We start from the raw sequence: 115,685 nt of genomic DNA, 5'->3' as shown, positions 1-115,685 counted from the left end.
CTTCTCCTTCCCTTTTCCTTTCTCTTCTGGAACAATCTAGCCTTAAACCATTAGAAGAGGCAGAGCAGGGCAAAGAAGGCATCCAGGCCTGGGGTCCGGGGAGCTATGGGGGTTCCCAGTAGGGGTCAGAGCCAAGCAAGGTGAGAAGGGCAGGTGGGAGGGCTTCCATCTAGAAGGTTGGCCTGGCAGGGATTCAGAGTCCATGTGGGGTGGGGAGGGCGACCCTCTGACCAGTGGCCAGTGAGAAGTGAGGTCTCAGTAGGGGTGGGGGCGCATCTGGGCAGGAGTGGTGGCCTGATTCCTGGTGTCAGAGCCCCAGAGAGAGACAGCAATGCTAAGTGTCAGCAGCAGGAGGGGCAGGTACGTGCAATGGGAAAGGGGTGAGAGGAAACATGGGGGACTGGTCAAATAAGCTGGTTGTTGTTTGTTGCCACAGAGGTAGCTCCGACTCATGGCGACCTTATGTACAACAGAGAGAAACGTTGCCCAGTCCTGAGCCACCTTCATGATTACTGGTATGTTTGAGTCTTTTGTCACAGCAATTGCGTCAATCCATCTTGCTGAGGGCCTCTGTCATCTTCAGTGAAACCCTCCTTTACCAACCACGATGTCCTTTTCTAGCCATTGGTCTTTCCTGATAACGTGCCCAAAGAAGCAAGTTGAAGTCTCAACATCCTCACTTCTAAGGAGCATTCTGGTTGTATTTATTCTAAAACTAATTTGTTCATTCTTCTAGCAGCCCCCAGTATATTCAATATTCTTCGCCAATGCCGCAGTTCCAATGCATCAACTTTCTTTCAGTCTTCCTTTTTCGTTGTCTAGCTTTCACATGCATATGAGGCAATTAAAAACACAATAGCTTAGGTCTGGCAGATATAGAAATTAATACAGATGTGTATGAGTATACCCACACACACAGTTCCTAGCTCTGCCCACAAAGGGCTGGGAACAGCTACACATCTGGTATTTACATTTCCATTCTCTGTGAAAGGAGGGACCAGGGCTCCTTGGAGAAAGAATTGATTCCAGGGCTGGAACAACTTGTTGTGCTAGGAGGAGGCCAGGAAGTGCTCAAAGAATGATGGGCACATGTAGAAAGGACAAAGGACTCTCCAAAGATACATACAAGGCCAACAAGCACATGAAAAGATGCTCAACATCACTGGTCATGACCAAAGGAGGAAATTACCAGATACCAGGAGCAGGAGAGGAAGATGCCTGCACAGGGGAGAGGTGAGAGGGACGAAGGGGGGTTGGTCAGATAAACTGCTGTTGAGTTGAGTCCAACTCATCGTAACCTTATGTACAACAGAACAAAATGTTGCCCGCTCCTGTGACATCTTCACAATCATTCATATGTTTGAGTCTATTACCAAATCCCATTGCTGTCCAGTTGATTTTGACTCCTGGTGACCCCATGTGTTACAGAGTAGAACTGCTCTATAGGGTGAGCCCTGGAGGCTCAGTGGTTAAGAGTTTGGCTGCTAACAAAAGGGTCGATGGTTCAAATCCACCAGGCACTCCTTGGAAACACTATGGGGCAGTTCTACCCTGTCCTATAGTGTCACTAGGAGTAGGAATCGAATTGATGGCAACGGGTTTTTGGAATCTTTATGGATGGAGACCTGGTGGCATAGCAGTTAAGTGTTTGGCTGCTAACCAAAAGATCAAACCTACCCAGTGGCTCCAAGGGAGAAAAGACTCGGCGATCTGTTCCTGTGAAGATTAAAACACTCTAGGAAACCCTATGAGGCAGTTCTACTCTGTCCTACAGAATCACTATGAATCAAAATCAACTCTATGACAACAGGTAATCTTTATGGAAACAGATGGCCAGGACTTTCTTCCACAGTGCCACCAGGTGGGTTCGAACCACCAGCCTTTAGATTCATATTCAAGCACTTAAGCCTTGCCCACCCAGGGACCTCACTGGTCCTCAGGGAAATGCAAATCAAAACCACAATGACATACCACTTCTCATCCATGAGGACGGCTATCATAAAAAATAAAAAAAAGGAAAATAACAAGTGCTGGTGAGGGTATGGAGAAATTGGAACCTTCATCCATTGCTGGTAGGAATGTAAAATGGTTCTGCTTTGGAAAAACTCGCTGTTCCTCAAAAAGATAAAAATAAAATTACCACAGGACCCAGCAATTCCACTGCTAGGGGTAGTATCTACCCAAAAGAACTGAAAACAGGTGTTCAAACAAATACATACACACGCATGTTCACAGCAGTGTTATTCACAATAGCCAAAAGGTGGAAACAGCTCAAATGTCCTCAGCGGATGAATGGATGAACAAACTGTGGTAGGTACAAACAAAGGGATAGTATTTAGCCCGAAAAAGGAATGACCTTCTGAGGCATGGTCCAGTGTGCATACACTTCAAAAATATTATGCTAAGTGAAAGAAGCCAGACACAAAAGCTCACGTACAGTATTGTATGATTCCATTGATATGACATAATAGGTAAATCTTACAGACAGACAGCAGATAAGTGGTTGCCAGGGCTGCAGGGATAGGGAAATGGAGCATAGCTGCTTAATGGGTTGGGTTTCCTTTTGGGATGAAGAAAATGTGTTGGAACTAGATAGAGAGGTGGCGGTTACACAAAAATGTGCATGTCCTAAATGCCACTGAGTTATTTACTTTAAAATAGTTAACTCTGTTATGTGAATTTCACTTCAATTTTTTAGAAAAAAGGATACAGGAGCTAGATTAAAGGAATAAACAAAGTGTGGTACATCAGTGAAATACTACTTAGAAATACAAGGAACACCGTGGATGAATCTTGCCACGATGATACTGAGTGAAAGAAGCCAGGCCAAAAAGGGTACATCACACACACATTGCAAAAAAACCAAACCAATCCCATTGCTGTCCAGTCGATTCCGACTCACAGCGACCCTATAAGACAGAGTAGAACTGCCCTGTAGGGTTTCCAAGGCTGTGATCTTTATGAAAGCAGATCACCAGGTCTTTTCTCCCATGGAGTGGCTTGGTGGGTTCGCACCACCGACCTCTCGGTTAGCAGCCGTGCAGTTAATCCCTGCGCCACCAGGGCTCCTTCGTATGAGTTCATGGATGTAAAATTCTAGAAAAAGCAAACTGATCTGTAGTGACAGAAAACGGATCGCCCATTATCTACGGACTGGGGGGGGTGGGAAGAGAGGGGTGGGTTACAGAGACACACAGGAAAATTTTAGCGGAGAGGGGTATGTTCTTTATCTTAATTGTGCTGATGGCTTCATAGGTGTGTCTATGTGTCTATGTCAAAAGTCATCAAATAGCACCCTTTAAATATGCGCAGTTTACTGTATGTCAATTATATCTCAATAAGGCTAGCAATTATATCGTTTCTATCTCCATTATAACTCAATAAGGAGCTCTGGTGGCGCAACAGTTAAGCGCTCAGCTGCTAACCAAAAGGTCAGTGATTCGAACTCATCAGCGTCCCCACAGAAGAAAGACTTAGTGATCCGCTACCACAAAGATTACAGCCTCCGACACCCTATGGGATAGTTTTACTTTGTCACAAGGTGACACTGTTAGTTGGAATCGACTCAACGGCACCCAACAACAAGGCTATAAAAAAAACAAGAATAGTGGGAATACATCAGGAAGACACAGGAACCATCTAGAAGGGGCTCCCAGAGGCCAAATCTGAGATAATTTTAGCATAAAAAATTAATGGATTATCATCCATTGACTAAAACAGGTAAATATGATCTGGACAGATATAAATATATGAATAAATTGGAAGTTTGAAAAGGAATGTGGTATTTATAGTGTCAATGTACCATCCTCCAAAATACTTATTATATATTAAGACTTATTAAATACAGTAATATTTATTATATGTATTATATATAAGAGAAAGTGAAAAAACCTGGTAGACACTCCTTTAATCCAATGATGGGAGTGAACACCATCAGAAATGGGATAAATTGGTCACGTGCTACCTGGAGTATCATCGCTGTGATACTCCTGCCAAAGAGGCAAACCTGAATTAAATCATGAAAAAGAAAAAACGTCAGACAAATCCAAACCCAAACTGGAGAATATTCTACTCCTGGCCTGTAAACCGGTCTGTAATCTTCAAAGGAGTCAAGGTCATGAAAGTCAAACCCAGGAAGTGTTCCAGACGATGGAGGGGGACTAAAGAGCAGGACAGCTAAACACAGCATGGTTCCGGGCTGGAGCCTTTGCTAGAACGGACATGGCTGGGACACTGGGGAAACCTGAATGGGGTCTGAGGATTAGATGGGAATAATGTATCTGTGTTAATTCCCTGGTTTTAATGGTTGTATGTGGTTATTTAAGGAGCCCTGGTGGCACAGTGGGTGGTGGGTGGTGGCACAGGGAGGAGGTCTCACAACAGAGTGGTTGAGCTCTCAGCTGCTAACCGGAAAGATTGGCAGTTCAAACCCACGAGCGGCTCCACAGGAGAAAGGCATGGCAGTCTGCTCCTGCAAAGATTTACAGCCTTGGAAGTCCTATAGGGAAGTTCTACTCTGTCCTATAAGGGTCGCTATGAGCCGGAATCGACTTGACAGCAACAGGTTTGGTGGCACAAATGGTTAAATGCTCGGCTGCTAACCGAAAGATTGATGCTTCTAACTCATCCAACAGCTACTAGGGAGAAAAACCTGACCATCTGGTCCCATAAAGATTTTAGCCTAGGAAGCCCTATAGGGTAGTTCTACTCTGTCATATGGGGTCTCTGTGAGTGGGAAAGGACTCAACAGCACCCAGCAACAACAATGTGGTTATTTATATAGGATTATGTCCTGGGACCTCCACGTGTCTGTCAGTTTGTCGTACTGTAGGGGCTTGTGTGTTGCTGTGATGCTGGAAGCTATGCCACCGGTATTCAGATACCAGCAGGGTCACCCATGGAGGACAGGTTTCAGCTGAGCTTCCAGGCTAAGACAGACTAGGAAGAAGGACCCGACAGTCTACTTCTGAAAAGCATTAGCCAGTGAAAACCTTATGAATAGCAGCGGAACATTGTCTGATATAGTGCTGTAAGATGAGCCCCCCAGGTTGGAAGGCACTCAAAAGATGACTGGGGAAGAGCTGCCTCCTCAAAGTAGAAAAAAATGACGTGGATGGAGTAAAGCTTTCGGGACCTTCATTCGCTGATGTGGCACGACTCAAAATGAGAAGAAACAGCTACAAACATCCATTAATAATCGGAACCTGGAATGTACGAAGTATGAATCTAGGAAAATTGGAAATGGTCAAAAATGAAATGGAACGCATAAACATCGATATCCTAGGCATTAGTGAGCTGAAATGGACTGGTATTGGCCATTTTGAATTGGACAATCATATAGTCTACTATGCTGGGAATGATGACTCGAAGAGGAATGGTATTACACTCACCGTCAAAAAGAATGTTTCAAGATCTATCCTGAAGTACAACACTGTCAGTGATAGGATAATATCCATATTCCTACAAGGAAGACCAGTTAATACAACTATTATTCAAATTTACACACCAACCACTAGGGCCAAAGATGAAGAAATAGAAGATTTTTATCAGCTGCTGCAGTCTGAAATTGATCGAACATGCAATCAAGATGCATTGATAATTACTGGCGATTGGAATGCGAAAGTTGGAAACAAAGAAGGATCAGTAGTTGGAAAATATGGCCTTGGTGATAGAAAGAACTCCAGAGATCGAATGACAGAATTTTGCAAGACCAACGACTTCTTCATTGCAAATACCTTCTTTCACCAACATAAACAGCGACTATACACATGGACCTCGCCAGATGGAACACACAGAAATCAAACTGACTACATCTGTGGAAAGAGATGATGGAAAAGCTCGTTATCATCAGTCAGAACAACGCCAGGGGCCGACTGTGGAACAGACCATCAATTGCTCATGTGCAAGTTCAAGCTGAAACTGAAGAAAATCAGAGCAAGTCCATGAGAGCCAAAATATGACCTTGAATATATCCCACCTGAATTTAGAGACCATCTCAAGAATATATTTGACACATTGAACACTAGTGGCCAAAGACCAGACGAGTTGTGGAATGACATCAAGGACATCATCCATGAAGAAAGCAAGAGGTCACTGAAAAAACAAGAAAGAAAGAAAAGACCAAGATGGATGTCAGAGGAGACTCTGAAACTTGCTCTTTAGCATCGAGCAGCTAAAGCAAAAGGAAGAATTCATGAAGCAAAAGAACTGAACGGAAGATTTCAAAGGGCCTCTCGAGAAGACAAAATAAAGTATTATAATGACATGTGCAAAGAGCTGGAGATGGAAAGCCAAAAGGGAAGAACACGCTCGGCGTTTCTCAAGCTGAAAGAACTGAAGAAAAAATTCAAGCCTCGAGTTGCAATAGTGAAGGATTCCAAGGGGAAAATATTAAATGATGCAGGAAGCATCAAAAGAAGATGGAAGGAATACACAGAGTCATTATACCAAAAAGAATTAGTTGATACTCAACCATTTCAAGAGGTGGCATATGATCAGGAACCGATGGTACTGAAGGAAGAAGTCCAAGCTGCTCTGAAGGCATTGGCGAAAAACAAGGCCCCAGGAATTGATGGAATACCAATTGAGATGTTTCAACAAACAGATGCAGCGCTGGAGGTGCTCACTCGCCTATGCCAAGAAATATGGAAGACAGCTTCCTGGCCAACTGCTTGGAAGAGATCCATATTTATGCCTATTCCCAAGAAAGTTGATCCAACCAAATGTGGAAATTATAGAACAATATCGTTAATATCACACACAAGCAAAATTCTGCTGAGGATCATTCAAAAACGGCTGCAGCAGTATATCGACAGGGAACTGCCCGAAATTCAGGCTGGTTTCAGAAGAGGACGTGGAACCAGGGATATCATTGCTGATGTCAGATGGATCCTGGCTGAAACCAGAGAATACCAGAAGGATGTTCACCTGTGTTTTATTGATTATGCAAAGGCATTTGACTGTGTGGATCATAACAAACTATGGATAACACTGCGAAGAATGGGAATTCCAGAACACTTAATTGTGCTCATGAAGAACCTTTATATAGATCAAGAGGCAGTTGTTCAGACAGAACAAGTGGATATTGATTGGTTTAAAGTCAGGAAAGGTGTGCGGCACGGTTGTATTCTTTCACCATACCTATTTAATCTGTATACTGAACAAATAATACGAAAAGCTGGACTATATGAAGAAGAATGGGGCATCAGGATTGGAGGAAGACTCATTAACAACCTGCATTATGCAGATGACACAACCTTACTTGCTCAAAGTGAAAAGGATTTGAAGTACTTACTAATGAAGATCAAAGACCACAGCCTTCAGTATGGATTACATCTCCACATAAAGAAAACAAAAATCTTCACAACTGGACCAATGAGCAACATCATGATAAATGGAGAAAAGATTGAAGTTGTCAAGGATTTCATTTTACTTGGATCCACAATCAACACCCATGGTAGCAGCAGTCAAGAAATCAAAAGACGCGTTGCATTGGGCAAATCTGCTGCAAAGGACCTCTTCAAAGTGTCGAAGAGCGAAGATGCCACCCTGAAGACTAAGGTGCGCCTGACCCAAGCCATGGTATTTTCAATCACATCGTATGCATGTGAAAGCTGGACAATGAATAAGGAAGACCGAAGAAGAGTTGACGCCTTTGAATTGTGGTGTTGGTGAAGAATATTGAATGATACCATGGACTGCCAAAAGAACGAACAAATCTCTCTTGGAAGAAGTACAACCAGAATGCTCCTTAGAAGCAAGGATGGCAAGACTGTGTCTTACATACTTTGGACATGTTGTCAGGAGGGATCAGTCCCTGGAGAAGGACATCATGCTTGGCAGAGTACAGGGTCAGCGGAAAAGAGGAAGACCCTCAATGAGGTGGATTGATGCAGTGGCTACAACAATGAGCTGAAGCATAACAATGATTGTAAGGATGGGGCAGGACCAGGCAGTGTTTTGTTCTGTTGTGCACAGGGTCGCTATGAGTCGGAACCGACTCGATGGCACCTAACAACAACAACAACATGTCCTGGGTAGTACAATGGCTAAGCACTCAGCTGCTAACCAAAATGTCAGTGGTTAGAACCCACCAGCAGGTCCGAGGGAGAAGACCTGGCCATCTGCTCCCATGAAGATTACAGCCTAAGAAGCCCTGTGGGGCAGTTCTACTCTTGTCATACAGGGTCACTGTGAGTCAGAATCATCTCAATGGCCCCTAACAACAATATGTCCCTGTTGGAAGGAAGTTTAAGGGGTGATGGGGCATTAGGCTGGCAACATGCTCTCAAATTCTTTTAAGAAAAAAATTATTTGGTACTGTACTTTGTAACTTTAAGTGTGTGATTGCTTTAAAATTTAACAGTAAAATTTTAAAAAGAAGAAATTGAAAGGACATGTCAGGTCGCAGAGACTCTTTGGGAAACAGCTGAGGTGATGGGGACCCACACAGGGGCTAGCGAGGTAGGATTGTGGTCCAGGTACACTGTAGAAAGGATGCTGGATCTGGCCATAGGACGTTGAGCGTGAACCCAGGCACTTACCATGGAGGTGGCAGGAGGGTTTGGATTCCTGGGATGTTCAGGGAAGAGGATGGACAGACCCCAGGGACCAGCAAGGGAAGTGGAGGTAGCAGAAGTCTGTTTCTAAGGCTGCTGACCAGTGGAGGGGGGGCAGTCAGAGGGGCAGCCCTGGTCCCTCAAGACACATGTGAAAGACTGACTCCCAGGGACAGCCACCTGCACCACCAGTGAATCACATGTGGTCCCAGCTGGTTGGAAAACCCAGGAGTCCTAGTCAGGATCCCCACCCCTGCCTATCTGCTCCAGGCTTTCAGAAGCACTTTCCACTCTGACAGTTTGGGGTGCTTCTGGGAATTTGGGGGCCCTCACACCTGTCCACACCCCATCCTGGTCTTTGCGGGGTCTGGAGTTCTCTGTCCCTTGTCCTCCCCCCACACACGCTGCCCGCCTACCATTCTCTGCCTTGTAAGTCTCAACTGTTACCCCCACTCCCAGCCTGCTTGAGCCGCCTCGACACCCACCCTTGCAGAGTTGGCCCTGCCCTGCTCCCAGGCCCACAGACTCCACCAGCCCTGAGAAACCCCCATTCTTGGTACCCGAAGGGCTGTGTGTCGAGCTCCTACTGCAATCTTCATAGCTGTTATCATCCCATTTTACAGATAAACCAAGAGACCAAACCCACCTAATCAATTCTGACTCATAGCGCAGAACTGCCCATAGGGTTATCAGGGCTGTAAATCTTTACAGAAGCAGACCGCGACATCTTTTGATTCTGACTCATAGCACCTAGAACTGCCCTCTACGGTTATCCAGGCTGTAAATCTTTACAAAAGCAGACTGCGACATCTTTCTCCCTTGGAGGGCTGGTGGGTTCAACAGCTTATCTTTCAGTTAGCAGCCAAGGGCTTTAAAGCCTGCGCCACCAGGACTCCTATTTTACAGATATGAAAGGTAAAGATCAGGGAGGCAAAACTTGCCTTCATGGTTGAGGTGGTGACAAAGACAGTCTTTGCTCTCCACACACCACTGCTAACTTTTCTTACTTAAATCTTCCACCCACAGCCTGCGGGCTTGGTGCCTGCCTGGAGACTCCTCCAGAGGTTAGCTGATGAGTCTGAGTCTGTGTCTGGAGGGAGCTGCGAGTTTCGCCCCTTCCCCCTTGTAATTGTTTCTCTGCTGCAGCCACGTGGATTGACGCAGTGGCTGCAACGATGGACTCAAACAGCAAGGATGGTGAGGATGGCGCAGGACCGGGCAGTGTTTCCTCCTGTTGTACACAGGGTCACCAAGAGTCGGAACTGACTAGACCGCACCTAACAACAGCCTCTGACTGCTGTGTGCCTGGGGCAGTTTACTTACCCTCTCTGAGTCACAGCTTTCTTATCTATAACAGCTTCCCAATCAAATGAATCATCATCAAAGGAGCCCCGACCCCAAGCACTAATGGTGATGGGGGTGGGGGGGAGCATAGGAACGTGATAGGCGCCTGGGGAGCAGGTTCGGTCCCCGGGGAAATTGTGCCCAGAGTGACTGTTATAACCCCCACGTCGCGGGGCTGCGACTTCGCCAGAGCCTCCGCGAGTCTGGACCGGGCCCCTGGTCCGGGTGGGATGCGGAGTTCACAGGCTGGGGACCCCGCCCCAATCTCTCCGAGGTCTGGAGCGCGGGGTGAGCATGGGCTCGAAGACCAGTCTCTTTGTGCTGAGGAGGGGCGCGGCCCCTCAGAGATGGGCCAATCGGGGACGGGGGGGGCACGGGGCGGGGTCTGTAGGGGAGTGCGGGGTCCTGGTTCCCAGCCTGCAGCCTTGGCTGGGGGTCCCTGGAGCTGTGGGACACGGAGATGGGTGCCTAGGGGCGAGGGACTGGAGTCCAGCCATGGACATCAGGCTGGGCCTGGACCCTGTCCGCGATGGGGGAGGCCCAACTGTGGGCGCGGCTGAAAGGGGCGCCTTTGGCACGCCCTGCGCGCGCCCCCGGTTCCCTCTCCCTGGGTAAGCTCTAACGGCGGTGGCTTCCCTCCTCTGCAGGCAGGGTCCCCTCCCCCGGTTTCCTGCGCGCCGAGGAGGCGGGGAGCGCAGCAGCAGGTTTCGGGAGATGGAGGCGCCTGGCCGGGACCCTGACGGCTTCCTGCGGGGTGTGGTTTCAGAAATCCCCTCCCCTTCTCGGTCTCCCCCGCTTGAAAAGCAGTGCTAGAGGCCCACTTTCCCAAAGCCCCCCTGCCACACCTACACCCAGTGGCTTTCAACCCCCTCGTCTCCCCACTTGCATTCCCCCTCAGGCCAACTGACTCCTCCAAAGCCACTGACCGCTTAAGGGGTTTTCTTGTCACTCAGTCCCCTCCCGTCCACCGGAGACACCAGGGGGCTAATATCCAATATCCATCCCCTCCCCCCTTTTTAACCACGGCCCAGGTCGTCATTCGGCCTCCTCCACTCTTCATTCATCTCCTGTGCCTGGGGAGCAGCCCTATCCCTCCACCCCCAGCTCCAAGGCCCTGAGAGCCTTAAGCCAATCAGCACACTCCACTCTCAGATCACAGACACCGGTCAGGGGTGAACACGTGACCGCAATGGTCCAATCAGGAGTAATCTAAGGGCTGTTGCTCAGAATGCTGGGAGAGAAACTGCCCCCCCCGAATCAAGGCAATGTGGCTTTCTTAGGTGCCAGCAGGCACTGCAGCAGTCATTTGGCCACCGTATAGACAAAGCTGACCCACGGAGAAAGACAGTACTAAGAGAGTCAGAGAAATGGAGCTGGGGCCCTGATCACACGACACCTGAAGTCCTCTTAGCCAGGATAAAAAAAAAAAAAGATGGTATTTTCTGTTTCTTATAAAGATCCTAATTGATAATATGTTCATTCCATCCTCACATCACCCCAGGGAAGATATTGGGCCTAATTTTACAGCTAAGGAAGCTAAGGACCAGAGGAGCCAGTTTTCTCAGAATCTGGCAAAATGAAACCAGAACCTGGGCTTTCTTGACTTTCTATTGGGTGCTGTATTTAGTAGACCATGGCGAGCAAGTGCACAATATGTGTCCTAGTCTCATTTTTGCACCCATGGCAGACATTACCAATCAATTGCCAAACTATCTCCTGCTGAATCCAGAAAAGGTCCTTCATGACCCCTCTATTAGGAGACTAGACTATGTTTTCAGGCTCCTGGCCAGTGAGATCTTATCGTCTCTCTCCTCCCCAAAGGTTCAATCCTTTTGAATTTAATGGAATCCAACCAAATTACAAGAAAAGAGGTTTCCCAAATTCTCAAATCTGGGGGTCAGTGCCGCCTCCACCTGCCCCCTGCCCCACTGAAGACATGCAAACCCCTATGGAGCCTTGATTACACCATACCTGAAACCCCCTTAGCCAGCATAAGTTGATATTTTCTATGTCTTGCAATGTGAAGATCCTAACCGATAATATGCTGATTCCATTTTAACATCACCTCTGGGAAGATATTACGTGGAGAGAGGAACTAAGCTTTCCTAGAATCACACAGCATCTGGGGCAGAGCCGGGGAGTGCCGCTGCCCCAGTGAAGTCCCTCTGAACCCAGCTGTCACTACTTTCCAGGGAGATCTAAGGCAGATGGAACAGAGTGGGGTCACAGTAGAGGTGTGGGTGGAATGAAGGCTTTGGTATATATTTGGAGCTAAATCTACCTTGGGGGTGAAGGGGAGTGTCAGAGCTGGAAGGACCCTCAGGGAAGATCTGGACCAAGGCCTTTGGCTAAGGCAGATGCATCAGTACCGGGGTTCTGCCAAGCACCCACATCACCCATGTTAAGGGAAATTATTTGAAACCTAAAAATGAAGCCAAGAGAAAGATTGCATTGTATAACAAGGCCACCTAAGGGCTATTGAATTGCCTAGGAAATGTGCCATTGATTTTGTTATTTACTATTAATTAAGAGCTCAAATTCATTGATGTTACAGGTTAACACGTGAATTTGTATCTGCCACAAAAGGTAACACCCAAGGTTACTCTTTATTGCCCAGTAGGAAATTTTCATTTTTATTAAATTTAGGAATCTTATTCTACAATTCTTCTTTTTTTTTTTTTTAGGCCTATGTAATCCCTGGAGCCCTGGTAGTACAGTGGTTAGGAGCTCAGCTGCTAACCAAAAAGTTAGCAGTTCAGTTTGGAAGGCCAGCGTAGCAGGGGTGGAGGCCTAGGAACCATGGTTTCAGGGGACATCTAGGTCAATTGGCATAATAAAATCTATTAAGAAAACATTTTGCACCCCACTTTAGTGAGTGGTATCTGGGGTCTTAAATGCTAGCAAGTGGCCAGCTAAGATGCATCAATTGGTCTCAACCCACCTGGAGCAAAGGAGAATGAAGAACACCAAAGACACAAGGTAATTATAAGCCCAAGAGACAGAAAGGGCCACATAAATCAGAGACTAAATCGACCTGAGACCAGAAGAATTAGATGGTGCCCAGCTACAACTGATGATCTCCCTGACAGGGAACACAACAGAGAGCTCCTGAGGGAGCAGGAGAGCAGTGGTATGCAGATCTCAAATTCTCGTAAAAAGACCAGACTTAATGGTCTGAGACTAGAAGGATCCCAGAGATCATGGTCCCCAGACCTTCCGTTAGCCCAAGACAGGAACCATCCCCAAAGCCAACTCTTCAGACAAGGATTGGACTGAACTATAAGATAGAAAATGATACTGGTGAGGAGTGAGCTTCTTGGCTCAAGTAGACACATGAGACTATGTGGGCAGCTCCTGTCTAAAGGGGAGCTGAGAAGACAGAGGGGCACAGAGCTGGCTGAATGGACACAGGGAATACAGGGTGGAGAGAAGGAGTGTGCTGTCTTATTAGGGCAAGAGCAACTAGGAGTACACAGCAAAAAAAAAAAAATTTTTTTTTTGTATGAAAGACTGACTTGATTTGTAAACTTTCACTTAAAGCACAATTGGAAAAAAAAAAACCCACAAAATGTTGACAGTTCGAATTTACCAGTCACTCCCTGGAAACCCAATGGGGCAGTTCTGCTCTGTCCTATAGGATCTCTGTGAGTCAGAATCGACTCCACAGCAATGGTTTCTTGGATTTTTTTTTTATATGGGAGAACCAAAGATGAAGAAACTGAAGACTATTACCAACTTCTGCAGTCTGAAATTGATGAAACATGCAATCAGGATGCATAATTACTGGTGATTGGAATGTGAAAGTTGGGAACAAAAAGGGATCAGTAGTTGGAAAATATGGCCTTGGTTATAGAAACAATGCCAGAGATCACATTACAGAATTTTGTAAGACCAATGACTTAGTCATTGCAAATACCTTTCTTCAACAACATGAACGGCAACTATACACGTAGACCTCACCAGACGCAATACACGGGCATCAAATCAACAACATCTGTGGAAAAAGACAATGGAGAAGCTCAATATCATCAGTCAGAACAAGGCCAGGCCGACTTCAATGGCTCATATGTAAGTTCAAGTTGAAACTGAAGAAAATTAGAGCAAGTCCACGAGAGCCAAAATATGACCTTGAATATATCCCACCTGAATTTAGAGACAATTTCAAGAATAGATTTGACACATTGAACACTGATGACTGAAGACCAGACGAGTTGTTGGATGACATGAAGAATGGGAATTCCAGAACGCTTAATTGTGCTCATGAGGAACCTGTAAATAGACAAACAGAACAAGGGGATACTTTGTGGTTTAAAATCAGGAAATATGTATGTCAGGGCTGTATCCTTTTAACACACTTATGCAATCTAGATGCTGAGCAAATAATCCTGAAAGCTTTTTTTTTTTATTGTGCTTTAAGCGAAAGTTTACAATTCAAGTCAGTTTCTCATATAAAAACTTGTACACGCGTTATGTGACCCTAGTTGTTCTCCCTACAATGTGACAGCACGCTCCTTCTCTCCACCCTGTATTCCATATGTCCATTCAACCAACTTCTGTCTCCCTCTGCCTTCTCATCTCGCCTCCAGACAGGAGCTGCCCACATAGTCTCCTGTGTCTACTTGAGCTAAGAAGCACACTCTTCACCAGTATCATTTTATGTCTTATAGTCCAGTCTAATCTTTGAAGAGTTGGCTTCGGGAATGGTTTTAAATTTGGGCTAACAGAGAGTCCAGGAGCCATGGCCTCTGGGGTCCTTCCAGTCTCATTCAGACAATTAAGTCTGGTCTTTCTACTAGAATTTGAAGTCTGCATCCCACTTTTCTCCTGCTTTATGGAAGACTCTTTAACAACCTGCCATATGCAGACAGGAGCCCTGATGGCATGTAGTTAAGCATTTGGCTGCTAACCAAAAAGTTGGTAGTTCGAATCTACCAGCCACTCCGTGGAAACACTATGTAGCAGTTCTACTCTCTCCTATAGGGCTGCTATATGTGTCAGAATCTACTCAAGGGCAATGGGCTTGGTTTTCTGGTTACATGCAGGTAACATAACCTTGCTTGCTGAAATCAAAGAGGACTTGAAGCACTTACTGACGAAGATCAAAGACTATAGCCATCAGTATGGATTACACCTCAACATAAAGAAAGCAAAAATCCTCACAACTGGACCAATAAGTAACATCATGATAAACGGAGAAAAGATTGAAGTTGTCAAGGATTTCGTTTTACTCGGATCCACAATCAATGCCCATGGAAGCAGTAGTCAGTCAAGGAATCAAACGAACCCTTCAGCAAAAGATTAGACAGGTCTATAAAACAAACAATAACACACGTGAGGGACATGCTTCTTAGTTCAATCATGTATAGAAGATGACATGGACAACACCTGCCCAAAAGCAAAGACAAGAAGGCACTGAACCCACTAAACCAAACCCACTGTCGTCGAGTCGATTCCGACTCCTAGCAACCCTACAAAGGGACAGGAAAATGGGATGAATGGAAACGGAGAACCTAGGGTGGAGAAGGGGAGAGTGTTGACACACCGTAGGGATTGCTACCAATGTCACGAAACAGTTTGTGTGCACATTATTGACTGAGAAAGTAATTCGCTCTGTAAACTTTCACCTAAAGCACAATGAAAAAAAGAAAGAAAGAAAGAAATCAAACGATGTATCGCATTGGGTGAATCTGCTGCAAAACCCTCTTTAAAGTGTTAAAAAGCAAAAATGTCACTTTGAGGACTAAAGTACGCCTGACCCAAGTCGTGGTAACTTCAATCACCTCATATGCATGTGAAAGTTGGATAACGAATAAAGAAGAATTGATGCCTTTGAATTATGGTGTTGGCAAAGAATACGGACTGACAAAAAAATGAACAGATCTGTCTTGGAAGAAGTACAGCCAGAATGGTCCTTAGCAGCAAGGATGGAGAGATTTTGTCTCACATTCTTTGGACATGTTATCAGGAAGGACCAGTCCCTGCAGAAGGACGTCATACTTGGTAAAGCAGAGGGTCAGCAAAAAACAGGAAAACCCTCAATGAGATGGATTGACACAGTGGCTACAACGATGGGCTCAAACTCAATAATTGTGAGGATGGAACAGGACTGGGCAGTATCTTGTTCTGTTTTACACAGAGTCACTGTGAGTCAGAAAAAACTCTGTGAACCCCTGAGGGAGCAGGAGAGCAGTGGGATGCAGACCCCAAATTCTCATAAGATCAAACTTAATGGTCTAACTGAGACTAGAAGGACCCCGGTGGTCATGGCCTCCAGACCTTCTGTTGGCCCGGGACAGGAACCATTCCCGAAGCCAACTCTTCAGACATGGATTGGACTGGACAATGGGCTGGTGAGGAGTGAGCTTCTTGGATCAGGGGGACACTTGAGACTATGTTGGCATCTCCTGCCTGGAGGGGAGATGAGAGGGTGGAAGGGGTTAGAAGCTGGCAAGATGGACATGAAAAGAGAGAGCGGAGGGAGAGAGCGGGCTGTCTTATTAGGGGGAGAGTAATTGGGAGTGTGTAGCAAGGTGTATATGGGTTTCTGTGTGAGAGACTGACTTGTTTTGTAAACTTTCACTTAAAGCACATAAAAATTATTTAAAAAAAGAAAGAAAGAAAAAACTCTGTGACACCTAACAACAACATGGGAGAAGTAGGTTCCATTCCTGGCCAATCCACCTCGTATGTACCCACCACCCGTCTGTCAATGGAGGCCTGTGTGTTGCTGTTACGCTGAACAGATTTCAGCGGAGCTTCCAGACTAAGACAGACTAGGAAGAAAGGCCTGGCTTTCTATTCCCAAAAATCAGCCAATGAAAACCCTCTGGACTCTAATGGTCAGATCCACAACCAATCATACAGGTAGCGCAGGACCAAGCACCATTTTGTTCTGTTGTGCATGGGGTACCCATGAGTTGGGGGGATGCCACAGCAGCTAACCGCAACATACAAACCCAGGTTCTCAAATGTTCTTTGTGCCTCCTTTACCAGCTTACTGTTCCCTCATTAATTAATGAGTTGAATTAAATCTTCAGCAAATGTTCATCTTCTAATTGGATAAGTCGCGTTTTAGCGTTCTGAAATTTATACTTTGCTCTGCCTCCCAGAACACTGTCCTTCCACCCCTAGCTCAAGCCTGGGACAGGAGGGGAGATGAGGCCTGAATCTCCCACACTGCCCCCTCCCTGCTCCCAGGGTGGAGCCACTGCCCAGCTGACTCCAGCATCTGGGTGGAGACCTCCTGTCATGGATTGAATTATGTCCCCCCAAAAATGTATCAACTTGGTTAGGCTATGACTCCCAGTATTCTGTGGTTGTCCTCCATTTCGTGATTGTAATTTTATATTAAAAAGGATTAGGGTGGGATGGTAACACCACCCTTACCCAGGTCACCTCCCTGATCCAAGGTAAAGGGAGTTTCCTTGGGGTGTGGCCTGCACCACCTTTTCTGTCTCAAGAGAAAAAAGGGAAGGGAAGCAAGCAGAGGGCTGTGGAACTCAAACTGCCAAGAAAGCAGCACCAGGAGCAGAACGTGTACTTTGGACCCGGGCTCCCAGTGCCTGAGAAGTTCCTTGACCATGGGAAGATTGAGGACAAGGACCTTCCTCCAGGGCCAAAAGAGAGAGAAACCCTTTCCCTGGAGCTGACTCCTTGAATTTGGACTTTTAGCCTACTTTACCGTGAGGAAATAAATTTCTCTTTATTAAAGCCATCCACTTGTGGTATTTCTGTTATGGCGGCACTAGATGACTAAGACGCCTCCTTACCCCTGCCTTGTTGATCCAAGGAGCGTGGAGGTCACCTGTGGCCCAGCTTCCCACAGGCCCTGTTTTCTGACCTCGGTCTGGTGAGCGCCATGTGATTCTCAGCTGAGCCTGTCATTGGCACTGAGGTTCAGGCTGAGGGCTGGGATTTGGACTCAAGGGCCTTGGGGAGCTATGGAAGATTTTAGGTTGGGAAAAGCCAGGCAGGCCTGCAGTATCTCCAGAGCCAGGCTCATTACACAAGGGGCCTTCAGTAAGTGCTGGTCACTGCTGGGGTGAGATGCCAGTGGGCTAAGACTTTTGTGGATGCTAGATGGGGCGAATGCATTTTGCATGTGGGAAAGAAGTTGGGGTGGGGGGCAGAGGGCAGATTTGTGGACCAAACTGTGTCCCCAAAAAAGATAAGTTGAAGTCCCAACCCCTGGTATCTGTGAATATGACCTTGACTGGAGATAGGGTCTTGGAATATGTTATCAGTTAACATGGTATCATACAGGAGTAAAACTAAAACCAGTTGCCATTGAGTCCAGTCCCACTCATGTGGTTGGATACTACAGAAGAAAGCCTTGGCAATCTACTTCTGAAAGATCACAGCCACTCAAAACCCTATGGAGCACAGTTCTACTCTGCCTGAAACACATGGGGTCTCCATGAGTTGGGAGTCAACTCGAAGGCAGCTGGTCTGGTTTTGTTTTTATAAGTCACCCAATTTTTAGGAAACTAAAACAGATTGTGGGAGGCAGGACACCATGGTGAGGTTCAAACTCACTCAGAAGTACCTTGGCAGAATGGCCTGGTGATCTGCTTCTGAAAGCCCACAGTCATGAAAACCCTACAGAGCCCCCCCACCGAAAGTCCGGCCCTGAGATAACCTTTTTTCAAACCACAATCACAAAAGGACAAATATTGTATGACCTCACTTAAATAAAAAGAAAAGAAAAGGCAAATGTATAGAGGACAAAATTTATTAGTGGCTACCAGGGGCGGGAGGGGGTGGGTATTGCTTATGGAGTACTGAGTTTGGGTTTACGGTGATGGAAAAATCACATTAATTAAGAGTATGGTTGCTGTCATGGATTCAATTATGTCCCCCCCCCAAAAAAATGTATGTATCAATTTGGCTGGCCCATGATTACCAGTATTGTGTGATTTTCCTTTATGTTGTAAATCCTGCCTCTGTGATGTTAATGAGGGGGGATGGGCAGCGGTTGTGTTAGTGAGGCAGGACTCAATCTACAAGATTGGATTGTGTTTTGAGGCAATCTCTTTTGAAATATAAAAGAGAGAAAAAGACAGGGGGGCTTCATACCACCAAGAAAACAGTGCCAGGAGCAGAGCACATCTTTTGGATCCGGGGTCCCTGCTCAGAGAAGCTCCTAGTCTGGGGGAAGGTTGATGAAAAAAGGCTGACAGAGAGAGAAAGTCTTCCCCTGGAGCTGACAACTTGAAATTGGACTTTCAGCCTACTTTACTGTGAGGAAATAAACTTCTCTTTATTAAAGCCATCCACTTGTGGTATTTCTGTTACGGCAGCACTAGATGACTAAGACAGTTTCACAGCTGATCATTGTAAGAGCTGTCAGTAAGTTGTACACTTGTAAAAAGTTGAATTGGCAAAAGTTATTTGATAGACATATCTATAACAACAAAAAGCTGAGGCTGCTTATGTACAGCCAAACACCTCATGAGATTTGGTTCCTCACTTTGGAGGTTTAGGGTTATGGTGTCATGGGACATCCAGTTAAACATTCTAATAAAATGTTTGGAAACCCTGGTGGCATAGTGGTTAAATGCTACAGCTGCTAACCGAAGGGTCAGCAGTTCGAATCCGCCAGGCGCTCCTTGGAAACTATATGGGGCAGTTCTACCCTGTCCTATAGGGTCGCTGTGAGTCGGAATCGACTCGACAGCACTGGGTTTGGTTTGGTTTGGAATAACATGTTTAGCACTTCTAGTCTACCTCCTAGTTCATTACGTAGTGTCTGGGGTCTTAAAAGCTTGCAAGCAGCCATAGCAATTGGTCTCTATTTGCCTGGAGCAATAGAGGAAGAAGGAAAGTCAGAAATAGGAGGAGTGGCTAATTGCCTCCATGAACAGCTGCCTCCTTTGCCATAAGACCAGAAGAACTGGATGGTGCCTGGCTACCATTACTGAATGTTTTGATTAAAGATTGTATAAAAGAACCCTGATCAAAAAGGGGACAATGCAGAAAAGAATTTCAAATTCGTATGGAATCGAGCCTTTCTGGAACCGTGGAGGTTGGATGAACCCCTGAAACTATTGTCCTGAGGTCATCTTTAAACCTTAAACCAAAAATATCCCCTAAAGCCTTCTTAAAACCAAAGAATACTTTAGCTTAGCTAGTAAAGAATGTCTGCCTTGAGCATTACGCTCTTTTAAGAACTATATGAGATCAAATTGACATGAGTAACAGGAAAGACAAAATAGGAATCTCAGGGGCCAGTGAGTTTATGTAAATGGGGAAGGAACAACACAGAAAAGGAAGGGAGAAGCGTTGCCCAACTTGAACACAATCATGTCACTGAATTGGACATGTTGAAGCCGTTGAATTGGTGTATGTTTTACTGTGTATAGTCTCAACAGCAACGACAATAACAAAAATATAAAAAATAAAATTACATTCTTCTGGCTTCAGAAAACAAAAACCCTATGGAACACAATTCTTGGTACACACGGAGTCGCCATGAGTAAAAACTACTACGGAAGTAAGGCGGGTCCTCATCCAATGAGAGGTGTCCTTATAAAAGAGGAGAAGAGACATGGAGGTAGGGAACAAAAGCCATACGATGACGGAGCAGATGCAGCTGCAAACCATGGAATGCCAAGGATGGCAGGGAGCCACCAGAAGCTGGCAGAAAGACATAGAACAGATTCTCCCTCAGAGCCTCCAGAAGGAACCAGCTCTACTGACACCTTCATTTTGGCCTTCTAGCCTCCAGAACTGTGAGACGATACACTTCTGTTCTTAAGGAGTTCTGGGTGGTGCAAATGGCTAAGGGCACGGCCTCTGAGAGGCTGGTGGTTCGAATCCACTCAGACATGGCTCAGAAGAAAGGCCTGGCAATCGACTTCTGAGAGATCAGAGCCATTCAAAACCCTGTGGAGCACAGTTCTACGCTGAAACACATGGGGTTGCCGTGAGTTCAGGAGTCAACTGGATGGCAACTGGTTTGGTTTTATTTTTATAAGTCACCCAGTTGGTGGTATTTTGTTAAGACAGCCCTTGGAAACTAAAGCAGATTGTGGGAGCCAGGACGCCACAGCTAGGAGAGAGTAGACAGGCCCTGGCTCAGGACTGTGTATGGCGAGTGTAAAGTCCCCCAGGTGATTGCTACTGGAGAAGCTGTAGCCAGCCCCAAGCTAGGCAGTGCGAGGGACATCGCACCCACCCCCATCCCCACCTGCTTCTCTTGCCAAATTCTACCCTCCAACCAAACAGGATGAATTCCTGGCTCTGTCCTTGTTCCCACCAGTCCCACCTCCTAACTTTTGTCCCTCTCTCACTCTGGAATTTTCTCTCCCCTCAGGTTAAGAGCTAGGTGAGTTGGGCTGCTAACTAAAAGGTCGGCAGTTTCAATCCACCAGGTGCTCCTTGGGAACACTATGGGGGAGTTCTACTCTGTCCTATAGGGTCGCTAAGAGTCGAAACCGACTCGACGGCAGTGGGTTTTTTCTTCCCCTGCAAAGTCTACCAACCTTTCAAGCCCCAGCTTAAACCTCCCTCCTCAGAGACGCTCCCCTCCCCCAGCTCTCCTTCCTCTAACTCTGCCAGAACAGGACTCTCAGGACTATGCTCTGGACCCCAACTCAGTGGGGTGCAAGCGCCCCCCAAAAAACTCTGCCTGGGAATTTTTTTTTGGCGGGGGGAGAGACACAAAGAGTTGTAGTTTGACCATCTCAGTACATAATGACCGTTGGTCATCAGATTAAACTTGTATTGACTCTTATTTTGCATTTTTACAGCCAATATTAATATTTTTCTTTTTCGATCCAAAGGGTTACTAATGGGTCTGGGAAGGGTCCCCAAGTGTGGCCCCTTCAACAGATCCGGTGGACCCCGCCCAACCTGGCGCAGCGGGCGCGTCTCCATCGCCACCTGGCGGCGGCCAGGAGCCTCACAGCCCAGGGCAGCGGGAGACCATGCCGTGTCCCCAGAGCCGCGCAGTCCTGGGTGGGCCCTCTCCTCTCCTGCCTCTTGGAGTGTCTTCTCTCTCGGCTGCCGTAAACGGCTTCCCCCAAGAGGGCCGTTGGAGATGAGCCCTCAGGGACGCGCGTTAATGTGCCTTCTCAGCCCGGCTACCCCAGGGTGTAGGGCCTGAGTGATTTCTTGCTCAGAACTAGGCCGACAGCATGTGCTCCAACAAGCCTCAGTCGTGGCGTGGGATCGTTATACCCATTTTATGCATGAGAAAAATGAGACAGAAGGCTCGCTTAGGAATTGCTTGTTGAATGATTACCTTTATTCGCAAAGGAAGGAGGGGAGCACGGGAATTACTCCGTGGACAGGACCAATCCTCCTCCCCCAGCCCCCTGCGAAAAGCCTGGATGCCCCGGAGGCCAGGCTCTGAGGTGGTGGCTGAGATTCCCCCCGACCCCGAAAGACCTGGCTCCCAGCTCCCTCCCTCCCTCAAGCGTTCGGCAGCGCCCCACCCACTCTCTTCCTAGGCAGCTGGTCCCCAGCAGAACCCTGGGAGGAAAGGAGAACACGAGGCTGAGCGTGCCCAGCGGTCAGCAGGAGCTCGGGGTGGGGCCTTCGCCGGGACCAGCCGCTCCCCATCCAGCCGGAGCTTTCCTCTTCCCATCAGCTCTCAGGAATTCTGCTGAGTCACTTCCTAGCCCGCAGCTGCGAGCTCGGTGAGAACAATAAATGTCATTCTAGTCACCAGGCAGCCGCCCAAGCTCTGGTCCAAACGCCTCTTGTGGCCCGCGAGTCCAGCCCCCCCCCCATCCCCTAATGGCCGAGCAGGCGCCCGCCCCAGGGCCCTTGCACCGCTGTGCTGTCTGCTTGCGCACGCTTCCCCCGGGACGTAGCCTGGGACCCCCACTGTGACTACCGAGGTCTCGGCTAAGACATCCAAGTGCACAATGCAGCGGCCCTAGGTGCCCTTGGGGGCGGGAGCGCCCACGGTACTAAGTGGACAAGTGTGTGTGTGCATGGACCCTGGTGTGTGTGACTGTGTGCGCGGCTATCCCTGGGCAGTGCGAGGACAGGCGCGCCACACGCGCATCTAGCTAATTCCCCAGCCACCCGTATTCAGATCACTGAGCTATTGTCTCCCAGCTCCGAGCCCACCCTTACCAGCTCAGCTCCGCGAGGCTCCGGCCTGGGAGCTGCAAACTACATTTCCCAGAACCCCTTGCCGCCAGCTTCCTGCCGAACTCCGCCAATAGGAACTCCAGGGCTCTTAACCCTTCGGGTGCCTTGGACCCCTGTGGACCCGTTAGCATCTGGTGATGCTTAGGACCCCTTCTCAGAATCATGCTTTTAAAAGTATAAAGTAAAATGCACAGAATTACAAAGGAAACTATATGCAGTTGACAGCATGTTGCAAGAATAAACGCGATACAGTAATCAATATATGTGTTTATTAATGCGTTAAGTAACAAGGACTGACGACTAACCGGTCTCTTAACTGCTATTATTGTGAGTTAGTTATGCCCCTAGCTACTGTAACGTGATAATTAAAACATCTGAGGTTTCTATTGATAAAATTCACAGGCCGGCTGCCGTTTCTGTGGTTTGTTGCCACGTTCGAAATGGAACGGAATGCTACATTTCAGAAGAAAGTTAGTGAAAATAAATCATGGCATTGTTCGCCCATCAAGTTAATGGGCCACCCTGGATTCTAGAGCCAAGAGCGGAAGGCGGGAGATTTTACCTTATTCGTATATGCCCTATATCGTTGTTAGTTGCCATTCAGTCCATTCCAACTCAGGGGGACCCCATGTGTTACAGAGTAGAACTGATTCACAGGGTTTTCTTGGCTATAATCTTAACGGAAGCAGATCGATCTCCAGGCCTATGGAAGCGGCCAGTGCAAACCATTTGCACCACCTAGGGATCTTGCATGCATATTATGCTATACTTATTTCATTTTGCACAGAACAGGAATTCCAGAACACTTAATTTGCTCATGAGGAACCTGTACATAGATCAAGAGACAGTTGTTGAAACAGAACAAGGGGATACTGTGTGGTTTAAAGTCAGGAAAGGTGTGTGTCAGTATTGTACCCTTTCATCATACTCATTCGATATGTAAACTGAGCAAATAATCTGAGAAGCTGGACTATGTGAAGAAGAACGTGGCATCAGGATTGGAGGAAGGCTTATTAACAACCTGTGATATGCAAATAACATAACCTTGCTTGCTGAAAGTGAAGAGGACTTGAAGCACTTACTGATGAAGATCACAGACCACAGCCCTTAGTATGGATTACACCTCAACATAAAGAAAACAAAAATCCTCACAGCTGGACCAATAAGTAACAACATGATAAACGGAGAAAAGATTGAAGTTGTCAAGGATTTCATTTTACTTGTATTCACAATCAACACACATGGAAGCAGCAGTCAAGAAATCAAAAGACCCACTGGATTGGGCAAATCTGCTACAAAAGACCTCTTTAAAGTGTTAAAAAGCAAAAATGTCACATTGAAGACTAAGGTGCCCCTGACCCAAGCCATGGTGTTTTCAGTCGCTTCATACACATGTGAAAGCTGGATGATGAATAAGACCAAAGAAGAACTGAGCCATTGAATTGTGATCTTGGGGAAGAATATTGAATATACCATGGACTGCCAGAAGAACAAACAAATCTGTCTTGGAAGAAGTACAGCCAGAATGCTCCTTAGAAGCAAGGATGACAAGGTTACCTCTCACATACTTTGGACATATTATCAGGAGGAACCAGTTCCTGGAGAAGGACATCATACTTGGCAAAGTAGAGGGTCAGCGAAAAAGAGGAAGACCCTCAATGAGATGGATTGACACAGTGGCTACAACAATGGGCTCGAGCATAACAATGATTGTGAGGATGGCGCAGAACCAGGCAGTGTTTTGTTCTGTTGTACATAGGGTCAGTATGAGTCAGAACCAGAACCGACTGGAGGGCACCTAAGAACAACAATATTCCCTTTTGCTTTGTTTCTTCAGATTCCTTTGGCTGGAGAACAACACCCCTTTCTTTTTTTCTTTTGGTGAGGCTCATCTCAGTGTGGTGGGAGTGGCGGGGAGATCTATCTATCTGCAAACTCCGTATTTTGGTGGCACATCTTGGGGGCTTGGTTTATTTGCATGAGTAAAATGACCAGAAACTCCACTTAATCCCTCAGATTAAGATATTGTTGTTGATGGTTGCCATTGAGTTGGCTCCAACTCACAGCTGTCCCATGTACAACAGAACTAAATGTTGCCTGGTGCTACACTATCTTCACAATGCTTGGTATATGCTCCAGTCCATTGTTGTGACCACTGTGTATTTTTTTTTTTTTTTTTTTTGCTTTTTAAAATTTCATTTATTCTTGTTTGTTCCTTCTTCTAGGAATCCATTTCCCACTGGTTGAAGAATTGCCTTTTTCTTTCAGCATGGATCTACTAGTGACATAGTGTCTTGGTTTTTGTTTGTCTAGAAGTGCTTTTTATTTTTAAAATAATTTTTATTGTCCTTTAAGTGAATGTTTACAAATCAAGTCAGTCTGTCACATATAAGCTTATATACACCTTACTCCATACTCCCACTTACTCTCCCCCTAATGAGTCAGCCCGCTCCCTCCAACCAGTCTCTCCTTTCGTGACGATTTTGCCAGTTTCTAACCCTCTCTACCCTCCTATCTCCCCTCCAGACAGGAGATGCCAACACAGTCTCAAGTGTCCACCTGATGCAAGTAGCCCACTCTCCACTGTGTATTTTGGGTGCCTTCCAACCTAGGGGGCTCATCTTCCAGCACTATCTTGGAGAATATTCTGTTGTGATCCATAAGAGTTTCGTTGACTAATTTTCAGAAGCAGATTGCCAGGCCTTTCTTCCTAGTCTTAGTCTAGAAGCTTTGCTGAAAGCAATCCATCATGAGTATTTGAAATACCGGTGGCATAGCTTCCAGTATCGCAGCAACACACAAGCCACCACAGTATGACAGACAGACTGGGGGATGGTGGCTAGTCAGCATAGTCTTGGCATTTTTAAGCATGTACAGCATAAATTGAGCACTCTCTTTGAGCCCCAAGTCTATGTCTACCCCCTAGGCACATCTGGATGGCTTTCTGGTAGGGTAGATTTTCAATATACTTATCCTCCATGGTGTGGGCACTTTCATGAATGCCGTAGAAGTAAACACAGTCTTAACCTCTTGAATTGCATAACTGAAGATTGACTGTACACCCAATATGGTGGCATTTGGTGCCCTTCCTCATGGAGACCCAGTGTAAAAATGGCACGGGGGTCGTATGTGACTTCCTTTCACTTTACAAGGGGGAAGGGGAGTCAAGATCAACTGCCCAAGGCTGATTCCTATGAGGCAGAAGTCAGATATGCCTCCTCTCTCTGCCAACTTTACCAGTTCTGACACCAACCATCCCTCCCATGCCACTCTCTACTTCTGATGGGTTCGATAATTCATTGCAATGACTACAAAGAACCCACAGACAATACTCGCAATTATGGGATTTATTAGGGAAGTCACAGTTACAATTCAGGCTCAGGAACACTCAGGACACAGTTCTTCCATCAGGACAGCCTCCTCCCGGCAGTTCTTGCAGGCACACCTCTCGCTGGCCCTCAGCCTCTGCCCACGGGTACTCTACTTTCTCACTCCGTGGGCTGGGAAGCCAACCACACCGTCTCCTGCTTTGCAGTCTCTACTGTAGCTTCTTGCTGCCTTTCGTGTTACAGCTCTCTCTCTCTGTCTCCCAGTTCTAGGAGCTTCTCAGTGCAGGGATCCAGGGTCCAAAGGACAGCTGGCTTCCGGCTGTTCTTCCCTGTGATTTAGGAAATAATATTGGAGTCACTGATCCCTCTCCTTGAGCATAAAGAATGTGACCCAGCTAGAGCTGGCCTCACAAGGGCTCACAAGGACTCACAAGGACTCACAAGGACACATCAACTGGGCCCTGAGGTCTAAAGACAATAGCTAAGATAATCTTGGAAAATATCTTTTAGGGAACCTTTCAGGTAAGCCAGAACACAAAAGACTTTCCACTCTTATCTCTTTCTATTAGCATTTAGTGAATAGAACATTAGTTGGACCAAAGAAGACCTTCCTGACTGCGCCAGTGATCACTAAGAAAGACAATTCAAAATGTAGGATCACAGTTTCTAGCCAATCTGTGAAAAGGTGACGATTTCAATGGTTTTGCCCGTTTTGTAATGTTAATATATACTAATGACTGTAACTTCCTTTGGACTCTGGGGAGACAGGTCTGTGGCAGCACGTTTGTCCGTTTCCCCATTCTTGCTTATTTTGTAATATTTCCTCGGACTCAGACGGACATTAATTCTGCCACCATGCTTGTCCACTTCCCACGTTGCCTCTTTGAATATATGCTGGATAAAACTTTCTTTTTACTTTACTAAACTTTGTGATGTCTTTTCCCCTACAGCACTTGGTGGTGGTGGTAGCTTCTCTTTCCCGCCTTTGCGGTGCATCATTTCAAGCCCAGCAGAATGGCAAAACTGACCAGTCCCTTTAAAAAAAAAAAAAATTTAGTGGGCCACAATTACCCTATCACACAGTCCTGCCCAATCACTTGGGTGGGAGCTACAACACCATGGCGAGAAAGGCCACACAAAAGCAATCTAGAAACTTGGTGAGAGGCACAGTCTCTATTCTGTGGTGACTCCAGGCAAGTTGCTGCCCACCAAGACCAATAGTTTGTACTATTATATATTTTTTTTAAAAAGTTGCCGTCAAGTCAATTCAACTCACGGCGACCCTCTGTGTGTCAGAGTAGAACTGTGCTCCATAGGGTTTTCAGTAGCTGGTTTTTTGGAAGTAGATTGCCAGACTTTTCTTCCAAGGCACCTCTGGTTGGATTTGAACCACCAATGTTTTGGTTACCAGCATCAATCGTTTGGACCACCCAGGGACTCCTTTCCCATTAAATAGCTCAAGTAACACTTTAGTATGTGGCCCATCTACCTCATTCTTAAGAACACTATGATCAGTGAGTCTCCTCTACCAGATATCCCTGCAGGCCAGAACATTCTGGAAACAACTCCATCTCTGTGCCGGGAACAGTAATTTACCCCCTTTGTCTTTAACAGTTAAGGGTTGCTGCTCAGGCTCTGCCATTCAAGGTGCCACCAACACTTGGGCTCTGAGATCAGGGAGGCCACCTGAGTGGAGTATGGCCCCCCCACCCCAGACTGTAGGATCTTCAGAGATGAAGGTTCTGCCCTTACTGACAAATTTCTTGAAGGGTTAGTGAAAGGAGAGGGCCCTGTCCACTGGGGTGATGTTGGTCAAGGGAGCAAGTGTGCAGGTCATGCATGATAAATCACTCCCTTTGTATTCTTCCTTGGAATTCTGTCAGAAACATTCTGGAATCTCTGCATCCCTGAATGGATACCATGAATGGCTTGAAATTTTAGCCAATCAACCAAGCAAACTGTGGGAGCCACTTTCAACTGCACCAGCTAACACATTAAATGCTGAATCTGGGACGTGTGCCCATAGCCATCAATCTGGCCCAATCCAGTGGGGTATTCCGCTCTCCTCGGGCTAACACCCCTGGAATCCATTCCCACACATAGTCTCAGTTTGCTAGGGATGCAGATTAGCAACATCTAGCCATTCTTCTAATGTTTAAACTATTTCCTCTCAGGCCAAATGTGACATGTGTATCCCCGGGGCATGCCGAAATCTGACCCCAGTTAGGCAACTGGAGGCCAGCAGTGGGGGGGGGGCTGCAAGTTGAGGCTTCCCCCCGGTGAGGGTTCACAGGGCCTTCCAGCAAGGGAAGGCCGATTCCCCAGACAGGGAAGGAGGGGCAGCTTCTGCCAACCTGGGAGACTCGGAAGCCCAAGGAGTTCTGGAGAGTCTCAGCTCAATCCACCTCCACCCAGGTACACCATGGAAAGACTCTGGGGACCCAGTTCCACATGAGCTGAGCATGCAGGTGTGCATTCGTGTACACGCGTGAAGTGTGAACCTCATACTGCATCCATGATTCGGCTCCCTGAGCTGCTTGGGTTGGCACAAAGTGCTGGGCCAAGAATCCCGCAAAAGTGGCCCCAGCTCCACCCTTTGTCGGTGGCAACACTAGGCAAATGCCCTCAGCTGTCTAGACCTCAGTTTCTTCATCTGTAAGAGGGAAGAGCAATGCTCCATACACAGGGTCACTGAGGTGGGGGTTCGGGAGGGCACGAAAGGGGTGCTCATGGGTGAGGGTGCTCATGGAGGATGGGCCACACAGGCAGAACCCAGCTGGGTTTCTAGTGCACTGAGTGCCGACATCAGAGGTCCGCCTTGCCAGGGACTTCAAGGCTCAAGGGGAGCTGAGCTGCACCAGGGCTGGAACCAAGGGCTGCTACCCACCCCCCCCAAGTCCCTGCCCCCAAGTCTGTGCCCCTGGGACAAGTAGAGTAGCTCATCGGCCGCCTCCTCACCCCAGTCTGGCCAGTGTGGCAAGCGTCGGGGGTAGGATGGGGGGGGAGGTGCAGAAAATCCTCCACTAGAGGGCGCCCAAGAGCAGCCCATTCCAGCCTGGCTTGCGCTCATTCCATCCGCTGCACCCCAGCCTTGGTTCTCTGTCCCTCCCCTCTGGGCCCCGTCCCTCCTCCATTCCTCCCTCGGCCTCCCCTTCAGACCCCCTACCAGGGGCTCTGTACTCCCTCCAGCCTCGGCCATCCTTTTGGAAATGTCTTTCCCTCTCTCTTGTTCACACTTCCTCCTAACTCTGCCCTGCTCAGCTGAGTGACCTTGGCCCAGCCGCTTAGCCTTGCTGTATTTGGGGTCTTAACTCCCCCTGTTACGATCGTAGGAGGTTTACCCCCCCCCCCCGCCCCGCCAGAGCCTGGGTGCAGTGCCCAACAAACCGGGTGCTCAAAAGTAACGGAGAAAAAGCAGTCTGCTGCCCTTTCGCTTTCTTTTTCCTCTAACGGGCCTCTCTTCTGGCTGTCCCTCAGTAACCCCAGCCCTCCTCCCTGCCTGGCTCTAGCCACCCACACCCCTCTGGGGCTCTCTCAGTAGTGCTCCCCCATCAGTGCTCCTGGGGCAGGCTGCAGGCCTGACCCCGGCTGGCACCTACCACCCCAACTTGTCCTCACTGCCCAGATGGGCTGCCTGGGGATCCGGCCACCTGGCCACCTGGAATCCGAGGTGAGGTGACCTGCTCCCCTGCATTCTACTGGGTACTCACCTGGAGTGACCCTGGCCTGGGGACAGGACAGAACAGGGCAGGACAGACAGGGCACAGGATTGACTGGCCCCATTTGTCAGAAACACGAACCTTCACAGCCAAGGCAGGCCAGGCCAAGAGCCTCTGCAGAGAGCTGTGGGCCCACCTGGTCCCCCACCTCAACAAGTCCTCCCTTCTGGAGGGGGGCCCACACCAGACCTCTTTGTTGAGTATCTACTGTGTGCCTGGGGCACATGCTAGGCACTTTGCATGCACTGTCTCCTACAATTCTCATAATAAACTTGCCTCAAAGAGTTTATTGCTCCATGGTACAGAAGAAGAAACTGAGGGTCAGAGGGTTGACCACTTTGTCCAACTCCCAGGCCCTTGTGCTTTCTTTTTTCTCCTTTTTGAAAAGCGTGAAATATTTCAAATATACAGAAAAGTACAGGGATGGAGCAAATATTGTTTGGCCATATTTTCTTCAGCTCTATTTTCTCAAAGAAATACAGGACATCAGAATCAACACACACCCTCCTTCTCCCTTCCCTTCATTCTGGCCCCTTGACCCAGAAGCTGGGGTGGCCCCATTCCATCTGAGTCTCTGTTACCTTTGTACCTATATGGATGTCCCTAAGCAGTATAAGGGAGTGCCCCAGAGGGTTGTTGTTTTTTACTGTTCTGTATTGAGGTATAACTTCGGTACAGGGAGGTCACCCGTCTTGAGTGACTTTTCATATAAGCATACAGCCATGTGGCCACCACCTCGATTAGCATACAGAACATTTCCAGCGCCCAGAAGGCTCCCCGTGCCCCCTTCCATCAATATCTGCTCCCTCCTCTGGAGGGAACCAATAACCTAAGTGTTATCACCACATATTCGTTTTGCTTTTCTTGAACTTGGTATAAATGGAACCACATCCTCTGAACTCTTGTCAGTCTGGCTTCTTTGCAGTTTGTGATCAGCTGTAACCTAAAGGTTGGTGGTTCAAACCCACCCAGCAGCTCAGCGGAAGAAAGGCCTGGCAATCTGCTTTCGTAAAAATTGCAGCCAAAAAAACTTTATGGAGCAGTTCTACTCTGTAGCACATGGGGTCGCCATGAGTTGGGATGGATTCCACCGTAATGGGGTTTTGTGGCGTTCTTTGGCTCACATAGGGTCTGTGACAGTCATGCCATTGGTGCTGTGGCAGTTGTCCTTCCTTTGGGTGGCTGGGGGGTATTCCACTGCATATCGCCTTTACTTATTCATTTTCCTGGGATGGACAGGTTTGTTCGATTCTGTGTGGTTTTAAATTTCATAGGATGTCTCGAGGTGGCCCTACTCCTGCATCGCTGCGATTTTCTCCCAAGGATACCTCGCGGAGATTTAACGAGGCAGATATCGCCCTCCTGGGTCCGGGTCCGAGCTCAGCCCCTTCCTTCCCCACCCTCCACGCTGTCGCCCGACTGCCCGGCAGCTCAGGGGTTAAGGAACTTCAGGCTCATTCCTGAGGGCGGGGCGGGGAGGGGGCGTCGCGGCAGATCCCCAAACCGGGGTCGCTCTCCCCTGGGTCTCCTTCTCCGAGGGCGCCCCCCACCCCGGTCCAGCCGCCCCCTAGGAGGAGCCGCGGGGCCTTTCGAAAGCCCGGCCCCACTCGGACCCCCCTCCCCGGGCCTCCCTTGAAAACGGGAAGTTCGGGAGGAAATTGCCGCCGAGCGGCGGCAGGCGGCCCGCGGGCCGGATGACTAAGTTTGGCTGCGCGACCCGCCGCCGTTTGCCTTTTATGGCGGCCTGTGGGCAGTGGACGTGGCCGGAGGAGGCCCAGCCCGCCTCAGGCTGCAGGAACTTAGGGCCGGGGACCGAAGGCTGCCCGGCCTGGGCCCAGCCTCCCTTCCCACCTGGCTCCTCCCCACCCCTAGCCGATCAGGCCAGGCTTGACTTCCACAGAGAGGGAAACTGAGTCCCAGAGCCAGGCGGATTCCTGCCAAGGTCACATAGCAAGGCGGGGTGGAGCCAGGTGACACCCAAAGACCCTGCTTCCAGCCCTGGGCCAGGACCCAGATGACTCACGCTCCCACGGGGAGGGGAGGGAAGGACTGGGCTACATTTATTTAGCGCCCAGTGTTTGCCTCTTGGCAACCATAATTCTCTTCCTCACGAGTCCTACAGGGAGGGAGGGGCAGGGACCATCCGACCCACCTAACTCCAGTCGCAGGCACTCCTTGAGGGACTTGGTGGGGGGCAGACAGGAATGGAACCCCGCTCGCTCCCCTCTCCCTTCCTCCCCTTAACCATGCCCCAGGCCCTCAGCAGAGCAGTAAAGTTACATTTGCACAAACCAGAATTATAATCATCTCCCCTTTTCACAAATTGGGAAACTGAGGCTGTGAGCCAAAGTAACTGCTCAAGGGCACAGGCAGGTAAGTGACAACGCTAGGGGCCTAACCCAAGTAGTCCGGGAGGGGACGTCTCTCACCCCTGGAGGTATTAAAATGCACGCACACCGCCCATGGAATACATTTTTATACATTTATTGCAAGAACTGCCCTGCCATGGGACACGCATGGCCAGTTTGCAGTTTCCTGCTCGGGTTTGGGAGCCCAGGCCGGGTTTCTCAGCCCCTGAGATGTCACAGGCCGGCCGCGCCGCCGCCCTGGAGTGGGCCTCAGTATCCTCAAAAGCAAAATGGGGCCAGGCAGTGTCGCCGGCGGGGACCCCCGGGGCCGGGGCGTGGGGCTGCGGGGTCGGCCGCGGAGCGGGGGGAGTAGGTCAGAGTCTTCGCCTAGGGACGGGAGGACCGGCTAGGCGGGGGTTTGGAACCCCAGACGCTGGGCGACGCCCCTCCCCCTCCCCAATGCCCCCCTCCCGGGCGCTCCCAAACCTCACCTTTTATGGAGAGGAAGCTGGGCCAAGTGGGCCGGGCCGCAGAGGGGCGGGGTGGGGGCCGGGCCGGGGACCGGCCCGATGGCCGAGGCCGGGTAGTTTATCTCCGGCCGCGCCGGGGACCTGGCCGCGGGAGGCGCGGAGCCCGCGCCCTGGAAACCGGCCGGCCTGGGAGCGCCGATGAGAGCCCGGCCCCCCGCTCCGATCCGGGCTGAGCCCGAGCCTGGCGTGGCCCTGGGCTCGAACCCCGGCTGAACCCAGACATGGGTGAGCCTGGACCCAGCTGACCCCGGCACTGCCCAGGCGGTGGTCCCCCACCCCCGCTAGAAGCCCTGGCCTGGCAAGTGGGTCTGGCCGCGCTCACCTGTAGATGGAGAGGGCTCTCTGATAACCGCCAGGGGCTCAGAGCAAGACCCTCTCTGACACCTGGGAGAGCTAGGGCCTCAGTCTTCTAGTCCAGTGACCCAAGAGGCCTGGTGTCTGGACCCAGCAGGGACAGCCTGGCCCACAGGGCAGAAGGAGGTCAGAGAAAGGCCTAGGGCTCTGAGAACCCACCACTTTACGTCCCCCAGGGTTGTCCAGTGCCCACCTTCAGCCCCTGGAGGCCATTTGTTGCCATCCGATCCCATTACCCAGATGGGCATACTGAAGCTCAGAGACAGCAGGTGGTACAAACAGGCCACTCTTCTGCTGTAGGGCCATGTGGACCTGGACTAGAGGGTTCCGGACACCCACAAGGCTCTCTTAGGCAGTCCCAAGGGGGATTCCCCCAGCCCCCCAGAAATTCCCAGATCTTGAGGCCTAAAGAGCTGAGCTCTGAGGGAGGGGCGGGGCCTGTGGGGCTCTGAGCATGGCCCTGGGACCTCCCCATACCCTACAGTCACCTTCCTTCTTGGCCCCTTCCTGAGTGTGCATGTGAGTGGCCCAGCCCCCGCAGGACTGGGGTTCCGGTTCAGTACAGTGGGGGCTGGGGGAATGCCTGCAGAGTGCTGGGCTCCAAGGCTGGCACCACACCCAGGACAAAGTGGCCCCAGGATGACAGGGAGAGGCCTGACTCCAGCCTCACACTTTGCCCTTTGACCTGGGCTCAGGCAGCCCCTGGGAGTGGGCTGGGGCATGGCCCGGAAACTCAGCTCCTCAGCTTGATTCGTGAACACCCTCCTCTTTCTCTTCTTCCCTGTCCACATCCCTGTTGCCACCCCAGCCCATCAAGGGCCCCAGCACTTTTCTGGGAACCAGAGCAGTCCTGAGCACACAATACACATCCTCCTTTCGTCCTCAGGACAGCCCCACAAATCTGGTTTGCACTCCTATTTCACAGATGAGAAAACCGAGGACCTTCCAGTAAAGTGACTTGCCCAGGGCCACACAGATGTCAGACATGTCCCAGCTTCACCTCCTTCCTAGCCATGTGTGAACTTGCACAGGTCCCTCACCTGACCTAGCCTTACCTGTGGTATGAGAAGCATCTGCCTCATGGGGCGATTGAGGGGAATCAAGCAGGACAGGACCTGGCTGCGGGGGATGGAGGCACACTGGGTCCCAGACAGGGCCCACCACCTTACCTCATCCAGGAGGGACCTGGTGGGCGGCAAATGCAGCAGGAAAGGCCCTGCTCGAAGGTGGGGAAGTAAGTGACACCCCCCAGGCATGTCTTCGACCTCCACTGCTGGCCTCCATGTCCACAACTATAAAATGGGGTGATGAGAGCTGCTCTGCCTCCCTCTTGGGGTTGCTATGGGGCCAAAATCAAATTAGAGAGCATCAGAAAAGCGAAAGAGCATCACAGACACACAGGTTATTATTCTCATTAGTATTATTATAATTATTATTATAGGTCTCGTACTTCTAATACAGACTTCTACTTGGCCAGAGGCAGAGGGAAGTCTGGAAGCAAGACTACAGAGTTTGTTTCAGAGCCCTCTTGGGCCTTTTTTTTTAATGTACAGCCATCTCCTGTAACATTAGACTTGGTCGTGCCCCTCTCCTGCTCATATACCTTCTATGGCTCCCACCACCCCTTGCAGAACAAAGTCCCAGCTCCTGAACCTGTGCCCAGCCCTGCTGAGTCCTCTGAGAACACCACTGCCCCAGGCATTCCAGGTGCCAGCTAATCTCCACTCCTGAAGCACTTTCCCACCTCCTGGCTGAGGTCTAATGCCACGTTCTTGCTGGGTGATCCAGGCAGCTTAGCTTTCCTTCTCCGGACAGTTAATCATCTTTGGGGGAAAGAAGCACAGTGGTCCCACAGCTGTCAACCAGGAGGCCTGGTTCTGAGTTCTAGTTTCCAGTTTCTGCCTAGCTCTTTGGCAGACCTCATGGTACCCACAGCTCTTGGCCCCAGAAGCTGTCCATGGGGTTCCCAACACCCAGAGGGACCTGTCCCTTGCTCTTATGGGCTCCAGTACCCAATCCTGGCCCAGCTACGTAAGCCTAGGCTCTGTTGTCCACCTTGGTCTCCCCATCTGTACAATGGGACCTGAACTAATAAAGGCCCAGTATATTACTTCCCTTCAAGGAGTAAGGGCCCTCAGCCCCCTCTGACCTCCTTTCCCAAAATTGTGTCCTGGGAGAGAGCAGGGCAGAGAGAGGGGGCCAGGCGGTGCTAAGAGGGTTCACCAGCCCCTATGGCCACCCTAAACCCCCTCACCCAATTGGCCTCTCTCTCAATTGAGGCCTCCATGTAAAATGATAGGACTTTACTGGGTGTCGGCCAGATAGAAATAGTATTGAGTCCTTATCTCCCCACCAAGATCTCACCTGACTCAATTTCCAAAGCGACCCAGCCGTGTCAGATGTTTGTGGTTCCCCCAACCCCTCCTCCTGTCAAGCCCTCCCTAAACTGCCTCCTTGGTAAACTCCTATTCAAACTTCGAGGCCCAGAGAAAAAGACAGCTCTTCTGGGAAGGCTTGCCAGACCCTAGTCTGGGTTGGCCTCCTCTACATCAACCCCTCATACATTCAGGATATCAGTCATTGTTTTCCCTGGGGGCATTGGGAGTACCCGGCTGGAGCCTGACCTGTGACTATTATCAGAGACTGAGTCAGCTGCAGCCTGAGACCTGAGGACTTCCGGTGATACTGGCCCTCCTCCTCCCCACCCGCCAACACCCGATGGGAGGTGTGAGCCCTGTGCCTGTGCCAGCCCAGCCCCTTTCTCCGTAGTCCCGTTCCTCCCTGCCAAGACTGTGCGCACACCCTCCTGGGGCAGGATGATCACTCCCTTGAGAGACAGCACATCCATGCTTGTCACCTCTGGACCTTCTGATACAGACCTGACTCTGTTCTTCCTTCCTTCCTCCCTCCCCCTCTGACCTCCTTCCTCTCTCTCTCCCTTCTTTCCTCCTCCCTTCCTCCCTCCCTCTTTCTCGCTCCTCTCTCCTTCATTCTCTCCCTCTCTCTCACTCCTTCCTTTCTTCTTTCTTTCCTTCCCCCGCTCCTTCTTTCCTTCTCTCCTTCCCTCTCTCTCCTTTCTCCCTTCCTTCTTTCAGCAGATAGGAGCTGAGTTTATTAAATACCAACTACATGCTTTGAGCTGGGGCAGCCACAGTGAGCAAAGCAGATGTGGCCCCTGCCTGTGGACTTTGGAGCCCTGAGGGACAGAGTAAACCTGTAATCACACAGATATATCTAATTATCAGCTGTGATGAGGTTAGGGAGGTACCAGAGCCTTGACCAGGTCTAAGAAAACCCAGTGCCGTCAAGTCTAGTGATCAGGAATGGCTCCCCGGAGATGGTGAAGTTGGCACTGAGCCCTGAAAGATGAGCAGGACTTAAAGAACCCAAAAAGGTGTATGTGTGTGTGTGGTGGGTGGAAACCATTATAGGCAGTAAGAAGGGCAACACCAAGGCCCTGAGGGAGGCAGGAGTTTGGCTCTGTAAAGAGCAGGGAAGGCCAGTGTGTCCGGGATGTGAGGTGAGGCTGCCGGAGGTGCGCCACACTCTCCCAACCAGACCACCACCACCAGTGTGCCACTAGATCGAGAATCAAAGCAGCTACCTTGACTTCTACCAGCATAGACTAGTTTCTTCTTTATTTTTTAAGAAAACAACTTTATTGCGATATAATTCAGGTACCATACTATTCACCCATTAACATGTACAATTCAGTTAGTTTTTACTAGATTCCCACATACATGCAATCATCACCACAGCCAATTGTAGGACATTTTCATCACCCCGAAAGAAACCCTGTACCTTTTAGCTATTACCTCTCTACCCCTCTACCCTTCCCCACTCCAAGCAACCGGTAATAATCTACTTTCTCTCTGTATAGATTTCTCTGTTCTAGACATTTCATATGAGTGGAACGATATAATATGTGGTCTTCCGTGACTGGCTCTTTCACTCAGCATAATGTCTTCAAGGTTCACCCATGTCGTAGCAGGTATCATGCCTTTTTTTTGGCTGAATAATATTCCATTGTATGAATATACCACATTTTATTTCTCTACTCATCTGTTGATGGATGCTTGGTTTGTCTCCACCTTTCGGATATTGTAAACAATGCTGCAATGAACATTGGTATACCAGGCTTTGTAGGGATATGACTTCATTTCTTTTGGGTATCTACCTAGGAGGAGAATTGCTAGGTCATATTTTTTTTTTTTTTATGGTAACATAGGAAATCCTGGTGGCTTAGTGGTTAAGTGCTACAGCTGCTAACCAAGAGGTCGGCAGTTCAAATCCGCCAGGTGCTCCTTGGAAACTCTGTGGTGCAGTTCTACTCTGTCTTATAGGGTCGCTATAGGTCGGAATCAACTAGACGGCAGTGGGGTGGGGATGGTAACATACTATCAGTTTGTCACACTGTGGTGGCTTGCATGTTGCTATGATGCTGGAAGCTATGCCATCAGTATTTCAAATATCACCAAGGTCACCCAGGATGGAGAGGCTTCAGTGGAGCTTCCAGACTACGACAGACTAGGAAGAAAGGCCTGGTGATCTACTTCCAAAAATTAGCCAGTGAAAACCCTATGGATCACAAGAGAATATTGTTCAACATAGTCCTGGAAGACGACTCACCCAGGTTGGAAGGCACTACAGTAGCCGCAATAAGGGACTCAAACATACCAACAATTGTGAAGATGATACATGCTGTTACACGTAAGGTCAGAGCCAACTCCAGGATAACTAACAAGGATAACACGGTAACTACACAGTTTACCATTTGAGCAACAGCCAGCCTGTTTCCCACAGCAGCTGCGTCATTTCGCATTGGCACCAGCAGAGTGGGAGGGCGCCAATTTCTCCACAGCATTGCCAACACTTGTTATTATCTGACTTTCTGATTTTAGCCATCCTAGTGGGTGTGTGAAGTGATATCTCCTTATGGTTTTGATTTGCATTTACCTGATGACTAATGACGATGACACTCCTTTTACGTTTATTGGCAATTCGGATATCCTGTCCTATAAAATGTTATTCAAGCCTTTTGCTCATTTCCCCCTTTTTTCCTCTTTTCTTTCTTGCTCAAATACTGTGCCAACATTCTCTTGTTGAAAAGCAATCCAGAAAGACATAAAGGAAAGGGTGGCAGTCCCCCTGCACCCCCTCCCGCATGCCTCCCCCACCGCTCCCCCACCACATGTCCCCTCTCCTTCTCTCCCCCTCCCTCCCCTCCTGAGTAGGAGCCCTTCCTCCCAGACTCTGCACATTCTGTGCATCACAGGCATGTGCACCCATGAGGAGGGAACCGATTTGTCTTGTGGGGTCACACAGCACAGTGTCACAGGGTGAGCACCCGAAAAGCTAACTCTGAGGGGGAGTCTGATGAGCCATTTACCTGGGGGTCCCTGGGACCAACAGAGGTTGAGGGGCGGGCGTGCAGTGGCAGCCTGGGCCGACCTATGGGGACCTCCGGAACAAGAGCGGCCCTTCCAAGCTGCCCCATGTTTGCCAAGATGGCTGGGCTCTGCAAAGCCCTTCATCGACCGGATTTCTTAGTGTCCACGGGCTACCGTCACAAAATACCACAGGGTGGGTGGCTTAAAAAAACAGAAATGTATTTCGTCATGGTTCTGGAGGCTGGGAGTCTGAGATCATGGTGTCAGCCAAGTTGACTCCTTCTGAGACTCTGAGGGAGAATGTGTTCCACCCCTTTCTCCTGGCTTCTGGCTGCTGCTGGTGATCCTTGGTGTCCCTTTGCTATTTAGAGACGCATCTGCACGCGGTATCTTCCCTGTGTGTGACCCTATTTCGTGCTCTTTCCTTTTATAAGTCACCACTCAGAAGGGATTAGGACCCACCCTACTCTGTATGACCTCATTAACTGATAATAAAAGAAAAATCCTATTTCCAAACAGGGTCACATTCACAGGTACAGGGGTTAGGACTTCAACATACCTTTTGTGGGGACATAATTCAATCTATGGAACCCTGGTGGCACAGCGGTTAAGAGCTGAGCTGCTAACCGAGAGGTTCGAAGTCACCAGCTGCTCCTTGGAAACTATGGGGCAGTTCTACTCTGTCCTGTGGGGTTGCTATGAGTCGGAATGAACTCGACAGCAATGGGTGTGGTTAATTCCGTTTATAGCACTGGACATTGCGTGGGACATCACAGCTTCTACTGCACACCCTAGAAGCTGTGCCGAATGGGCTAACCCCCCAACCACAAAATCCCCCTTGTGATGCTTCGTACCCTAGGGTGCTCCCGTAGGGTTTGCATAGACTGAGTTCCTTCCAGGGGACATTCAGGAGGTTTCCTTTTCCTCTGAAGTGATGGCCAGCTCCAGCTGTAGCTTTCATCTGGGGGCCTCCCACCTCTGAGGTTGGGTGCCCTGACAGATGCAGTTGGCAGAATTCCAGGTGGCCGATCTAGCCCTGGCACATGTTCCTGCTACATGGGGAGCAGGCGGGGCGTGTCCTCCCCCCACCTCCAGCTCCCCAGCAACCCCAGAGGTAGTGCCTGGGCCCCTGCACGGCCTCTCCTCTGCTCTGTTGGGAGGCCCTCACCACACCCCTTCCCCTCCTCCAGCCCCCCAGCAGCTCTGGGACAGAGAAGAGGCAGCGTCACCATCACATCGCAGAGACCTATGTGACTTTCCAGTGTGTGGCCCCCACATACCTGCTCTGGACAGCCCCAGCCCAGAGTCTCTGTACACCCACTCTTGTCCCCTGTCTACAGCTCTGTGAGGTTGAGGCAGGGGTCAGCCACATGACTGCTGCCACCAACACATCACTGTGTCCTCAGCAGGGAGATGACAAAGCTGCACGTTTGTAACTTTCTACCTGCTTCTACCGTCCCAGCTGCCTCCTGTGCACTGGGAGCCTGATGAGCCAGCTTTCTGGGTCCCTGGGTGATGCAATAGGTTAAGGGCTTGACTAGTGTCTGAAAGATTGGTAGTTCTAATCTACCCAGAGGTGCCTCGGGAGAAAAGCCTGGTAATTTACTTCCAAATGGTCACAGCCTTGAAAACCCTATGGAACACACATGGGGTTGCTGTGAGTTGGAATCAACTGGTTTGGTTTGTTCTTTTTTTGGGGGGAGGGTAGCCCCTGGGAGCCCTGTTCTGCAGGAATGGAGCAGAGGCCACAAGAAGGGTGCAGTGCAATGAGGCCCCCAGCCTTTGGAAGGCCCACAAGAAAGGAACTGGGTGGGACAGGCTCCCTGCTGAGTCTCTGAGCGAGCCCAGCACAAGGCCCATCACTCAGGAGGGGGCAGGAATTCTTGCTGGTTTTAACCTGGAGGCTCTATAGAGGACATGATGCTGGAGTCTCGCTTCCAAGATAACCCAGAAGGGTGTTGTAGGTAGTGGGGACAGCAGCTACAAGTTGGCATTGGCACGACGGAGCCCAGTCCTGCGTGGGACCTGCATATCCATCTGACTCAGGAAAGGGAGAGTGGTAGGGGTGGCAGGGCTGCAAGGACAGGGCAAGGAGGGCAGCTTCTATCCTGGAGACCAGGTAGTGCAGAGCCAGGGCCTGCAGGGTGGGACCTGCCCAGGTCAAGAACTGTTCCCTTTTGACCTAGGGAAGTGGGGACCTGGACACCCTGGCTCTCTTGGCAGAAGACAAAGCATTGTCTGTACCATCCAGGTGGCACACAAAATGCAAAGCCCCCAGTACTGAGGCTCTGGCTTTCCCTGAGTGCTGTGGTGTGATTCTGGGTAAGCCTCTGCCTATCTCTGGGCCTCAGCTTCCCCTTTGTAAATAGGCAGGGGGTGTGTGCTTCCAAGGTGCCTGTGACAAGCCCAGCCCAGACTGTGTCACCACCACCTGGTCTCACTGACCCTGCAGGCTCAGAGTCCTGGGGTCACCTCCCAGGAATGTCTGGCAGGTGGGTAGCAGAGCTGGATCCCTTCAACACAGAGCTGAACGTAGTTCCAAGAGGGGAAGGCTGGGCCCCAAGAGAGGGCCTCTGGGGTGGGACGATGCTACCTCATTCCCAGGTACCCAACTGGGCTCTATCACTCTGGCTGGGCTGAGCGAAGAAGTCCCAGTGTCCAGCCCCCTGCTCCTGTGCTCAGTTGGCTTATTGCCAAGTCCTACCTGGGCCTGAACAACTCCCCTGCACATAGGCCCTCAGGAACATCCCTGGTCCCCCTTAAACACTCCCAATGCTACAGGCTCCCTAGAGCAGGTCTAAGCAGCTAAGGAGCCCACCAGCCAAAGTATGGTGTCCCGGGATTGAGCCCTGCTCACCTCTGGCCTTGGTGGCCCCTGGCTAGCAGACAGCCCAGCTGACTTAATTAGGTAGCTAAAATTACTCCCTAGAGGCCTGGGAGATTCAGTTCACGGGGCCTCCATTAATTACTTCTGGGAAGCCCTGGCTGCTGCCCTCCCCTGACCTCGCCTGTCATATCCCAGGCTCGTAACACCTTTGGGCCTCCTCCCTAGCCTTCACTGGGTTGGGGTCTTCTCTGGCCACTGGGGAACCAATCCCATGGGGTCATGACTGTGTTGGTGTCCCCCGCAGTGGACCATGTGGGCTGGGCCCCTCACGTCCCTGGCAGCTAGCAAGAGGCTGGGTTTGGGGGTGACATCAGGAAACCCAGGCAGCTGCCTGAGGTTCCTGGTCAGGCCAGCCCAGCCGGCAGCAGAGATTTCTGGCGGAGCAAGGTCTGGTTACGTGGCTATGTGTCCGTGCCCTATTGAATTCCCACTTGGACAGGCCCCAGGCCCGTGGCCGAGGAGTCAGTGCCAGCTGAGGAGGGCCCCATGTGGAGCCCAGTGTGCTCCCTACCGTCAGCCCAGGGGACCTGGCTCTGCTACCACCTGGCTGATTTATCTGTTGTTCTGAGCCTCAGTTTGCCCATCTGGGACATGAAGCTGTGAACAGTGACCACATAAAAGCATAAGGACTCAGGGAGCCCCCTCAAGGCTCTCCACGGTCCTAAGCCCTGAGTGAGGCTCTAGAGTCCTAGGTTCTGGTAATAGCCAGACTGTGCTATTAACTGCAGGGGAAAATCTCTCACCCTCATTGGCCTTGGTTTGCCCGTCTGAGCAATGGGGAGATTCTGGCCAGAGCATGTGGTGATCCAGGCAGAGCTCCGGATGCATGCCCAACGCACAGTAGGCTCTCAGGACTTCTGCCTTCCCTTTTCCTCTCTTGGACATGGGGGGGTGGGGGGGAGGCCAGGAAGGGTAGGCTGAGCCCAAGATGGTGAGTCAGCTGTGCCCCGCCCACCTTCACTTTCCCAACACCTCCCTTCCCCCTTCCCCTTTCACTTCCTCAGGCCCCTCCAGGGGGGTGCCCCCCATACCTCCACTACCCCACTCCTATGGGCACTTCAAGCACCCATTTCTGAGTCCCAGGGCCAGGCAGGAAATCAACAGGGATAAGGCCACCCGGTAGGAAGGGAGTGAGACACCAACACTGGCCATGTCCCTGGAAGCCCAAGCTCACACTGACTGTTCTCCCCGCCACTCTCTGTGAGCTGGGGGCCACCCTGCCCGGTTTCCCAGCTGCTTGTTCTGGCAACCCTGCGCTGGGTGCGTGGGCCAACACCCCAAACATCAATACCCAGAGCCCCTAGAATCCCACTTGACTGAACTTGAAGTTGCTGCCGCCCCACCCCCTACCCTTGGCCTGAACTGCTGCCAACATCTCAAGCAGAGGGGCCCAGGGGTCCCAAGGGCTGCCAGAGCCTCCAGCTGGCCACCCACTCCAGGCAAGCTGTGGGGAGCCAAGGGAGGGGCTGGAAGAAGCGCCTGTAATAACCACAACCTTACGAGAGGGCCTGGGAAGCCAGGACCCCTGGCCGCCCCCTACCCCAGGCTGCCTGGGAGGCTCCCTCTCAGCTCTTTGGGTCTATCTGGATTGGCTCAGTTTCTCATCTGGAGAACAGGGACAATTGGCCCTATGGCCGACGTATTCAGTGACAAGAAGAAAGGAACCAGCTGATGTGTGTGTATGTGTGTACATGAGTACAGAGTACATGTGCATGTATATATATGTGTGTATGCATATGCGTATATGTATCTGTGTGTGTCTAGAAGGGAAAGTACAGGGAGACTTTTTTTCTTTGTCTGAATAATTGAATCAAATGAGCAAGGCTGGGAACTCCCCGGGAGGGCAAGGCAGGTTTCTCTGGGTGCCCTGGGGACTGCAAGAGAGAGGGTAGTTTTTAAGGATTTTTTCGAACTCTCCCAAGAAGCGTCAGCAGTTCCCAGTTTCTCTAGGGCAATGTCCCCCCTTGCCAGATGAGTGGCGGGGAGCAGGGAAGGCCCCGACTGTCCGGCACAAGGAAAGGCAATGTCTGGAGGCTTGGCCTAGGTGGAGTCCGTGACCCTGGCCATGGCCCAGCCCAGCCCTCCTGCCTCTGAAACCCTCCCTTTCTCTTCACCACCTCCTTCAGCTGCCTGTCACCTCCCCAGAGAGGCCCACCCTGACTGTCCTTTGGCACAGTGATTAAGAGCTCAGCTGCTAACCAAAAGGTCAACTGCCCCCAAACCCTACGGGGCAGTTCTACCCTGTCCTATAAAGTCCCTATGAGTCAGAACCTACTTGATGGCAGTGGATTTGGTCTCAGGTTCTCCTTCTTAAGGAAACCTGTGCTTGCCCTGAGAGAGGCATTAGACTTGTTTTTCTTTGCTCTTTTGTTCGAGGTCTGTCTCAAGGATTACACTCATGATCCTTGCTCAGAACAGTGCCTAATGAACTCTGGAAGCCTGTCTGGCTGATCGGTGCGTGGGAAGCAGGATCAGTGTGATCTAGGAGGTGCTCCAGAGGAAAGGCCTTTCAGATTCAGCTCCTGGCTGTGCCCTTGCTGTGTGATCTTGGCTGGACTTCTTTGCCTTTCTGAGCAGGAAAGCTACTGCTATTCTGGCAGAGGAGGGAGGAAGTCATGGTAGGCTTCCTGGAGGAGGCAGCCCAAGAGGGGACACTGAAGGCTGAGGAGATCTTGGGCAGGAGGCAGAGGGACCCCCAGCACATGCTCTCCAGATTCCTGAGGTCCAATTGCTCAAAGGGGTCTGGGTTGTGCCTTGAGAACATTCTAGAAACAGGGGAGATGGGGGCAAGAAGTGGCAGGAGAGAGCAGGTATGGGGCCTCAGGATGGATTGTTGTGTGACCAAGAGCTGGTGCTGTCCTCTCTGGTCCTCAGGAGGCAAGTGCTGAGGAGGGAAGAGTCCAGGAATTCAGCCTTTTGAAGAATCTTTGATCCAGGTCCCTGGGGACATTCCAGGGGACACTTTAGCCAGGGAGCAGCAATGTCAGAAGGAAGGTGAGGCTGCCACCTCTGGGTGCCTGGAGTTTGGATCCTTCACACAGGGGTGCCAGCCCTACGTGCTTTACCAGTCCTGCCTCAGTTTCCTCATCTGTAAAAACGAGATGTTTCAGCTCCTCCTTCACTCCAGCACTCAGTCACCCCTCACTGAGCACCTACTGTATGTGGGGTCTCTGCCCTACTGGAGCCAAAAGTCTAGAAAGGGAGTTCTCCTGCCCTGCTCAGCCTCCCTTCTCAAAAAAATGGAGCGTGGGACCCCCGCCTGGCAGTGGGGCTTCAAGGGAGTGGCCCCTCCATAGGCACTGTAAATGCTACAAGACACCGTGTTAGAGATGTCCCCTTGTCTGGGGGCCTTGCAGGGTGGGGGAATCCCTAGAGCAAAGGCATGGAGGTGGGACCAAGGCGCTGAAAGAAAAAGTACCAGGGGAGCAGGTGGAGTCTGCAGCGGCTGGGCCCCAGCTGAGGTCTTGCTGTGGCTCTGCCGAGACCTGAAGTCCCAGCTGTGAAACTCCCTGCAAGAGCGAATTTCCCAAGCTAAGAAGAACCTGTTCACTTCCTCTCTCCTGCCCTCTCCACCCCCTCCCTCCAGCTCTCCACTTCCTCTTTTCCTCTTCCTCTGCTTGCTTTCTCTCTCTGGCCTGTTTACTGGCCAACTGAGCGCCTCCCCCACCTAGGCTGGCTGCCCTAGCCCCCTCCTGCACCCCATCTCCACAGGGTCCTCTCTGAAGGCTGAGGACACCCAGTCAGATGCCACTCAGTTGCCGTGGAGTCCATTCCAACTCATGGCAATGCCATGTGTGTCAGAGAACTGTGCTCCATAGGGTTTTCAAAGACTGGTTTTTCAAAAATAGATTGCCAGGCCTTTTTTCCAAAGTGTCTCTGGGTATACTAGAAGCCCCAGCTTTTCAGTTACAGCTTTTCAGTTAACCTTCTGCACCTCCCAGGGATTGAGGACAGACAGGTGGTCAATTTTTCATTTAGCAGAGTAGGCCCCTGGGGTGCATGTGGTGGGAAGTAGGGAGGCCAAGACCCTCCAAAGGTTCAGTTATAAATGTGGGCCCAGCACAGTGATCTTGTGTGAGAAGGAGGGTGTATGTGGACCATGCTAATGGGCTCCCCAGGGAGGGGTGTTCTTGGATGGGCCTTGCAGGATGCATAGGAGAGCAAAAGGAAGTGGCGGTTGCAGGCAGAGGGAGCCAGAAGGCCAGGAATGTTACAGCCTGAGGCGAGGTGAGCTGGAGTGCCTGTCACTTGACAGGCCCCTGGCTGGGTGCCTGGGCAGAGGCCTCTGAGAAGAGGCCAGGTAGAGCTCAGGACCCTTGCCCTATAGCTCTGGCCCGCCCCGCTTGCTCAGCACCCATTAGGCTCTGTGCACACAACGGGAGCACAGCCTCATCAACAGTGAGTGGAAAAGGTTGCCCCCCAGCCTGCTGAATCACAGGGTTGGCAGATTCTGAGGCGGCTGGCAAGACTCCTGCCACTGAGAGACACAAGGCCAGGGACAGGGCAGTCCAGCCCCCAGGGAGGGGAGGCAGGGAGTGGACAGGTTGAGAAAGTGCTCCCAGGCCTGGGCGGTAACAGTGGAGCAGTGGCAAGTCACCTGGCAGGCCTCTGGGAATGTGTGCATGGGGCTCGGAGCTTATGACCTCCTCTGTAAGCCGGGTGGTGGTCACTCTGTCCATCTTCAAAGTGCTCTGCCACCTCTTTCCTGGCCACAGGTACCACACCCCTATGAGGGCTAATGGAGCCTTCATTTCCACACACATTCCCCAAGCACGTGCTATGTGCTGCAAAGCCCTGGGCAGACAGGGTGTCCAGCATGGACCAGTGGTGGCAACTAGTGTGTGCCCCTAGCTGGACCACCTTCCTGTTTTCTTCATATGCAAGTCCAGCTTCTTGTCACCAGCTCCAGAAGGCCTGCATGCCTCCCTAGCCAGAGCCACATGCTACTCTGGGATCCCATGGCCCTGGGCTTCTGTCCGGACACACTGACCAAGATGTGGCTACCCAAATCAGGCTAGTAGCTCCCGGAACAGGGAAGTGGGCCACTCACTGCTGACCACCTGGAACACTCCTGGGCATAGATAGAGGTCCTGCCCAGTGTTTGGTGAACAGACCCAGGGCAAGAAAGAGTGACCAGAGGCTCTTGAAGGACAGCTCCCACCACCACTGTCCCCCAGCTCCTCTCTGGCACAGGCAGTGTCCCTCCCCAGTGTTCTTTGCAGACTCCAGATGGTCCAGGCAGGCAGCTCAGCTGTAGCCACACATGACAATGGATGGTGACCCAGGCCTCAGGGCTGTACTGAGCCCAGCAGGGCCTAGCAGCTGCTCGGCCACCGGCTAACGGCCCTGGTCTGGCCTGGGTGTGCCCAGGCAGCCCTCAGAGGCAGCCTGGCACCATGGGAACAGTTTCCTTGCTCCATGGAGCCCAAAGCCTGTGGCTGGGGTGGCTGGGAGACTTCCGCACAGTGAAACCTTGAGGTCCTGGGGCCTGGGCCCTGAGGTCCTTCTAAGTGGCCACAAGCCCCCTGACTCCCCCAACCCCTACCCTCAGCCCCAGACCTCTGAGTAGGGCCCCCCTGCTCCGTAGCAAGCTGACCATTCCAGCCAGAAACCCCCAGCCCGTCCAGGCAGTTTCGCTAATGTTGGCAACGGGCAGTGACCCCTGACTGCCCCCACCTCACTTCCCCTCTCCCGCTGCTCCTCAAGCAGGTGCCCACAGCAACCAGGCCTCTGGCAGTACCCAAGCTGACCCGTGCCAATCGGGCGTGCACTGCTCATGTGACATCCACACCCCGAGGGTCCCGGATAGGGGGTGCGGAGAGCGGGGCAGGCGGTGGCCCAGGGCGCGCACCCTGGCCCACGAACCCAGCACCCAAGGGCGGCCAAAGCCAAAACTCTCCCTCCTCCTCCCTCCCTTCCTCAATCTCGCTCTCGCTCTCTCTTTTTTTTTTTTTTGCAAAAGGAGGGGAGAGGGGGTAAAAAAATGCTGCCCTGTGCGGCGAGGCCGGTGAGTGAGCGGCGGGCGGCCAATGAGCGGCCGCCGTTCCGAAAGTTGCCTTTTATGGCTCGAGCTGCCGCAGCGGCGCCCTATAAAACCCGGCGGCGCGTCGCGCAGCCACTGCCGAGACCGCGTCCGCCCCGCGAGCACAGGCCTTTCGCCACCGCACCGCTACCGCCGCCGATTCACACCCGCCACCCCCAAGGTAAGCCCCTGGCCGGGACCCCGCGCACAGTGCCCCCGCTGATGGCGGCCCCGTGCACAGTCCCCCCGCTGATGGCGGCCCCGTGCAGTCCCCGCGCTAATGGCGGGGCCCCGCGCACAGTCCCCTCGCTGATGGCGGCCCCGTGCACAGTCCCCCCGCAGATGGCGGCCCCGTGCACAGTCCCCCCGCTGATGGCGGCCCCGTGCACAGTCCCCGCGCTAATGGCGGGACCCCGCACTCAGTCCCCCCGCTGATGGCGGCCCCGTGCACAGTCCCCGCGCTAATGGCGGGGCCAGCGCACAGTCCCCCCGCTGATGGCGGGACCCCGCGCACAGTCCCCCCGCTGATGGCGGGACCCCGCGCACAGTCCCTGCGCTAATGGCGGGACCCCGCGCACAGTCCCCGTGCCCTCTTTCTGGACAGGCAGCACCCCTTGGCCGAGTTGCCTTGGTGTCTGCCCACAAACCGCGGCCCCGCGACAAGTGAAGACCCGGGAACAAGGGCTTGGGAAGCATGGCCCTGAGGGGTTCAGTGGTCGGGGTCGGGGAGACCCAGCCTTTGTCTGAGCGGGCAGGCTGCTTGCTGCCAGCCGCCTGGCTAAGTGGGTGGGAGCGCGCGGCGGGCCCAAGCCGGGGCCGTGTGGGGGCTGGGGCGCTACTGCGCGTGCGTCCGGCAGCCGCGAACGCGGACAGCGCGGGCCGGGCCTGTAGGGTGAGGGCGGGGCGGCCGTCCCGGAAGGGGTGGGGTCGCAGCAGCCGTGAAGGCGGCTGCGCGCACTTAACTCCCTCCGCCCGCCGAGGGTGTGGCCGCGCGCCCAGCCGGGTTTGAACGGGGCTTGGGCGGGGCCGGCGTTCGGGGGGCGGGGCCTGGCCTGCGGCCGTTGCCGAACAACCTTTGCCTTTTATGGTAATAACGTGGCCGGCCCGGCTTCCTTTGTCCCGAGGCCGCGCGCCGGCGCCCCCTGGCGGCCCGAGGCTGCCGCGCGCCGGAAGCGGGGAGGGGCGCAGCGGGCGGGGCGGGGGCGTCCTGCTCATAGACTGCTCCCCGCAGTTCGCCATGGACGATGACATCGCTGCTCTCGTGGTCGACAACGGCTCCGGCATGTGCAAGGCCGGCTTCGCGGGCGACGACGCCCCCCGGGCCGTCTTCCCTTCCATCGTGGGGCGCCCCCGGCACCAGGTAAGGCGACAGTCTATTTGAAGTGGGTGGGTGAGTGGGTGGGGCTCTCTCTTGGGCGCGGCCCCTGGGACCTTGGGAAGGCCATATGGGCGGGGGTCAATGCTGACTGCCTCCTGCCCTTCTTCCGCAGGGTGTGATGGTGGGCATGGGCCAGAAGGATTCCTATGTGGGCGACGAGGCCCAGAGCAAGAGAGGCATCCTGACCCTCAAGTACCCCATTGAGCATGGTATTGTCACCAACTGGGATGACATGGAGAAGATTTGGCACCACACCTTCTACAACGAGCTGCGTGTGGCCCCCGAAGAGCACCCTGTGTTGCTGACTGAGGCCCCCCTGAACCCTAAGGCCAATCGCGAGAAGATGACCCAGGTCAGTGGCCAGATGGGGTCCTGTTGGGTGGCATCCGCCACCCTTTTTTAACTTTCTCCACCACGCTCTTTCTCACTTGTCCTTCTTTCTGCCGTTCTCCTAGGAGTCTCTTCTCTGATCTCAGTCTCCTGTGGAACTGTACAGGTTCTGTTTGCCTTTCCCCAGACGCAGTCTCTCTCTGGTGTTTGTCTCAGTGACTAGGTGTTTTAAGCCTTTAGTGCTGTGGGTGTAGGTACTAACACTGGTTCTATGGCATAACCAAGAGGCTGGTGTAAGATGGCCTCAGAGTGTGTATTCAGTAGGTGCACAGTAGGTCTGAACTGAATCCTCATCCCCACCCCCAGCACTCTTAGCTGTGTTCCTTGCACTTTCTGCATGTCGCTGGTCTGGTCTGGCTGTTCCCTCCCCTCTTGGGTGGGCAGGGCCAGCTTCCTGTGCCTGACAAGGCCTCATGTCTTCCCCACAGATCATGTTCGAGACCTTCAACACCCCCGCCATGTACGTGGCCATCCAGGCCGTGCTGTCCCTGTATGCCTCTGGCCGTACCACCGGCATTGTGATGGATTCCGGCGATGGGGTCACCCACACTGTGCCCATCTATGAGGGCTATGCTCTCCCCCACGCCATCCTGCGTCTGGACCTGGCTGGCCGGGACCTGACGGACTACCTCATGAAGATCCTCACGGAGCGAGGCTACAGTTTCACCACCACGGCTGAGCGGGAAATTGTGCGTGACATCAAGGAGAAGCTCTGCTACGTTGCCCTGGACTTCGAGCAGGAGATGGCCACGGCGGCCTCCAGCTCCTCCCTGGAGAAGAGCTATGAGCTGCCTGATGGGCAGGTCATCACCATTGGCAACGAGCGGTTCCGCTGCCCCGAGGCCCTCTTCCAACCTTCCTTCCTGGGTGAGTAAGCTGGGCTCCTGGCCCCTGCCCTGCACAAGGGCCAGGTGTCCCTGCAGCAAAACTAAATCTAGTCTGCCTTCCATTTTCTTCCAGGAATGGAATCCTGTGGGATCCACGAAACTACCTTTAACTCCATCATGAAGTGCGACGTTGACATCCGCAAGGACCTCTACGCCAACACAGTGCTGTCCGGCGGTACCACCATGTACCCGGGTATTGCTGACAGGATGCAGAAGGAGATCACAGCGCTGGCACCTAGCACAATGAAGATCAAGGTGAGTGTGTCCAGTCACATGAGTTGGGAGACGTCCACCAGTTTGTTGGCCATTGTGTGGGATGGTCCCAGTGGTTGTCCAGGCGGTCGTCAGCCATCTTGGCGTGTGGTTCCCTAGGATGTTCAGGAGGCTTTTCTGTCACCATGTGCCAGTCCCACAGGGCCTCCACATCCCAGTTCTCACACAGATTGTCTGCTTCTCTCCCCAGATCATTGCTCCTCCTGAGCGCAAGTACTCAGTGTGGATCGGCGGTTCCATCCTGGCCTCGCTGTCCACCTTCCAGCAAATGTGGATTAGCAAGCAAGAGTACGATGAGTCCGGCCCCTCCATCGTCCACCGCAAATGCTTCTAGGCGGACTGTCTTTAGTTGCGTTACACCTTTTCTTGACAAAAACCTAACTTGCGCAGAAAAAAAAAAAAGAGATGAGATTGGCATGGCTTTATTTGTTTTTTTTTTTTTTTTTGGTTTATGTTTTTGTTTTTTTTTTTTGGCGCTTGACTCAGGATTTAAAAACTGGAACGGTGAGGGTGACAGCAGTTGGTTGGAGTGAGCATCCCCAAAGTTCTACAATGTGGCCGAGGACTTTGATTGTACATTGTTCTTTTTTTAATAGTCATTCCAAATATTGTGCGATGCGATGTGACAGGAAGTTCCTGCCTTCCCAAAAGCTGCCCCACTTCCCCCTAAGGAGAAGGGCCTGGTCCCCGCCCCAGGTCCACACAGGGGCAGGGGACAGGTAGGATTGCTTTTGTGTAAATTATGTAATCCAAATTTTTTTAAAAAAAAAAAAAACTTCCGCCTTAATACTTTTTATTTTGTTTTATTTTGAATGGTCAGCCCCCCTTTTTTTATTCCCTGAACTTTAGAAGTGTGAGGGCTTTTGGTCTCCCTGGGTTGGTTGAGAAGTGGAGGCAGCCAGGGCTTACCTGTACACTGACTTAAGACCAGTTCAATAAAGTGCACACCATAAAGAAGCAAGGAATGGCTCTGTGGTGATGTCAGGTGTCCCTGCAGCAGAGGTTGCAGCTGGAAGAAGGGTAGGGCAGTTGGGGGGGGGTTACACCATGCCAACCTCAAACTGGGAGGATTGGGGTATCTCAAGTAAGTCTGGAGATGGAGCCTCCTAAATCTAATAGAAAACATACTGGCCTGACCCATGGGACTCTCCCATCTGCTTTCCTAGGTAGCCTTAATACTGAGGTCCTGGAGTCAATGCTGGCCTCAAGAGGTTAAGGAGGGTTCAGGTCTGCAGCTCCCCCAGAATACATAACGGGAGTTTGTCAGGCTAGGTGGCCTGTGGCAGGGTTCTGGGGTTTGGTGCGCACCTTCATACCTGCTGCTGAGGGAGGCTCCCTTGGAGAGCAGGGCTCTTGGAAGAGTTCTCTTGGAATGGGGCAGGGAAAACGGGCCTTCTAGGCGCACATTACTGCCCTCCTCGCTTCATGACTCTTGCTGTCCTTTTGCCCCAATGAGAGTCACAAAGCAGCTGAGGGAGAGGCCGTAGCTCCTTGCCAGGGCACACAGACCCTAAACTGCAGCTGGTTACCCTGCCCGCCCTCACATGGATGATTCCTGGGAACCTAGAGGAGTCCAAGGCCCAACTTGAGAGGAAACCCTGTTGGCAGAGATGGCTCAGAGGGGGTGCTTGGACAAGGTTTGGATTCTGCCTTGGGGCCAAGGGTGGGAAGCCAACCTGTCCAGTCAGTCTGCCCGATTCCTCTGTGCTCCACAGGGTGGGAAGCAGCCAGGCTCCTGGGGAGTGGGCTCTGCTCTAGGGCTGCTACCCTGACTCCATTCTGCAGGGGTCTACTTGTCACTTCTCCCAGAGGAAACAAGGTTAGTTACCTTCCCTCCATCTTCTGCTGGCAGACCCTGGCAGAATGGGAGGGAGGGGACATGTGTAGTTGCCATTTTTTGACCCTTATCTGCAAAGGAAGTGGGAGGTGCAGAAATCAAGCCCCAGGACAATGGTGATTCTGGGGGATGCCCCTCTCCATGTTCTAAGGAAAGTCACTGCCCAGGGCCCCGCTGAACCCCGGAGGCGGCCATTGGCCCTGGCCAGTTCAGTAGTCCCTCTGCTCTGTGCCCCTCAGAAGGAACATGCTTTGCCCAGAATCCCAGAGTTGAGTGGCTACTTCGGGGTTAGAGGAACATGGAGAAGTTTTTTATTAGTCAAAGCTGATCATCTGCTTGCAGTAAAGGAGACAGTCCTGAGACCTGAAGGGCTTCCAAAATCAGATAGGAGAGTGCAGGCCTCTGAGCTTACCGGTGGCTGATTTTCCCAGGTAGTACATAAAACAGCCGAGCTTCAGGGCACCTTCTGCAAATGGCCCTGTGTCCATGGGATACTGGAGTTGCCTTTTAGCTGTTGGCTAAGAAACCATTTGCCATCAAGTCAACTCCCTACTTACTCCTGGCAACCCCTTGTGTGTTAGAGTAGAACTATGCTCTGTAGAGTTTTCAATGACTGATTTTTTGGAAGTAGATCACCAGGCCTTCTTCAGAAGCGCAGCTGAACGTGTTGACTTTTTGCACTACCCAAAGATGCAGAGATAAAGGACAAAGCCAGAGCCCTGTGGAAAATTCTGTGGCCCCAACCTCCTCTGTGATTGTGTTAGAGATCCCAGGAAGAAGAGTCTGTCCTAGGAAGTCCCTTGGGCCAGTTTTGTCTCTTTTGGTCCAATTTGGGAGTGTTGAGGCAGAGGCTCTGGAAGCTGCCAGTAAGTTTCCACCTCGGGTCTCTTACTCATTCAACAGATGTTTATTAAGTGCCTACTGTATGCTGGGCCTGAGGCTACTGAAATGAACTGGACACAGCCCCTGCTCTGGGCGAGCTCTCAGTCTGCAAACAAGGACCCCATTCATTCATTCTTCATTCAGCCCTTATTTGTTGGTTAACATTGTGCCAGGTGCTGGAGTACAGTGGAGAACAAACCATATGTGGTTCCTGTCCTCACGAGGCACCCAGTTTAATGGGGGAAGAGATAAATACATAGGCAAAGGAATGAATATATAATCACAAGGTTTATAAAGAAAGAAGAAAAAGAGCAGAGGCTATAAGCGAGAAAATAGGACCCAGAGAGCTAACAGACACACAAGGAAGTGCTTGTGATTATTAGCCATTAGGTGCAAATCAAAACTACAATGAGATACCATCTCACCCTGACAACACTGGCACTAAACAACAGAAAATAAGAAATGTCGGATAGGTTGTGGGAGACTGGAACTCTTAGGCACTGCTGATGGGAAAGTAAAATGGTACAACCACTTGGAAATTCATGATATGGCACTTACTTAAAAAGCTGGAAATACCATATGATCCAGCTATGCCACTCCTAGAAATAATGAGCTAGAGAAATAAAAGCCGTCACACGAATAGACATGCACACCCGTGTTCCTTGCAGCATTATTCACAATAGCAAAAAGATGGAAACAACCTAAATGCCCCATTGACAGATGAATGGATAAACAAATTATGGTACATACGTACAATGGAATACTCAAAAAACAAACAAACCTGTTGCTGTCTCATAGATACCCTCGGGACAGAGTAGAACTGCCCCATAGAGTTTCCAAAGAGCGCCTGGCAGATTTGAATCACTGACCTTTAGGTTAGCAGCTGTAGCACTTAACCACTACGCCACCAGGGCTTCCAAGGGAATACTACTCAAAGATAAAAAACAAGGCTGAATCCATGAAACATCTCAACATGGATGAATCTGGACGCCATTGTGCTGAGTGAAATGAGCCAGTCACAAAAGGACAAATATTGTACAAGACTGCTATCACAAGAACTCAAAAAATGGTTTACACACAGAAAAAAACATTCCTTGATGGTTACGATGGTGGCGAGGGGCAATCACTAAATAGATAGTAGACAAGTGTCAGCTTTGGTAAAGGGAAAGACAACTCACAACGTAGGGGAAGTCAGCACAACTTGACCAAAACAAATGCATAGAAGTTTCCTAGACATATCCAAACAACTTGAGGGACCAAGATTCTGGGGCAGGGAGCTGGGAACCATAGTCTCAGGGGACATCTAGGTCAATTGGCATAATATAGTTCATAAAGAAAATGTTCTACATCCTACTTTGGTGAGTAGCAGGGGTCTTAAAAGCTTATGAGCAGCCATCTAAGATACATCTATGGGTCCCATCCCATACGGAGCAAAGGAGAATGAAGCATACAAAAGAAACAAGGAAAATATTAGTTCAAGGGACTAGTGGACCACATGAACCACAGCCTCTAACATTCTGAGCCAGAAGAACTAGATGGTGCCCGGCTACCACCACCAACCGTTCTAACAGGGATCACAACAGAGGGTCCTGGATAGGTCTGACAGAGACTGGCAGAACCCCCAAGACTATGGCCTCTGGACACCCTGCTAACTCAGCAATTAAGCCTCTCCCAAAGCCCACTTTCCAAGCAAAGGTTGGACAGGCCTATAAAACAATAACACACATCAGGAACGTGCTTCTTAGTTCAGTCAAATACACGAGACCAGATGGGCAACTTCTGCCCAAAAGCATGACGGGAAGGCAGGAGGGGACAGGCACTGCACAAATGTACATAGGGAATTCGAGGTGGAAAGGGGGAGAGGGCTGTCACATTGTGGGGATTGCAACCAATGTCAGAAAACAATATGTGTATAAATGTTTGAATGAGAAACTAACTTAAGCTGTAAACTTTCGCCTAAAAAAAAACCAAACTCACTGCCATTGAGTTGATTCCGACTCATAGAGACCCAATATGACAGATTAGAACTGCCACATAGGGTTTCCAAGGAGCGCCTGGTGGATTTAACTGCCAACCTTTTAGTTAGCAGCCGAACTTTTAACTACTACATTACCTAAAGCCCAATAAAATTTAAAAAAGAAAGAAAGAAAACAGGACCACCAATGTCTCAAAACAACGTGTATACATTTTTGAATGAGAAACTAATTTGGTCTGCAAACTTTCAACTAAAGTGCAATTTAAAAAAAGAAAGAAAAAGAAAACACGGTCTCCGGACCCTCTGTTAGCCCGACTGGAACCATTCCCGAAGCCAACTCTTCAGACAGAAGATGAACTAAACTATAAGACAAAAAACGATACTGGTGAGGAGTAAGCTTCTTGGCTCAAGTAGACACATGAGACTATGTGGGCATCTCCTGTCTGGAGGTGAGATGAGAAGGCAGAGGGGAACAGGGGCTTGTTGAATGGACATAGGAAATACAGGGTGGAGAGAAAGAGTGAGCCATCACATTGGAGGGAGAGCAACTAGGGTCACATGAGCAATGTATGTATAAGTTTTTGTATGAGAAACTGACTTGAATTGTCAACTTTCACTTAAAGTACAATTAAAAAAAAGAAGAAAGAAAACAGGACCTTGGGGAAATGGTGGCAGTGACAGCCTCATGGGTAAAGACATATAGCCAAACTCATCCCATTATATGCTTTACATACGTGCAGTTTATTGTGTGTCAACTACAAAATAACTGAATAAATTTAATAAGTTTAAAATAATAATAAATCCAAAAATTTTAAAATTTTTAAAAATAAAATCAGTTTTGATCTGTGAAATGCATTGAGTTGGAACACCTCATTCTTGAAAAGATTATGTAAAATTAATAGCAATAACTATATATGTTTGTAGGTTGGAGGGGACGTGGAAGGGGAGCTGGTCTAGCGCCCTCATTTGATAGATGCAGACTCTGAGGCTGGCGGATCATATGGCTTGCCCAGGGTGTTCTAGCTAGTCTGACCAGATACTGGAAAAAGAAGTATCTTGCCCAACCTGTTGTTCTTAATTATGGATTTTGTGAAAAATAATAGAGTGTTAACGGTGATTTATATTAGTTCAATGTGTTTCTGTGTTTTAACTTTAAATTACACTTGTAATGACAAAATGTTTTAGAATCTTTTCAATCAAGCTGTTCACTTTTTGTCATAAATGAGACATTTGTACAACTGAAATAAAGCTGATGTTTTTACTTATGAAACACCCCCCCAAAGAATTTTAAAAATTTTCTCTTTACTTAAAAATAGACCAAAATTGAACAAACAAACAAAAACAAATACAGATTAAAATAGAGGGAAAAAAAAGCAATCATCATTTTATCTTTTTTGGACAAAAAAAAAAAAAGGAGAAAGGAATGAAGGAACCTAAAATCGGGTATATTGAATGGGGAAGTGGGGGCGGGAAGCAGACCTTGCAGAAGATTTCCTGTGAGAAGGATGTGTGAGCTAGCTGGCGGGGGGGGGGTCCTCTGGGAGTCACCGGGACAGATGGAAGATGGGAAGGGTCTCAGACGCAGGTACAGAGTAACTGGGAACTGAGGCCCAGAGACTGGAGACGGCCCACCGAGGTTGGAACGGAGGGGCTAGATCATGAAGGGGTATTAGAACAGTATTAGCTGTGTGGCCTTGAGAAGCCCTGTCATTGTCCATGTTCCATCTGAAAAATTAGGACATCACTAGCAACGTGGAAGGATGGTTGTGATTTTGTAACTATTTTTATTGGTTAAAGAATCTTCTATGACTTCTTAAAAAAAAAAAAAAAGTAATTGATTTTAAATTCGCCAAAATGAAAGACTTCAGAGAAATCCATACGTTGGGAAGTCAGTGATAAGGCATAGATTCTTTCTGGCAAATGGTAGCACCATATTTTATTTTTGGTTTTATTATTGTGGTAAATACATATGTAACAAAACATTTGCCGTTTTAACATCTTTTACTTGTACAATTCAGTGACATTAATGATATTCATCACGCTGTTCAAACATCACCATTACCCTTTTGCAAAGTTTTCTGTCACCCTTAACAGAAGGTCAGTGTCTCCTCAGCAGTGACTTCTCTTCCCCTCTACCTACCCCTGGTAACCACTAATAAACTCTGGTCTCTATGTATTTGCCTGTTCCTAGATGTTTCATACAAGTGGGATCATACAGAATTTCTCCTTTTGTGACTCTTTTTCTTTGTTAAGAGGCCATTTTTTGGAGCTGTTTTAGGTTTATAGAACAATTGTGCAGAAAGCACAGAGTTTCCATGTACCCCCACCTCCCCTCCCCCCCGCACAGTGTTTCTGTAATTAACATCTTACATCCTGTAGTATGTTTGCTACAATTAATGAAAAACTGTTGATACATTTAATGAAATAGTCTTGATACAATTAATGAAAGACTGTAGATCAAGGGTCAGCAAAAAGAGGCAGACCCTCAATGAGATGGATTGATACAGTGGCTGCAACAATGGGCTTCAATGTAGCAACAACTGCAGGGTTGGCGCAGGACCTGGCAGTGTTTTTTCTGTTTTACCTTTGGTCCCTGTGAGTCTGAACTGACTCCAAGGCACCTAACAACAACAGCAACAACATTGATACATTATTATTAAATGTCCTTCAATAGGTGAAGAGATAAACTGGTAAATCCATACAATGGAGTTATTCAGGGATAGAAAGATCTGAGCTATCAGGAAAAGACAGGGTGGAACCTTAAATGCACCTTGCTAAGTGAAAGAAGCCAGGCTGAAAAGGCTACATACTCTATGATTCCAGCTATACGTCATTCTGGAAAAAGGCAAAACTATAGAGACAACTAAAAGATCAGGGGTTGCCAGGCATTCAGGGGGAGGGGAGAGGATTGAACAGGTGGAAAATGGGATTTTTAGGGCAATCAAGCTATTCTGTATGATACTGTAATGGTGGACTCGTGACATTACACATTTGTCAAGACCCATGGGACCATACAAACCAGAAAAACCAAACTGACTCATAGCGACCCTATAGGACAGAGCAGAACTGGCCCATAGAGTTTCCAAGGAGTACCTGGTGGATTCAAACTGCTGACCTTTTGCTTAGCAGCCATAACTCTCAACCACTACACCACCAGGGTTTCCCATAGCACCATACAACGCAAATAAAACCCCATTGCCATCAAGTCAGTTCCGACTCATACTGACCCTATGGGACAGAGAAGAACTGCCCCATAAGGTTTCCAAGGCTATAATCTTTACAGAAGCAGACTGCCACATCTTTCTCCTGAGGGGCAGCTGGTGGGTTCAAACTGTTAACCTTTCAGTTAGCAGCTGAGAGCTTAACCACCATGACACCAGGGCTCCTCTACAACACAAATAAAAAACACTCTTGCCTTTGAGTCGATTCTGACCCATAGCGACCCTATATGACAGAGTAGAACTGCCCTATAGGGTTTCCAAGGAGTGCCTGATGGATTCAAACTGCTGACCTTTTGGTTAGCAGCCAAACACTTAACCTCCATGCACAAATAATGAACTCTAATTCCAATTATAGATTGTTTCCTTCTAAAGGCTCTGAAAGTGCAGCTGGGATACACATTTGACCTTGAGAGACCTTTAGGGCCCGATCCATTCCTCCCGGGGCCAGAAACAAGGCTGTGCGCAGAACCCCATCCCAGGCCATTCTAAGGGGGAAGCTGCCACCTTGCTCCTGTTTTCCTCTCAGTACCCATTTTACAGATTAGAAACCACAGGCTCAGAGAGGCCAGGTGGCTAGCCCCGGCTAAGCCGCATTATGAGTAATGCATCTGGAGCTTGACTTGGTCTGTTTGTGACCCTAATGCCTACAGAGCCCTGGCCACTGCCCTGCTCTGCCTCCCCAGACAGTCCACTGGGCCAGACATATCAAGGCTCACAGCACACAAGACCTGACTTTTCTCTTGTGGAATCTTGGCTCTGCAAGGACCCACGGACCCTGAGTAGTACAAAAAACTCAGGGCTTTTTCAGGCGGCTGACTCCCCTGTGAGGCAGCTCTGACCACCTGGAGTTCCCCTTTCTAATGAACTGAAACCTGTCTCCCTGGGATGGTCTTGCTGGAATGTCCCTCCTGTGCCAAGCGCCCCCTGTCCGGGTCGAACTCCACTCTAAGGGAACCACTCACAGCAGGAGTGCCCAGGCAAATGCTGGGCCTCTGGAACCCAGGTCCTCCCACCATCCTGACACCTCTTCATGAAGACCATTGGTGACAGCTGAGGGAGGCCACTCACTGTCACACTGGGGCCAGAGCACTGCTATTGCTGTGGGGCCATCATCTTCCATGTGGCAAAACTGAGGATCAGTGCTCTAAACTAGGGGTGAAAGGCTATGTCTGCTGCCCATCAGGGGAGGGGTGATGTTGATCAGCACAGGCCTGGGACAGGGGAGGCGCTGGGACAGTGCGGAGGGGTGACCAACCGGAGGACCCACCTTTGGCACAGGGAAAAGGATGTTCAACAGACTAGCTTCTGGCAGCCTCAGTTGTTGCTTGGCTTGCAGCCGTAGCATCACATAGCATCCTTTCTCTGTCTCCTGTCTCTAGGTCTCTTCTCCTCTTTTATAGGGATACCAGTCATGTAGGATTAGGAGCCACCCTACTCCAGTATGACCAAACTGAGAGCATCTTCCCTGAAACTATTGCCTTCAAGTCAATTCCGACTCATAGTAACCCTATAGGATAGAGTAGAACTGCCTCATAGGGTTTTCAAGGCTGTAATCTTTACGGAAGCAGACTGCCACATCTTTTGCCATGGAGCTGTTGGTTCAAAATGCCAGCCTTTTAGTTAGCAGCTGTGTCACCAGAAACCCTTAATAACCTATTCAAAGACCTTATTTCCAAATAGGGTCAGGTTCCCAGGTACAGGGCTTAGGACTTCAACATATCTTTTGGGGGACACAATTCTGTCTGTAACAACCCCCTCCCTCACACTCCCATCAGGCTCACCTTGGCCTCCCAATTTGGGGTGGGGGGCTTCTCTCTTCAGCACAGTTAAGGGGGCTGACTAGAGGCTTCCTCTGCCTTGCCAAGGCCTCTCTGGTGGGCACCCTGGTGGGTTCTGGAACAGAGATGTGGGCTCAAGTCTCAGCTTTGATACTCACTTGGCCCTTGGTCATCTCCTGGAAGATGGTGATGATAATAGGATACAACCCTCTGGGGTTTGGGGACATTTCAAGAGGGACCCCATGTGGAAAGTGCCAGTTACAATCAGGGGCTTGGGAGTGGGGGCTGCTGTCATTTATATTAGGGAAGAACTTCTTTCCTCCAGACCCCACTTCTAGATGAACTAGACGGGAAACAGACTACTGCCATCCCCTACATTGTTCCCCTACATTGTTCTCTACTTCAAGCCCTCAGGGGACCTGCACACCCCAAGCTCAGACCTGGCCTCCAGTCTGGTTCTATATCTGGGGCCAGCCAGGCCCTCCAAGGGGTGGCTGTCAGACCATGAGCCATTGGGACCGCCGTGAGAAAATGTCATCCCAATGTGACCCCTCTCCAGACAAGCCTGTGAGACAGGGAGAGCAGTGAGACTGGAACCCACTCCCACGTGGGTCTCCATAAACACAGCATGCAGTGCTTGCAACATACATGTTCCTAAAAATTGGAGCTGCCCATAAAATGTGGGACTGTGTCCTCACTGGGGTCCCTGAGTGGCACAGTTTGCGCTTGACTATTAACCTAAAGGTTGGCAGTTCAAACCCACCTAGCAGTGCCACAAAAAAAAGAGGCTTGGCATTTTGCTTCTGTAAAGATTACAGCCAAGAAAACTCTTAACAGCAGTTCTGCTCTGATACACATGGGGTCGCCATGCGTCGGAATCCACTCAACGGCAACTGATTTGGTTTTGGTTTTGGTTCCTCAGCAGAACTAATAATAGTCTGAGTGGTAACAGCTTCCGACATTTACACGCATGATCTCATGTAGCCAATTACTCCTTTGACAAACATTTATCCAGGGCCTGCTATTGCCAAGTGCTGTTCTAGCGGAGGACAGAAAATCAACAAGTGAAAAACACATCTAATTACTGATTATTGGGGAAAAGAAGGACTGAGTCATGGAGGCTGAGAAAAAGAATTACAGGCCAGACCTGCTCACGAGCTGTGACCAGGAGCAAAGCATTTCCCACAGAAGAGGAGCGTGTGCCACCGTAGCAGCGAAGACCTTGAATGTTTACCTATCACAGGCACAGGGTGGCTGGAGTGGGGGAGGCTGCAAGGGATAAAGGAAGCAGGAAGGGAGAGGATGGGGTGGGGGTCTGGAGGGTTAGAGGGGAGGCAGGGCCTCTGTGAAACTCCCTCTGTGCTTTCCTAGGTCAGGGTTCTGCTCCATTGTTTGAGATCCAGAAGTAAACACAGTAGTAAACAATGGGAGCCCCCCATTAACACTCATTTTTGTTATACCTGATGTAATTTTGAACTGTTGACTAAACCATGTCAATAAGAGCTAAACCATGAACTCCTTGAGGGCAGGGACTTGCCCGCCTCCACTATGGTGCACAGTAGGAGCTCTTCAGCAGTCTCTTCATTTTTGAATTCTTGTTGAGAATGTATACAACAAAAATACACGAATTCAACAATTTCTACATGTGCAACTCAATGACATTGATTACTTTCTTCAAGTTGTACAACCGCTATTCCCCTCCTTTTCCAAGTTGCTCCTCCCCCATTAATATAAACTCACTGCCCCCTAAGCTTCCTATCTGACCTTTTGGTTACTGTTGTCCATTTGATCCCATATAGATAATTCTTTAAAAGAGCACAATGCTTAAGGTAGACATGTTTTACTAAATAAGCTAGCCTATTGTTTGGTTTAAAGAAGACTTCAGGAGATATTTTTGGTTTAAGGTTTAAAGATTATCTCAAGACAACAGTTTTGGGTGTTCACCCAGCCTTTCTGATTCCAGAAAGTCTGGATTCCATGAGAACTTGGAATTCTCGTCAGGATTAACAATGTTGTTTTTAGCTGCCATCAAGTCGGCACTGACTCCTGGTAACCCCAGGCACAACAGAATGAAATGTTGCTCAGTCCTCCACCATCTTCATGATCTGCTCTGGTGCATTGTTGCAGCCACTGTGTATTTTAAACACGTTCTAACCTAGGGGGCTCATCTTCCAGCACCGTTGTTGTTAACTGCTGTTGAACAGGCCTCAACTCCCACACTACACTGAACAATACTCTGTTGTGTTCTCTAAGGTTTTCACTGGCTGATTTTTGGAAGTAGATCGCCAGGCTTTTCTTCCTAGCTTGGCTTAGCCTGGAAGCTCTGCTGAAACCTGTCCACCATGGGTGATTCTGCTGGTATTTGATATACTGGTGGTATAGCTTCCAGCATCACAGTAACGTGCAAGTCACCACAGTATGACAAACTGACAGACGTGTGGTGGTCTCAGTAATAACAATTGCCATTACAACTGCCATTTTTTTGAGTCTGTCCCTGTTTTCAGTCCTATGTGGTGAGAAGGAAATGAGGTTCACTGGGTGGTGATTTGAGACTTGAAATCAGCACCAGGATTCAACCCAGTTCTTTCTGCCTCCTGGGCACAAGCTTTTCCCACAAATTTTGTTAATAATAGACTTTTAAAAAATGCACGGGCTTAGGGGCAAGAGCGTGTCATTGATAAATTCATGCACCAGCAGTTATGTATTCAGTGCCTACTACATGTCAAGGAGTATTCTGAGTACTGGGGTCCTGTCCATGCTCACATTTTGAGAAAAGGGCAAAAAAAAAAAAAAAAAAAAGATACAGATGATGGAAAGAGGTATGGAGAAAAATCTTCGAGTATGTGTATGTGCGTGAAGGTGGGGGAGAGGGGTGCTGTTTTACGCAGGGCAGACAAGCACCTTGACTAGGACAGGTGGCTTTTTAACAGCAAATGTGAAGACCCAAGGGCGGGAGGGTGCCGGGCCGGCCCAAGGAGGCTGGGGTACAAAGACAAGAGCGCCCACATGGGTGGGAGGCGCCGGCCACATGGGGCGTTTCGGGTTAGCCGAGCTACTCTCCCCCTGGGCAAAGCCCAGAGGCCACCCGCGCCCTCGGAGTCGCCACACCCAACATGGCGGCCGTGCGGGGGCACGCCGAAGGGCTGACGGAAGTACGTATCGGAAGGCGCCGGAAGTGGCAGGCGACCCCGCCCCCTGCCAAGGTCTCTGTTGAGCCGCGAATGCGCCGGCTTTGAGCATCCCTGGCCGGGCAGGCGGGTGGCCCCGGGGCTGCAGCTCCGGCGGCCGCTGCACGGCCCGCGCACGAAATGGCCAGCTCCGGAGAGGTACGGCCTGCACGTCTCTCCGCGCTCTTCCCTGCCTCGGCGGTCCCGGCCCCATTCAGTCCTTCTCAGCCCAACCCCGGCCCCACTCGGTCCTTCCCATTCCCACGCTGCACCTGCGCTGTTCTTCCCACCCCGGCCCTGGACCCTTTCCTCTCCGACCCTGGTGTCGGCGGGTCTTGGTCCTTCCCTCCCGATCCATGGCGAACACCCCGCCCCGTCCTTTTGCTCCCGACCCTAACCTCGTCTCTGACCCCATCCAGCCCGTCCTCTCCGCCCCCAGTCCCGGCCCTGTCCTCCCCTTCAGTTTTCCATTCCTTGCCCGCCCCTCCGCCCTTCCAGTCTGCAGGCTCTTCTAGGCCTCCCTGGCCCTTTCCTCATGTTCCCATGTCTTGGCTCGGCTCTCGCAGCTCTGAGACTTTCCCCCTCCGCCCCACTTCCCACCCGTCTTCTCTCTCTCAACGGTCAATTTCAGTCTAGCTCACTTCCATCTGGAGTCTGCTTGTTGTGTGACTTGTGTGTGTGTGGAAGGAGTGATGGAAGAAAAGTCATTTCACCGGGGAAACTTACCCTGAAATTCCTCCCAGGAGTCTCCACAAAACTGGGTCCGATGGGGAATCCCAGTGCGTCCCTGTATTGTAGTGCAAGGTATTTTCTCTGCAGATAAGGGTAGAGGGAATATTGACTAGTGCCTCCCCTACTCCAGCTGCTCTGGGCCTGTGATAGGTAAACATTCAAGGTCTTCCCAGCCACAGCGGCAAACACTCCTCTTCTGTGGGAAATGCTTTGCTCCTGATCACACCTTGTGAACAGGTCTGGCCTGTAGTTCTTTCTGTTGCCTTCTGCCCACAGGTCTGTGTTCCTGTGTTTATGCCCGTCACCCTCCAGGGCTCACGTGATTGAACCTGCTTCCTAAGTCTTTGGGGTTTGTCTGTGTTCTGGGGAGACAGAATGAGAGGTTCAAATGTTTTCACAGAGTGAATAGGGGTTGCTGGCAGCTCCACTTCATTTGGAGTGACTTTGGCTCAGAAGTGGCCCTCGTGTCTTCTTGGTTGAGGGGGAAGGGTGTGGGGTAACTGTAGATGAGAGGATTGCAGGGCCAGGAAGCCCCATTTCCCCAAGGCAGAGTTTTTGGGAAGCCTGGCTGTGGTAGCAGGTTTGGGTTAGTTGTTTGTGCTTGGGGGTGATGACGGTGGTGATGGTCTGGTGCTTTGGTCTTATAGGGTCCTGGTTCTCAGGGCCCTCCCTTCCTCCAAGTACACATCAGCCGTTGAGTTTAGTGAATAAGGAGTTCCCTGCGTGGTATAAGTTCACTGCCCTGTAAGTTTCCTCTCTGACCTTTCAAGTTGCTGTTGTCAGTTTGATCCCATATAGATCTTTAAAAGAGCACAGTGCTCAAGGCAGACAGTCTTTACTAGTTAAGCCAGACTGCTGTTTGGTTTAAAGATCTTAGGGAATATTTTTGGTTTAAGGTGTAAAGATGATCTCCGGGCAATAGTCCCTGGGGGGGGGGGTCATCCAGCCTCAGTGGCTCCAGAAAGTCTGGATTCCATGAGAATTTGAAATTATCTTCCATCTTTTCTCCCTATGATCAGGATTCTTCTTGTGCTTTCTAAAGGAGCCCTGGTGGCTCAGTGGTTAAGCGCTTGGCTGCTAACTATGAAGAAAGATACAGAAGTCTGCTTCTGTAAAGGTTACTGTCTAGTGTGCCCTATAGGGTTGCCGTGAGTTGGAGTTGACTCCAGGGCAATGGGTTCTTTGTACTTTCTAGGTGGTTTTTATGAAAAATTCAGTATAGTTAGTAGAACTACAGAACTTATATGATGCTCAAGTTTTTTGCAACATGTTCTATGCTGTGTTCTCATCCGAATGCCTTAACCATGTGAGTTTTGTGACGGTTTTCTTACTTTGATAAGTCTGCAAATTGAGGTTCAGAAGGGGTGCATCTCAGGCTGGTCAGCTGGATGCAAAACCAGTCTTGTGACTTCAAAGCCCTTTGGTTTCCTCTTTACCCCAGGCCCTCTTGTGCCAGAGCCCCATCTCCCAAACTCACCTGATGAGGCTGGTCCCCAAGTCTCTCTCCTGGAGATGGATTCCACAGGCCTAGGTGGGGTCTGGAGTCCCTGGGTGGCACCAATGGTTACGTTCTAGTTGCTAACCAAGAGGTTGGCAGTTTGAAGCTCCCCAGAGGCACTGCGGAAGAAAGACCTGGTAATCTACCTCTGAAAAATCAGCCATTGAAAACCCTGTGGAGCACAGTTCTACTCTGACACACATGGGGGCTCCACGAGTCAGAGCTGACACAACAGCAGCTTTTTCTATTGTTGTTGTTAGGTGGGGGCTGGAACTCTCATTCTTGACAGGTTCCTAGGTGATTCTGTGATTGGACGCTAGGCAGTTGTGTGCTAGGGAAAAGTTTCTTATGACTGAAAACCCTGGACCCAGATTATAGTGACATGGTGCAGCTGAGTTCTGGGGTCTGACTGCTGGCCTCTGACCTTCTAGAAGGTGAAGCAGGAGGAAGGTATTGTGGGAAAGTCAAATGAACAGAGGGAGGGGAAGTAGAAGACCACCTGGCGTTGCCTCCCACTGAAGAAGAAAAGGTAGGAGAGACCGTTGCGCTGTGGTGAGCCCTGGAACTCTGGACCCTCCTGATAAACTTCCTGTTCCTGTAGAGATTACAGCCTAGAAAACACTATGGGGCAGTTCTACTCTGAAACATGGGGTCACTGAGTCGGAATTGACTCAACAGCACCTAACAACAGCAGTGACGACAACCCTGGCCGGGCCCTCGGGGGTCTGCTGTGGCTTTCTCTTTGGCAGATGAGAGAGGCTTCCTGCTCCCAGGGAGAATGGGTGGGAAGTATTCCTGAAAACCCTCTCTGAGAGCTCTGCAGGATGTTGAGCCCAGCAGGACAGGGTAAAGGGATTTCGCAGCCAGACTTCCCGGAAAACCCCTGGCTCCCACCCTCGCCCTTGCTGCGGGAGGTATGCAGACAGGCGCTTCCTCCACGGCCTCAAGGTTGCTATGGCAACAGGCAGGGCTTTCAAAAATTCGAAGCTTCCATCCTTCCAAATACGTACAGGAAGAAGGGTGGAGAAGGGGCAGGCTGGACCGGAGGGTTTCCTTGCAGACAGACTAGCCAGGAAAAGCAGTAGCAGTGATTCTGGGCTTTCTGTGAGAGTGGTCATCAGAGAGAGGGGACCCTTGGTGAGACATTTTGGGGTGTTTTAAAGTGTTGGGGAGGAAACAGGGTTCCGCCCCCCACTTTGTTGTTGTTTGCAGCTGCCTGCACCATCTCTGTGATCCGTTGTGGCTCAGACCATTGTGCTCCATAGGGTTTTCATTGACTGATTTTCGGAAGTAGATTGCCAGACCTCTCTTCCTAGTGTATCTTAGTCCGGAATCTGCTGAAACCTGTTCAGCATCATAGCAACAGACAAGCCTCCGCTGACAGATGTGTGGTGGCTGGCTAGAATCAGGCCTCGGCTTCCTGCACCAAAGGTGAGAATTCTACCACTGGACCAGTGATGCCCTCTCTGCCCCTCATGGGCTCCATTTAACATATCCTTCTGAATTCCTTTGTGCTCGATTTGAGGATTTCATGTCACATTAGCCCAGGGTGGGTCCCTCTCCTTCTTGGTTATATAAATGGAAGAGGCATTGATCATTTGGGTGGAAGGCCACATTTGGGCAGAAATCCGTTAAGCTTGCCAGGTATCTATAGCAAAGCAAAACGAAATGTGGAGACATTGGAAACACCAAAATGCGTTTCTAACCAGAAAGCAAGATAAATGGGAATAGGTTGCACACTTCCTATTATTTATTACTGATTTTCAGATTGAAAAATGTCATCTGTTTGCTGTGTGTCTTAGTTACAAGGATTTTTATGGTTTGTTGCTCAGTGGAGGTTTCTCTAATTTCATGTAGCCTTTCTTGCAGAATTTGACAAATTCTTTGCTGTGTGGTTAAGACTTCTAGCATATACTTTCCCATGGGTTTCTCTTGGCTTGTCTTCTTCCCGAACTGAGAGCCACTCTCAGGGAGCCCTCAGGAACTTGAGTCTCCCGATTTCCAGGACATGCACAATGAGGATGACCCAGGCACCTTGGCGGCCCCGGTGGCGGGCGGCATCCACCTCCTGGACTTCTCCGATGAGATATTGCTGCACATCCTGAGCCATGTGCCGAGCACAGACCTGGTGCTGAGCGTTCAGCGCACCTGCCGGAAGCTGGCGGCCCTCTGCCTGGACAAGAGCCTCATCCATACTGTGTTGCTGCAGAAGGACTATCAGGTGAGGTGGGAGCAGGGGCCAAGGGGCAAGCGCAGAAGGCTGGAAACAACCTGAATGCCAGCCAGTCTAGGGCCTGGCCCAGCCCTTCAGCCAGGAGGCGGGCATGCAGAAGCTTGGCTGAAACAGTCTCCAAGATATGTTAAGTGATAAGAGCAAGGGGCAGAAAAGTGTGTAGTAGGTTCTTGGGGAGAGGGCAGATATAGGTAGACATTGTTCCAGGAGAGAGGGGCTTCAGGCATGGGGACAGGAAGGAAACTGACTTTCTAGTAGGTACCTACGGGTGAAAAGCTGAGTCCTAGGCTAGATGTGGAAACCCTAGTGTCATAGTAGTTAAGAGCTACAGCTATCTACCTGGTGCTCCTTGGAAACCCTATGGGGCGGTTCTGCCCTGTCCTCTAGGGTCGCTATGAGTCGGAATTGACTTGACAGCAGTGGGTTTGGTTTTTTTGGATTTAGGCTAGGTGTTGGAGTTCTTACAGACATACGCTTCTCAGCGGCACAGTGGGAGTGCACCATTGTACACCCCACCTGCGGTGCAGGAGAGTTCCAGTTGCTCTGTATCCTTGTCAGCTCTTAGTGTTGTCAGTAGTCTAATTCTTAGCCATTCCCAAAAATGCCAAACCAAACCTGTTGCCGTCAACTTGATTCCAACTCATAGTGACCCTATAGGACAGAGTAGAACTGTTCCAAGGCTGTAATCTTTATGCCACATCTTCCTCCCATGGAGCAGCTGGTGGGTTTGAACTGCTGACCTTTCAGTTAGTAGTCAGTTGCTTTAACCACTGAGACACTGGGGCTCCCTTTAGCCATTCCATTGGGTGGGAAATGGTATCTCCTTGTGGTGTTCACTTGCATTTCCCTGAGGAAGGATGCTGTCACTCATTTTTTCATAAAGTACGGGCTGCTCGTATGTATTCTTTTCACAAGTTCAGGTCTTTCATCCACTTATTATTGAGTTATTTCTGTTTTTTTTATTGACTGGTAGGAGTTCTTTATATATTCTGGATACAAGTCCTTTGTCAAGTATATGTATTGTGAATATTCTTTCTCCTAGTCTTGCTGTTTCATTTTCTGGAATATCTTTTTTTTTTGGAGTTTTTTTTTTTAATTGAACTTTAGATGAAAGTTTACAGAACAAACTAGTTTCTCATCAAACAGCACACACATTGTTGTATGACATTGGTTAACAACCCCACGACATGTCAATACTCTCCCTTCTCAACCCTGGGTTCCCTATTACCAGCTTTCCTGTTCTTTCCTACCTTCCAGTCCCTGCCCCAGGGCTAGCACCCCCTTTTAGTCTGGCTTTGTTCCATGGAACTGTTCAATCTTTGGCTGAAGGGTGAACCTCAGGAGTGGCCTCCTTACTGAGCTGAAAAGGTGTCCGGGGGCCAGCCTTTTGAAGAACAGATACTTTTAGTTTTGGTGAGGTCCAATATACTGAATTTTTCCTTTTGAGTTCATGCCTTTTGTGTCATATTTAAGAAGTCTCTGTTAAACTCGAGGTCACGAAGAATTCTCTTAGGTTGTCTTACAGAAACGTTATAAGCTTATCTCTTAAGGTTAAGTCTAGATCCATTTTGTGTTAATTTTTTTTTATGTAGTATGAGATAGGGGTCGGGCTTCCCTTTTTTGTGTATGGCCGTCTCATTGTTCTAGCATCATTTATTGAAGAGATTTTCTTTTCATTGTTGAATTGCCTTGGAACCCGTATCGAAAATCGTTGATGATATATCTTACAGATAAATAAACAGAATTCTTTAGGGCCTTGACCTGAATCCAAATTTTAGGAGATACGGAAAGGGCTTCTAACTGTCCTTGTTGTTGCTGTTAGCTGGCATTGAGTCGGCCCCTGACTCGTGGTGACCCCACGCATAAAGGAACAAAATGTTGTCCTGTCCTGTGGCATCCCATAATTGGTTAGGGATTGAACTGTTGTGATCCTTGGGTTTTCACTGTCTGATTTTTGGAAGCAGATTGCCAGGCCTTTCTTCCTACTGCATCTTGTCTGGAAGCTCCACTGAGGCCTCGTCAGCCTCATAGCAGCACACAAGCCTCCACCAACGGACGGGCTTTGTCTGTGAATGGTGTTCATTGGCTGAGAATCAAACCTGGGTCTGCTGGAAGGCGCTCGGGATTCCCAACTGAACCACCACTGCCCCCAACTCTTCTCATCTGTTGTAAAGTGGTGCCTTTTAAGAAGACCTAGGGATATTTTCGCTTTAAGATTTAAAATCTCAGCATGTTTCTGAGGAGGGTTTAATGATGGGAAAATGTGTATGATATGAAGGGAAGCAGCAGCCACGGCTCGTGTGCTAGAGCCTGACTCGAGGTTTGTTCGTGGATTAGAAGGACTTGAGGAGCCTCGTCCAGGTGGGACCCGTGGTCCTGCTGGCTCTCTCGTGCTCTCAGGGCAGGAGGATTTGTAGCTTGGCCCCTCCGCGCTGGGTGTTTGTGACTGCTGGCTCCAGATAGGTTTGTGGGAAGGTATCTCAGTGTCCTAGGGCCACTGTTACAGAATACCAGAAACTCTTCTGTTCGTATAAGAATGGAAATTCACTGTTTCTCAGTTCTGGAGTCTGGGAGTCCAAAATCAGGGTGTCAGCCATGTTGATTCCTTCCAAGGCTCTGAGGGAGAATCTGGTCCATGCCTCTCACCTAGCTTCTGGTAGCCCCAGGTGGTCTTGGGCTTGCAGATGTACCTTCACGTGGTGGTCTTCCCCTGTGTCTGTCTCTCTGTGTCTCTTCTCTTTATAAGGGCATTACTTATATTGGATCAGGGCCCACCCTACTCCAGTATGACCTCACATTAACAGATAACTTCTTCAGAAGTCCTATTTCCACACAAGGTCACGTTCACAGGTACCAGGTTAGGACTTACTTCAGCATCCCTTTCTGGGGGATAGAATTCAACCCATAACAGAAGGGAGAGGAGGAGGCCAGCTTTCCCAAGTGTCTCAGGGTCCCTCGTGGCTCCCTGACTGTTGTAGGGGGTGAGTCCTCAAGGGGTGACAGAGATCCCTGGGTGCCTTCAGCCGTTTTCTCCCTCCCTGCCACCCTGCAGGCCAGTGAGGACAAGGTGAAGCAGCTGGTGAAGGCCATTGGCCGTGAGATCCAGCAGCTGAACATGGCCGGCTGCTACTGGCTGTCGGGCGCCACCGTTGAACACGTGGCCCGCTGCCGCAACCTGGTGAAGGTGAACCTCTCGGGCTGCCACCTGACCTCCCTGCGCCTCTCCAAGGTACTCTCGGCACTGCAGCACCTGCGCTCACTGGCCATCGACGTGAGCCCTGGCTTCGACGCCAGCCAGCTGAGCAGCGAGTGCAAGGCCACCCTGAGCCGCGTGCAGGAGCTGCGGCAGACACTCTTCACGCCCTCCTATGGCGTGGTGCCCTGCTGCACCAGCCTCCAGAAGCTGCTGCTCTACTTCGAGATCCTGGACCGCACACGCGAGGGTGCCATCCTCTCTGGCCAGCTCATGGTGGGCCAGAGTAACGTGCCCCACTACCAGAACCTGCGGGTCTTTTATGCCCGCCTGGCCCCCGGCTACATCAACCAGGAGGTGGTGCGCCTCTACCTGGCCGTGCTCAGCGACCGCACGCCCGAGAACCTGCACGCCTTCCTCATCTCCGTACCTGGCAGCTTCGCCGAGAGCGGGGCCACCAAGAACCTGCTGGACTCGATGGCCCGCAACGCCTGTCTGGACGCCCTGCAGTTGCCCAAGTCCTGGCTGAATGGCTCGGCCCTGCTGCAGCACATGCGCTTCCATAACCCCTTCTACTTCAGCTTCAGCCGCTGCTCCCTGTCCGGTGGCCACCTGATCCAGCGGGTCATCAACGGTGGCCGGGACCTGCGCAGCCTGGCCAGCCTGAACCTCAGCGGCTGTGTCCACTGCCTCTCACCGGACACCCTCTTCCGTAAGGCAGAGGACGAGATTGACAGCAGCATCCTGGAGACGCTGGTGGGCGCCTGCTGCAACCTGCGACATCTGAACCTCTCGGCTGCCCACCACCACAGCGCCGAGGGCCTGGGCAGGCACCTCTGCCAGCTGCTGGCCCGCCTCCGTCACCTGCGCTCCCTGGCCCTACCCGTCTGTGCCGTCGCTGACTCGGCACCCCGGGCCGACCGCGCACCCGCACCACCGGCTCTGCATGCCGTGCCACGGGGCTTCGGCAAGAAGGTGCGCATCGGTGTGCCATCGGGGCCCAGCCCCTTCGCAGGGCAGCCAGCGCCCCAACCCGCCTCTGTGTTCTGGTCGCTGCTGCGGAGCGTGCCTTTTCTGGAGCGCCTGGAGCTCATAGGCTCCAGCTTCTCCTCCGCCATGCCCCGCAACGAGCCCGCCATCCGGAACTCCCTGCCACCCTGCAGCCGGGCGCAGAGTGTCGGTGACGCTGAGGTGGCTGCCATCGGCCAGCTGGCCTTCCTGCGGCACCTGACGCTGGCCCAGCTGCCCAGCATCCTGACGGGCTCCGGGCTGGTCAGCATTGGCCTGCAGTGCCAGCAGCTGCAGTCGCTCTCACTGGCCAACCTAGGCATGATGGGAAAGGTGGTCTACATGTCTGCCCTCTCGGACATGCTGAAGTACTGCAGGCGCCTCAAGGACCTCAGGTGAGGGGGCTGGCCGAGGGGGCGTGAGGGGCCCTGTCTCTCACTGGGCACTCTGAATGGCTACCAGGCGCTCTAGCCGCCGGGTGGATGTGCCGCAGGCCTGTCCTCAAGCTCAGAGTCTGGGCGGGGGCCTTACAAAGGGATGTGTTGGTGACAGAACTTGGGGGTGGGGTGGGGGAAAGTGCATGAGGTCTGGAGGGGAGCCAGTAACCCACCAGAGCCATAGGGAGGGTTTGCAGGAAGGATTGAGACCTGAATGTCACATTGTTATCTTTATTAACCGTGCTTATCTTGGTGATTCTGTATATGATGGTGTTCTTAATATGTTGATGTTAGCTGCCCTCATCGACCCCCGACCCATGAAGACCCCGTGCACAACAGAATGAAACACTGCCCAGCCCTGTGCCATCCCCACGATTGGTTGCAGGTCGGACTGTTGTGATCCGTAGGGTTTTCACTGATTTTTGGAAGTAGATTGCCAGGGCTTTCTTCCTAGTCTCTCTGAGACTGGAAGCCCCGCTGAAAACTGTTCAGCATCACAGCAACACACAAGCCCCCACTGACAGACAGGTTGTGGCTGCACATGAGGTGTGTTGGCCAGAATCAAGCCCAGGTCTCCTGCATGGAAGGTGAGAGTCCCACCACAGAACCATGGGTGACTGCCTCATGCTGCTGATACTACTCTTATTTAATCCTGGTAATCCTCGGAGGCGGGTGCTCTTGTTCCCATACAACAGAGCTGCTAAGTGCGGGTGCCTGGATTCGACCCTGGGGCCTTCTGACCCAACGTTGCATTTCTTCAGGGGTGAGTAGGAGGTAGCCAGGTATTCTGGGAAGAGTTAGCGGCATGTGCACAAACCCCAGGGACTTAAATCTGCGCCACGTGCTCAGAAAGCCAAATGGTTCAGCGAGGTGGGACAGGGTTCAGTGTGGGGACGCAGGGAGGTGAGGTGGGGGTGGGGGAGACAGGGTAGGCGGGGCAGGACTAGGAGAGGGGCAGGCTGGATTTCCAGGTTGGAAAGGCCTCTGAGGTCAGCGTGAGCCAGAGGGGTGGGATGGAGGCTATGGAGAGATCAGCCGGGAAGGGCCGGGACCATGGCGGGACGGCTGCTTCTGGGGCAGGATGGCAGGGCCCCTCTGAGAGAGGAAAGGAGGTGGGACCTGGCTTCGGGATCCTGACCCCAGCTGCTGTTGGGCCCATGCCATTTCCCAAGCCTATATGGGATGGATTCCTACTAGAATGTTTATCCCCAGTCCCCACAGTTGGAAATTGGTGGGCTGAGCTGGGCTAGAGCTGAGACCCTGAGACAGGAGTGGGCCTGAGTCTTTACGGGGTGGCAGGAGGCCCATGGAGCTGGACGATGCCTTGGAGGGAAGAAGGAAGACGCAGAGGTGACCCTGGCTGCTGCGTTGGGAATAGACAGGGGCATGGGGAAGCAAGGCCACCGCCGGAAGGCAACACGAGTCATTCAGGTGAAAGTGACAGGCAGTGGCAGTGGGGGCGGCAAGAAATGGCCAGGTTTTGCCTTTAATCCAGAACATTTGCTGATTGATCAGATAAGTGGGGTGAGAGAGAGAGATCAGATGGTCCCTCAGATTTTGGCCTGAACGGTTGGACCGACAGGGTTGGCGCAGCCAAGACTGGTTGAGGGCGCACATGGAGTATGAGGGGCCGTCACCCCTGGGTGTGTGCTCTCCTGGGCTGCTGTACACAGGTCTGGAGTTGAGGACATGTGCCAGGCCAGGCCCAAGAGGGCGCAGTCCTCCACGTGTGGCTGGTTGTAGGCCGAGCGGCTCAATGAGACGGAAGGTTGGGCTGTGGCTGGCTCCAGCAGGGACTGACCAGGATGAGGCAGAGGATCGGTAGGGAGGCAGACAGGAGCTCCCGGCGAGGGGGAGACCGACCGAGCTGCCGTGCTCCAGGAGCCAAGTGTGGAAATGCTGGCACACGTGAGCTCTTAGCCGTCTGCTAGGTGCTTGCCACATGCTGACACGTGCTGACCCCTGAATACTGCCAGCGGTCTGCACGTCTAGGAGTGATTGTCTCCATTCTGCAGATGAGGAAGGCCACTCGCAGAGAGGGAATGAACTTGCCCAGTTCATCTGCTGCTCTGAGTGGGGTGGGGAGGGTTTCCCACCCGGGCCATGGAACATCAGATGAGATAATGCCCTGCGTGACCTCCAGCGGCCTGGATGGGATCCTGTGCCTGAGTGTCCCCATGGGAGCTGGGCCACGCACGCAGCGTGGCTTTTTACATTTTTGAAAAATTTCATTTTTGGTGAAAATATGTACATCAAAACATGTTCCTGTTCAGCAGTTTCTGCACATATTGTTCACTGACATTGGTTACATCTTCCGCACTACGTTAATCTTCTCGTTTTTTCTGTTGCGCTTATTTCACCCCATTCATTTATTCTCATGCCTCTCAAGTCCTTATCTATTCTTTAGAGTTACCGTTGCCCCTTTGGTCTCATAGAGATAATTTTTTTTAAAAAGCCCAATACTTGAGGGTAGCGTTCTTTACCCTCTAAACTGTTTTTTTTTTTGTTTGTTTGTTTAAAGATGACTTCAGGGGATAGTTTCGTTTCAAGGCATGAAGAGTATCTCGGGACAGTGGTCTCCTGGGTTCCTCCAGCCCTGTGTGTCAAGTAGTCTTGATTCCTTGGGAATTTGAAGTTCCGTTCCATGTTTTTTCCCGTTCTGTCAGGATTCCTCTGTTGTGTCCACACAGGGTAGCTTTTGAGGCTGGTGGCCTGTGGCACCTGGGCCACACATGGGGTTTTGTAGGCCAGCCTGGTAACGCGACCAGTTCCTGTGCCCAGTGGCTGGCTGTGCACCACGCCTACTCCGAGCCAGGACGACTACAGAGCAAACACGACTGAGACGCGGCCAGATGGTCCCGTTCCTCTGGGTTCCCACATCTGCTGCCAGTGAAACCTGGGGCCGGGAGTGAAAGAAGCAGGTGGTGCCCCTCGCTGTGGCATTCCAGCCCAGGAGAGGTGGCCTACCGGCTCACTGTGGCATTCTGGCCCAGGCGAGGTGGCCTCCTGGCTACCAGGGTAGCTGTACTTCTCAGTGGAGTCTTCCTGAGTGGCAGCTGGGGAGCCCAGGCCGGCTGCGCCCTTCTCAGCCACTCCTCCGGGACTCGGCCTCCATGGATTGGCGGTCCGTGCCAGCCTGCTCCTGGCCAGGAGCTGCCTCTGCTTCATTCTGCTAGGGCAGCTCCCATAGGGAGGAAACGGCGTGGGAACAAGGAGTTTTAGTTTGGTGGCACCTGGGCAGCAAGAGGATTACAGGCTAGGCAGACACTGGCCTTTTCTCTCTGAAGACTTGGTTTAATTAAGCCTTGCCTGGTAGTGGAGGAGGAGGCAGAAGTTACCCCAAATTTCCCCAGGCCTCTTGGGATCCAGAACCAGGGCAGCGTCTTTGGGTGGAAGCCCAAGGGAACCATTTCAGAACCAAACCCTTGCATGGCCTGAGGACCAGGTACCCTAAGAACCTGGGTGCTGGGCAAGCAGGATGAGGGGTAGGCCACCAGGGAGGCCCCTCACCGTGATCCTGTGGGCCCTCCTGTGTGCACAAAGCCAGGCGAGACCCTAGCACTCTCTGGGTGGTGGATACCAGCCAGCGCCTTGCTGGTGGGAGCTTGAGGGAGCACTGGTAGCGTCAAGGGTCAAGCCTTCCATGTCAGGCTCGTTACCATGGCTCTCCTGTTCCCTGTCCCCGCATTGGGCCCACTTCTGCCTTCGTGGGGGCATGTCAGGCCCCACTCGCCCTTGGGGCGCTGGGAGGAGGTCCAGCCGTGCTGGCTCCCTTGTGATCATGCCATTTGGGTTTTGTGGGGCATGGGGCACATGGAGTGCGTGATAGAGCCACACAGGGTCTGGTTCACAGGCCTCATCCTTCAGGGTAGAAAAATCAGGAAGTGGCTCTCTAGCTGAAAAAAAAAAAAAAAAATCTAAGTATGTACACACGTGCGCAGAAATAGACACATGTACACGCACACGTGTGCACGCACACGTATGCGCATGCACGCACTGGTTGCTTGGTGTGTAATCCTGAGGACTCCAGAGGGAGTGTCGCAGTAACACGAACCCGTACTGCCACCTAGTGGCCAACGCGAGAGCAGGCCTGCTGTCTCCGCCCGCCATTCTCTTGTTTTCTGCTGTATTGGGTGGGCCCTGTGCTCAGCAGCCACAGGTCCAGGTGGTTTGGTACCCCAAGCAGCCTCACAACTCCCACTCTTGTCTGCAAAGGGACACTTGCCTTAGGATTTTTTTTTTTTTGATAACTTTTTTATGATGTTTTTATCTAAAGCTCATTGATTTTTCTTATTTTTGGTGAGAATACACACTGCAGAACCCACTCCGGTTCCGCAGTTTCTAGACATAACGATCAGTGATGTTGGTTCCATTCTTCACGTTGTCGACATTCTTGTTATTTCTGTTCTAGTTGTTTCACTTCCCTTGGCCTTATCTCCCTGCCCCGCAACTTTCTCATCTGTGTTTTGAAATAGCTGTTGACCCTTTAGTCTCATATAGATAATTTTTAAACATAATACTCAAGGGTGACAATCTTTACTCTTTGGGCTAAATTGTCACTTAGTTTAAAGGTCTTTTTAAAAGATAGAAACGAGTGGTGTGTTCAGATGTTTTCATGTGAAAAGTGAGCCGCACAAAATTCAACTCAATAGTAGAAATGCCACTGTTTTGCTCTCTGGGCTCGGCCCGACCTAGGCAGTTACCTTGTCCTTGGCCAGGGTGAAGCAGAACGTCACGCATCCGCATGTCCTCTTTGCAGGGGTCTGGTGTCTGCTCCCACCCACTGCTGTCGAGTCGATTCCGACTCATAGCGACCCTATAGGACACAGTAGAACTGCCACGTAGAGTTTCCAAGGAGCCCCTGGTGTCTGCTAGTCTGTCTGAATTCTTCCCTCTGTTTCTTGAGAGATGAAATTCATTCAGTGGAATTTCTCTGTCTTCGCTTTCTCCCTGTCTGTGTCTTCGTATCCTCTTTTTTGTTCTTCCCCTTTTATTCATTTATTTTCCATTAATTTTTTTATCTTGATGAAAATATTCCCAAAGATGCACCATTTCTACAATTTCTACATGTGTAATTCAGTGACACTGATTACATTGTTCAAGTTGAGCTACCATTCCCGCTGTCCTTTTCCACATTGTTCCGCCACCAGTATCTTAAAGTCATTGCTCTCCAAGCTTCCCATTCAGCCTTTCGAGTTGCCATTATCAGTTTGATTTTACATAGGTAATTCTTTACAAGGGCAGGAAGCTCAAAGCAGTCGTACTTTACTAATCCATTTTTTGGTTCAAAGAAGACTTCAAGGAATAGTTTTGGTTTAAGGCTAAACTTGTAAAGATTATCTCAGGATAATAGTTTCAGGGGTTCATCCAGCCTTAATGACTCCAGAAAGTCCAGATTCCATGAGAATTTAAAGTTGGGTTCTGCATTTTCATCTCTTTTGGTCAGGATTCTTCTGTAGGCTATCATTAATCTTCTCCTCGTCTTAAAGGCCGCCATTCATATTGAGTTGGAGCCCACCCTCCTCCCATATGACCTCATCTTCGGTTTTTGTTTTTTTTCTTGTACTTTAGATGAAGGTTTACAGAACAAACTAGTTTTTCATCAAACAGTACACACATTGTTGTATGACATTGGTTAACAACCCTACATGTCAACGCTCTCCCTGTTCAACCCTGGGTTCCCTATTACCAGCTTTTCTGTTCCCTCCTGCCTTCCAGTCCCTGCCCCAGGGCTGCTGCGCCCCTTTAGTCTTGTTTTGTTCCATGGAACTGTTCAATCTTTGGCTGAAGGGTGAACCTCAGAAGTGACCTGTTACTGAGCTGAAAGGATGTCCTGGGGCCATACTTTCAGGGTTTCTCCAGTTTGTCAGGCCAGGAAGTCTGGTCTTTCTTTTTGAGTTAGAATTTTGTTCTACATTTTTCTCCAGCTCTGTCTAGGACCCCCTATTGTGATCCCTGTCAGAGCAATCAGTGGTGGTAGCCAGGCATCATCTCGTTGTTCTGGACTCAGTCTAGTGGAGGCCGTGGTAGATGTGGTCCGTTAGTTCTTTGGACTAATCTTTCCCTTGTATGTTTAGTTTTCTTTGTTCTTCCTTAGTCCTGAAGGGATGAGACCAGTGGAGTATCCTAGATAGCTGCTCACAGGCTTTTAAGACCCCAGACGCTACTCACCAGAGTAAAATGCAGAACATATCCTTTATAAGCTATGTTATGCCAATTGAGCCAGACATTCCCCAAGATCACGGTCCCCACAGCCCTCAGCCCAGCAGTTCAGTCCCTCAGGGAGTTTGGATGTGTCTGTGGAGCTACCATGGCCTTGCCTTGTACAAGTTGTGCTGGCCTCCCCGGTACTGTGTACTGTCTCGCCCTTCACCAAAGTTTCCACTTATCTATTATCTGTTAAGTGTTTTTCCATCCCCACCCTACCCCTCCCTGGTAACCATCAAAGATTGGTTTTTTTTGTATGTAAACCTTTTCCTGAGTTTTTGCAGTAGTGGTTTCATACAATATTTGTCCTTTTGTGATTGACTTATTTCACTCAGCATAATGCTCTCCAGACTCATCCATGTTATGAGATGCTTCACAGGTTCATGGTGGTTCTTTATCGTTGTGTAATAACTCTATCGTGTGTACGTACCACAGTTTGTTTATCCATCTACCTGTTGATGGGCATCTAGGTTGTTTCCATCTTGTTGCTCTTGTGAACAGTGCTGCAGGGAACATGGGTGTGCATATGTCTATCTATGTGACGACTCTTATTTCTCTAGGATATATTCCTAGGAGTGGGATTGCTGGATCATATGGTATTCCTAGTTCTAGCTTTCTAAGGAAGTGTCATATTGTTTTCCAAAATGGTTTGACCTTATCTTCATTTAATTACAGCTGCAAACACCATTTTCCCAAACAAGGTCATGTTTACGTGTACAGGAGTTAGGACTTGAGCATGTCTTTTGGGGGGACACAGTCTACCCCACAACAGCCCATTTCCCTGTTAGGGTTCTCAGCCTGTCCTCCTCTACTCCCTTCTCATCCGTCTTGCAGTCCGGCAGTCTGTGGGGTCCTTTCTCTTTCTCTCTGGCCCTCTCTGCGCATCACCCAACTCTCAGCGTGGAGGAGCTTGCACACCTGCAGCCAGCACTTTCCACAGGCCCTGGCATCATCTCCGGCTTCCGGCACTGTGTTTCCAGCCGGCAGCTGCACTTCTCTTTAGATTTTCCTCAGTTCCTCAAGCAGCGTGCCCCCCCATCATCACTGCACCCTCAAAACCAACTCCTGTGGAAGGATGTGGAATGCTCTCATCTACTCTGCTTTCCCAAATCCTGCCACTTCCCTGGGTTCGCCCCTTCTTTGTCCCCCTTGCTAGCTGTGGCCTCAGTGCAGACGCTTGGCACCTCCTTCCCGCCTGTCACGGGGGCTCCTGCCTGGTTGCTGCTGTGCACTCTCGGCTCTCCCTGTCCATCTTTCCAGAACCGACCCAGGCTGAAGCCTCTGATCCTTCATTGCTGTCTGCAGGCTGAGGTCTTAACTCCTATGCCTGGCCCACTTGCCTGAGCCCACCCCTCTGGCCTTGGGTCTGTCCAGTACTGTCCCCACCTTTCTGTTCTGGCTGAAGTAGCGCAGACCCTCCCAGCTCAGGTTCCCCACCCTCTCCCCGAACTCCCCCCACCCCAGGGTGCCCATTCCTCCCAGGCTGAGCGGTGCTGGGTGTATCTGCGTTCCCCGTTGCACATGCTCCCCAAGGGCAGGGACCACACCTAATTTTGTCCTCCCGTCTCCCTGTGAAGTGTGGCAGTGTTTGAGAAGGGCTGGGGGTGCCAAAGCCTCTGGCAGGTGGGCGGGCACACTGAATGGGTGGCAGGACAAGAACCAGCCAGTAACGCTTAGCTGGGTCTGTAGATAGGGGCTGGCTGGCTCCTTCAATCCCATGGGGTCTCCCCCAGGTCAGGATCTCCAGGGGGTCCTCTGGGATCTGAGTGCCCACTCAGCGCTCGGGCAGAGGAGGGGTAGTGCCAGCAGACATGGGGACGGCCAGGGGGCCTTGCTGGTAGTGGGCCCATCCGTTGGTCCGTCCATCTGTCTGTCCTGCAGTGGCCAGGCAGTCCCTCCCTGCGGCCTCTCACACTGCCCCCTCTCCCCCGCAGGCTTGAGCAGCCCTACTTCAGTGCCAATGCGCAGTTCTTCCAGGCGCTGAGCCAGTGCTCCTGCCTGCAGCGCCTGTGTCTGGTCTCCCGCAGCGGCACGCTTCAGCCCGACGCCGTAGTGGCCTTCATGGGCCGCTGCCTGCAAGTCGTCGTGTGCCACATGTTCACCGGGGAGTCCCTCGCCACCTGCAAGAGCCTACAGCAGTCCCTGCTCCGAAGGTGAGTGGGGGCAGGGCGGGGCCTCTGAGGCCTGGGAGGGATCGGGGTGGTGTTCCTCGGGCCTCCTTGAGTGCCCAGAAATCGTGTAGCTGAGATAAAAAAAATTAGCTCTTTTGATGGAACAAGAACAAGGGGTTAGGTTTCACTGTACAAGAACACCTCACTGGCATGGGGCTTCTCTCTGCCACACGGTGAATTCAGATAGCTGAAGCCCACCTCTCAAGTGCAAGGATATTCTGTACTTGTCCACGTTTGGCCAGAGATGCTTCTCTGTGTGTAAAACATACACCTAGGAAGTCTCTCTCTTTTTTTTTCTAACTTCATTTTGAAATAATTTTAGACTTAGAAAAGTTGTAAAAAGAAATAAGAATTCCCAAATACCCTTAACCCAGCTTTACCTGATGTTAACATTGTGTTTTAACCATAACACCGTTACCAAAATGAGGAGATTATAATAAAGCAGAACACTAACACATCCACCGCTCTTCAGATGTCATCAGTTTTCCCACTGACACCCCTTTTCTGTTCCAGGACCCAATTCAGGATTTAGTCGCCATGTCTCCCTGGCCTTCTCCAACCTGTGACAGTCTTTCCTTGTCTTTCATGACCTTGACACTTGGGAAGCACACTGGCCGGTTATTTTGTACAGCACCCGTCAGTTAGGTGTGCCTGGTGTTTTCTCATGATTAGATGGAGCTTGTGCTTCTTTGTCACGGAAATCTTAGTGCATCGTATCAGGAGGTATGTGACGTCGTCGTGTCTTACTACTGGAGATGTTGACCTTGACCGCTTGTTTTGGGTGATGGATGCCAGCTTTCTCCATGGTAAAGTTGCTGTTTTTTCTTTTCAAATTAATAAATATCCTGTGGAGAGAGATACTTTGAGACTCTGCAGATATCCTGTTTCTCACCACACTTGTGCTCACTAATGCTAGCACACGCTCAAGGTTCTTGCCTGCAACAGTTGTTACTGTGGTGTTGGCTGAGTGGTGATTTTTTGTTTCCTTCTTTCCTCCTGCCTTTGTTAATTGGAGTACACTGTGAGGAAGACCTGTCCCTTCTCCCACCGATGTGTTTATTTAGTTGCTTACTTGTATCAGTATGAACTTAGGGATATTAATTTTATCTGGTGGGCTGTAGTCTAATATGACCTGCCCAGTTCCTTCCCTTTCTCCTTTCCCTTCCTTCCCTATCTTTATTTATTTTCATTGCAGAGAATTTTATATAACAAAACATTTACCGTTTTAACCATTTTTGCATGTACAATTCAGCGACATCTATAACGTTCCTGGTGTTGTGCAACCGTTACCACGATCAGTTTCCCAGTGTTTTCATCACCTTTAACAGAAACTCAGTGCCCCTTAAACAGCACCTCTTTTCCCCTCCCACCAGTCCCTGGTGATCACTAATTATCGTTATTTATTTACTTATGTGGAAACCCTGGTGGCATAGTGGGTAAGTTCTATGGTTGCTGACCAAAAGGTTGGCAGTTCAGATCCAGCAGGTGCTCCTTGGAAACTGTATGGGGCAGTTCTACTCTGCCCTCTAGGGTTGCAATGAGTCAGAATCAACTCGATGGTAGTGGGTTTGGTTAGGGTTTTTTTGATTTGCTTATTTATTTATTTTCTGCCTTTAATATCCATTGGTCATTTTTTATGTTGATGCTCAAATTATTCCAAATTTGACCATTGGGTGTTTTTTCAGCCCTGGAATCAATTGTTTCGCCAAGGTGCCCTGGTTCCTTTTATTGGAGAATGGTATTTAGAAACGCAGATCTGGGTGCTGGGTGTGCTCATTGCTCCTGGGATGTCATCACCGCTTCTGGGCCTTTCCAGTGGACAGAGCTTAGACATATCTGTATAGACTGATAAAGGCACACACATCTGTATTTATTTTTATATCCATCTACTGATACTAAGAACAGTGAGTTCATACTGAGACTACTGATTCCAGTCCGTACGGTAGCCTTTGCTCTTTGTAGCCTTCCTTCTTTCCTTCCCTAACAGTGAGGAATCTGGCTCTCATCATCCACAATACGTTATTTGTCCAGTCCTAGCATGAGAAACAAATTTACTGATTAGGGTATGCTACTTATGTACAGTTTTTGTTTTTAGCTTCATGATATCCAGTCAAAATACTGTTTGTGGAAGTTACTTAGGATCTTTTCTTCTTCCCCACCTCCTTTAGGGTGGTTATGATATTCCTTTGTCATACAGTTAAGTTCATTTGTTACTGTTTAATATTCCATGTTGCGTTCACCCCACATCTCCATTGATTTTATTTATTTTTGTTGATACGTGAAGCCTTACTATAGTTCTAAAAGTCAGAGCTGTAGAAAAGGACAGTTGGACAAATGTCACCCCCATCCTGCTTACCCTGTCCCTAGTCCCCTTTTCTTTTTCCCCACCCCTATTGATAACCAGCCTTTCTGTATTTCTTCTGCACAAATGAGCAGATACATGTCTATTTTCTTAGGTCCCCTTCCCTTTTACATGCACTTTGCTTTTTCACTGAATAGTATGTTTTGGGAGTCACTCCTTATCAATTCACAGAGCACTTACTCTTTTTACAGTTCTGCATTCATTTTCAAATTGATTTCAAGAAGCTTAAAAAATTCAGAAACAAAGGAACATTGTTATCGGTTGACCCGAAGCTCCCTGACCCCTCTGAACCTACCAGCATGAGTTTGCTTTTGAAATCTGTGACATACATGAATCCAGAAGGAACAGCACTGCCTTCGTTTCCTAGCGCTGCTGTAACAGACACCATAAGTGGGTGGCCTTAAAGAACAGAAATTTATTTTCTCACAGCTCTGGAGGCTAGAAGTCGAATCAGCATGTCAGCTGTGTCTATTCCTTCCGCGTCAGTAGCCCTGGGTGTCCCTTGTCTTGTAGTAATCCTCATATGATGTCTGTCTTCCCCTATGTCCCTTCTGTTCTTTTTATAACTCAGAAGTGATTAGGTTTAGAACCCATCCCCGCGGGATGACCTAATTAACATAAGGAAAATCCCATTTCAAAACAGGATTATATTTACAAGTATTGGGGCCAGGATTTCAATACATATTTTGGGGGGACACAATTCAATCCGTAACTTCTGGGCCTTCCAGCTTACCATTACAGAAATTGGCGAGGTAGTGGGGGTGACCCCTGTAGTCCCAGAAATTGAAATCTCAAAATAATTGAGTGCATTTACTTACTGTTAGATTACTCACCTCTTAGAAACCAGTTGTTGTTGAGTCAGCTGTGACTCATGGCGACACGTGTGTCAGAGTAGAACTGTGCTTCATAGGGTTTCCAGTGGCTGAGTTTTCAGTTTGTTTTTGTGTGTTTGTCACATACACACAAATCGTGGTTCTCATGAGGTGGTTTTGAGGCCTGTGGACGTTGTTCCCACAGAGCTGGTTCTTCCTCTTAGGTGCTGGGCGTAGTCACACATCAGACGAGTTCATTACGTTGTGTTTCTATCCTGTTGATGGGTGTTCCAGTCTTCCTCTATCCAGCCTGTGCTGCAGTGAATATCTTCGCGTGGACTTCCCTGTGCCTGGGTATTCTCAGAAGGGGCATTACTGGGATGCTTCGAGAAATTGCGAAATTCTTCTCCAAAGTGATTTGACCAAGCCCTGCCCCACGTGGGTGTGAGAGTTCCACTTTGCCTACCTCCTTGCCACCTGGATTACTGTCAATCTATCAGATTCTTCCCAGTCGTGGGTGGAAACGTGATGGTGTTTGCGCTTGCGTTTTGTCTCTTTCTAACGTGCATCATTTTATGTGCTTACTGGTTGTTCACGGTGAGGCAGTGCTGGTTAATGGTAAATTCTCACCTTCCCTGTGGGAGACCCGGGTTTGATTCCCAGCCAATGGTCCTCACACACAGCTACTACCCATCTGTCAGTGGAGTTTTGTGTGTTATGACGCTGAACAGGGTTCAGCAGAGCTTCTGGACTAAGACGGACCGGGAAGAAAAGGCTGACAATCTACTTCTGAAAATCAGCCAGTGAAAACCCCGTGGATCGCAATGGCCCAGCCCACATCCAGTTGTGGGAATGGTACAGGACCAGACAGTGTTTTGTTCCCTGGGTTGCCATGAGTCAGGACTGCCTTGATGGCTGCTCACAACAACAACAACAATGACAACTTTGGAGATTCACAGTTCCTCTTTTGTGATTGTCTCTTTAGGTCCCTCATGAGCTTGTCTGTTGAGTTTCTTTAGAGCAGGAGAAGGGGAAGGTGTGGAACCAGCTGTGTGCTTTGCTGAGGCCCCAGTTGGTGTCTTGTCCGTGGGCTCCATGCCATCTATGAAACTCCACCGGGGGTCTTGTACTCAGTGGGCCCAGGTGGTTAGGTTTCTGGAGGATTCTTTTCTCATTTTTCTTAGCTGCTCTGCTCACTGCTGTTTCATGAGCTTAATGACACACGCCCCTGTGCACCCAAAGCCTCCTTTTAAATTTGCTTTTATCCTTTATTCTGGTCTTGGAAGCCAGTGATCAAAGTGTGTTGGTTTGTGTGCAAAAAAACAAGTCATACAATGTGAGGGCGATGGGGCATCTCACCAGTGACTACGATACTTGAACTTTACTGCTTGCACGTGAAGGAAGTTCAGACTTCATATGACTGCAAACTGTGCTTGTATGGTAACTAAACCAGTCACCAGATACCTTTGGTCAAGTCAGTATCTACGTTCATCCCGCAGGTGACAGCGAGTTCACTTTTGTCCTCGATTTGTAGGAAAACATTAGATTTAGTATGCTCACGGAGGCTCAGGGTAGTGGACTGCTCCTGGTTCCATACCTTATCTCACCCGTATATGCCTGTACAGAGTGGCAAAGATTCTCCAGGCCCGAGGTAGGCCATGCGAATGCAGCCGGTGTGAAAGCAGAAACTTGCCACTTCTGGGCCTTCCAACTTACCACTTCAGAAGTCAGGGAGGCGGGGGATGACCCCTTTAGTCCCAGAAATTGAAGTCTCAAAATAATTGATTGCATTTACTTATTATCAGATTATTCACCTCTGTCTTGTTGTTGTTGTTGTTACCTGCCATTGAGTTGGCTCTGACTCGTGGCAACCTTACGTATAACAGGGTGAGATGTTGCCCCATCCTGCACCGTCTTCATGATTGTTGGTGCGCTCGAGGACTTTTTTGCAGCCACTGTGTATTTTGAGTGCCTTCCAACTTTGGGGGGTTCATCTTCCAGCACCGCATTGGACAGTGATTTTCATTGGCTGATTATTGGAAGTAGATTGCCAGGCCTTTCTTCCTAATCTGTCTTAGTCTGGAAGCTCTGCTGAAACCTGCCCACCATGGGTGACTGAATCTTAGTCATCTAGTGCTGCTGTAACAGAAATAGCACAAGTGGATGGCTTTAACAAAGAGAAATCTATCCTCTCACAGTCTAGTAGGCCAGAAGTCCAAATTCAGGGTACCAGCTCTAGGGGAAGGCTTTCTCTCTCTGTTGGCTCTGGAGGAAGGTTCATGTCATCAATCTTTCCCTGGTCTAGAAGCCTCTCAGTGCAGGGACCCTGGGCCCAAAAGGCGTGCTCTGCTCCTGGCACTACTTTCTTGGTGGTACAAGATCCCCCTGTCCCTCTGCTTACCTCTCTCTTATATCTCTAAAGAGATTGACTCAAGACACAACCTGATCTTCTAGACCGAGTCTTATCTTTTTAATGTAACTGCCTCTAATCCCACCTCATTAACGTCATAGAGGTAAGATTTACCACACGTAGGAAAATCACATCAGATGACAAAGTGGTGGACAAGCACACAATACTGGGAATCATGGCCTAGCCAAGTTGACACACATTTTTGGGGGACCCAACTGAATCTACAACAGTGACCCTGCTCGCATTTGAAATACTGGTGGCATAGCTTCCAGCATCACAGCCACACTCAAGCCACCACAGTATGGCAGACAGACAGATGGAGGTGGTTACAGGCTCTAAAATGCTTAGCGCAGTGGGCTTTGGGATTGACGGTAGCTGATTTGCGAACCAGAGGGAAAAGTGTGTAGCAGCTCTGGCCCAGCAACTGCCTGCCTCCACGCGTGCCTGTCTGCCTCCACCCACGCCCTGCCTAGCTGCCCTACCAGCAGACCAAGGGTGATTTTCTTAGGTGCAGCAGATGAGGACACCCTGTGCCTGCTTTGCCCTCCCAGCTGCTGGGACTCCTGTCAGTTTGCAGTAGGTCTGAACTCACTGGGGCTCCTGCTTTGGGGAGGTGGTGCCCAGGTGGCCCTGGGCTGACACCTCCTGGTGGTTGTGTTCTGTTAGAGGGGCTCGGACTGGGACCACCAGCTCCTTCCTGCTGGCCAAGACTCGGGGGGTGCCAGACCAGCCTGTGCTGGACCTTGACATTTCCTAGCCCTGAGGGGCTTCCTCTGTAGAGGTGAGGTCGTGTGTACACCCATGTGTGTCTGTGTGTGTATCTGTGTGCATGCCTGTGTCTGGACCGTGTGCCTGTGTGTGTACCTGTGTGTGCCTGCGTGTGTACCTGCGTGTGTGCCAGCATGTGTGCCAGCATGTGCATCTGTGTGTGCGCACACAGACCTTCTCTAAAGAGAACACCTGTGACCACCAAGTGGTTCGCAAGAGCCATGCTTACGTCAGGGCAGCAGATTGTGCCTCAAGGCCCCTCAGAGGCAGCCCCAAGTGACCCTCAGAACCCTTGTGAACGCAGTGCTCCAGGTTACTCCATTGGGCTTGCACTGAATGCCAGTCCGTGTTCTGGGTGTTTCTTGGTCCCAATCTGCACACTGGTTCCTGCTGGCAGCTCACTTCCCTGGCCTCCTCCGTGGGTTTGGGAGCCCTCCTTTGACCCCTTCTGCCCCGAGCATGCCACATCCTTACTTGGGGGACTTGGTGCCTCCTACTCAATAAATTATTTGCACCCTCCTTTAGAAGCTCAGAGTCCCTGGGTGGTACAAACAGTTAATGTGCTCAGCTGCTAACTGAAAATGTGGAGGTTTGAGTCCACCCAGGGGCACTGCAGAAGAAAGAGGTGGTGGTCTATTTCCGAAAGTCAGCCGTTGAAAACCTTATAGAGCACAGCCCTACTCTGACACACATGGGGTCGCCATGAGTCAACTGGACAGCACCTGGTTAAACTGGTTTAGATGCTTAGGGTTTTGAGGGCTGGAATGCAGCAACTCTTCTTTCCCTTTGCGTTTTTGTACCCTCCCCCAAGCCCAAACCTGGCCCATCTGGACTCTGTGCCTCCCTACCCCCGTGCTGGTCCTGGGGTGACGCCTGGAGGGAGGCCATTGACAGCCTAGGGTGGGCACCTGGTATTTGAAGACAGGCCCAGGCTGGCCTCCATTAAGCGGATTTCCTGGGCATATGTTGTACCTGCCCCTCTGTCCCCAGCTGTGTCCCAGCGCTGCACTTGCCTGGGCTCATGACCGGACCTCCATCCCCCGTTCCGCCCCCCCCGCCCCAGTACTTGCTGCCCGTGGAGACCCTGCCTCTTCTCCCAGAGCGCCCCTTCTCTGGATGCCCCTGCAGCAAATGTGTGGTTGCTCCTGCCCTGTGGCCTTTGTCCTCCAGCTCCTGGGGGCTGGGCTGGGGGTCCGGGGGCCACGATGGCTCCGGCTTCCTGAGCGTGCTCTTTGCCGGGCACTGGGTGTCATGTCTGTTGTTCAAACTGCAGAAAACCCTGTAAAAGTGCCATTTTTTTTTTATTTTTTATAAATGGGGAAGCCGAGGCTTAAAGCGGTAGCCTGAGTAGTGAAGCCAGGACTCCTGCCACTGAAGGGACAGTATCCCCCCACTACCCCCCATGCGGGGAGTTTGCATCTAAAAGGAGAAGGGCACAGGTGTCCCCCAGGATGTGGTGCTGGGGGTGAGTGCTGTGGTCAGCTCTGTGCCTGGCCCACCTGTGTGTCAGCATCTCACCCCACCCCTACCATGAGCCCACCAAGGTCTACAGGTGACAGTGGCTCTAGCACAAAGGGTCTGGTGGTGGGGGTCCACCGAGGTCTGTTGAAAGCCTTTCTTGTCTGGCTGCACTGCCAGCTGCAGGGCTGGGACATGGCCCCAGAGACAGGCATGTGAAGCTACCTTTCATGTGTCTGTGTGGAGACCGGCCAGTGTCTTCCCGGCCCTGCTCCTCCTGGCTTTGCCCACACGTGGTCTGGCTGCCCCATCTACAGATTTGGGCTATACCCCATGGCCGGCAGAACCTGCTCTGGGTGGCTCGGCCTCGGAGGCCTCAGACTGGTGAAGGACCGTAGTGGGCCCCCCTGCTGCCTTTAGGCCTTTGCCCATCTGTTTGGCTCTCCCAAGGCTTTTGCTGGGGCCGTAGAACCTAATGGAGCTGAGCTGGCCTGAGTCCAGGCTCTCGCTGCATCTCTGCAGGGCCCCCAGTAGGTGGCACTGTGGCTTCTGTCACCGGTCCTCCTTTCTGCTCAATTTCCCCACAGGCCAGGTTTCACCACAGTAGTGACAAGTAACGTAAAAGGAGCGAGGTGGCATCTGTTTTCACTTGTCTGGTGCCTTTCTTTTTCCTAACCCATCCATCCCCCACCCATTGGGAGCTCAGGGAATTGCTGAGTGGTATGGGAGGACGGACCTGGCCCAGGGCTGTCCTGCCGGCCTGCATTCCCTGGCTCTGTGGTGGCCAGTGCTGCAGTCCTGCCCCACGGTCAGCACCTTCTCAGTGTCACCTGCTTTGTGGGCATCATCTGCTTCTCAGGTGGACGTCCTCAGCCGCTGCTTCTTCCTGGGGCCGTGCCCTGGGTGGGCTTGGCAGGGACCTGCAGCGCAGGCGCCACCAGGCCCCGGGTTTGGATTCTAGCTCTGCTGCCCAGGAAGGGCTGGTGAAGCAGGCTGCCTCAGCTTCCTCGTTGTAAGGCCAGTTTGTGGCCTGCCCTGGGAGGTAGTCCTAATGTTGGAGATGATGAGGGTATAACACTGAGAACAGAATCTTTTGTTTTAATTTCCTTTTTTAATAGACTTTATTCTTTGGAGCAGTTTCAGGTCTACAGAACAATTGTGCAGAAAGAACAGAGAGTTCCTGTGTACCCTCCCCTGCATACACGGTTACTTCCCTGATTAGCATTACTAACGTTCCTGTGGTACACTTGTTACAATCAGTGAACCAGTATTGATAACGTTGTTATTAACTAAAATCTCTAGTTTACTTTGTTGTTGGGTGCCTGTTGAGTCCATTCTGACTCCTGGCAACCCCCCCCACCCCACACGCACACATACGCCAATGACACAGTAGAACGGCCCTGTAGGGTTTTCTAGGTTGTAATCTGTACAGGAGCAGATCAGCAGGACTTTTCTCCTGCAGAGCTGCTGGGCAGATTCAAACTGCCAACCTTTCAGCTAGCAGCCAAGTGCTTAACTGTTGTGCCCACCAAAAACCTACAAAACCAAACCCGCTGCCGTCGAGTTGTTTCCGACTCGTAGTGACCCTATCAGACAGAGTAGAACTGCCCCAGAGGGTTTCCAGGGAGTGCCTGGTGGATCTGAACTGCCGACCCTCTGGTTAGCAGCCGTAGCTCTTAACCACTGCGCCACCAGGTTTCCGCCCACCAGGGGTAACCCATTTGTGTTGTACAGCCCGTGGGTTTGAACAAGTACATCGTGTCACGTGTTCACCATTACAGAATTGTGCAGAATAGTTTCACTGCTGTGAAAATGCCCTGCCAAGCACAGACTCTTGAACAACGTTCATTCTCTATTTTTCATCTTCCATAGCTTGATTTTGCTCTTTCAGGTTTAAATCTTAAATTTCTGGGCATTCTTCTGACTTCTTGTAGCATCTAGCCTCCCCTCGGCTTTCAGTTGGCTTTCCTGTGCACATTCCCCCTCTTTGGCCCTGTCTAGTGGCCCTCGTGCCAGGTCTGGGTTTAAAGTTTGGGTAACGACAGCGCTGAACAGGGACCCCACCTTGTGGACATGGTGGTGAGACGCTTCCCGCCTGTCTCCCTCTTGCTTTGGCTGTGGAAATGGACTTCTAAGTCCATGAGATTACAGTGAACACCCCTACCTCCCACTTGGCCTCAAGGGTACCAAGTGGCCACAGCCAGCAGGCCTGGGCTGTCTGCGGCACGCAGGGCCATCGCCTCTCTCTGTCTGCTTCACTTCCTGCCTCTCCCAGAAACCCCTGAGTCATTCTGTGCTGGGCTGAGCCAACACAGAGTTCCTGGTCCATTAACACTGACAAGCGTGGGCCGCAGCCTCGATGGGCCTGGATCCCTGTCAGCCTTTGGCCTGGGCAGTGTCAAGAGTGGAGAACCAGACCACACGGCCCTCTGTCAAGGGACTACCCTTTGATCTGTCCCCTTCCAGCATGCACTGAACCACATCTCTGCTGCCTGCTCTAAGCAGCTACCCTGGTCTGAGAGGGAATTTCGGGGCTCTCTCAGCTTGCATTTGACTCCCCCACTCCTGGCACTGTCCTGCCAGGCCTAGTGGCATCTGCTGGCCTGGCTGTCAACACTCAGGTTCTCTTTGATTTCTCACCGGAGCACACCTGAGGCTCTGGTCCATGTGGCACCCTACTGAGTCAAACCAGCTTTGCCCGCCAGCTCCCGTGCCCATGTCCCTGTTCCGTGGCCTCACGTGCCTTGTCAACTCCTGAAGCCGCTGCCCTCTTCTGCAGCCTCACTTGCCCAACAGCTCCCACCGTCTAGGCCCCCATTCCACAGCCGTACTTCTGGCTTTGTGACTTGGCCAGAGTTCCTTCCTTCAAAGCCCTCCTTTCCTGTCTGTCAAACAGCAGCCTTCGTGCCTGTTCCCCAACACTGCTGTGACCTCCTGCGTGACCTTGACTGAGCACTGTGTGCAGCACCGGGTGCACGTTGACACATCAGCCCTCCTAGCCATCCCATGGCGGCTGGATGCCGCCCCTGCATTGCGTATGGGGAAACCCAGGCCTGGAGAGGTTTTGGGAATTGCTGTAGTTGGACTGTAAGCAAGTGGCAGAGCAGACGTCGGGTACCATGTGGTCCCACACCCTCTCCTGCCTCCGGTAGGAAACCAGGGTTCCATCTGAATGCTGGCACTCAGGGAAATGGGTGGGCAGAGAGGCCCGGGTCTATGCCAGGAGGTAGCCCTTGGGAGCCTGACGACGACTGCCCAGGGACTGCCACAGTACCTGGCCGGACAGGTGAACAGGGCGTGGGTAGGGAGCAGCTGCGTCTTGAAGCCAGGTGGCTGCTAAATCCCAGGCCTTGGGCTCCAGGAGAACCTCTTGATGCCTGTGTTCTTTTTTCTGCATTTTGCAAAATCATCTCTTCTAGAATATTCCTGTTCCTGTCTGCAGACCCTAGACAGAGGATGAGCTGGAAAACACATGTCACAGGACCCAAGACATCCCAGTTCTGTAGTTGAGCCCTCGAGGTGAAGCCTGGCTGGCGTGAAGCCTGGCAGGGATGGCCTGCTCCACAGGACTGACACCTGTGGGCACTCACAGGTACCAGTGCCCCTCAAGAGGGCCTCATGGGCCACCTGTCCTCATGGCCATGGTTGTGGGTCTGTGGGGGCTCCATGTGGGGCCGGCAGCCTCTCTCCTCCAGGACACCCAGGAGTTCAACCCTGGTAGCTGCTGTGACTTGGTCCTCACATTCCATGGATGGCTCACACTCTGCCTGTCCCCGAGGCCTGGAGGGGAGTTCTTCCCAACAAGCGGTCCTGGGATGTGTTCCTTGATAGGGTCTCATGCTGGTGAGAAAATGTGGGCTGGGGAGGCCAGCCAGACAGGGTGCCCTTGTATCACCTCCTGGGGGTGAAGAGAAGTAGAAGCGAAGTGTGGCCACACAGTTATGGCACCACATTCCGGGTTTGCACAGGGCTGGGGAAATGGCTGCCTGAGCATCTTATGCTCCTGGTCAACACCTGGGCCTGGTGGCTCCTGGGTCCTCTTTGTCAGGGAGGCCTGGGGCCCCCTGCTCAGATGCAGTGTATATCCCTGGAAGGTCCGAGGACCAGGCATGCGTCTGCTGTGGACAGGTTGAGGAATGAAATGAGTGAAGTTACAGATGGAGCTGCTGCTGGTTGTTTAAGTCTGGGCTACTTGGGGCGTTTCTGAATGGAGAGTGGATCTTAAAATGTGAAGTAAGTGCTGTTTTGCTGCCTTCATCGCCTCCTGAAGAGGCAGTTAGAACCCACCGCGTGTGACCTTGGTTCACCACAGCTCTGGGGTGGGTCTTCAGGGCCTGTCTGCCATCCCTACCAGGGATACCAGTCCCTACGTGCCACAGGAAAGGCCAACAGGCCACGCTGGCAGGTCCGACTGGGGGAACCTTCACCCAGAGCTTGGTTTCAGGTAGGTGAGTTCTCGCTCTGGGGAGGAAGGCCGAGGAGCTGGGTCTGGGGGTCTGGTGGTCTCAAGGCGAGTGGCCAGGGCACCTTGGTCCCAATAGAGTTCCCAGGGATGGGAATGGGGCTGCTTCTCCCTGTTCTTGCCCAATTGAGGCTTAGAAGGAGTTTCCAGGGCCTGGGCTGTGGCCTGGTGTTTGAACAGTAGGTAGAAGGTGTTTTCTTGTTGAAGTGTCTGTGATCAAGGCTGCCCGCCCCTGGGGGAGGCCAGATCGGACTCCGCGGGGGCCTAGGCCCGCATGTGTTGTCGGCAGGGAACTTTCTGCGTCTCACGGTAGCGCGGTAGCCCGTCTCTGGCGACTTGGGTGTGGAGCAGTCACTCAGTAGCCTGGGGATTCTTCCTCTGCCACCAGAGCACCTGCCCTCCTGGCTTTACCGTTACTCGGTGACAGGGGGGCCCAGGGTTCACCATTTGCCCAGCTGCTGCCTCTGTGCACAGCTGGGCCTGAGCTCGGCACTGAGACGATGGCAGAGCAGGCACTGCGAGGACTTATTGGATGGCACGTACCTGTGCTCGGATGGGCCCTGTCCCTGCAGAGACGAGAGTTGCCGTCCGTCCTTTCTGTGACTGAAGGACACCTTTGCCCATGTTCCTCTACGCTGATCTCTGGCCCTCCCCCTTGCTAGGAGTCTCCTCAAGGAAGGAGTGAGGAAAACTCTGGGACAGTGAGGTGTGGCCTGGCCAGGCTTGGGGCTCCAGAAGGCTGGGACAAGATCATCTGGTGATACTAGGCTCTGCTGACGCCCTCCTGCTTGGTATAGGCCTGGTCAGGGAGCCACCTCATTCCCCCAGCCCCTCACTTGGGGCCTCGGCCTCCCATCACGTAACAAGAGCTAGAACCTGGAAGCTATGGAAGGAAACGCTACCTTCTGGAGAAGTAGCCCCAGGAAATTTCTAGAAAAACAAATGCAGTTGCAGCACTTTAGGCATCCTGTATAGATCTAAAGCAGGGCACATCTTCAGGGGTCAGCTGAGGGCCCCACGTATAACACTCCCCGCAATTGTTCTCAACGTCAAGTCAGTTGACATAAAATGAATCTGTGTTATATTTTACACGTGAGATATGACGCACCTGCTTTAGGGTTGTTAGGTGCTGTCAAGTCGATTTCAGCTGGTGGCGGCCCCATGTGACAGAGCAGAACTGCCCCGTAGGGTTTTCTTGGCTGTAATCTTTATGGGAGCAGATTGTCTGGTCTTTCTCCTTCGGAGCCACTGAGTAGGTTTGAACCGCCAACCTATAGGTCAGCAGCTGAGCGCTTAACCGGTGCATCACCAGGGCTCCTTAGATTTCTGAATTATGAAAGTAATATACGAAATTAAAAAATCAAGCTGTTATGGATTGAATTGTGTCCCCCCAAAATATATGTTGTGAATCCTAACCTCTATGGCTGTGGTTATAATCCCATTTGGGAATGGATTTCATTTGTTATGTTAATGAGGCAGGATTAGTGTAGGGTGTATCTTAAGTCAGTCTCTTTTGAGACATAAAAGAGATTAAACACAAGCTGATAAGCAAGGATGGGGGGAGAGAGATGCCAAGCCACATAATCACCGGGGAGCAGGAACCCAGAGAGAGAAGGACCTTCCTCCAGAGCCGACAGAGAGAAAGTCTTCCCCTAGAGCCAGCACCCTAGACAGTGAGAAAACAAACTTCTTTGTGTTACTCCTATAGGAGCACTTGATAACTACGACTGAAGCGGTACAAAAAGTTCATGGAAAAGTAGGTTTCCTCCCATCCCGAGGCAGCTGCTGCTACCAGCTTCTTACGTCTCCTTCCATGGTGGTTTCTGTGACTATGAGCATACATGTATGTGTGTCTCCTCCCCATGTTGTTAACACGAGACCAGAGTGTTCTATGCAAGTTGGTCTGCGTTCTGTCTTGCTCCCCAACCAGCCAGCCACGTCTCTTCCGTGTTAAATATTAGCACAGAGACCTGCCTCATTCTTTGGGATGTTGAGTATTCCTTTGGCTGACTGAACTGTAATTTATTAGACCAGAACCCTGTTGATGGATGTTTTGGTTATTTCCAGTGTTGCTATAAAAACTAGCGCCGCAAAGAATGTCTTCACACACGTGCCCTGGGCGGGTATTTTTATAGAATAAATTCCTGGAAATGGGATTGTTGGCCGTGTTTGGTTTTTGTATCACTAGCTGGGTGGCTCAGAAGAACAAAAATGTATTCTTTTGCAGTTCTGGAGGCTGGGAGTCCGAGATCAGGGTGTTGGCCACGCTGATTCCTTCTGAGGCTCTAGGGGAGAATCTGTGCCTGCCCGTCTCTCAGCTGCCGGTAGTCCCGCTGCTCCTTGGCCTGCGGCTGCAAAGTCACATGGTGTCTTTCCTCTGTCCTCCTACTTCTGTGTCTCTTCTCTTTTCTAAGGACACCAGTCATGATGGGTTAGGACCCGCCCTACTCCAGCGTGGCCTCATGTTATCTTAACCTACAGCATCATCAAAGATCAATCTCATTTCCAGACAGGATCACGTTCATAGGTACAGAGGTTAGGAGGTCAACGTATCTTTTTGGGGGACACAATTCAAACCATAAACCAAAAAAACCAAACCATTGTTGTTGAGTTGATGCCGACTCATAGTGACCCCGTGTGTTACAGGGTAGAACTGTGCTCCATAGGGTTTTTATTTTTAAATAATATTTTATGGTGTTTTGAGTGAAGGTTTACACAGCAATTTAGGTTCCCATTCAACAATTTCTACGCAGGTTGCTCGGTGATACTGGTTACATTCTCCACAATGCATGAACATTCTCATTATTTCCGTTCTGGTTGTTTTGTTTCCATTAATGTAGTTATGCTCCGTTGGGTTTTCTTGGCTGTAATCTTTACAAAAGCAGATTGCCAGGCCCTTCTGTGGAGCCTCTGGGGAGTTCAAACTGCCAACCCTTTGTTAGTAGTTGAGCACAAACCATTTGCAGTGCCCAGGGACCTGTCAATTCAGCCCATAACACTGGCTAAGAGACTGGGTTTGAACTGGCCCGTTCTGAGGAGGTTTCTCAGTTTAGGTCCCCTCAACAATGTACGAGCCATTTCCTCACCTGCGATCCAATACCTCCCATCACAACTAGGCAGGGCTCACCCTTCCCGAGCCTCCGTTTCCTCTCTGCAGTAGGGCTAGTGATGCCCACTTCAGAGGGTGTTGTGGGGTTGAGTGAACATGTGTAACCTTCCAGGGTCCAGGGCATGTGGCACTGGGTGCAGCAAATGGGGCTGCTGCTGTCCTCCTCCTTGTCATCCGGGGTTGTGCCTTGTCGGTGAGGAACTTGGAGCCTTGCCCTCCTGACTCCAGGCACGTTCTTTCTGCTTCTCTGAAAGGGTCATAGCAAATACGCAGGGAATTTGTAAAACTAAGGAAGTCTTCATGGTAAGGGATCCCTTCCCTGGCTCTCACTGTGGCCCTAAAGTAGTGTTTGATTCCCTCATCATAGGTGTGCCCTCTGAGGCATAAAAACATTCATGCCTTTTTTTTTTTTTTTTTCTTAATTTTGATTGTGCTTTTAGTGAAAGTTTACAAATCAAGTCAGTCTCTCACACAAAAACCCTTATACACCTTGCTACGCACTCCCAGTTACTCTCCCCCTAACGAGACAGCCCGCTCTCTCCCTCCACTCTGTCTTTTCGTGTCCATTTCACCAGGTTCTAACCCCTTCCACCCTCTCATCTCCCCTCCAGGCAGGAGATGTCAACATAGTTTCAAGTGTCCACCTGATCCAGGAAGCTCACTCCTCACCAGCATCCCTCTCCAGCCCATTGTCCAGTCCAATCCTACATTCATGCCTGTTGGCTCAATAACCCTACTTCTGGAGTTTATTCTGAGGAAACAGTTCAGATATTCAGAAACAACTATACTGTGTTCAAAGATGTTTATTGATATCATAGTAAAAAAGATGTCCCTAAATTATGTCAAACTAGGGATGTGGCTAAATTAACGTGGCCTACATGCCAGCTGGGATGATAGCCACAGGAAGTGACATCATAAGGACCCAGAAAATGCCTGGACATGGTCTGTTATGCTACCAAAAAAAAAAAAAAAACCCAGCGGGACATAAAATCAGCATTGCGCTGGGACAGCATCAAACAGATGTAAAAAGACTGAAAGGAGATACCGCCAACATGCCTCCCTGCAGGGAGCCCGCCCTCATTTTGAAGCAGATGGTTTTTCTCTCCATTTGCTGCTACTGGACTCTAGGTCTTCCCTCTGGGCGAGGCCGTGGGACCTGAATGGCTCAGGACTCTAAATCCCATTGGAGACCGTGTGTGGAGTCCCCTGGAAAACCAGAAAGGAGCTTCTAAAAGAAAGAAGCCACTACTGTAGGGCATGCTAGGAGGTCCAGCCTGGTCTAGAGTTGAGCCAGGTGTGACCTGCAGGTACAGCCCTGGAGAAGGACGCACAGTGGTGTGTTTGCTGCACCTCCACCTCCATTGGGGCCTTTATGCCAGGTCCTTAGTGCTGCTCCCTCGGCCACCTGGCCAGCCGTGGGTGGGCGGGGTGCATTCTTCGCTTCTGGTGAGAACTAATCCCAATTCCCCATCTTGACAGCAGTTCTCAGAGCGCCTCGGGTGGGGTGGTGGGGGCACCGGCTGGGAGGGGCAGTGGGGCACTGGCATGCACAGCTCTGAGAGGATCCTATTTCAAGTCAAGTCAGTCACTGGAGGACGCGCAGGCTGGGACTCGTCTGCTCCACGGCCTCCAGTTCCTCACAGAGGTGCAGCTGCCGATTAGAGAGAAAGCGCCGGCATAAAACCCGGGAGGTATTTTCTTGGCATCTTTATTGCCAAAACATCAAGTTTCATGAATGCCTTTCTAGGGTTTGCTTTACATGTCGTGAATCCAGCCCTTTATCCGGCAGGCTGCTGTTTCCGTTGGGAGTGTCCCCAGCGAGGCCCAGACCACAGTCTTCCTTGTTCCTTTGGGAGCCACCAGGCTGGGAGACTGTCTTGGTTCCGGCAAATGCCAAGGTTCCCTGTAGTGTGGGTGCCTTCCTTTCACCCCTTGTGAGACCCGCAGACTGGACGCTTCTCCTGTGATGAGAGTTATTTTGGGTCTGATGTCTTCTGTGCTTGCTCCACTGGGGCCGGCTGTGTCCTCCCTTCGGCCATGAGATCTCCTGGCCTGAGCTTGGGTTTTTTTGTTTTTGCTGCTGTTGTTAGTTGCTGTCAAGTTCATTCTGACTGGTGGTGACCCCATGTGTACAGAGTAGAGCTGCTACATAGCGTTTTCAAGGCTGTGGCCTTTCAGAAGCAGATCGCTGGCCTCTGGGTGGGTTTGAACTGTCAGCCTTTTGGTGAGTAGCGGAGCACTTAACCGTTCATGCCACCCAGGGGTTTCACTTGGCATTCTGTCTCTTTAGTGAGGCTGTTGGTCTGTCGTGTTCTTCTTCACCGGCTGAGAGACAGCACGAGGGTTGGGGGGTGCAGATGTGACCTTGGTTTAGCCCTGGCCTGGGGATGCCCGAGGACTGGGGTGTAACCTTTATGAACCCCAATCTCTTTGGGCATAAAGGGACAGCGTGGCCAGCACAGGGGGGTCATGGGAGGGTGAAGTGCCGTGCTCAGTCCCCTGGCCTTTCCCTCCTTGGTGTGGAGGGGCCTGTCCTCCCTGTGTGGGGCTGGGGTACTCTGACAAGACTTTGAGGAGCTGGGCGGCCACTGTCACCTGTTATGAAGCGGCTGCTTGTCAGATAGATGTTCTCAGGTGACCTAGGTAATTCATGTGAATACTTGGCTCCAGAACATGCTGGATCGTGCTGCCTCTTGGTCACCCTCCCAGGGCTAGCGTCAGTGCCTTATCTTACTTGGGGCTTTGTGCTGGGTCAGCTGCCTGTCCCTCCTCTTCAGCCACCCTTCCTCCCTCCCTTCCAGCAAGGGGTCAGGCCAAGCCCTGGGTGTTGTCCTGGCCAGAGGCATGGAGTTTTGCATTCCCTTGGCATGACCGGAAACTCTGGTGGCTTAGTGGTTAAGCACTACGGCTGCTAACCAAAAGGTCAGCAGTTCGAATCCACCAGGTGCTCCTTGGAAACCCTATGGGGCAGTTCTGCTCTGTCCTATGAGGTGACTAGGAGTCAGAATTGACTCGACAGCAGTGGGTTTGGTTTTTTGGTTTTCGGTGTGACCTGCCCCCTAGGGCAACCCCCAGCTGCTGGGAACATAGTGGCCTGTTTAGACAGGTGAGGTGCTGGCCTAAGTTCCATCCCCCAGGTTCCAGCCAGCTTGAGCTGCTCCAAGGGCCTTGGGGTCCCCCTGTGTCCGGCACACTCCTGTAGCCGGGCTGGCTCCGCTGATGGTGTCTCTGATTCAGTTTCCAGGCGGAGCGACCGGCGCTCAATGTGGTCATCTTCCCTCTGCTCCATGAGGGCCTGACCGATGTCATCCGGGACGTCCCCCTGGTGCACCTGGACGAGGTCACCTTGTTCAAGAGCAGAGTGGCTGAGGAGCCGCCCAACCTGTGGTGGTGAGGGGCCGCACTGGGGGCTGCTCCCCCTGCCCCAGCCCCTGCCCGCTGCCGCCACAGCTGAGAGAAAGGACTGGAAGCCTGCTGAATGCTGGGAGTCCTGGCTCATTCAGAAGGAAGACAGCCCCTCCCTGCACCGCCCTGCTCTGTTGCCACGTCCTGGCCTCGGCCTGTGGTGCCGGCGTCTTCCTCCCTCCCGCTCCCTCCACAGGAACCTGCTGTGCAGTGACGTTTGGGCTGAGGGTCTGTGCTTTGAGGTGATGGGAGAGTCAGGTGGGCCGTGGCCTTAGACAGGGGAGGGCCAGGTGAGTTGGGGGCCTGGAGGGGTGCGCAGGGCCTGGTGCAGGGCGTTTTTGACCTGAGACGTGTGTCATCACAGTGGGAACTTTTCAGGGCCCTGACCAAGTTCCCAGGGAGCCATGTGGCTGTGTCCCACCCCTGGTTTCCTGGTTCTCGTCCACCCCACTCCCTGGGTCTCAGGAGGCCACGTGACCTGTGCTGGGATGTCCGTGCTGGGGGGTGTGGGGTGCACGTGAACTCTTCCTGGTGGAACTCAAGTGAGCACACCACACCACTGTGTACACTACACCGACATCCCCACAGTGCGGGCCAAGGACTGCCGGGCCCGCTGTGATGGGGTGAACGCTACACACCTTAAGGGGCACGCTCAGCTGTGACTGCAGATTTGGGAACTCCTTCCTGTTGGGACAGATGTGTCCCTGGGGTGTTTTCAGGGAGGCAGTGGACAGACACGTTCATAGTCATGTTCAGCAGGACTCCAGGGCTGGGGCAGCTATACAGTCCCCTCCCCTAGGGCCCTTGAGCCTGAAAGCAGAGCCCATTTCTTACCAGAGGGGCCTCCTCATCTCCCCTCCGTGGAAGATCCAGCCCATTCCTCTTGGAAATGCACTGGTTCCCTCGTGAACACTGATGCATGTCTGTGGGGAAGTGCCTGCATATACATACATACATGTGCACGCCCATGTATGTATATGTACGCACTTGACTTCAGTAGAGGAACTTGAAATATTAACACCCAGGAAAAACATTGAAGGCCTGAGGAGTGGTCGGGTTCCTCCTTTTTAGATCAGCTCATTTAGCACTTTAAAACAAATGCAGCACAGTGATTCCAAAAATTAGTCACCAGCTCCTGATGTTGAGATCTGACCCTTGCTGGACATGGCACCTTTGCCTCCCCCAGCCACAGGACTCTGCGGGGTTTCAGTCAGGCTCCTCCTGCACACCTGGCCCTTGCCCTGGCCCCCATGGGGACTTGCCAGGGGGTGTGGGCTTGGCAGGTTCCTGTTCCAGGCGCCCCACTCAGCCTCTGCAGGGCTGCCCCTCACTGACTGTCTCCTTTGGCCCTGGGGGCTGGAATGTCCTGCTGGGGCTGGGGCGCAGAGCACACCAGGCCGTCCCCACCTTGGCTGCCACCTGCCCCAGCACCCCCAGACCCCGCTGGCCAGCTTCTTGCTGTGTTTCTGTGGGGTGGTGGGTGTGGGCCCTGAGTTGACCTTAAAGTAAGGAGCTGGGCATACTGGTCTCTGGGCATCACCCACCTGCTCTTCCCTGGGCAGGTTGTGTCTGCAGCTCCAGGAGCCCTGGCTGGGGGAGGCTGGGAGCCTTCAGGGGCTTCATGGACAGGAGCTGCGGGGTCGGGCCAGGAGAGCACACGCCACCTGTGCTCCCGGGCCCTCCTGTGTGTGCATCTACCTGGCCAGCCCCAGCTCTCTGCATGGCACCTGCGGGGTGATGGCAGCCCCTTCCTGTGCGTTGCCCTAGTCTCCCCTCCCGACTGACGGGGCTATGCCCATTTGAACGGCAGGGCTCCTCTTCGGCCCACTTTTCTCACTGTGGGAGAGGTGGCTTCCTCCTTTCTGAGCACAGCACGCCCCCTGTCCCCGTCTAGGCAGAGCCCAGAGGGCCCATCTCCGGCTGAGAGTCGGGGAACCGCCTGCCGCAGCCCCCACCAAGGACCTACCCCAAGTGACACACGGCCACTCCACTGGCTGCAGGATAGGCTGCCCAGGGCCCCAGGGACCATGTGGCCTGGTGGAGAAGGGCTTCAGGTACTGGACCCAGCCCCCACTTCTGGACATTTCAGACCTTCAGAGTGGCACCTGGAGACCATGCGGTGAGAATCAGGTGGGGAAGGGGCCGGGCTGCTTGTCCTCAGACCAGGGGTGGCCTTCACAGCCTGACAGGTCAGGCAGGGTTGGGCAGGAACGACCTGGCAGGCCCCCCGGGGCCCACTCATGGGCCTCCGCTGCTCTGGGTGCCGTGGCTGTCATGTCCCCTTTCATCCAGAGCCATCTCGGCTCTGTCCACAGAGCCGTCTTTTCCTGAGAATGTATCAGGAAGGCTGTGGTGTGTTTTTACAATGGCGCCTGGGTGGCCCGTCTCCCCGAGCAGCAGTTTTGACCAGCAGTGTGATTTATGCTGACAGCCAGGGCTGAGGGCCTGTGCTCAGAGGCTGGGGAGCAGGCTGCTGGGAGAGCAGCCCCCACGGTAGCCCGGGCTTGCTTAGTGTCCCCGCAGTAATCCTTTCACTTAGAGTGAGAATTCCCGCCGCCTCGACACTCAGCCGTATTCGCCAGATGTTAATAATGTGCTTATTTTCTCTAAGTGCTGTTTTGGCACCGGTGTTAATTGCAGTTTATATTCTGCAGCATTTTACACTGGGAAAGAACCCACCCTAATGGTCCCTAGTTGGCAGGAGTGGGCCGTTAAGCGGTGGACCATATGCTGCGAGCTGAGGGAAGTGTAGCCTTCGCCTGGTCAGCAGTAGCGCCTGTGTGTGCATGTGTGTGCAAGAATGCGTGTGTGAGTGTGTTTGTGTGAGTGCATGCATGTGTGAGTTTGCACGTGTGTATGTGCACACATGTGGGTATATGAGCACATGTGAGTGTGTGCATGAGTGTGCATGTGCGGCTGAGGGAGGTGATGATGAGGAATAAGCCCCCAAGGCATTTTCCCTGTTGCCCTTGAGCTCAAGCCCAGGCCCTGTGGCCTGGCCACACAACCAAGCAGCACTGGGGCTCAGGCCCCGAGGGGAGGCATTTTGAGCCTGAGGAGGCCCAGAACAGGGATGTTTCTGGCCCTCAGGTTCCCCTCCTGCTGTGGGTGGCTTTCTTCCTTTCCACGTGAGAGTGTTTCTGTTTTCAGTAAACAGAGGGGGATGGCTTGTACGCCTGTCAGCCAGGACATGTGTCTGAGAGGCCCTGCTTCATGGCCTCACTGTTCAGCCCAGGACCGAGGTGGGTCTGCGAGGCCAGGCGAGGGTCCTTGGGTGCTCAGGGTGAGCATGGGGCTCGCTGGGGTTCCTGTCCCTTGGACCCCCCTGCAGGGGCAGCCTCCCTCCATGCCCTACTGTGTGTTCTGCGCTCAGGACCCACAGCTGCTGGCCCCACACAGATAGCCCCCTCAACCTCAACACTGGCGAGGGCTGTGGGAGCTGCAGGGGCTGAGCCTTTCCTGACCAGTGGGCGCCTAAACCCATCCCATAGAACCTCAGATGCTGTGGAAAGCAGGCGCTGCTGGCCACAGTGGTTTCCTTCCCCATCCCCAAGAGGTGGCCAAGGTCAAGTGACCAAGAGGAAGGGGACACTGTCAGGGGCCTGGCTGGGCGAGCGGGCCATGTGGCTGGGCCCTGGTGAATACGCACCTCATTTCCTTCTTGAAGGAAGAGCCATCCACTTCCTCCTGCCCTCACTGTCATTGCTTCTCTCAGGATCTGAACATTGCTGAGATCTCCTGAGAAGAAATGTTACGATGTCAAGGTGAGGTGTGGTGGTGCACACTGGTGTCAGCCACGGGTCCTGGTGTGAGAGGAGGTGCCAATGCCCACTGATTTCCCATTATCCACCTCTGGATGCCCAGTTCCCCCTCCTTTTCCCTGTGTGTGGAGGGGCTTGGGGAGGAAGACCCCTGTGGTGGTCATTTATCTTGTCTGCATTTAGGGGTGCAAGATTCTAACTAGAAGTTTCCAAGACCTGCTGAGCGGAGTGAACATATACCCATGGAAATTTCTAAAAACCTGAGTCTGACACAGGCCCATCACTGCCATCTAAATCTCTCCACTTCACAGAGTTCTTTCTAAAGATCTTGATATGTGGGGCTTTCCGTTGATGTCTCAGGCTCCAGGCACCTGGAGATGAGGGTGATCCAGGGCCCTTGTCAGGAGTGCTCGGTTACAGAGCCCATGGTCAGGCTCACAGGCCTGGCTTTGAAGTAGAAGCTGCTGCTATGCGGAACAGATGTAGGGGGCTGTGCTTGGCATAGGCTGGAGCAGGGGGTCCAAAATCAAGGCACAGGGTGGGGAGATGAGGACCCAAGGGATGAAGGAACTTCTTTCCAGGGAAGCCTAACAGTGTGAGCTAGAGTGTTGACTGCTATGCTGAAGTGCTGATTTATGCAGGCATGAGAGTGTGTAAGGTGTGTGTGGGTGTATGTGTGAGAGGTGTGCATGGGGGTATATGTATGTGAGGGGGGTGTGTGTGCAGGGGTGTGGGTATGAGGGAGTGCATGTAAGGGGGTGGGCGTGTGAGGCTTGGGCTCATGGTGTGCACGTGAGGGGTGGGTATGTGATGTGGATGTGTACCTAGGTGTGTGAGGAGGTGTGCAAGTGAGGGTGTGTGTGTGCCAGTGGGTGTGTTAGGGGCCGGTGTGTGAGGAGGCATGCATGTGAGGATGTGTGTGTGAGGTGGATGTGTGTAAGGGGGTGGGTGTGTGAGGTGTGTGGGTATGTGTGGAGGTATGATGAGGCATACATGTGAGGGTGTGTGTGTGAGGTGTGTGTGTGTGTGTGTGCCAGTGGGCATGTAAGAGGGTGGGTATGTGAGGTGTGTGTGCACGTGTGTGTGGAGGTGAGTGTATGAGGCAAGTGCTCACATGTGTGTGTGAGGAGGCATACATGTGAGGGTGTGTGTGTAAGGGATGTGTGTGCCAGGGGCATGTGAGGGGGTGGGCATGTGAGGGGTGGTTGTGTGAGGTGTGTATGTGTGGAGGTGACTGAGGCATGTGCTCACGTGTGTGTGAGGAAGCATACATGTGAGGGTGTGTGTGTGCCAGTGGGCACGTGAGGAGGTAGTTGGTGAGGTGTGCTTGTGAGGCATGTGTGTGAGGAAGCATGTGTGTGAGGGGGTGGTGTGTGATGTATGTGATTATGTGTGTGGGGGTAAGTGTGTGAGGCATGTGCTCATGTATGTGTGTGAGGAGGTGTACATGTGAGGGTGTGTGTGTGAGGTGGGTGTGTGTGCCAGTGGGCATGTGAGGGGGTGGTTGTGTGAGGTGTATTTGTGAGTATGTGTGTGGAGGTGACTGTGTGAAGCACGTGCTCACGTGTGTATGAGGAGACGTATGTGTGAGGTGGGTGTGTGAGGGGACGTGTGCGCATCTCCCTCACTACCACCGTTGGTGGTGTCTCCCTTCAGCCCCAGCGCTAGGCCACTCCTCTAGCCCTACTTCGCTCCCCAACCTCTGCCCATCCCTGTGTGATTTTGACTGGAAGCCATTTGTGTTCAGCATGGATGTATGCTAAGGGTGAGGACTAAGATTTGAGAGGCCTGGGGCTCCCTGTGTCCCTGATGAGGTGCTAAATGACAGAGCGTCCCGGGCCCCCCATCTCCGTGACAGGCCTCACAATGATGCTCACACCTGGATTTTCATGTTCATGGTAGCAAACTACATCTTGAATGGAAATTTCATGTAAATTTGTGGCATGTGAAACATTTCCAATAAAGTGAAATGGATTTAGAAAACCCCGCAGCCTGTGGTCTTTCTGGTGGGGGCGCTTTCCTGTGTCTATTGCCTGTCTCTTTGTGACCATCCAGGGTAGAGGTCATGGCAGAGCCATCAGTTGCCCTGTGCTGAGCAGGTGAGAGGTGCTGTGCTTGGCATGGGCTGTGCTGGGGGTTGGAAATTGAGGTATGGGGGGGTGACCAAGGTGGGAGCACGCTGCTGGGTGGGTGGGTGTTGGGGGTAACCGCTGAGTTGGCTGTGGCAGTATGAGGCTGTGGTAGAAGGAGGTGGGAGGTCTGCAGGGAGGGGAGCAGCAGGCAGGGCTGAGCTCAGGGGGACGCCATTAGGGGCCGGGGGGGCAGCACCAGCTTTAGGCAGAAACTTCCCCTTCACTAGACCTGGGCCCTCGGGAGAGACTTGGCCAGGGTGTGGCGACTGAGGCAGGGAGACCAGGGCAGGTGGGCAGATGCCCAGGGAGGAACGGGGGCCTGGATGGAGGGTGGCCATGGGCTCCGGCAATGCGTCACAGGTCCTGCCTGGCCCTCGGAGTGAGGGGCACTGGGCAGGGAGCCTTGTCCTCTAGTCAGCCTGAGTTATCACCAGAGCTGAGCGCTCAACAGCGAGACCTCTCCCCCCAATGTTTCACTTCTGGCTGGGGTGCCAGGAAGGAAAAATTAACGTGATGGGAGAGAAGTGAGGCTTGTGAGAAATTGTGAGTTCCCCGGTGTCTTTCCTAGGGGAGGGAGAGCTGATCCTTCTAACTGCTGAAGTAAAATGCCCAAGTAGGGTGAAATTAGATGAGTATTTGTGTACGTGAGAGCAATGACAGTAGCCTTTATGTCAGAGCCACACTTGTGACTTGATCATTATGATGACAGGTAAGCGGGAGGAGGAGCCACAGCTGAGAAATAATCCTGGATAGGTAACCTCTTGCTGTATAACAACGCCCCCCGCCCCCACCAACTTCAGCCACTTCATGAGGCGCTCAGTGTCCATGGGCCAGGTATCTGGATGGGCGCAGTGCAGGTGGCCTAGAATCTCAGCTGGGGTGATTCAACAGGTAAGGCCTGGCATCTTTTGGAAGCATCCTTACTCACTTGTCTGGTGGTTAATTCTGGCTGTCGACCAGGGCTTCAGTTGGCCTGTGGTGAGAACATCTACATGTGGCTTTTCCATCCAGCCTCTTCCTGGGGGGCTAGTTGGGCTTCCTCACAGCATGGCATCTGGGTCCCAAGAGCCAGCATTCCAAGAAAACCAGGAGGATGAGTGTGGCATTTTTGTGACCTAGCCTTGGACATCACATAATGTCACTTCCACCAGCCTCTGCTGCCCGAGGCAGTGACAGGGGTGCTCCCACATTCAAGGGGAGGGGATCCAGACCGCCACTCCACAGGAGGAGTGTCAGGATCTCATGGCAGAAGATAACGTGGCATGGGAGATACTATGGTGGCCCCGATGGGTAAGGCATCATGATGGGGATGAGCGTCTGTACCCAGGGCTGGTGTCCAGCCTGAGGCCCAAGGCTTAGCTGTGGGGCGCACGGGGGCTGCCCAAGTGTGGGAAGACTGGTGTTCCAACATCTTTCAAGCAGACACCCACATTTTGTGAGGAGCAGTGTACTCGGGAATATCTATCACAAAATACATGAAGAACTTTCCATGGCCCTGAAAGGGTCAAGGTCCGTACTTGGCATCTACCGGTATATGCAGCAGACTCGCCTTTGTTGATTTGCCGAGCCTTAAAAAAAATAAAAACTACCTCAACTTCAGCTGCTCTTTGTAGCTGAGATGAAAAAGGCAAGAACCTTGGGTTTTGAAGGTTTGTATTCAGAGCCTCAGGATTCAAGGCTGGAGGAGGGAGGAACAACAAGAATGAAAAGCTTTGATTTTCACCGATAGCACTAGGATTCGTGGCCAACATTGAACTTTCTGGATGGGGAGGGGTGTTGTGGGATCTTACCTTTGCAGAGCAAGAAGCCTCAGGTGATCTCATGTGACTGCCTTGGTTTACCGATTTGAGACCGAGGCCCAAAGGGTCATCAACTTATCTGAGGTTCCACGGCTGGAGTTTAGCAAACAGAGCCCAGGCTGGAAGATAGCCAGGTTCGTGAAAGACACTCTTTATCTCTAAACTTTCCTCTCAAATCTGTGGCCAGAGCTTCGTGGGGAAGTTGCTAGATGTGAGTTTTGCCACTTTGCCCCATGATAGAGGCAGCGGGCAGCCAAGTCAGTGGCAGCTGGCTGAGGGGAGGAGCAGGAGATTAAACAATATAATGTGGGATGGAGAAAGCACAGGCAGGGCTCATGGTTTCCAAGCACCTAACGCCAACCACGTGCCATGTTCTAGAATTTACAAGAAAATAGTCCCCCTGAGGGTGACAGTCTCTCCCCCTGTGAGGGTCCCTGAGGGTGACACCCCATCCCCCACGGGGAACCTCCAAGGGTGAGACCGCATTCCTCATGGGGACTCCTGAAGGTGATGCCCCCATCCCCTCACAGAGCTCTCCTGAGGGTGACATTCCCATCCCCTTAGAGGCTTCCTGAGGGAGACACATCCCCTCACAGAGGCCTCCTGATGGTGACACCCCCATCCACTCTGTCTTGGTTATCTAGTGCTGTTATAACAGAAGTACCACCAGTGGATGGCTTTAACAAACAGAAATTTGTTCTGTCACAGCCTAGGAAGCTAGAAGTCTGAATTCAGGGTGCCAGCTTTGGGGGAAGGCTTTCTCTCCGTCACCTCTTGTGGAAAGCCTCTGTCATCAGTCTTCCCCTGGTCTAGGAACTCAGCATGGGGACCCCAGGTCCAAAGGATTCACTCCACCCCTGGCTCTTCTTGCTTGGTGATAATGAGGTTCCTCTCCTCTCTGCTCACTTCTGTCTTTTGTATCTCAAAAGAGATTGACTGAAGATATAACCTAATTCTCATTAACATAACTGTCTCTAATCCTGCCTCATTAACATTGTAGAGATTAGGATTCACAACACAAGAAGAAAATTACATCAGATCACAAAATGGAAGACAACTGCACAATACTGGGGACTATGGCCTGGCCAATTTGACACACATTTTTGGGGGATACAATTCAATCCATAATCATAGTCCAACCTTTTGGCCCCCCAAAATTCATGTCCTTGCCACATGTAAAACACATTCACCCCATCATATCACCCCAAAAGTCTTTAATCAACTCCAAATCCAACTTCTATCTTGGGGCAAAATTCCTCTTCATCTGTGAAATCTAGAGTACAAGTTATCTGCTTCCAAAGTACAATGGTGGACCAGGCACAAGGTAGACATTTCCATTACAAATGGGAGAAATTGGAGGGAAAGAAGGGGAAAAACAGGCACCAAGCAAGTCAGCAGAACACATTAGCTCTCAAGGCTTGAAAATAATCCATTGTTCTCTGAGACCACTTAGGCCATAACCCTGCCTTGCAGACTCTGGGTGTTTGCCACACTCCAGATTCTGGAAGGAGGCCCCTTGGCCCTGGGCTTCAGCTCTGCCTTCCAGGCCCACCGGTATGGCAACCTGCTCCCTTGAATTTGGGCAGCCCCATTCTCCTAGTCCATCTGAGTGGCTACCCTACCCCTCGGCCCCAATGTGCCCCATTCTGTTCCTTGGGCATGGCCACCTTGCCCCCTCAGCTTTGAACAGCAGATCCAGTCCCAACCCACTGGCACTCATGAAAGGCAGCCCCACACTCTGGAACTGAGTTGGTGAAAACTTGACTCTTCGAAACCTAGAAGTCTATGGCCCTGTCCTGTGAGACCCAGCTGGCCATGGCTCCACACTTTGAGGTCCCAGAGGTGTTCTGCTTCCTGTGTTCCTTGTCTCTTCAGCTTCTGCTTCCTGGTTCCTTGGCCTCTTGGCCCCTCAGGCTCTTCTCAGGCAACTGTCCCAAAAAAGCTCGTCAGCTCTGCCAATAAGTTCCTGGAGGCACCCTACTCTGCCAGGAAGCCTCCTGCCCAAAAGCTCTCAGCTTTCTTTCTCTGTGGGTCGGCTCCTGTGCCATCATGTGCTGGTCTCCTTGTTCTGCCACTGCCATTTGTCTGCTGCTGCTTCTTGCCATCTGCATCATCTCTGGTGTTACAGTTCTCCTCATTTCCTTCTGAGTCCTCACCAGAATTGTCTTTGATGTCCATAATTCCACCAACAGTCTCTTCAAGGCAATCTAGGCTTTTACTATTAAAATCTGTTGCCACTGAGTCAATTCCAACTCATAGTGACCCTACGGGACAGAGTAGAACTGCCCCATAGGGTTTCCAAGGAGCATCAGGTGGATTCGAACTGCTGACCTTTTGGTTAGCAGCCGTAGCTCTTAACCAGTACATCACCAGTGTTTCCAACTATTAGACACTTTAAAACTCTTCCAGCCTCTACCCATTACTCAATTCCAAAAAAACTTCCACATTTTTTTTTTTCCTAGTCTATTAGACACTTTAAAACTCTTCCAGCCTCTACCCATTACTCAATTCCAAAAAAACTTCCACATTGTAGGTATCTGTTAAAGCAGCACCCCACTCCCGGTACCAGATTTTGACTTAGTCATATGTTGTTGTTAGGTGCCTTTGAGTTGGTTCTGATTCATAGCAACCCTATGCACAACAGAACGAAACACTGCCCAGTCCTGCACCATCCTTACAATCGTTATTATGCTTGAGCTCATTGTTGCAGCCACTGTGACAATCCACCTCGTTGAGGATCTTCCTCTTTTCCACTGACCCTGTACTTTGCTAAGCTTGATGTCCTTCTTCAGAGACTGATCCCTCCTGACAATATGTCCAAAGTATGTAAGACGCAGTCTCACCATTCTTGCTTCTAAGGAACATTCTGGTTGTACTTCTTCCAAGACAGATTTGTTCGTTCTCTTGGCAGTCCACGGTATATTCAATATTCTTTGCCGGCACCGCAATTCAAAGGCATCAATTCTTCTTCAGTCTTCCTTATTCATTGTCCAGCTTTCACATGCATATGATGTGATTGAAAATACCATGGCTTGGGTCAGGCGCACCTTAGTCTTCAAGGTGGCATCTTTGCTTTTCAACACTTTAAAGAGGTCCTTTGCAGCAGATTTACCCAATTCAATGCGTCGTTTGATTTCTTGACTGCTGCTTCCATGGCTGTTGATTGTGGATCCAAGTAAGATGAAATCCTTGAACAACTTCGATCTTTTCTCTGTTTATTATGATGTTGCTCATTGGTCCAGTTGTGAAGATTTTTGTTTTCTTTATGTTGAGGTGCAATCCATATTGAAGGCTGTGGTCCTTGATCTTCATCAGTAAGTGCTTCAAGTCCTTTTCATTTTCAGCAAGCAACGTTGTTTCATCTGCATAACGCAGGTTGTTAATGAGTCTTGCTTCAATTCTGATGCCCCATTCTTCTTCATATAGTCCAGCTTCTCGGTTTATTTGCTCAGCATACAGATTGAATAGGTATAGTGAAAGGATACAACCCTGGAGGACACCTTTTCTGACTTTAAACCAATCTGTATCCCCTTTTCTGTCTGAACAACTTCCTCTTGATCTATGTAAAGGTTCCTCATGAGCACAATTAAGTTTTCTGGAATTCCCATTCTTTGCAATGTTATCCATAATTTGTTGTATCCACACAGCTGAATGCCTTTGCATAGTCAATAAAACACAGGTAAACATCCTTCTGGTATTCTCTGCTTTCAGCCAGGATCCATCTGACATCAGCAATGATATCCCTGGTTCTATGTCCTCTTCTGAAACCAGCCTGAATTTCAGGCAGTTCCCTGTCGATATACTGCTACAGCCATTTTTGAATGATCTTCAGCAAAATTTTGCTTGCTTGTGATATTAATGATATTGGTTTATAATTTCCACATTCGGTTGGATCACCTTTCTTGGGAATAGGCATAAATATAGATCTCTTCTGGTCAGTTGGCCAGGAAACTGTCTTCCATATTTCTTGGCATAGACGAGTGAGCACCTCCAGCGCTGCATCTGTTTGTTGAACATCTCAATTGATATTCCATCAATTCCTGGGGCCTTGTTTTTCGCCAATGCCTTCAGAGCAGCTTGGACTTCTTCCTTCGGTACCATCGGTTCCTGATCATATGCCACCTCTTGAAATGGTTGAAAGAACTGAACTGAAGATTTCAAAGGGCGGCTAGAGAAGACAAAGTAAAGTATTATAATGACATGTGAAAAGAGCTGGAGATAGAAAACCAAAAGGGAAAAACACTCTCGGCATTTCCCAAGCTGAAAGAACTGAAGAAAAAATTCAATCCTTGAGTTGCAACAGTAAAAGATTCTATGGGGAAAATATTAAATGATGCAGGAAGCATCAAAAGAAAATGGAAGGAATATACAGAGTCATTATACCAAGAAGAATTAGTCAATATTCAACCATTTCAAGAGGTGGCATATGATCAGGAACCTTAGTCATATAGTGCTGCTGTAACAGAAACACTTCAAGTGGATGGCTTTAGCAAACAGAAATTTATTCTCTCATGGTCTAGAAGGCTACAAGTCTGAATTCAGGGTGCCAGCTCCAGGAGAAGGCTTTTTCTGTCACCTCTGGGGGAAGGTCCTTGTCATCAATCTTCCTCAGTCTAAGAGCTTCTCGGTGCAGGTACCCCAGGTCCAAAGGACATGCTCTGCTCTTGGCTTTTGCTTGGTGGTAACAAGGTCTCTCTCCTGCTTGCTGCTGTCTTTTACATCTTAAAAGAGATTGACTCAAGATATAATCTCATCCAGTAGGTTGTGTCCTGCCTCATTAACATAACTGTCCCTAATCTTGCCTCATTGACATCATAGAGGTTAGGATTTATAATACACAGGAAAGTTACATCAGATCACAAAATGGAGGAGAACCACACAATACTGGTAATCACGGCCTAGCCAAGTTGACACATATTTTTGGGGGATGCAATTCAATCCATAACACCCTCACAGAAGCCTCCTGGGGGAGATGCTCTCATCCTCCATGGGGCCTCCTAAGGATGACACCCCCATCCTCCATGGGACCTCCTGTGAGTGGCACCTCCATTCCCTCACAGAGGCCTTCCGAGGGTGACACCCCAACCCACATGGGGATCTTCCAAGGGTGATACCCCACCCCTCTGCTCTGGCCTCCTGGTGCTGTTTCCTCAGCTCCCTGTCCGCCCTGTGGGGTGGGTGGGCCTCTTTGTCAGGCCCCCCTTTGTTCAGTGAGTGGCTAGCTGGGCAGAAGCTGGGGGAGGGGCAGTCTGCTTGGGAAAGGCTCCCCAGCAGCCCTGACTCCTGTTAGGCCCTCAGTCTCTCAAGGCTGAATCTTCCCCTGGGCGGAGCTGGACTCTTGAGGGGAAACCTGCAGGGAGAATCAGGCAACTGACAGGCCCTGGAACTGGTGAAGCCTGGGTGCTTGGTTAGAGCTGACTGCCCCTCAAAGCACACGCTCAGTCAGCCACGCTCACTGACATTCAGGCACACACGCACATTCATGCACACTCGTCTACACACACACACATTCTTGCCCACACATCCACACAGTTGCACACTCACACACGTATCTACACTCTTGTACATGCTCTCCCAGATCCACACACTTGCCTACACACTTACCCACACATTCACACACACAGCTACACTTTTATCCACACACTCATAAACACACTTGTTCGCACACATTCTCATACACACACATTCACACACTTGTACACACACCCTCACACACACACATTGGCTCCCACACTGACATTCACACCCACACACCCCCCACATTCACACTCACATGTCCACTATCCTCATTCACACACACGTTCATACACACACAGACACACAGACACACAGACACACACAGACACACAGAGGGACTGGCTTTGTTAAACACACAACAGGTTTCATTAAAAGGGAACTTTTCTATGAGGCCATTCCAGAAAACTTGAAAAATTCAGAGAAGTAGAACAAAGAGGGAAAGAAATCACATCTCTCCCCAGGCCGAGAGAACCTCTGCTGATATTTTAGTCAATGTTCTTTGCATCTGTGCTCCACGGTTTTAAAAGCCATTGGTGGCTGTGATCCTATGATTTAGGGTCCTGCTTTCCGCTAACCATGATGAATGCATTTTGCTTGTGTTCTTCCAGACTCTTCTTCTAAACGATGCGGCTTTGCCCAGCCACCCTGCACCCCTGTTGGACAATTAGGTTGTCTCTAATTAGTTGCTCTTTTAAGGAAAGCTGCTACGAACCTCCTGGTGCTGGGGCGTTTTTCTATATTTAGGATTATCTCCTTAGGAGAGGCTCTCGTTAGTGAAATTGCAGGTCTAAGTCTGAATATTTTTCAGCCCGGAGGAGCTTTGAGAAGCTGCAGAGCCAAGACTATACGTTGGGTGCTGGCTTAGCAGCTGTCACGAGAGGATCTGGCCCACATTCCAGACCGGCCTTCAAAACCTGGAGGCCCCCTCCCATCCGCTTTCCAAATGGGTATTTTTATTTGCTAAATTCTCTTGATTTCAAATTTATTAATTGCTCAGGAAATAGTTATTTGTTGTTGTTGTTAGCTGCCTTCGAGTTGGCTTTGACTTGTGGCGACCCCACGCACAATGAAAGGAAACGCTGCCTGGTCCTGAGCCCCCTTCACAGTTGTTGTTGCGCCCGAGTCCACTGTTGCAGCTTCTGTGTATTTTGAGTGCCTTTCAACCCAGGGGCTCATCTTCTAGCTCTGTGTGTGACAATGATCTGTGGTCATCTATAGGGTTTTCACTGGAAACCCTGGTGGCGTAGTGGTTAAAAGCTACGGCTGCTAACCAACAGGTCGGCAGTTGGAATCCGCCAGGCGTTCCTCGGAAGCTCTGTGGGGCAGCTCTGCTCTGTCCCACAGGGTCGCTCGGAGTCGGAGTCGACTCGCCGGCAGTGAGTTTGGTTTTTTTTACAAGGGTTGTCACTGGCTAATTTTTGGAAGCAGATCACCAGGGCTTTCTTCCTAGTCTGTCTTGGTCTGGAAGCTCCACTGAGACCTGTCCAACGTGGGTGACCCTGCTGGTACTTAAAATACCAGTGGCATAGCTTCCAGCATCACACAGTAACATGCAAGCCAACACAGTACGACACACTGAGACGGGGGGTGGGAACGATTGTGAAGTCATGCCAATTAGGAACTGCAGATAAGCCAAAAAAAAATTAAGTGGATATAGATCCCATCAAACAGTACGTCCCCACACCCCCCACGTCTGTGTCCAGGGAGGGTAGTGACCTCCAGGTGGCTGTTCCCGGGATTGAGGAGCCTGAGTCTCAGCTGCCACCTCCTCCGTTAGCCCCAGGGGCCCAGGCTCCTCTGCCTGGGGCCTGGCAGTGTCGCTCTGTGGAGACAAATGACTGACCCCCAGAATGTCCACACCCTGATGCCCGGATCTCGTGACTAAGCTAGGTTACATGGTGTCTGAGTGTTCTGGGGCCTGCTGGAACAAAGTACCACAAAGTGGGGGCTTGAAACAACAGCAATTGATTCTGTCACAGTTCTGGGGGCTCTGGGTCTGAATTCGGGGTGTCAGCAGGGCCATGCTCTCTCCGAAGGCTCTAGGAGAAGATCCGTCCTTGACTCTCCCAGCTTCTGAAAGCCCCCAGAGGCTCCTTGGCTTGCAGCTGCAGCATAACTCCCACTTCATGTGGCCACCTTCCCTCTGTGCGTTTGTGGCTCTTCTCCTGTTTTATAAGGACACCACTCAGATGGCATCAGGGCCCACCCTACTCCAGAAGGACCTCGTGTTAACTGATTATATCCTCAAAGACTCTGTTTCCCCAAACAAGATCTTGTGCACAGGTACCGGATTAGGACTTCAACCTATCTTTTGGGGGATACAGTTCACCCAATAACACATAGCAAAGCAGACTTACAGTTGCAGATGGAATTAAGGTTGCTAATGAGGGGACCTTGAGATGGGGAGATGATCCTAGGTTATCCTGTTGGGTCCAACATCATCACAGGAAGTGGGAGAGGGAGGCAGAAGAGGAAGAACTAGAGATGGCAGCATGAGACGGATTCTGCGCGAGATTGCTAGAGGAGGGGGGCACAAGCCAAGGAATACAAGAGGCCTCTTCAAAACAAAACAACAACAACAAAACAAACCCATTGCCGTTGAGTCTATTCTGATTCACTTGTGTCGGAGGAGAACTGAGCTCCGTAGGGTTTTCACGACTGATCTTTTTATGGAATCAGACGGCCACGTCTTTCTTCTGCACCATCACTGGATGGATTCAAACTACCAACCTTTTGGTTAGCAGCCAAGCACAAACCATTCGCGCCACCCAGGGACCCTAAACCAAACCTGTTGCTGTTGAATGGGTTCTGACTCATGGCGACCCCCTGTGTTACAGA

The 115,685-nt window shown here is 51.0% G+C and overlaps 2 protein-coding genes and 1 long non-coding RNA gene across 9 annotated transcripts; 2 read left to right on the top strand and 1 right to left on the bottom strand.

Annotated features, from left to right (window-relative positions):
* Positions 1–17,559: 17,559 nt before the first annotated feature.
* On the bottom strand, positions 17,560–47,628 carry LOC111752446 (uncharacterized). Of its 2 annotated transcripts, XR_010323701.1 has the most exons (3): positions 33,255–47,614; positions 22,989–26,664; positions 17,560–22,539 (listed from the first exon to the last, which is right to left on the bottom strand). It is a non-coding gene; the product is annotated as an uncharacterized LOC111752446 (long non-coding RNA). The 2 variants fall into 2 exon arrangements; XR_002787370.2 differs by lacking the exons at positions 17,560–22,539; positions 22,989–26,664 and adding an exon at positions 28,799–32,789 and having other exon boundaries at positions 33,255–47,628.
* Positions 47,629–47,650: 22 nt separating this feature from the next.
* Positions 47,651–51,330, top strand: ACTB (actin beta). Its single transcript, XM_010596269.3, has 6 exons — positions 47,651–47,766; positions 48,817–48,945; positions 49,076–49,315; positions 49,782–50,220; positions 50,314–50,495; positions 50,704–51,330. Exons 2-6 carry the CDS (start codon positions 48,823–48,825, stop codon positions 50,845–50,847), a joined length of 1,128 nt encoding a protein of 375 aa, XP_010594571.1. The 5' UTR covers positions 47,651–47,766; positions 48,817–48,822; the 3' UTR covers positions 50,848–51,330.
* Positions 51,331–63,403: 12,073 nt separating this feature from the next.
* Positions 63,404–105,382, top strand: FBXL18 (F-box and leucine rich repeat protein 18). 6 transcript variants are annotated; one of them, XR_010323700.1, is made up of 7 exons: positions 63,404–63,532; positions 67,609–67,824; positions 70,889–72,432; positions 80,616–80,834; positions 99,471–101,757; positions 103,354–103,402; positions 103,583–105,382. XR_010323700.1 is itself a non-coding variant. In XM_010596268.3 (5 exons), the coding sequence occupies exons 1-5, from the start codon at positions 63,515–63,517 to the stop codon at positions 99,625–99,627; spliced, it is 2,154 nt and encodes a 717-aa protein (XP_010594570.1). In that variant the 5' UTR covers positions 63,404–63,514; the 3' UTR covers positions 99,628–105,382. The 6 variants fall into 6 exon arrangements, 3 of the variants coding, with proteins under 3 accessions (XP_010594570.1, XP_064152077.1, XP_064152076.1); XR_010323698.1 differs by having other exon boundaries at positions 103,354–105,382; XR_010323699.1 differs by having other exon boundaries at positions 99,471–103,402.
* Positions 105,383–115,685: the final 10,303 nt, after the last annotated feature.

The sequence above is a fragment of the Loxodonta africana genome, chromosome 12 (assembly GCF_030014295.1).
Source record: "Loxodonta africana isolate mLoxAfr1 chromosome 12, mLoxAfr1.hap2, whole genome shotgun sequence".
NCBI lineage: Eukaryota > Metazoa > Chordata > Mammalia > Proboscidea > Elephantidae > Loxodonta > Loxodonta africana.
This window is presented reverse-complemented; position numbering and strand designations above follow the sequence as displayed.

What these genes read in the sequence shown, in the direction of transcription:
- FBXL18 (XM_010596268.3), top strand. An exon ending in TGCTGCAGAAGGACTATCAG is followed by an intron (nt 67,825 to 70,888) that starts GTGAGGTGGGAG and finishes GCCACCCTGCAG; the next exon opens with GCCAGTGAGGACAAGGTGAA. An exon ending in AGGCGCCTCAAGGACCTCAG is followed by an intron (nt 72,433 to 80,615) that starts GTGAGGGGGCTG and finishes TCTCCCCCGCAG; the next exon opens with GCTTGAGCAGCCCTACTTCA.
- ACTB (XM_010596269.3), top strand. Translation starts at nt 48,823, where the DNA reads ATGGACGATGACATCGCTGCTCTCGTGGTCGACAACGGCTCCGGCATG. An exon ending in TGGGGCGCCCCCGGCACCAG is followed by an intron (nt 48,946 to 49,075) that starts GTAAGGCGACAG and finishes CTTCTTCCGCAG; the next exon opens with GGTGTGATGGTGGGCATGGG. An exon ending in CTTCCAACCTTCCTTCCTGG is followed by an intron (nt 50,221 to 50,313) that starts GTGAGTAAGCTG and finishes ATTTTCTTCCAG; the next exon opens with GAATGGAATCCTGTGGGATC.